Here is a 115,798-nt window from a genome sequence, read left to right as displayed (position 1 = left end):
CTCCGTTCCATAGCTTAGCACGTGTCAAGAGACACATGACAATATGGATAGACTACCGTGAGAAAGCTTGAGTTTCGATGCGTTTCAACATTGGTTTACGTTCTAGATATCTTTTAAAATAAAACATTTAGTTTTTAAAAAATTTTGAAAATATCTGGAGCGGTAAGAAATTAATTATGTAAAAATAATTAATCATTTGTTCAAATTTTAAATAATTTAGGAGGCTAAATAACAATTTAACCTAGACCCGATTTAAATTAATTAAACATAATCAATTTAAAGATTATTTATTTGAAAATCAGAGTCACCAAAAGATTTTATAAAAATCAATAAAATGATACGTGTACAAACATATTTATACTAGAGTTTTTGGAAAAAAAAAGGTGGTTCGTTGTCTATTTACGCTCGAAAAAGGGCTTTCGCGCTATATCCTTCGCGCCCGCCTAAGGACGGTTTACAAAATTTTTCTAAAATAAACAAAGTCTGGCTTTCATAAATCTAATTATAACATCTTTTATCTTTAATTAGTAGTCTAAGGGTCCTAAGTAATTATAGACTTTAAATAATTGTACAAAATTATTTAAAGAAGTGGTGTGTACCTGTTGCGTCAATGTTTAGATTTAACAAAACCTTGAAATATCAGAGGATAATGTCAGAATTTAAAAATAAATTCCAAACGGGTCCTTATCCAAAACATTAGTTTAGGAAATATCTCGAAAATAAAAATACCATTTTTTGACCTTTCAAGATTATTTGAAAATGAGTTCGGGTTTCAAAATTACATAAAATAACTTTAAATTTTGAAAAGGGGAACCAAACAGGCCTTAGGACCAGAATCCTATGGTTTTGGTTTGGTTTGGTTTGGTCGATCTAGTCTCGGTCAAGACTGGTGTGGTTTGGACCATGGCTTGGTCGTATAGGTCAAGGGATTAGAGTGCTCGGTCTTGGGCTTAGGAGGCTCGAACCCAAACTCGGGTGGCTCGGTCGAAGACCGGGGAGGCTCGGTCTTGGGTCAAGTCTATCAGTCTATGTGCTCAGTCCTAGGGTTAGGTGGCTATCGGTTCTAGGTCTAAGGTTAGGGTCAAGTTTACCAGTCCTAGGTCAAGTGAGGGTTCGGTCTTAGGGTTAAAAACATCAGTCCTAGGCTAAGTGGAGGGCTTGGTCATAGGGTTAGAAAATTCGGTCCTAGGCTAAGTGAAGACTCGATCCTAGGGTTAGAAAGCTTGGTCCTTGTCCTCGGTCATAGTTGAAGAACATCGGTCCTACTCCATGGTCTTAGCTAAAGAACACTGATCATACTCCACGGTCTTAATTGAAGAACACCGCTCCTGCTCCACGGTCCTAGTTGAAGAACATCGATCCTGCTCTATGGTCCTGGCTGAAGACCACCGGTCCTACTCCACGATCCTGTCAGAATGTCATCAGTCATGTTCCACGGTCCTAGTAGAACATCGTCGGTCCTGCCAGAATGTCACCGATCCTACTCCACGGTCCTGCCAGAATGTCACCGATCCTACTCCACGGTCCTAGTAGAAAATCGTCGATCCTACTCCACGGTCCTAGCAGAATGTCACCGGTCCTGACCTACGGTTCTGGGTTTGTTTTGTCGGTCCTAGGCTAAAACTTTAAGACTGAGTGTTCTTATTTTGGTCCGAAATTTTAGAAGCTTATAACTTTTGATTGGGATCATGAAATCACGTTCTTTAAGTTACATTAAGTTCATATGATCATGAAGAATAAAAGACCTAATATAAATCACGATTTTGAAACCCTTACAAGGATCAATTTTAAAACACCATTTATATGTCAAATTTTGGGATCTTTTAAATTAGGTCACTTCAATGCTTAATTTTTGTTCCATTAGCTTTGAAATGATGAATATAGTTGATCTAAACCAAAACAAGAGCATCATAACATTATTAGAACAATTTTTAAAGATTGGATCAAAATCCAAAAATTTTCAAAAACTCAATTTGATCAAACATGATCAAAGTGATGAAACAGTTGCTTGGAATTCATCCTAACATGTTAACAAGCATGTATAACAACTAATTGGATCAACAAATTTGGATTAAAAGCAAGAACACGGAATTTCAAAATCTAATTTTCAAGCTTTATTTTTAAAATTTTAGTTTGATCAAAAAATTATTACAGTTTGTTAGATAAATTCAGACCGGTTCAAATAAACCTAACTTAAACAAACTTCCCATGCAGGAACAAGGAACCGGACCGGATGAACAAGAAAACCAACTAAAGAAACCGAACCGGTCAAGCTACCAAACCGATCAAGAATATTCGGAACGTGACCGCACAAAGGAAGGATCGGCCAAAGCTCAAAACCGGAACCATCAAACAGCCGATCATCCACAAGACAAGAATAACCGGAAGAAGTCCGGTTACTTCACTACCAAAAGACATTCGGCCAAGTCAAGAGGCCGACCAGTACAAGAAGACATTTCGGGTATCTATTGAGAATGATACCAAAGGAACAGACTGAACACTCCCATATTCATGCAAGTCTGAGGAAAGACTGTAGGCTGCAGAAAACAGTACTACCGGATCCTTCTACTTCGGAATAAGCCAGAAAGGAAATCTTCAAAGTACAGACAAATGTCCAAACAGACAGTGCCTACATTAAGTAAAAGACAAACCCAGCAGGTCTGTCTTACAAACCGGAAGAACAGACCGGCAGGTCTGAGACGACCGCAAGTCTGAACCTCTGAGACACTGAATCACTGCACCGCTGACCAGCCAATCAGATTCAAGGCAGTGAAATATGACCGTTGGCATATTTCACCTATAAAAGGAGGCAGTTGCAGAAGAGTAAATGCGGGACATTAAGCGACATCAAGCTAGACACGTGAAGCGTTGAGAGCATTTACTACAAGTGATAAACTGTGTTATTCTAAGAAAGCCTAAGTGCTAAATTCTAAGTGTGTGTTACAATTTCGGTGTGAATTGTAAGAGTATTATCGAGCAGGAAATAAGTCTCGATCGGATTGTACTTGTATTCCTTAGTGAATATCCTTCTCGCGGCTTCGAGAGGAAGGGGTGACGTAGGAGTTTTATCTCCGAACATCCATAAAATCTGTCTTGTTATTTACTTTCTGCCGGCTTCATCATCTAACCGACTAACTTAACTACACCACTCCAAACCGACTTTATACTAACCATACCGAACTTTCAGATTACCGAAACCGACTCACCATTCTTCAAATCTCCATCATCCGAAACCGATTTCGCCTATCATACAAGTGTGCCGCTTCAACCTGAAAGCAAACCTCTTCCGCGCTTGAACCTAGTTCAAGGGTTTGTGACAGGTTGTGTAGTATTGAAACCCCGGTGTTAATCTCTAATCGGATTAACCACCACCCTACGAGTGAGAACCGCTAACTGGTCCAACCCCCGGTCCACCAGCGGCGACCTAGATCCTAACAATTGGTATCAGAGCAGTTAGTTTCAATACTCAAGCAAACATGTATCAGGATAGGCCTCCAATGCTAGAAGGTGATGACTTTGCCAACTGGAAGGCACGCATGCACCTGCACCTAGTCACTTTGGATGATGAAATGGAATCCATTCTAACCGAAGGACCGATATTCATTGATAAAGATAGAAAAGAATGGACGGCTGATGATAGGAGAAGGAACAATCTGGACAACCATGCAAGAAACCGGATCTCCAACAGCGTAGACAGAAACACATACTGCAAGATCAGAGATTGCAAAACTGCGAAGGAGACATGGAACACGGTCATCCAGATCTTTGAAGGAAATGAAAGAACAAGGGAGAACAAAATAATGATGGCCACACAGAAGTTCGAAAGCATCAAAATGAAACCAGGAGAAACTATGAAGGAATACAGCGACCGGTTCACTGGTGTGTTAGATGAACTAGCAACTCTGGGCAAAAAGTATGAGAGCAAAGAGGTAGTTATGAAGGCTTTGAGATCTCTTCCAAGTGCCTGGGATATAAAAACAATGGTAATGAGGGAATCAAAGAGCCTACGTAAGATGAAACTATACGACGTATTCGAAGATCTAAAGGCATACGAATTCGAGATGAGATCTAGGACCGAAGAGGAAGTCTCGGCCTCAACATCAACCAGAGCACTAATCACATCTATAGAACCGGCTGTACCTGCACCTACCCCTGCACCGATACCGGCCCCTGCACCTGTACCTATCAGAACAGCCGAACAGTTTACTGAGGACGCCATGGCCATGCTCGCACAGAAGTTTGGGAGGTTCATGAAAAGGAGCCAACCGACAAACAACTACTACGGTGATAAATCCAATGTAAGATGCTATAACTGTAACTGTTTGGGACACTTTAAGTGGGAGTGCAGGAAACCAAGAAGGGACACCCAGAAACCGGAATATCAAAATGACCGAAACAATTACCAACAAGCCGGTGAAGGAAGTGAGGTACCGAAAACACTGATAGCCGACGATGGAGGAAGTCTATGGGCTCGCAGTGACAGTGACGATGAACTCACGTGCCTCATGGCAAATGAGGAACAGGTATTTGACTCTCCCTGTGAGGAATTTACTAAAGATGAGTTATACAATGCATTAAATGACATGGTAGAAGAATATAAGAACCTATTGACCATGTTACCTAAACACCTCAACATCAAGCCCGATCCCATAGTACCTATTCCAATAGAACCAGAGGTACCCATCATAACCGAACCGGAGGTCATTCAATCTAATGATATCCGTACTATAGAAACTGAGTTAGAACCTAAGACTGAACAACCTAGTGAACCGACTAGAGAACTAACTGAGGAAGAGAATGCCCGATTTCAATATACGATGGCCGCCTATAAGAGATCTAGCGATATAGTAAAGGATATGAATAAACACTATAGGCATCCTCGTTGTAAGCGTGGTCTTGGATACACAGGGAATAGCTCTAAAGACCGAAAACCCACAGAGAAAGCAAGGCCTACAAAAGGAAACCTCCCCTTTATAAAATTTCTTAAGAGCACCTGTACAGCTGAAGAAGAGGAAACCGCATATTATAGGGAAAAGAAGCTAAAATACGATTACGTTGGCCCAACCGATTCATGGCTTGACCTTGAGAAAAGAAAAGCCGAAATTCTCAAATACAAGAAAGACTTTCCTGAACCACATAGGTCAAACTATAGATCACCGAACCAAAGACCACCACCATTTAGGACATTTGAAGGAAAGCCGAAATACACCAGACCAAGTGTAAAAAGGACAGTCAAAACCCTAGCAAAGAAGACCGTCCGGTTTATTAAAGTTTGGGTACCTAAGGGACTAATCGCATGTGGACCCAAGTAAATGTGGGTACCAAACAGTTGTGAATATGTACATTTTGCAGGATCCAAAGAAACGGCTAGGAAACTCCGAATGGTTCTTGGACAGCGGTTGCTCTAGGCACATGACCGGAAATAGCAATTTGCTAATCGACATCAGATCAGTAACCGGTGCTCTAATTACCTTCGGTGACAACTCAAAAGGTAAAACTGTGGGCAAGGGTAAGATTGTCCATGGTAATCTAACTATTGATAATGTACTCTTAGTTGAAAACCTACGCTTTAATCTACTTAGTATTAGTCAGATGTGTGATGCCGGATACACGGTAGAATTCCTTAAACATGCATGCTTAGTTAAGGACTCTCAAGGCATCGTACTACTAACCGGAAATAGGATAGGCAACATCTATAAGGTAGACTGGAAAACAAGAATAGAATATCCTATATGTATGATAGCTAAGACTGATCAAACTTGGCTATGGCACAAGAGACTAAACCATCTAAACATGAAAACTTTAAACTACATTCGCGGTAAAAAGCTAGTTGAAGGTATTCCTGATATAGTATTTAACCAGGATAAGGTCTGTTCAGCATGCCAGATGGGTAAACAAACTAGGTCATCTTTTAAGAGTAATGGAAACATTCAATCTAGCCGATGCCTAGATCTTCTTCACATGGATTTATTTGGACCGATTCAGGTCATTAGCCTAGGAGGTATGCTTTACACCATGGTAGTTATTGATGATTATTCTAGATATACATGGGTGATATTCCTACCATCTAAACGTGAAACTGTATCAAACCTGATCACACTTCTTAAGCGGTTGCAAAATGAAAAATCAACTCGCATCAACAGCATTCGAAGTGATCGAGGTACCGAATTTACTAATGGTACATTAACTGCATATCTTGATGAATCCGGCATTAGACACGAGTTGTCTAGTGCTAGGACTCCTCAACAAAATGGCCTGGCCGAGAGAAGAAACCGGACTCTCAAGGAAGCCGCACGGTCCATGATAGCCGACTCCGGCATTGCTCAGAAATTTTGGGCTGAAGCTATCAACACTGCATGCCATACACAAAACCGGTCTTTAATAAACAGATTTCACAACAAAACACCGTATGAGGTTTATTTTAACAGAGTTCCCAAACTCAAGTATCTCAGGATTTTCGGTTGCAAATGTTACATTCTTATAAATGGTAAAACCCAACTCACCGCTTTTGATGCAAAGACCGATACCGGCATTATGCTAGGATACTCGTCAGTAAGTAAAGCATATAGAGTATATAATAATAGAACTGCAACCATGGAGGAAACAATTCACGTTGTTTTCGATGAATCGGTTGAAAGCAATACTGCTTCATGCTTTGATCTACACAACAGACTGGAAAATAACGATATTCATTCTGATAGTGAAGATGAGACTCCGGTCTTCAGGAGGTTTGTCCATGACCAAATGGGTATCCTTGATACCCAACCGGATCAAGCTGTTCCACAACAGGAAGCTGACACTTCGGTCCAATCCGAGGCAGTCGGTCGGTCTGACAATCTCGGTCAACCTACCGACATGTCTAGCCTTGGTCAAGTTACCGGTAACTTAGTAGACATCCCTGAACTGAATCTCAGAAGAAACAGTAAACATCCTCCTGAGCAAATTATAGGTGACCCTTCAGAACCTGTTCGAACTAGGAGTCAACTTCTGGAAGGATATTTTAACTCAGCTTTCATATCCCAGATTGAACCGAAAAGAATAGATGAAGCATTGTCAGATCCGGATTGGATCTTGGGAATGCAAGAAGAACTAAACCAGTTCGAGAGTAGTAAAGTCTGGTACTTAGTTCCCAGACCGAAAGATCAATCGGTCATAGGAACAAGATGGGTATTCAGAAACAAACTCAATGAGGACGGTTTGGTCACGAGGAACAAAGCCAGATTAGTGGCTCAAGGTTACAAACAGGAAGAGGGCATTGACTTTGAAGAGTCATTTGCTCCTATAGCCAGGATTGAAGCTATTAGGATTTTTCTTGCTTTTTCTGCTTTCAAAAACTTCAAAGTCTTTCAAATGGATGTTAAAAGTGCATTTCTGAACGGTGATCTACGTGAAGAAGTGTACGTTGAACAGCCACCCGGTTTCAAAAATGCTGCATTTCCAAACCATGTATACCGGCTGAACAAAGCTTTATACGGTCTAAAGCAAGCACCCAGAGCCTGGTATGATACGCTAACCGCATTTCTATTAGAACATGATTTCACCATCGGTTCAGTGGATAAGACATTGTTTAAGTTTGAAAAGAAGGAACATATCCTACTTGTTCAAATTTATGTAGATGATATTATTTTCGGTTCCACCGATCCAAAGCTTTGTGACAAGTTCTCAAAAATGATGACTGACAAATTTGAAATGAGTATGATGGGAGAATTAAGTTTCTTCCTAGGTCTTCAGGTTAAACAACTCAAGGAAGGAACATTCATCAGTCAACCTAAATATACCAAGGAGCTGTTAAAGAAATTTGGTATGGACACATGCTCCTCGGCGGCAACTCCAATGAGTTCATCCATTAAACTGAACAGAGATGATGAAGGCCAATCGGTAGACCAGATTGCATACCGGGGCATGATCGGTTCCTTATTGTATCTGACAGCAAGTAGACCGGACATCCTGTTTGCAGTTGGTGTGTGTGGAAGATTTCAAGCAAATCCAAAGCAATCCCATTACACAGCCGCAAAGAGGATACTAAAGTATCTAAAAGGCACTCCTGATGTCGGTCTGTGGTACCCAAAAGACTCATCCTTTAATCTAACAAGCTACTCAGACGCAGATTATGCAGGATGCAAGATCGACAGGAAAAGCACCAGTGGAACATGTCAGTTCCTAGGTGACCGACTGGTGTCATGGCATAGCAAGAAACAGACATCGGTGGCTACATCAACTGCGGAGGCTGAATACTTGGCGGCCGGAAGTTGCTGTTCTCAACTCCTCTGGATCCAACAGCAGCTGAAGGACTTCGGTATCATAGCCGAAGAGTCCCCGATCTTCTGTGACAACACAAGTGCCATTGCGATTACCTACAACCCGGTTCTCCACTCCAGAACCAAGCACATCGACATAAGGCATCATTTCATCCGAGAGCATGTCACGCTGAAGCATATCCGGCTGGAATACGTACCGACCGATCAACAAGTAGCCGATATCTTCACGAAGCCGCTGCAGGAAGCTAAGTTTTCTCAATTCAGGCTTACTCTCGGCTTAACCGACATTAGCCAAATCCTTCCAAAGGATGCTTAAAGGGAAACCGGTTCAAGCAGACAAACCGGTAACTCTTCCTAAGCTGTTGAACTTTGAATCTTCGGGGTGTTTGTGGAAGAACCGCCCAGTCTATCAGATAGAGTAAACCGACCGGCTACTTGGTGCATGCACCAAATAACCGCATCGGGATGAACAACTGATACCTGACCGGTTCGGAAGCAGGTTACCCTAGATTATTTGAACTTCAAACAAAAGAGGAATAGTTATCAGAGGTTAAATATATCTGCTCTGCATCATTACCCTTTCAAAGTAACATGGTCGCGCCTAAAAAGACGTGAAGATCTTTTGATATCTTTCACGGTTCAGGCCTATGACCGACACCTAGACTGCAAACTTGCCTATTTTATGCAAAATCTCTTATCCTGCAGTTAATACATGTCATCCCATTCAATGCCTGGACAATAGGTTAGCCCCTAAACTAGTATTTAAGTGAAGCAAACGCTCACCTCAACACTCACAAGTCACAAGAACATTCTCTCACTAAGGCAACCTAACCATGTCTCAATTCCCAAACATCCTCCAAGTCGATTTTGAATCCTGTTCTGGTACCGAACACTATGAGGTGTATCGGATGATCAAGAAACTGGAAGATACTGGCCTACAGTATTTTCTGGATGACAAGCAAACTATCTACCCTGAATCCGTCTTGGAATTTTACTATAATGCCAGGGTATTCCGGGGCACACCCCACTTTGATACCCACATCCAATCAAAGGTTGGGGGTATAATCTTCGACTTCACCGAGCAGGACTTTGCTCGGTGCTTCGGTCTGCCTAAGCAAGGGATCACAGACCTCAACCCTCCGGCCGACATTAAGGCTGAGGTCTCCCTCTCCTTTGCCCGGTCGGATGAGCCTGTTGATGATCATGGATCTAAGTCTCTCTTGAGGGCTGAGTATCAGCTCCTCAACGACGTAATAGGAAGGGGCATCTTTAGAAGAGATGTCACCAACACCTATTGCACGGCGAATTTCAACATGATGGCGGCCATCATCACCAGCACGCCGGTCAATTGGTCCCGGGTGCTATTCGACACCCTAATCTGGATGGTTAACATCCGGTCGGTCGGTCTTATTCCCCAAATAAGCACCCTTATGGTGGAACTTGGTGTTCCAACCTGTCCTGGCGAGGGCTTGAACCAGGCCCAGGTGTTAACCAGAGAGACGACCGATTCTTTCTATAATCGGTTTGAAAGAGAATGGAGGAGGAGAAACTTCAACCCCCCTCGTGATGATTAACTCCCGCGCTCGCTAAGTCACTCCTTCTTGCATCCGGTCGTTTTGCAGCATGTACCGGATGAAGACTTAACCAACTCAAATTTGATCATATCGGCTTCATCCATGTCTACTTCAGTTTTATTTATGTTTTTCTTGACTTCATCGTTTCCATATGTCATTTTCGGCATTGTCTCTACCATTTTCGGTTTCTATCTAATCAATATCGGTTATGTGTTAAATGCATTTAATGAGATAATCCCAATTAATGAAATAACTCCCAACCACCCGCACATTTAATTTCCAACTAATCTGGTCACTTCCCAACTAACACTTACCTCGAGCCTTGCAATCTGCTGCTTCCCCATGCATCTTGAAAAGGGAAAGATTCTTTTCCTTAATAAAACAAAACTGACCATCAATGCTCAGATTTTTCCCTCCAAAACCGATCCTATATAAGGAGCCATCCTCTTCTCATTTTATCACATCCGAAAGTACAAAATCACTCGTATTCTTCTTGAATCTCTCTCTCAATACCATAATCATGCCGAGCCGAACTTTGGGAAACTTTCTAAGCGTCGATTTCAACTCATGTATGGCAGAATGGGACGGTGACCAGCCAAAGAAAAACATGTTTGAATGCCTTATTGATACCGGACTTCAAACCTTCCTCGAAGAATCCGGTCCTGTACTGATTGAGGATGTCAAGGCATTCTTCAGAAGTGCCTGCATCAGGGGCGACTACATTGTCTCTACGGTAAGGGACCACACCTTCTGGCTTGATGAAGCCGAATTTGCCATCCTTCTCAATCTGCCCAAAGAAGGGTTCTCTGATTTCCCGACTATGGAGGGACTTGATGCGTTCTACTATGGATTACTCTGCTCTGCAATCCTTGATCCGGTGGAAACCTATGGGTTAAAAACCCGCCTCTGTCGTAGTGCTCAGCTCCTTCTTGAGATTGTCACTCGGTCCATTCTGTGTCAATCCCCAAATCAGCGGTATTCAAAGAACACCTACAACATCATGACCCACATCTTCCACAAAACGACCATCAATTGGTCAGCGGTCCTCTTTCAAAACTTGAAGAACATGGTGCTGACCAAGAAAGGTCTCGGTTATGCACCTCACATCAGCAAGTTGATTCTCAAGTACCGGCCAGAGTTTGGACCAGGTACACCGGCTTCCCCCTCAAACATTCTTGATGCAAATGCGGTGGAAGAGAAGTTTTCCAGAATGGTGCTTACTTTTTAAGAGCCTATCTTTCGTATCATCCTATCGGTTTTCACTATGTACTGTCTCTTGAATAAAATATCGTTTTAGTTTCAATGACCGTTTCTCTTTATTCTTTGCGCATTTATCTAAGTAACCGAAAATAACCTCGTTCTTATCCGGTTTCATAAAATCTGATTAAAACTGTTAATCAAAATGTCTGATTAGACTTAGAAACCGATCATTCATTCGGTCTCAAAGAAAAGAATGCGTCATCCATGACATAGGCTAAGGGTTTTGGAGGGAAATCTCCCGCTCAAAGTTGCCGCCCACCTTTTCACACTTAACCGCCCATAGCTTAGCGTCTTTTCATTTTGGAGGGAAAACTCCCGCCCATTAATGATGGGACGGTTGGGCTTCCAAACCGTGCCTATAAAAGGGGCCTTTGGTCATTTTCTTTCATTCTCACGCGAATTCACTTTCTCTCTCTAAGCTTCCTAAATTCTCTGAAGCCGTTTTCTCTCATTCTCAAACTCTTCAACATGGGTCGTGATTCGGCGTTGTTCAAACTCTACTCTCAAGTGGATTTCGAGGAGATCCGGCAGAATGGGACGACCGAGGCAAAGGAAGTTATTGACCGGCTGATTAAAACCGGTCTGGGATATTTCCTAGGTGGTCCTCACGTAATTTATAAAGATGCGATCGAAGAGTTCTTCAACACCGCAATCATCTCCTACGACAGGATCATTGCGACGGTTTGCGGTTCCCAAATCGAGATCACCGAAGCATTGGTGGCCGAGAGCTTGCATCTCCCAACTACCGGCCAGGATGCAACGGCAGAAATAGACGATGATACCTTTGAGACGGCTTGCCACTTCTTATCGGCAACCAATGAGCCGATCACTACATCCGAAAGTAAACAAATGCTGAGACCAGAATATATCCCGGCGTGTGACGTTTTCGCCAGGGCGATACTGGCAAGGGGAGGAAACTTCAGCAACCTCACCAAAGACAAAATCAAGATGATAATCGGTCTGTTGGAAGGAAAAGAGGTCAACTGGGCAAGATCAGTGTTCGGCAACCTCATGGACATGGTGAGACCGGATTCAACCCGGTCGTGGGGATATGCCGTGCCCCTTGGTAAGATCTTCCTCCACTTGAATCTTAACGTCGGTCCCGGTGTTGAGTTAGTAAAACGTTGCCTCATTAGATCGAGTCAATTCCTTCCAAGAACGCAGCCGGCCTCCAGTTCCACAGGTGGCCGAAAGAAGAAAGCCGCAAAGAAAGATGCCCCGGCAAAAGCAAAGACCGGAGGAAAGAGGAAAGAAAAGATAACTTTCGTAGACCCACCACACAAACAGAAGATGAGGAGTGGGCCCCTGAGGAAACCGACACGGAGAGGACCGAAGATAGAACGGTCAATGACGACGATCATTCGGCTCGGAGTCCGAACGATGCCGAACAAAGCGCTAATCCTGAGACCACCGAGGGTGAAGACGGGGTTGATAAAGAAGCCAATGATGAAGGCTACAACAAGGAAGAGGCCGACGAGGCCGAGGCCGAAAGATTAGCCCAGAAAATCTTTCAAGGCATTAACAAGCGAGATGAGGACGTTCTAAACCTATATTTGGAGTGGCATGAGTACCGGTTCAATACAAAATATAAAGAAATCCTACCGAGCTTCTCACAAAAAGATTGCCTCAACAGATTGGAGGAAGTAGAGGACCTGATGTTGCGCCTCACAAAGTCCAACACAATTCAGGAGGTACAATGCCGAACCTGTCTCCTGATACCGGGAAGCCAACTTCGGAAACTAAGAAAGCGCATCCGGAAAATTAAGGAGGAGTATAACGAAGGGGGATCGGTGGACACCGTAGCACCGCGGGTGTTATCGAAGCTTGCAAAGGGCAAACTGGAAATACGTCAAGAAATAGAGCGGCTGGAAGCAATATGCAATCAAAAACAAGTTCCGGTATATACCGCTCCGGTAATCGAAGAATTTCCAGTTGACTGTCCAACACCGATATTGGAGGAAGTTGAGCAACCGATATTGGAAGATGAGATACCGATCTTGGAAAATGCGGTAACAATCTTGGAGGATGCGGCAACATTAGAACTTCCAAATGAGAATGCTGCACTGATAGATTCCAGTGAGAGAGCCGATCCAGATCCCACCGAGCAACCACCTCCACCACCACCGGAAGTCACCGCTTCAGTCCCTTCTAAAGAATGGATTGATGACCGACTTCAGAAGTTTGAAGCATCAGTTTCGGAGCGGATTGAGGACCGACTTCAGAAGCTTGACGCATCCATATCGGAACGAATTGAAGACCGCGTACAAGAACACGACGTGTCCAAGATTCAACCGTTCAAGGATAGATGCGACAACATATTTGATTCGGCCCTAAAGTTCACCGACGTGACAAAGCAGCTTCTGGATCAACATCAAGCACGTCTAGCAGAACTCAGCACCGGACTGTGGGAAGAGGCCGGTGAGCGCGAAAAATGGGCTCAGCGAACCGCAACACTGGAAGGTATGACCTCGGACTTAAAGAAGGATTTCGAACGGGTCGACACGACAATCGACCGGGTCTCAGTACTCGAAAAGTCGAACGAGAGTCTCGTGGCCGAAGTAAAGGCACTTACCGAACAGATGGCCGAAATTCTAAAAGCTAAGGAGAATACGGACGCCGCGGCTATAGAGGCTGATGCTCAAGTTGCTAAAAGGGTTCAGGATGCGCTGGACGCCGAAGCTAGCAAAGATAAAGAGGCGCCGCGATCGTCTCAACTGACCGAAGCAGAATTGGAAGCTGAAAGAATAAGAAGAGCCGAGGCCTTATACCCAGGGTATGCCGAGAAAGTGGCAAGTCAAGCTGCGGAGGATGCCGCACGATTGGAAGGCAAAAACAGAAGCTGGCCGAATTCGCAACGGAAAACGAGAAGAGGAAGAAAGTGGCCGCCTCCGTTTCCGCACCGAAGAAGAGACAGAGGCCGGCTCCTAAGAAAGTTCAGATTGCCGAGATGTTCAATGAAATCTCTGAACCGATCACTGCGGGTACTTCGCAGCAAGCCGACCTAGTCGAGGACGAAGTCGAAGAACAGCTGCGGTCCCGGTCTAAAAGACAACGATCCTCCCAACAGACCAGGCAACCGCAACTGAAGAAAAAGAAGAGTGCCTATGAATTCACAGACTCTGAATAGGGACTATCCTTCCTTTTCTTATTTGCCTTAGTATTTATGCTTTGTCTTTTCCGGTTATCTATAAATATATATAAAGCTGTTTTTGAACCCGGCCTTATTTTGCATTCTTACTTAGTTTTGATAATTTTAAGTAAAATAATCAAAAAGGGAGAAATTGTTAGATAAAAGATAAAGACTCTTCCAAAACTTCTCTCTCAAAATTTTTCGAAAAATTCTCTAAGTCTTTTTCAAAAACCGGCCAAACAAAACAACCGGCCTACGGTTGCAAACTTACTTGATTTTGATAATTTTAAATAAAATAATCAAAAAGGGAGAAATTGTTAGATAAATTCAGACCGGTTCAAATAAACATAACTTAAACAAACTTCCCATGCAGGAACAAGGAACCGGACCGGATGAACAAGAAAACCAACTAAAGAAACCGAACCGGTCAAGCTACCAAACCGATCAAGAATATTCGGAACGTGACCGCACAAAGGAAGGATCGGCCAAAGCTCAAAACCGGAACTATCAAACAGCCGATCATCCACAAGACAAGAATAACCGGAAGAAGTCCGGTTACTTCACTACCAAAAGACATTCGGCCAAGTCAAGCGGCCGACCAGTACAAGAAGACATTTCGGGTATCTATTGAGAATGATACCAAAGGAACAGACTGAACACTCCCATATTCATGCAAGTCTGAGGAAAGACTGTAGGCTGCAGAAAACAGTACTACCGGATCCTTCTACTTCGGAATAAGCCAGAAAGGAAATCTTCAAAGTACAGACAAATGTCCAAACAGACAGTGCCTACATTAAGTAAAAGACAAACCCAGCAGGTCTGTCTTACAAACCGGAAGAACAGACCGGCAGGTCTGAGACGACCGCAGGTCTGAACCTCTGAGACACTGAATCACTGCACCGCTGACCAACCAATCAGATTCAAGGCAGTGAAATATGACCGTTGGCATATTTCACCTATAAAAGGAGGCAGTTGCAGAAGAGTAAATGCGGGACATTAAGCGACATCAAGCTAGACACGTGAAGCGTTGAGAGCATTTACTACAAGTGATAAAACTGTGTTATTCTAAGAAAGCCTAAGTGCTAAATTCTAAGTGTGTGTTACAATTTCGGTGTGAATTGTAAGAGTATTATCGAGCAGGAAATAAGTCTCGATCGGATTGTACTTGTATTCCTTAGTGAATATCCTTCTCGCGGCTTCGAGAGGAAGGGGTGACGTAGGAGTTTTATCTCCGAACATCCATAAAATCTGTCTTGTTATTTACTTTCTGCCGGCTTCATCATCTAACCGACTAACTTAACTACACCACTCCAAACCGACTTTATACTAACCATACCGAACTTTCAGATTACCGAAACCGACTCACCATTCTTCAAATCTCCATAATCCGAAACCGATTTCGCCTATCATACAAGTGTGCCGCTTCAACCTGAAAGCAAACCTCTTCCGCGCTTGAACCTAGTTCAAGGGTTTGTGACAGGTTGTGTAGTATTGAAACCCGGGTGTTAATCTCTAATCGGATTAACCACCACCCTACGAGTGAGAACCGCTAACCGGTCCAACCCCCGGTCCACCAGCGGCGACCTAGATCCTAACACAGTTGCTTAGAAATCATTCAAACATGTTAACAAACATGTATAGCAACTATCTGAATAAAAAAAATTAGATTTAAACCAAGAACACAAAGATTTTAAAAAATCAGTTTTCAAGCTTTGATTTTTAATTCAGGTTCATACATGATATATATAATGATTCTTAACAAATTAATCACACAATCAAATATAAGAACACATCAAACTGATCAAACAAGAAAATTTGAAAAAAAAAATCAAAAATTGCAATCACAAATTGTGATATGAACGATATGGATGCATACCAACAGTAAAAGAATATTCATAGGGTGTATTAATAGATATTCAAGAGCATGTATTGAAGCTTGGATCGTCGTAACAGGTTTTGACAAAAATCAGTTCGTCGGAATCTTCAAAGCTTGGATTTAGGGGATGAAATCCAGTGATTGATGGGTTATTGTTTGATGATTTGGTCTATAGACCATGGGGGAGTATTTATAGGGCATATAGGTCGGTTGAGGAGAGTTAATTTGAGACAATTTTACCCTCCAGAGAACTTATCCCTAATCTTATCTCTGACAGCTAGCAGCCTTATTTAGGGTAGGATAAGTATTCTACATAGAGGGTTAGGCGCTGATGAGAAAAGCACGTGGCCGAAAAAATCAAGGGATTTGATCGCCTGTGGAGGAAGTTAGAGCTTCTAGAATATCGGATGTCGACGATGTCGCGATTCTGCCGAGCGTAGCGTTCCAACGAAGAAGACGGCTGAAACGACGTCATTTCGACTAATGGCGTCCTGCGTTCCGTTGGCGGTCATCGACTTGACTAAAGGGGTTAGTTAGTCCCGTTAGTTGATCCAATCGGGCGCGTGCGTGGCTTTGCTACATTCGACTGTGTGGGAGTGTCTGGACTGTCGGATGAGATATGGACGCTCATCTGATGGTCCAGATGCTGCAAAAATTAAAAATAATTTCAGCTACATAGGATTATCAGATTTTATTTTTATTTAAAAGGTTATTAAAAATGAGTTTTTAATCTCTTTTAAATTCATTTCTTCACCAAAAGTTTTACAACAAATATTTCTGGAATCATAAGAACAATTATGATCATATTTTATATTTTAGATATTTTTGAGAATTTTGAGAATTTTGGAGTATTTTAAATAATTGCTTTAAGTTATAAATTAAACATAATTCATGATAAAATCACAATTAAATATTTTTAACCTCTTCTTTGATATAATTTGGGTAAAATATATACAATATTTTATCCTTAAAATAGTTTTGGAATTTTGAATAATTTTCTTAATTAAGATTTAATTATTCCAATAATTAACTCTTAATTATGTTTTAATTTTTTCTTTAAATTATTTTAAATATAAAAATATAAAATATTATTTTAATATTATTAAAAATAATAATATTATTTAAAAATAGAGTAAGTCAAATTTTTATGTTTATAATTTCATAGTTTAGTAATAAAAATTGATATACTGATTTATTTTTGTTAGGGACACATTTGTTATTTTTATATATTATATATATTTTAAATTCTGATTTAATTAATATTTTATTTTTTAAAATTAATAATTATTTTAGAAATAAACTTACATCATTTATTAGAATTTTATTTTAAGTCATCAATTAAATTGTAAATTTAATTGTATTATATATATATATATATATATATATATATATATATATATATATTAACGAGATAATGAATATGACAATTATGCATATTTAATTATGTTTTAAATATATCTCTAAATATGAATTTATTTAAAATGAATTTTTATATATTTATGCTTCTTTAAAATTGTTTATTGTTGTATATTTTTGTTCAAAATAGTTAAGGTCTTTCAATTAATAAAAATAAAAATTTATCTCTAAATATGAACAATTCTTATTATAGGATGAAAATTTGATCATCTGGATAATTAATTTAAATATGGATAGCCTAAGTGTTTATCAAATTTAAATAATAAATTAATTTTTTTAAAATCAAATTATATTTATTATTACTCTCAATTAATTTCATTAAAGGGGATAACCACATTTTTTATATAAATCTGACTTTGAAAAAAAAAATGTTCATAAGGGAGTTAAGCACATATTCCATAAACACATTTAATCTTTTAAAACAGACACAAAATTTGATGTCTGACGGGCTCAAATTCAGAATCTCTCAAGGAGGCTGGAAATATCTACCTCTTATTGCTAGGGATGGCAATGGGGCGGTTCGGGGCGGAGAATGCATTTACCGTCCCCGCACCGTTTTAATTTCGGGGAATTTTTTAATACCATCCCCGCCCCGTTCGGTTTTTTTCGGTTTCGGGAAATCCCGCGGGGCACCGTTAATAATTATTTTTATTTAAAATAAAATAAAAATTATACAATAAAATTATATAAACAAGTTTTTTAATATAATATATATTATAATATATTAAAATTTATATTATTATAAAGAAATAACATTACTACTCCTATAAAATATAGTGAATAAATAAATATATTGATAATTTAATATATTTAATTATGTTTATGGTGTTCGGGGTAGATTCGGGGTGAAATCGGGGCGGGTCGGGACGGGGGACACAAATACCATCCCCGCCCCATTCCCATTCGGTTTCGGGGAAAAACCATCCCAAACGGGGCAATTCGGTTCGGTTTTCGCGGGGCGGTTTCAAATTGCCATCCCTACTTATTGCCGTTAGGCTAGTAAATGAAATCCTATAAATCTGACTTATTCAAGCATATTACGAATTTTATATTACAATATCATATTTTATATTTCGTATTTTCTATCATAATATTTATATTTTAATTATATAACTATCAGACATATTTTCTCTTTCAATATTAATATTCTTTATTTTTCATAAATAATTTTTAGGGCACAATACAAACGCACAATACATGTTTTTATTATTCATTTTCTTCATTCACAAAAAAAAATGAAGAAAACAAATACTACGTAACAACCTCGTAGTCTTTTTAGCCTACAACATCGTTGTTTGAAAATGAATAAATGCGTCGTCGTTAAGAATATATAGTTGAAGAAGTTATCTTAAGATGAATGTGAAAATTTTGTCCACAACAAAACATGTAAAAGTAAAAAATAGATATACAAGTGAAATTCTTGTACATATTTTTAACACAAATGGATTGTTTTATAATATTTTAAATGGTTTTAAATATTTATGATATAAATTCAAAAAAATAAATATGTATACAAAAATATATGTTTAAAGAGCACTATCAAATAAAAATAAATATATAAGGAACAATTTAAACAATATAATGTATTAAGGAAATATTTCAAAATTTATTTAAATATATAAATTGTATTATACATATTATCCCTATATTAATTTTTCAATAATTAAATTGATCAATAATGCTGGTTCCGCTTATATTTTGAAGTCCGATTAATCATAACGAATTAAACATATAATCCGCAACACACTTAATCAATTAACTAGGCGATCATAATTTACCGTATTATGAGCTTGAACTCAAGACCTGCGGATAGAGATATCCACATCTTTTTAGCTTTTGTCGCCAAGTTAGAAGAGAGATAACACAAATCTTATAACTCACCAAATGAACTGACGTTTAATTACCACCAAGAAGATTTAGAAAATCAACACCAATAAATAAAATGATTTTTTCAAGAAAAATTAGGGACAAGCAAACTGTAAATCCAAATGTTTTATCTGATCCATATTAAATGCAAATAATATTAATCCAATCCGTAATCAAATCTGTAATATTGATTAATAAGAATTGAATTTGGATTGAATTAAGTATGATTTAGATAATCCAATTTCACATTTTTTTATTTAATTGTTTAATAGATTTATTAATTAATTTATTAATTTACTTTTATTAATTTTTTTAAATTCTTACAAAACAATTATAATTAATGTTTTTAATAATATATTATAATATTTTATCTATTCAACAGTGTTTGAAGAAAATAAAAAAATATAAAATTAATTATTTTAGCAAAAAAAATATTACCTTATGAAAATAAAATAAAAAATAATAATATATTACGGTGAAATAAGTAAAATTAAGAAAAATATATTTTATTTAAATATTTGGACAATTCAATTCAATTTAGTCCAAATTTAATTTAATCCGAATTCAATCTAATTCAAAATAATAAATTCGAATTAATATATCTAACACTCAAAACAATGAATATAATGAATTCAAATTAATATTTCAGATTAATCTATCTAACACTCGAAATAATTAATATAATAATTAATATAATGAATTCGAACTAATATTTCAGATTAATTTGTGTAACACTCTCTTAGAAAAAACTCACCAAAACAAATGACTTAAAAGTCCTATGTGACGACCAAACCGACAAGTGAGATTTAATAATTTACTAGATAAAAATAAACAGCTATTTTTAAAAACAAACAAACTACCTGATACATGATACGTGTATAAAAACTACACACCTATTTTTTTTTTTAAATTGTTTTAAGTTGAATAAAAGAAAGTTGAAAATTAGCTGCATTACATACATGATACGTGGATACCTGATTTTGTGCCAGCTCATAATCAGCACATGGTATAATTATTATTATTTTTTTAAATGAAGGATTAAATTTTGACTAATAAAATAATCATCTTCCTCAACTTCTCATCCTTCATTCTATGGTGTTTAGCAGCAGCAAGAATCTACTATTGGCTTAAGAACTTCAATATCTGGAGCAAGAAATTTGGAGAAGACAGATATGCTTGAGCAATATACACTCGTCTTTCAGACTCTTACCATTATATTTCTCATTTTTGCCTTTTCAACATTCGCCACTGAAGTATTGGATCGTACTTACGATATCTCTCTAATGATGAATCGGAGGAACTTTCCGGATGATTTCGTCTTCGGATTTACATCTTCCGCTGGTCAGGTTGTTATATATATATCTTCTTAAGCAACTGAGCTCGATTTCTTCTTAGTGTCTTCTGTATTGTCAGCATTTCGATTAACTTCATCGTTTTGGTTTGTCGTTAATTGATTCCAATGTTTAGTACGAAGGAGCTGCGTTTGAAGACGGTAGAGGTCCAAGTATTTGGGATAAATTTGCACATGAATATCCAGGTCTTTCTATTCTCTACTCTTTGCGGTTTAGCTGAACTGTGCATTAGTAGATTAGCTTGTATATTCAGTGAGGTTTGTGCTTCCAATTTGGAAAATCATTAGAGATATGGATCTGTGTTTGGCAATGTGATGTTTGACAAGAAACTGCCTATTCAAGTTAGATCGTACTAACGAAGTCAAAATTCTAATGGATTTAGACCTATTTTTACAATATAAGTTCTATGTAATGATCAGATTAAAAGGAACATTATTTAGCAACTCCAGTAAATGGATGTACTTCACATTTCATAAGATAATAATGTTGTATCTGCTTTTGACTTGATGAAGCAATAACAAGAAGTGTATGCTATAGTGTTTTACATGTTATGATTTTAATGACAGACAAGATAGCTGATGGAAGTAATGGAGATGTTGCAATTGATTTTTACCATCGTTACAAAGTAAGTTGTCCATGTCTTTAGCTTTGATTAGTTTATCGCCTTTTGACTTACAATCTTGAGTCAAATTACTTTAAATATGAGATCTTCTTATGGTATACTATTAAATTCTTTGTTCTTTTTAAGGATATTAATGCATCATACTGTTTAAAAGATTTGTGTGGTTGAATAAAGCGACCTCCTATTACGCTATTAAAGTCTTAATAGACTTGCATGTCCCGCACATTGATTCTTATCCGTCTAACATGTAAGTTCCTTAAATGAATTCCCTCAGTTATGTTTAGTATCAAAATTTTTAAAACAGTCAATCCATTGGTCTTGAGAATTTGATGCTTTCAATTCCTTCTTTTAGTATTGTTAACATGTATGTTGACACTGCATTTAAAGTACGACGATAGTGTCACAATGGGGTTACTGAATTTATTGTATCGTAGAAAAGATTGGAAACATTGTAAAAAAGTCCTACCTATAGAAAGTTAGTTAAGTCAATTTATACTAAAAAAAAGTAACGGATCATCATCAATCCATAACACCTTGGTTGGCTCTATTTAGGATAGAAGGCTACTCCTAAACTAAAATCACCCCAAAACTTACTTCCTTGAAGATTTATATGATGCTTCTTCTGTCATAGGGTTCTATGTTTCTGCTTCTCTTAATTGGTGTTGGGTGATCATCTCTCCACCAAGTTGAATTATTGTAATTAGCAAGGGGTATTAGGTTATATGACCTCATACTTTAATATTCCTATTACGGTAATTTATCTTTTATTCAATAACCCAGTTAGTTATCCAGTCACCAGTTATTCTAGCTGTAGTAATGGTGGAATTTAGGCCATTGTGTTTTAATTAGCTTGCTTCTCAACCTTGACAGAGGCTCTCCTAGCTTTTCAGTGGGGAACCTTCTGGATCTCTTGGATTAGATAAGGAAACAATGAGTTTGATCCTCTTGCTTTTCCTGTATTTTGTTGTGCTTTCTTTATCTTTTCAATTTTGTTTGTCTTTTAGCCTATACTGTTCGTTTTCGTTGCTTCCTGAACGCCGCATTTATAAAATGACCATTTTGGTTAAAAAATTAGTGAAAAGGTAATAGGGTATATTACCTCCTATTTTGAATATTAGGGTGTCTGTCTCTTATTCAATAATCAACTTCCAGTCCCTTTTTTCAAGAAGGCATATACCGAATAAGCAGATAAAGGAGAGTTGCATTCATAGCATACATGCATTTGCATTATGTGATTATATGACATAACGGGGAGTACCCTGCCCCAAACTTGACAGTTATTATACATGATAAGATTGATAACTTCAGTGATATATGCTAACTGCTAAAGTCACATTACTAATTGATATTTCAGACTGATGTGGGAATCTTGAAAGATATTGGGCTTGATGCTTTCAGATTTTCAATCTCGTGGTCCAGGATATTGCCTTGTAAGATTCGTTACTCTTCTAAATATTATTTTAAGTTTTCTTATTCCTTAGATTTATTGTATCATGACATTGATATTGAGCCTATTTATATCATGGTTTTTTTATCATGATCATGATTCAGAAAAAAATATATGTTATGTTTTTAAAAATCACAATCATGTTAAAAAAATATTGATCATAATCTAGAAAATATTATGGATCGTGATTTGTATACCAAATAAAAAAAACTACACTATAATCTGGACCATGATCCAAAAATCAATATTTACAAAAACAAAAACAATTTCAATTTCGTGATTTTCCAATGGAATTGTGATTGTGACAAAATAGCAGTTTCTAAATAGGTTCCACGATTGAATGTGTTTTCCACTTTTGAAAATAGGTCCTCTTATGTAATATCATTTGGAGTCCCTCCAAATGCTTGACCAACTTACCATTCATAACTTTCTTATGCACATCATAGATAGTCAACCCCTTTGCATCAATGAGTTTTGAATAGAGTGTTGTGAAATAGACCACAGATGGAAAACAAAGAGCACAGTACTAATGAACCTCCTTTATAGGATTTGTAGGAATCATGAGTAGTCAAAATGAAAAGCAATTAGCTGAATTTTCATCCTTAATGTTTTGAGATTTAAATTTTTTTAATCAGCTATTCCGGCAGAGAAAGAATGGATGTCTGCAGTTTTTATAACCTTTTCCCTTTTAGTACTAATCTACTATTTGTTTTTATGTGAAATGGAATTATAGATGGGAAAATAAGTGGTGGTGTAAACGATCAAGGCATCAAGTTTTATAACAACCTCATTGACGAGCTCCTGGCGGCAGGTCATGATTTTCCTGAATTCATTTTTTGTTTCCATTTGTTATAATCCGTATCATCTTAATCCTGGTTCATAGTTTTATGTATATCTTTTAGATGCCTTTATCATTTCTATTAGTTTGTTGTGTCTTTTATCCGTCCTCTGTTTTGTTCGTATGCATTGATTGGTTTTGAGCTGAAATTTTATGTTTGATATAGGTATAAGGCCCTTTGTGACTTTGGATCATTGGGATATTCCCCAAGCTTTGGAAGATGAGTATCACAGTTTGTTGAGTGATCAATTTGTGTAAGTAAACTAAACTTTTCCCACAAAATGAAACATAAAAAATAGTTTTTTCAAATGATGTTATTTGAATTTAAACTAATTTTAAATTTGTTGTCTATCAATATATCTATTAATATGATGAGTATTTTCTTTGTCTTCTATTGTAGGGCTGATTTTGTAGACTATTCAAATATTTGCTTCAAAGAATTTGGGGATAGGGTAAAGCATTGGATAACATTAAATGAGCCAGCAACTTTTAGCAGCGGTGGTTATGCAGATGGGTCATTAGCACCTGGTCGTTGTTCTTCCTGGCTAAACTGCAGTGAGGGGAATTCGGCTACAGAGCCTTATTTAGTAACACACCACCATCTTCTTGCTCATGCAGCAGTAGTAAAATTGTATAGAGACAAATACCAGGTTTAACTTTCTATACCCATTTTTTATGACTTTTTTTTTGTCTTCTCTAGTTAAAGCTCAATAATTTCCAATTGAGAAAATGATCTTTTAAAACAATTTTGATATATGCATGTAATGCTTTTGTAGCCGGGAAGGGCTTTCATCAACCAATGTTTTACTGGAACCAAAATACCTAATTATTTGTCGAAGACAAAAAAGATAGCACGGCAAAAAGTAAAATTGTAAATCAATTGCAGGGGAATCAAAAAGGGGAAATAGGAATCACACTTGGTTGTCACTGGATGGAGCCTCTTACAGATAAACAAGAAGATATTGAAGCTGCACAAAGAGGTGTGGACTTTGCACTTGGATGGTGAGTTTACTCGTCTAGAAATTTATCTTCAGACTTGTAGAATTATAATTACTTTTTGACAAAAAAAATATACTAAAAGGTGTTTTAGGATGCATTACCAAACAAATCTTAATAATAGAAATTTGTTAATCACAATCTCATTGGAAAATCGCCAAAATAAAAATTAAAAGTGATACATACTATTTTCTAGATCATTGTAATTTTTGACAAAATATAATAAATGTAGAGTTTTCTCGGATCATAATCCAGATTTAGAAAGAAAGTGCATATCAAAAGGCTATTGTTCATACCATGTATGGAGTAATATGAAAACAATAACTGTACAATTTCTTGAACTCTTGTTTTTTTTTTTTTTTTTCTGTTTTAATTTATTTAAATTTTGTTGCTTCTTTTTGGTGTCCTTTGCATAATGATTAGGTTTATGGATCCACTAGTTTATGGTCACTATCCTCAAACAATGCGTGACCTTGTTGGCGATAGGCTTCCCAAATTCTCATCACAAGAATCTGAAATGTTGAAAGGATCCTTTGATTTCATTGGAATAAACTATTACACATCTAACTATGCGACTGTTGGACCTAAATCCGATCCTGATAGGTTGAGTTATCTCACAGATTCACAAATCACCATAACATGTGAGTTCATTTTTTTCCTCTTTTGGGTTCATTTTCTAATTACATGGTAATTGCTTTCTCTTCACTGATTTTGTGATTAAACATCTAGATGAACGCGACGGAATACCCATTGGCCCTGCGGTAAGTTGCAAACTTCTGATTACATTCATTCTTGTCTTTTGAAAGAAATAAAACACCAATATGATGAGGCTCTAACTTAGAAAGGTATTTAGGTACATTTAAAAAAAGTTACCCCTACAATTAATAAAATGTTTATAAAAATATGTCCGCCGTCTGTGGGAATCGAACCCACGACCACATGGTTAAAAGCCATGCGCTCTACCAGCTGAGCTAAGACGGCTAGTTATTTTATATTTCTTGAAGCATAAATTTGTAAGCATTACCAAATTCGATTTTCATTACAAACAAGGTTTCAAAAATTAACTCCAAGCAAGTCCCAAGTAATACCTTAGATTGCATTAGTGCATGAGATGTTTTTGTACTTTCTTTTATTATATGACATTATTTGGTTATTTTTCTTAGAGAAATTGCTTAAATGTTGAAACAAGCTTGTTTTCTCTTGATCAAAATGATAAATAAATTATATACAGGCAGCATCATCTTGGCTTCGAATCTATCCAAAAGGTCTTTGGGAACTTCTTCTCTATGTAAAGAACAAATATGGTGATCCAACCATATACATAACTGAAAACGGTAAAAAGGATAAAAAAATACGCTATTATCTTATCTTCTGATTAAAAATAATTTACACTTTCATTAACAGGAATGGATCAAGTAAACAATGCAACAATACCGCTTGAAGAAGCCCTTGACGATGATATGAGGATCGATTTCTATTATAGCCATCTTTTGTATCTTCAAAAGGCCATTGCGTAAGTGGTTCATTACATGGATATTAACTAATTATGTTTTAACAAATTTTATTAACTTTAATTTTTGTTTTGGTCTTTTCTTAGGGATGGTGTAAAGGTGAAGGGATTCTTTGGATGGACGTTTATGGATTGTTACGAATGGAGTGGAGGTTATACAGTTCGATTTGGCATTAATTTTGTGGACTACAATGATAATTTAAAAAGGTATCCGAAGATGTCTGCTCTTTGGTTTAAGAAATTTCTCGAGTGATGGTGGTATTCGATGTATTTATACTTATTTTTTCGAATAATGGGGATGTCATAAAGATAAATCTAAACAACAAAATGTGAAGAACAAGCAACCCTCTGTTTTTGTTAGAATAATTTTATTTTAATAAGATGGTGATTGTAACATATAAATAATTTCAATGCTTGTATTGTAACATTTTATATATAGAGTTAATAATAGTAAAAGTTTGAGCAATTTTATTTAAGTTTAAAGGTCTTTTCTGTAGAAAAATTAAAAGCTCTATTATTTCTTATTTTCTTTGATTTTTTGAAGTATACTTTATTACAATTATTATATGACCTTTTTTTTAAGGAAAATAATATTCTTGAAAAAATTATTATCTGTTTATAAAAATTAAGTTGAATTTAAAACTCTTTAAAAAAATTTTAAATATCTAAAATTAAAAAAAATATATTATGAATTTAAAAAACACTTAAAGTATGTTTGGATGGATGAAATTAGATTTGGAATTGATATTAAAATTTTAATTCTAATTTTTATGAGAATTGAGATTAAATTACAATGTTTGGAAAAATATTGAATTGTTCCATCTCAAATTTTTATTGATTTGACATAACCAATTATAGGATAACTTAAGTGTTAAAAGATTTTTTAAGTTTCGAATTTTATTAAAAAAAATGTCGGTTTAACGTGTTAACTTTATAGATTTAAAAAACAAAATATTAGTTCAACATTTTAACTTTTTAAATTAAAATATATTTATATATTAGTTCAAAATGTTAACTTATGAAAAAAAAAATTATGAAGGTTTCATAACGAGCACGTTGGTCATTGGTTGAATATTTTAATATCCTAAATTCAAAAAAAAAAATTATCGAAAACTTTAATCGTGTTTTAAATGATAAAATAATAAGTTATTTTGTTTGAAAAAACATAAAATAAAATTTAAAATTACAATTTCGACACAAAAAGAATGGAATTGAGAACTATAAAATTACACTATATTGAATTTCAATAAAATTCTAATTCCGATTCCAAATCTTAATATTAAATGGTCTACCAAACATAAGAATTTGAATTAGACCCTCTAATTCCAATTCCAATACCACAGGCTTACCAAACACACAAGACATGTAGATTTCTTCTTAATAAGAATTAAGTCAACACCGTTTATTTTTGTTAGTTACTATAAATCAATTCATAGATTTTATTTAAAGTTGTGTCATACATTTTTCTCTTATCTAAAGTAATGTTATACGTGTTTTACATTATTACAGACTTCTTATCCATCACCACGACCTATTTTACCACTACTTCGACAAATCAACCACCAATCACACAATTCACATCTCATATCGTGACCTCACACATTTTCACACACCTATTATCTCCCGTCAAATCAACCACCATTCTCAATCGACCTCTCAGATCATGACCTCACATTTTTCACATGCCTCTTATCACACTCGACAAACCAACCATCAATTTTAGTCGACCTCTAGTATCGCGAGCTCACACATTTTCACATTTTTGTCAATCAAAATTTCATTCATATTATTTTTAACCACTAATATCTCCTTTATTATCGGTCTCTTATCCCCACAAATCTCACATCTCATCTCATGATTTTATCCTTACCGCAACCTCTTTTACCACCAATTGACCTCTTATCTTTTGACTCACACTTTTTCATATCTCTCTTTATCCACTCGGAAAATCACTCATAAATCTCAATCAAACATTAATCTCGTGACCTTACACACTTTTACAATTCGATTAATCAACATCTCATTCTTATATTTTAACCACTAATATCTCATTTATTACCATCCTCTTTTATATTAGCGCAACCTCTTTTTTTACCCCCACTTTGGTAAACCAACCATCAAATCTCAATTGATATCTCATCTCGTGACCTCACACACTTTCACACACCTTTTATCCCCGTCAAACCAACACCAATCCCTCAATCCACCTCTCATATTATGACTCACACTTTTTTATATGTCTCTTTGTCCTCTCGACAAATACTTTACCAATCACAATCGACTTCTAATCTCGTGACCTCACACACTTTTACATTTCGGTCAATCAACATCTCATTCATATATTTTTAACCACTAATATCTATTTGTTACCAACCTTTTAAATTATTTCCCACTTTCGGCAAACCAACCACTAAATCTTAATCGATATCTCATCTCATGATTACACACACTTTCACACATCTCTTATCTATCGTCAAACCAAACATCAATCTCTTCAATCGACCTCTCATCTTGTGACTCACAATTTTTCATATGTCTCTTTATCCCCTTGGCAAAAACCACTCACCAATCTAATTTCGACCTCTAATCTCGTGACCACATACACATTTATACTCCGATCAATCAACATCTCATTTATATATTTTTAACCGTCGATATCTCATTTTATTATAGGCTTCTTATCCCGACAAATCAACCACAAATCTCTACCTCGCATCTCATTATATTTACTCTTATCACGACTTCTTTTACCTCCACTTCAACAAATCAACAATCAATCCCCCAATCGATCACTTCGGTCAATCAACATGTCATTCATATATTTTAACCACTAATATATCTAATTTGTTAAAAAGACCTCTTATATTTACCCTCACTTCGGCAAACCCATCACCAAATCTCAATTGACATTTTATCTGCGTGAAATAATTGATGTAATTTAAAAATATTTTATTTATTTACCAAATTTAATTTTATCATTTTAAATATTTTAAATTAATAATTTTTTATTAAATATATATTTTAACTATTTATTTATTATATTAAAAAATATTATTTTTTTATAAATATTTATATATATATATATATATATATATATATATATATATATAAATTGTAAACAATATTTTTATATATTTTAAGAATATATATTTTACGTATTTATATTTTACAATTTTAAAACAATATATTTTTCATTGAAAATAAATATTTTTAATTAAATTATATAATATATTGCTTTTTTTAATTTTTTTAAAAATAAAATTATATTAAATTCTAAATATTATTATTATTATTTTTAAATAAATATAAATATTTTAATAAATTAAATCATTGATTAACTTAAATATATTTTTTGTTTTATTAAATATTATTTGGTATTAATTAAAATTTGAAATTAAGATTTTAAAAAAATAACATTAATATATTAAGATTAATTTTATTTTAATAATTATTTAATAAAAAACTAATAAAATTTATTATTAATATAAATTGATTTTAATAATATACGTTTAAAATATCATTACAAAAAACTGGTTAACAAAAGTTTTTTAAATTTTTTTTATATTTAAAAAAAAATCTTATTATCTTTATTTTTTTTGTTTTTATTATATTTTGATTTTAATTAATTTAAAATAATAAATTATAATTTAATACGGTTTATAATAAATAAATTATCATATAACAATTTAATATATATAATTATATATTTGATATATATTAATAAAAACAATTCTAGTAAAATTTTAATATATTAATATTATTATATTAACTTCTTATTTTTCTATTTTTAATAAATATATCTCATAATTTTGTATGTTTTTTTATTAATAATGATAAATATTAAATAAAATTTCTTTAACTTTTAAATATTTTATTTATACCAATTTTAATTTAATTTTAAATATTTTCAATTAATAATAATTTACTAAATATAAATATTTTTTTAGAGTTTTATATAATATATTAAAAAAATTAAAATTATTTATAAAGAATACATATTATTACACAATATTTTTATATGGTTTTATAACATATATTTTATTTTTTTTAACAAATATATTTCTTTAATATTTGAAAATAAATGTTTTTTATAAATTATATAAAAAATTAATTTTTTTTAAACAAATTTTAATTATATAATTCTAATTTACTAAATTTTAAATATTTTAATTATTATTTTAAAATAAATATATTATTTTAATAAAAATAAAATTGTATTTATTAGCTTAAGTAAAATTACTTAATCAAAGGTAAAAATCCGAAGGATGGGACTTTCACATTATATATATATTAATAAAAATATTTATAAATTTTGTAATTTATAAATACTAATATAATAATCTTATTTATTTATAATAAATGTATTGAAAATTTTTTAATTTTATTTTTGTAATGATGATAAATATTAATTCAAATTTATTTATGTAATTTGAAAATATTTTATTCATTTACTCATTTTAATTTTGTTATTTTAAATGTTTTTAATTAATAATTATTTAAATAAATATAATTATTTTAATAATTTTTTATTATGTTATAAAATCTAATTACTCATTTATAAAATTAAAATAATTATTTTAATTTATTTTTAAATAAATAAAATTAAAATAATTAAACTAGATTAAGTTAAAGGAATACAAGTAGCTGTAAATTTTCATTTGTACATTAACATTTATTATATATAGTTTTATATAAAATAATATTTTTATATATTTTCAGAATATATATCTTATTTATTTATATTTTAAAATATTAAAACAATATAAATTTTCAAAAAATTAATATTTTTTATTAAATTATATAATATATTATTTTCTTAATTGTTTTTATATTCTAAATGTTATTATATTATTATTATTTTTAAATAAATACAAATATTTTAATAATGTAAATATATTTTTTATTAACTTAATTATATTCTCATGTTTTATTAAATATTATGTGTTGGTAATTAAAATTTTAAATTAAGATTTTAAAAAATTTATATTAATATATTAATATTAATAAATTAAAATTTTATTATAATTATTTTTACTGATATATATATATATATATAAGAGATATATTTTTAATTTTTAATTAAAACATATATAATATATGAAATTTATAAATTCATTATATAATATATGAAGTTTTAAAATTAATTAAGTTTAATCAAACTTTTAACATATATATCATTTTTTATTATTAATTTTTTTTAGATAAATTATTTTTTAAATTATATATTAAAACTTTATTGTCTTTATATTTTATAGATATTGACCAAAAATAAATATAATGTTTTTATTAAATATTTTAATAGATTTAAATATATATATAAAGTATTATAATAATATAATTAAGTTTAAATAATAGTTTTAGTTTAACTTAGCAATACTATTAAAAAAATGGATAATTATGAGTATAATTTGTTTATTTATTTATAATTAAGTAAATGATAATCTATATTTTTTTTATAAGAAATGATTATTTTTTAATAAACGTGACAAAAAGTGCAGTTAGATTCTACAGTTTACAATACATTTCAAATAAAATTTGTTAGTAGTGATGGTCTTTTTTTATTTAATTGTTTTTGCCGCACAAAATATTTGTTTTAATTTTTATATATATTTATATTGTTTAAAAATTTTAATTGAGTTAGTTTTAAATTATGTTTTTAATTTTAATTTCATAAAATAACCACTTTAAGAATATTTTGTAAAATAAATATTGGTTTGAAATTTAAAATAATAAAAAATAAGCGTCTACAATAATCATGTTTAAAATAAATATTTCATTTAAATATATCAATATTAAAATATCTAAATTAAATATACTAGTTCTAATGAGTTTGTGATATACTAAGAATTCTAAACAAACTTCTTTGGCTAAAAAAATATTATTTGTGTTTTTTCTCAAGCAATTCTATATGTTCAGATCTCTTACAATTACAATTATATGTAGAACACATCATTGTAAAATAACTTTTCTTTGATAAGAAAACTTGTTCCATTTTGTAAAAATAGTAGGTATTATAAGTTTTATATTATAGACAAAGTTGTAAAAATATTCCGTCATTTAATTTTATGTATAAAATGGATATAAATATTGAGCAAACTTAATAATATGTTAAGTTCAAAAGTATTGTTTAAGAGGGAGAGTGATAGAAGAGTATTTGAGAGTACGGATGATAATGGGGCGGGGAATGCATTTATTATTTTCGCATCGTTTTTGTTTCGGAGATTTTTTTAATATCATCCCCGTCTCGTTCGATTTTATTCGATTTCGGGAATTCCACGCGGGGCACGTTAATAAAATATTTTTAAAAAAATAATAAAATTATATAAACGAATTTTTTAATGTAATATATATTGAAATATATTGAAAGTTTATATTTTTATAAAGAAATAAACTTAAAACTCTTATAAAATATATTGAAAATAAATATATTGGTAATTTAATATATTTATAGTGTTCGGGGCAGAAACGGGGTGAGATTGAGGCGGGGGACACAAATACCATCCTCGCCCTATTCCCGTCCAATTTCGAAGAAAAACCATCTCAAACGGGATAATTCGGTTCGATTTTTACTGGGCGGTTTCAAATTGCCATCCCTATTTAAGAGAAATGTTAATAATCCTACATGTTAAGAAGAATAAAAAGATAGGACAAATAAATGAATAGTTTGTAAGTTCTTGATCACCTTTTTTGTAATGATTAATATGGATGTTCTTAATTTTAGTAGGATATGAGAATGTGAGAATAATATAGATTTATCATAAACATTTGAGCAATATTAAGGTTTAAAAAGTTGCAATATTAGTCAAGAAGAGTTGTTAGATTGCTCCAATTTTGGTTTTAATGAGATGAATGACTAGCATTCAACAAAATTATTTATTAAAATGATAAAGTATTTTTTATATAAAGTATTTGTATATTCTTTTAAAATTAAAATCACTTCGCCTTAAAAAAGAAATATTCCTAATTTTAGGAGAATCCTTTTAATGTGGAAAACCATTTATCATTTAATGAAAGTCACTTCGAATATGGCTCCCTTACTTGCAAAAACTCATATATACTACAATACAAATCTTATGCATTTGTAGATGGAGCTTCAATTGCAGCTAGGTCTAGAGGGAAATTATGAGCATTACGTTCATGCATAACTTCCATACCAAGGTTAGCACGGTTAATGATATCAGCCCAAATATTAATTACACGTCCTTGACTATCAACTACAATTATCATATATAACTTAATTTTGCAAGGTGCGGTCATCTTTTAGATGTTTCCTAAAATATGAGTTGATATTCTAAACCAAACTTAATTGACGTGATTCTACATAATCCTTTAGAATAAATTGACTTATATATATTCAAAGTAAACACAAAAATTAAATAGTGCATTTTGTTAGAATATTTATTTTTTCTTATTTTTTTTGGATTTTTTCTATGATAAAAAAAAAACAACTTAATTGTTTGAGTAAGAGGAGTCAATCTCTTCCAAATATGTAATTTTGGAGGTAGAAGTCTAAACTCAAATTTCATAGTTATGGGTGATCCAATCACACTTGATTAAAGAGTTGTACTTGTTTTCTTATGTTGCAAAATTGAAACATACATATAGCATTTATTTATTTATTTTTAATTGTTTCAAGTTTATGGGCGGGTCAACCCACGATCCGACCCAAGTATTCATTTACTCTCACATATTGTAAACACAAAAAATCTACACACCAATTTATAAAATTAAAATAATTATTTTGATTTTATTTATTAAAAAATAAATCAAAATAATTAATCCCATTGTCAAAACCCGATTAAACTAATTAATTAGATTAATTATTGTGATAATTAAAGCATAATTAATTAAGAAAAATGGTCAAAATAAAAAAATAAAATTATTTGGGGGTAAATGTTGTACTCATTTACCTTAAAATAATTTTAGAAAAAATCAAGGAATTAAAATAAATAATTTAGGGTGAAATGAGGTACTCATTTCATCCTCCAAAATTATTTATTTGATCCTAAAAATATAAAAAATAAAATAAAAAATGGGTAAAATATTTGTCATATTTATTTTAATATTTTGTATATTTAAAAAGATCAAAATTAAAGCCAAAAGGGTGAATGAAAAATCAAATTCAAACAATCCCTTAATGTTTTAAATAAAAAATAAAATTCATAATCGGGTATAGCCGAAATCCTATGAGATGGCTACAACTGAAACTGCGTCCGTTGGATGAGCATCGGATCTCCATCCAACGCTTTAGGCGCGCCCGCGTAGCCCGCTGCAACAAAGGGAACCACACCCGATTAACTAATTTGACATTAACATCGTCCATCAAAATGCAACGGCGCTGGAAGGAACACCCAAACGTGCATGAAATGACATTGTTTCATGCGCCACCATCTTCTTCATCACGATCGCTGGAGGAATAAGGATGAGGTTCTGTCTTTGATTTCTCAAAGATGAAATACAACATACAGTCAACCATTTTGGCTGATTTAAAGGCTGAAATGATCACCCTAGCACTGTGATCATTTCTCCTACATCAATAGGGATGATCCATCCGTATTTCGCGAAGTTGGCTCAAGAACAGCCAAAACACCACTAATGACTTTTGGTTGATTGCAGTCCACTTGAAGCCTCACCGACTCAGGGATGCTATAAATACATCCCCTAAGTCATTCCGAAGGCAAGAGATAACATCTCAAGTCCTGAATCAAAAGTTTTCGAAAATCCGTCATTGAAGCTAAAAACTTCTAATTTTTTGAAAATTTTATATAATGCTCTAAAGCTTGGATCTAAGCTTCCCTAAGGATCAAAGAGTGTTCTCCAATCCTTGGTAAGGTTCCAACCATCCTCTAATTCATATTTACAGTTTGAATTTGAAATTTTTATATTTCAAATTGTATAAGCTTGTATGCTTGTTGTTTATGATGTTTTATGGTTGAAAATCGATCCTAAGATTAGTTATGAACTTTCTGGATATGTTAGAAACAATCAATCGACTTAAAACAGAAAAACCCAAATTTTAATTTTAAAAAAACGTATTTGTTGTTCTTGGACTAATTCTCTTGAATCGCAACCTAAAAAGCTTCATAATATTATTGTAATAATGTTGAGCAATTGTTTGGATCATGTTTGATCCATCCCGATCATGTTTGATCAAAATCAAAATTTTCGAAATAATTGAAATTTTTGAGTTCTTGATTTGGTCAAAACAAATCGCAAGTGTTCTTTTTTTGGTACCAATCAAGTATATGAGATATAAGAAAGTTATTGAATGTCTCATTTCTCCTCAAAACAACTTTAAAATCAAAAATTAAATTTTTGAGCACAAACTATTTTGAACGATTTGATCATTATCCAAGTTGATTGATGCCTTGAGATGATAATCAGTATGTTCCTGAGAGCTTTTTGAAGCTACCCAAGCCCTTTGATCAAAGAATCCAAGCTAAAAACAAAAATTAAAAAAAATGCACTTTGGTGTTCTTGAGGACCGAAAGATCCGACCTAGGACCGAGAGGTCCGACCGACAATCATCGATCCGGACCAAGACTTAGGACCGAGAAATTCAAACCTAAGACTAAGAATTTTAACATGACATAGAGGTCTGGTCGATGTTCTTGAGCTATGAACGAGAAATTCAAACAAAGGACCAATAATTTCAATAGGACCGAGAGGTCCAACCTATGACCTAGAGTTCCAATCAAGGACTGAGAATTTTAGGACCTAGGACCGAGATGTTTAAACTTATGACCGAAAATTCTTAAGCCCGGGACCGAGGGACTTAGCCCAGAGCTAACCTAGGACCGATGAGTTTGTACACCCAGACCGACCCATTTACTCTTACATATATATTCAAATTAATCATAACTCTCGACTCGACAAACTAAACAAATGTAAGTTATTGTTTGCCATGACCAATCTCTTTTCATAAATGATATTGATTTGTTTAGCTTGTTTATTTTAATAGAAAATAAAATTGTATTTTATAAATTGTTTATACAATCTAAATTCTTTATTATTATCTAGGAAAAAAGCTCACTTAGACTTAGACGTGTGTACTTGTACAACTAACTCATTTAGACGTATGTACTAACAAAAGATCATTTAAACATACTTACTATCAAAAATAGGCTCATTTAGCCTCTTTTAGTAACCATAGTTTCTTATTAGTACATACGTCTAAGTGAGATAGTGTACAAGTACATACGTCTAAGTGAGCTTTTTTTTTTATTATTTATTTTAATTTTGTAAATATTATTATTATTTTCTAATAATTTATATATATATATATATATATATATATATATTTGATAAGATTCCATGCAATTTGATATAAATAATAGTCGTTTAAGTATAACGACAAAAACAATAGAAAACACTAGTATTTACTTAATCACCAAACACACCCAAAACACAACGAGATTAATCATTTGATCGGAACAATGAAACATAGATAAAATATGATTATCAACGAACAAAACAAAACATAAACTCTAACATTAACGAGTTCGAAAGTCTTAAGAAGATCAAATTCACCAACCGCTTCCACCGGTTTTCCAGAAGAGATCTCCATAATCGTCATATAATAGTATCGTGGAGTAAACGCATTGGTCGACCCCGATCACTAAACGTCATACGGTTCCTTTCGAGTCAAATAGTTCACAAGAAAATAACTGGGATATTGTGAAAATAACTGGGATAGGGATTCATTGACTCAATCTAATTGAGTTCACAATCCAAACATTCCAACCATCGATGAATAAGGCATAACAATAACTCCTTTATATATAACTATCTATTACCTAAATGAAAAATAACTCTTATAAGAACAGTTTCATTTATTTTATTTTGTTTAATAGAAAATGATATTTTTTTTAACTTAATATTACTTCACTCTTTTTTATATTTTAATTTGAACTTTTTAGTGTGATTAATTTGAAATATTTGGTCTGTTTTTGTCAATTATTTATTGGTTAATTTTTTATTTTAACAATAGTTGAATTTTCACAATGTAAAAACATACCATTTTGATTTTGATTTGCAAGTCTAGGCATACTTAACTTTTGATACATTTGAAATAAAAACATGTAAAATTAACTTAAATTTATTTGAAATGTTGATTTTCAAAAAAGAGAATGAGGTAGTAATTGACTGAGCAGTTTGAACGTTGAATGGTAGGAATTAGGATAGTACGTAGTAGATGGCCCCTTTCTCTCTCTCTCCTTTTGTGAAGATGATTGTTGAAAATCATCAAATGCTTTATGAAACAGGATCACAGATCTGAAACCACACAAAATGGACGCAGAAGATCAACCTATAACCGTCGATAATGATGATGTTCACGTCACTCCGCCTAAGGAAATCAACGGCCTAATCTCAGAAACGGTCAAGGAAGAGGAGGATCTAGAGATTGTCATCGAAGAAGTAGTGGTGGAAGAAATCAAATCCTTACTCGAATCGACCGATACAGTAATCGATGAGCCTGACGAGTATGTTTCAGAGGTGAACAATGAAGAACAGAGTTTAGATGTAGCTCTAGTACCTCTACCAGATCGCGATTACTCGGCGGTTACTTCTTCGGAAGTTGAACCAGAGGCGATACTGCCGCCGCTAGCGAAGGAGGAGGAGGAAGAAGAAGAAATTGAGGTGTTATCAGTTAAAGAAGAATTGGTAGAAGTAGAAGAGAAATCAACTGAAGCTGAATTGCCGATTTCGTCGGACCGCGACGTCGTCGGTGATTGTGAATACGAGAATATCGTTGAATCTGTTGAATATTCCGGCGGGACTGAGAACGCCGGCGAAGATCATCAGGTATTTCTTCATATCGTAGCTAATGAAACAGTGTTTTCTCAGCGTTGAGCGATTGCGAACGGTGGAAGACACGTCAAATTACAAAATTAATGCCCAAGGCAAATTACTATTAAATTTACTCAATTTTTTTGTCTCAAATTATTTGACCAAATATAAACAGTCCCATTTTAATCTTATTTATTTTAATAGAAAACATCTTTTTAGGAAAAGCTTATAGATTCATATTATATTTTTATAATATCGTTATAAAATAAAGTAAAATCATGATTAGTATCGCGTCGAAAAAAAAATGTGTTATGAGGTGAACTCATTTTGTGCAGCTGAGTGAAGTTGTAACGAGTAACCAAATTGTGCACCATAGTTCGTGGAAGGATTGTTGCGGTTTGTTTGATGTTCTAAGACGACGTTCCAATCAATAATTTGCATGTAAGATATTTCAATTCTTTTCTTTTTAGTATTAAAGATAGTTATAATGGTGTGGGATAAAAACGATATATAAAGTGTTGAATTTCAAAAAAATAATGTATAAAATTACTCAAAACTTTATAAAATTGGTATAAATATCTCCCATACTTGATAGTTTTCTTCCATTATTTTATATTATTTTGAAGAAAAAGTAAAATAAAAATAAATGAATTTCAAATTGTCACCTAAACCATATTTGTTGTTGTTGTTGTAATTTTGTATAGCTATTTATTTGATTTTGAAAATGTGGGGACAGGTATTACATGCAGTAGCAGATTGATGGAGTTGGTTTGTTGTCTTTAAAGCATGATAATAAATAATATGGTGGTTGAAGAATGGTGGTTCATTTTCAATTATTAAAAAAAAGGTGTCATTTAAAAATGACAAAGCAAATTGTGTGATTGTGTTGTGTTGCTATTGGTCACTCACTCAAATATCAAGCTCCAAACTTTAGTGTTATTTGATTGTGCAGATTGATATTTAACTTTGTATCTGTTTTTATTTTATTGTTAATTGTTATATTTAACTTTTGTAATATGACATTGATTACATGCTTTTTGAACAAGTTGAGTGTGTCATTTTATATGTTATCTAATATCTACTATCTATTTTTTTAGTATTGAATTTGAAGCAACTATCATAAATTCATAATTTGAGAGTTTTCTAATACTTAATCTAGACAACTTTCAAGAATTTAGATTGTCACAAAAACACAAATTTAAGAATGAGTATATTATGGGTTTACCATCTCAATTCAAACTCCAATTAAACTAGTTAAGATATTTTTAGGTGAGTTTGTTTGGAGTTGAGTAATTATTCAAATAATTTTTTTAAATTTTCAAATAATGTAGAATGTATATTTAAGTTTTCTTTTCATTTTTTCATTTTTTTGTTGTTGTGGTCAAGATAAATATTTTTAAGTAAAATTATTTTGATTCATTTTATACTTTTAACTTATTTTAAATTATTTTATAATTTATAAAATAATATTAATCACATTACATTAAAATAAACATTAGTTAAATTATAATAAATTTTTTAAAAACTTAAAAATAATATAATTTTATTTATACTAATATGATTATAATTAAAACATATAAATATAATATTTTTAGACTTTTATATTTACAACTTATTGATTTATTTCAATATTTTATTTATAATTTATTTTTTATATAATAAAACGTGCTAGTTTAATTAAAAATATATTAAACGAGTCAAACTACGTTAAAGAGTTAAAAAAAAAAAATTATGTTAAAGAGTTAAAAAAAAAACGTACTAAATAATTCAAAACACATTAAACAGGTTAACTTCTTAACTTCTGTTTAATTAAATATTAAATGTTAAATGTGTAAAAGAAAAATAGTCAAATATGTGTTAATCAAATCAAACATAGGTTAAGCAAGTTAAAATTATGTTAGTGGAGTCATACAGATAAAAAATCTATTTAAATGGATAAATTGTTATTAAAACTATGAAAATAAAATGAGTTGAATAAATTCAATTCTGATTGAATGAACATATAAGAGCAAATGAAAAAAAAAATTGATGGCATAGAAGGCATTACACTTTTGAACTTGAGAAGTAACTTGAATCATTTCATACTAACAAACAAAGAATATTTTTTTTGAGAGGACTTTATAGACTGACTTTTCTCACATTCTTTACCTACTAGTCAGTCTGTCCACTTAAAAATGAAAAAATGAAAATGAATGTGTTGAGAATAAATTTAATTTATTCACAAAAATCAAAATTTAATTATAAGATGAATTTGATGAGAAATGCACTTTTCAAAACATAACATTTTTCCAATTAATTAGGTATAAGAGATAAGCAAACAAAAAGAAATTGAAATGACAATGCATGACAATTTTAGTAAAGAAAAATCTCTTTTCAAATCGAGAGTAAAAAAAATCAGACCTAAATATGTCACTATCATCAACAAGATTACAAATAGTAGTTCACTCTAGTTATAACCAAACTAGAGTCACTAATCAATTGCATCAAGATCACACAATAATTTTGACAAATAACAACAAAGAACAGAAAGAGTAAGATCAACCAACCTTATTAACTTTATAATTTGGGTTTCTATTAGACTGACTTAAAAGCCCTAGAAAATATATCTCCACCGTTCAGAATATAACCCCATAAATAACTAACAAGCTGTCAACGTTTGAAGTTGATCAAACGGTGCAAACTCCAGCAAACGAAAATCTTCTTTCGCAGCTACCTCAAAACTTTGAATCTATTTTTTCTCTAATATCTCTCTTGTTGTTCTCAAAACTCAGTTAACCTATATGAAAAACAATGTCACTTCACATTATATACCGCGAGCTTAAATAAAGCCCACACCAAGTTGGGTCTCTCTAACTAAGAGAACAAAACCCAACATACTCCCCCGACCAATTAGTTAGAGGTTAATGTCAACCCGGCAACCGAGCAACAAAACTCAAACTTGTTTCGTGACAATACATTTGTCATCATATCTGATCCATTATCATTTGTATGAATCTTTTCGAGTTTAACATCTTCTCATCCAAAGCATCATGAGTCTAGTGATAGCGAACTTCAATGTGTTTCGACTTTGAATGAAATGAAAAATTCTTGGCAAAATGAATTACACTTTGATTATCACAAAATAAGACGTACCTTTCTTGTTTCAACTCAAGTTTCATTGTGAATTTTTTCAACCACAATAACTCTTTTGTTGCCTCAACTGCAACTATAAGCTCGACTTCGGTAGTAGAAAGAGCAACACACTTTTGGAATTTAGATTGTCAAGACACAGCTTTCCCGACAAAAGTCACCATATATCCTGAAGTAGATTTTCAATTATCCAAGTTTTCGGTCATATCCGAATCAGTATATTCAATTAACATAGGCTTATCACATCCCAAAGTTAGTTGAAGATTCATCATTCCCAAGAGATATCTCATAATCAACTTCATGGTTTCTCGGTGATTTCTTCTCAGATTTGATAAATATCTACTCACCAAACCAACAACGTGCGCTATATCAGGTCTAATACAAATCATAGCGTACATAAGACTACCAACTGCTGAAGAATATGAAATTTTCTTCATAAAAAACTTCTTATAATCAGTAGAAGGACAACCAGTATGACTAAGTTTAAAATGAGAAGCTGAATAAATGAATACAATATGTTGTCCTTATCATTTTAAGGATGTAAGATATATATACAAGATTATCATATTAAGATCCACTAATTTAGGGATCTCAATATATTAAATTGATTATATTTATTATATTGAGATCCACAGATTTATGAATTTCCAATATATTAAATTGATTACATTTATTACACCCCGCAATCGAAGCAAGCAGGTGGGCGATGTATGCTAAGATTGGATCAAAATCCTTCAAATAGAATTCTCGAAAGTCCCTTTGTGAATATATCCGCAAGTTGAAAACGAGATGGGACATGAAGAACTTGAACCTGATTGCGAGAGACCTTCTCACGAACAAAGTGGATGTCAATCTCAATGTGCTTGGTCCGTTGGTGCTGAACGAGATTACTAAAGAGGTAGATTGTACTAATATTGTCACAGTAAATGAGAGTAGCGGTGAGAACCAGACATTGAAGTTCTAGGAATAAATTCCATAGCCAACAAGTTTTTGAAACCACATTCACAACCACCCGGTACTCAGCATCGGCACTAGAACGAGACAAAGTGGTTTGGCGCTTAGCCGATTAAGAGATTAGATTATCTCCTAAGAAGACACATTAGCCAGATGTCGAACGACGTATATCCGGGGCACCCACCCTAGTCAGCATCAGTGTAAGTCAAAAGGGATGTAATAGAGGATGAAGACAAATGAATGCCAAAATCAAGAGTTCCTTGAATATACTTAATAATTCTCTTTAGAGACTCCATGTGTACCTCCTGGGGATCATGCATTAATAGACAAACTTGTTGCACCACATATGTGATATCAGGAGGAGAAAATGTCAAATATTGTAGAGAACCAGCTAGGCTGCGATACAAAGAAGAATTTGACACATGAGAAGAGATTGAAACTCCAAGTTTCGGTGTGGTATCAACCAGCGTAGTTGACGGCTTACAAGATGAAATATCTGCACGGCTTACTAATTAAATAATAATCACTTTAGCTTTGTCCATATTGAAGCGTCGAGCTTCAAAATTCCTCTTTCTTGTTCTTCTTTGGCTTAAAACATGTTTCTATGTGACTACAACTTGCTCAGTAGTAAAGAGGTGTATATTTATCAAAAAAAAAATTTGATTTCTATCACAAAACTAAAGTTTTTTTTTGTAAAATAAATTACTAATAGCTGTGTTACATAACCGAAAATCCCGTTCTCAATTTTATTTACGAGTAAGGATTATTATTATATTCTATCCCGGCGTTTTCGATCTAAATTGTCTCTTTTAGGACATTTTTTTTTCCAATTTGACATGTAGTTGATTATAATGAAGTGAAAATAATATTTGTGTCTTTTATCTAGATTATACTCCTGATTACTAATAGAAAAAAATTAAATATATAATTACCAATATATATCATATCTTTTATATAATTTTATCATAGCTATTTTTTTTATAAAAAATATAGTATAAACGATGTTACTAATTATTAGACATCAAAACGGTTGAATTAAAAAAAATTATAATAAATTTAAAAAGAAAAAAAAGTTGGGTAATTGATCTCTATTTATTAGGAAATTTGAGCAGATGACCCTACTGATAGGGGAAATTTGATTAAATAACCTCAAAGATGAGGTTATTTAATCTGGTGGTGATTTACTAATTAAATTGCGTTCGTGGTATTTTTATTTTTTTTTGACAAAATTACCCTTGTAGCGAAACGCTAAGGGACTTAGCGTTTCGCTAAGTGAATTAGGTTTAGTATAAATACTCTAATTTTTTCATTTTTTTCATTTTCTTTCTCTCTCTTCTCTTGTTCTCTCTTTCACGGCGGCGGCGACGGAGGCAGAGGCGGCGGGGCGGCGGTCTAACCTAAATCGATTTGCACGATCTTCATTTCTTTCAAACCCTAAATCTAAATCGATTTACACTATCTTCATTTCTTTCAAACCCTAACCCTAAACCTATTTTGCATGCAGGTCAGGTGAAGGATGATTCTAAGGTGTCGATTCTAAGGATGTTTCCATGATATTCTCAAACCCTTCTGTTCTTATTTGGTTTATATTGTTTCATATTTATTATTTGGTTCGTTCATATCATATTGATCATATTTCTGGTTCATATTTCTGTTTCAGGGAAGTTTCGCTAAGTGCTTAGCGTTTCGCTAAGTGCTTAGCGTTTCGTCAAGAAAGTAGAGAGGCTAAAAAGTACTTTCTATGAATCTGAAACTCTATGACAGTGAAAGTAATCGCCATTAGAGAAGTGAATCAATCCAATTTACTCCCCCTGGATTCATGTTCTTTTGAATCATGTATCTTTAATCCTGTAACTGGAACGAATTCTTCATTTGTCAAAAATGACGACTAAAAAATTCTTCCGAACTGTAAAGAATCTCTTTCCCACAAACCTTACTTACAACCCAGAAGAGATTGCGAATCTCATCTCCAAGATCCTTGTAAATTCCATTCCTTCAACACCTCTCCAGATTAGACAATCTCTTGTTTCAAGTCTCAATCCCCAAGTAACCCACCTTGTTCTTTCAAACCCTAATGTCCCAATTCGTTTATCTTCAAAGCAAACCGTCTCTAATTGTGCAAAGGTGTTGATATGAGTTTGGTGAGTTATACTGCGATGATTTCGGGTTTGTCGAAGGTGGGAAGATCGGATGAGGCATTTGAATTGTTTGATGAGATGAAAGAAGCTGGTTTTGTTCTTGATGATACTGTGTATTCTTCATTTGTGGGAAGTCCTCATGGGGTGATTAGATTTTTATTTGAATGGTTGAATATTCATGCTAATGATGTTGTTCATTATTAGTTTGTTAGTTGAATAGAATAGAGAGGTTCTTCTTATTTGTGTTGTTTAATCTTTCAACTATTGTAGAGAACCAAATTTTAAACTTTCAATCAATTTTTATAACAAAATATTGGTAACACATCTTATGAATTATGATGAATGGACCTTGGTTGGGTAAGAATACAAACCGATCCGAGCTATCTAACTATCCAATCTGAATTGAACTTTTGATCATTTGGTTCAAGTCCGTGATGGCTTGGATTCGATTCCATATTTAAGACATTCATGATGGAGTATAATCGAAATCTGAAAAAATCACACCTTTTTTGAATAGTTTTTATAAGAACATTACTTCAAATATGGGGTTCACTTACATAAATTTGATTCTTGAAATGCCTCTTTAGATCTTGTTTTTATCTTAACAGTATAAAGAAGTAGAACTTCACTTCTATCAATTATTAAAAGAGCTCTACATAAATGAAATTGTACCAAGAACAAATAGTCTTATCAAACATATTATTCTTTTTTACCACATGAACTAAAAAATTACAATTATAACTGTGAACTACATATTATATGTTTTCATATATACAAAATCTATTACCAATTAAAAAACAAACTTTTGAAGAGATTACTATATTTTTTCCAGTAATTGAAATGAGAATAAGTAAAAAATAGCCTCTCCAATTAGTCTAAAATCCTTTCCTATATGACTAAGTTAGCATAGGCATCAGTTCCTTGGCTGCTCCCATTTTGCTTTAGCTTCTTGAAAGGATTAATATTTTACTGGAAGGCGGATCGTTCTAGAGTGCTGGAAAATTGTCTTCCTAATGGATTGCCTTATCCACCAGTATGCATAAGTAGCAAACCTGCAACCAGCTTGAGGCTTGAATTTCTCAACACTTTTCAGAAGACCCATGCTCCCTTCCTGCAACAAAAGACTCAGTTTAAATTAACAAGATAATAGTTTTCAAATAGACTAAATAATTTATTCAAGTTTTGCTTGTACCTGTAACAAATCATTAAGTTTGAGACCATGATTCTGATACTGTTTAGCGATGTGAACCACCATCCGTACGAAACGCTAAGCACTTAGCGAAACGCTAAGCACTTAGAGAAACGCTAAACACTTAGCGAAACTTCCCTGAAACAGAAATATGAACCAAAAATATGAACCAATATGATATGAACGAACCAAATAATAAATATGAAACAATATAAACCAAATAAGAACAGAAGGGTTTGAGAATATCATGGAAACAACCTTAGAATCGACACCTTAGAATCATCCTTCACCTGACCTACATGCAAAAAATAGGTTTAGGGTTAGTGTTTGAAAGAAATAAAGATAGTGTTAATCGATTTAGGTTTAAGGTTTGAAAGAAATGAAGATCGTGCAAATCGATTTAGGTTAGACCGCCGCCCCGCCGCCTCTGCCTCCGTCGCCGCCGCCGTGAAAGAGAGAACAAGAGAAGAGAGAGAAAGAAAATGAAAAAAATGAAAAAATTAGAGTATTTATACTAAACCTAATTCACTTAGCGAAACGCTAAGTCCCTTAGCGTTTCGCTACAAGGGTAATTTCGTCAAAAAAAAATAAAAATACCACGAACGCAATTTAATTAGTAAATCACCACCAGATCAAATAACCTCATCTTTAAGGTTATTTAATCAAATTTCCCATTGATAGGGTGAATTACCATTTGTATGGATGGATAATTTAAATATCGCTGGTGACACTCTTTTTTTTAATGATAATTGTACCCTTGCGTAACGCAACTCCAGTTGCGTGACGCAACCGGATTTTTTTATTTTTTTTCAATTTTTTTTTCGTCTCGCGGTTGCGTGACGCGATTGCGTGACGCAACTGGGGTTGCGTGACGCGATTGCGTAACGCAACAGAGGTTGCATGACGCAACTGGGGCATCTTCGTCCAAAAAATTTCATAATTAAATTTTTTGAAAAATAAAAAAATAAAAAATTGCGTCACGCAACCTGAGGATGCCTGATGCAATAGGGACATTTTCATCAGAAAAAAAAAATTATGAGTCCGCATTTAGGCTTTTAGGGTCATCCCCTCAAATTTCCCCTATTTATTTGAAAAAAAAAACAAAATTATTGTTCCAATTGGCATTGAAGAAGTGTGAACAGTGAAGTTTCAAGGGATAAACATGGCCGTCGTCGGTTTGCTTTGTCTTGTCTTGGAGTGATGAATGGTGATTGTCACTCAAAAATTTAAACTATATATATATATAGAATTGATCGTTTTCAATACATTTTCTCGTCTCTTTCTATCAAATCGTCTTTCAATTGCTATCTTTCTCGTTTTAGCTAAGTGGTGGTGGTGGTGGTGGATGACGACTACAAGAATTCAGCTTTATCACACTTACACGGAACCCCTCTCTCTACTACTTATCTACACTCTCAACCTTCCACGAAGATCCCATTCATTTACACCTTCTCCTTCCTCCAACACTCTCCCTCCCTACCCTTTATAGAGACGATAACGTTTTGCTGCTATCGGAATTCCACTCTTCTTTTACTAGGTCAGTTCACTCCTTTGCTTTTGCTTTTGATTTTGATTTTGTGCAAACCCCCTCTGTCTGTCTAGGGTTATAATATGCTGGTTTATCAACTACTGAAGAATTGGGTTCAATTTTATTATTTCATTTACTTACTATGATCATATTTCATGGACAATCTGCTTTGCTTCAGAAGAATAAATTTTGTGATTAACTTGGGTTTGACAGTGGCCACTAACAATTGCTTCCTTCAAATGCTTTCAGGACTCGTCTCCCACTCTCAAGGCTTTGTCTCCTCTTGTAAGACTTCATCTCTTGCTCTAATTCTTTGTCTCAAACTACTTTTTGATGGAATTTTGAAACCCTGGATTTGAAACATGTTAAGGATCCTCTCATATTCCGGCAATGTCTTGTATGTGCATTTCTGATGTAGGATCATATAAGGTTTCATTTATGGACAGTTCTAGAGAAGTGGTAAGTGGTTGGGAGATCTTACAAAGTAGAGATGTCCATCGCACACCAAGGAACACAAGCTTGTTTTCTAGCTCATTACCTGTTCAGGGTTAGAAATGTGCACCTTTACCTGTTTCGAAGTAATTATGTAACGTTGTCATTTGGTTAGTGAATAATATAATCTTTATCTTTTGGATATCATGCAGTTAAATATGCATGGTCAGAGTATAGTGGACAATCTGTTGATGATGGCTTGCCAACCTATGGAAAACTGCATCCAGAATATAATGAGTCACTTGAAGAAATTGAAATGAGTGATGTTGGAGGTTTGCTTCCTGATGATGAACACGAGCTTTTAGCTGGTGTGGAAGATGATTTTGATCTAGCATGGTTGCCTAGGCAGTTGGAGGATTTAGAAGATGATCTGTTTTCTAGTGGTGGGGGAATTGAGATGGATCGTGAACCACAAGAAAGCCTAAGCACTGCTATCTCAAAATTAAACTTTTCGGACAGTTTATCTACACATTCAATATGTCATTATGGTGTTTCAAATAATGTGTCGGTAGCAGCTGCTGGTGAACATCCATACGGGGAGCATCCTTCTAGAACACTATTTGTTAGAAATATCAATAGCAATGTTGAGGACAGTGAATTGCGATCTCTATTTGAGGTTTGTGCTCTTGACTTTCAACTTTTCTATTTCTCATTGCATTAGACACATGCTATAAAGCATTACTATTTTGTTGTTCATCTTTGTCATTTTCTTCCAAGTGTTATCTTACATTCTTTTTTTTATCTACTTTTGTTGGGGCAAATGTTCAAAGTGTTCGCCCGATTCCCATTTTAGCTATTAAATACCGTGGTTTGCGGGGCTATGCAAGTGGTAGTGTGTCATGAACACAGAACACTCCAAAAGAAAATGTCTAATTTCTTGTTACATAGCAATAGTTAGGGTGATGAACTCCTCAGTGATTGTATCCCCTCAAAATAAAATAAAATAAAATAAAATAAAATAAAACATACCCAAGCTAACAATTTAGAAATTAGCATTCATTATCCTATATGGTGCATCCTATTAGATTCCAAATTCTCTTGGACCCATAGAAAGTGGTGGAAATTAGAGACACAATGGTTTCCCATGGGTAAGGCAATTTGAGAAATGAGCATAACACTTTTTTGGCTTGACCATTAGAGTAAATATGGGTTTATCAATTGAGATGTGGCATTGTGAGGTTCATAACAACTGACACAATGAAGATGGTGAGGATTAAAGAGATTTGACAACACAAATGGGAGATCATAAGAAAGCCATGGCATATGCTGTTTATGAAATTTGGCTGAAACAAACAGTATAATCTTTAGAAGGGTTGGAAGGACAAATAAGGTGATTAATTCATAAATTAATTTTGTTTTCAACCTGAAAATTCATAATTGGGTGAAATTCCATTAACATTTTGTTTTTCTATGTAGATCTTGTTTTATTAAATATTTGCATTATACTCTCAAACTCCTTTTTCGCCTTCAGCTTATTCATATGATCCCTTAATTAGTTGCTTTGATATACCCATGTATTGAAAATGAGGTTCACTTTTTTTTGTAGCAATATGGAGATATTCGGAGTTTGTATACTGCTTGCAAACACAGGGGCTTTGTGATGATATCTTACTATGACATCCGTCATGCTCGAAATGCAATGTGTGCTTTGCAAAGTAAGTCCTTGAGACGAAGAAAATTGGATATTCATTTTTCAATTCCAAAGGTAAATATATGCTATGTTACCTTTCTTCCATTGATATTGAGCTGAAATTGGAGTACATTGTGATTTGTGATGCTGTTGAACATGATTTTAAATGTTTAAATTACTATGTTCTTAAATATCAGGATAACCCATCAGAAAATGAAGTCAACCAAGGAACTCTGGTTGTGTTCAATTTGGATGTATCTGTATCAAATGACGACCTTTATCGCATATTTTGCGCATTTGGCATGGTCAAAGAGGTACTTTTTTGTTCTTTTTACTCAAACTGATGCCAGAAAAAACATACATATCTCATGCAAATTTTTGATAAGTTGGTTAGACATTCTTAGTTGACATATTGGCCCAAGGAATATATATCATACATCTTACCTCAAGTGGTAAGAGTCTTGAACTAAGAGGTTAAAGTCTCAAGTTCGATTTTCACTCAAAGTACCTTAATAAAGTGAGATGTTGCTCTAGCCTCCTCTACGAAAAAAACCCTTGTCTAAAAAAATATATACATAATACACATATATTAAGTTACCACTATAAGAATCCAACTAAAATGTGTATTTGTTACACATTACTTTGCATTCCCATCCTCTTTAGATGGTGTGCTCCTTTATTTGACATGTAAATATGTTAATTACAAATTTACAATGTGAGAACTGCTTGATAAAATATTTTATGAAAGTAAACTTCAGTAACTTTTTTACTATCTAAATTGTTACCTTATGTTTCCATTCCAGATCAGGGAAACACCACATAAGAGGCATCATAGATTCATTGAGTTCTATGACGTAAGAGATGCCGAGGCAGCCCTCAAAGGTTTGAATAAGACTGAAATAGCTGGGAAGCGCATAAAGCTTGAACCAAGTCGACCTGGTGGGGCCCGTCGGAGGTATGTAATGGTGTTACTATATCATTCTTATCAGCACTTTAACCATTTATTTTGTAATTTCAACTACTACTGGTAGTTAGGATACATGACCTTATGCTGGTAGGTTTTATGCTGCCTGGTTTAGCATGGAACCTGTCATGCACATCACAATCTTCTAATTGCTTCCCTACTTTTTCCGTCTCATATCCTCCATTTTTTATCTTTCATTTCTTTGGTGGTTAGAAATAGTACCATGTACAGCATGTACTCTTAGATTCAGGATCCAAAATGTCTTTTAGGTCTAGGTTAAAGATTGGTCTGGTTCTCATCTTTTATATGGTACATGAAGGGGCATGCTCAAAACATCTACCTCAATCAAATTGACCTAAGTTCTAAATTTCAAAATTTTGGAATATGCACTTTTATATTTTACACATATAACTTCTTCAATTGAGTAATACATGAACTAATTTTAATTATATATATGGAATCTCAGCTTCATGCATAAAACAAGTCAGGATCTGGAGCATGATGATGCTTTTCCTTTCCGTCATATTGTAGGCACACCAGGAGCAATATCACCTTCAGGTAATTATGTTCAAGTGATTTACCTTCACATTGAAATGTACCTTGTATGAAAAGTCTATATGTGCTTGTTTGGTGTCTTTGTTTTCAAAATTGTAGAAAAAATCCCATTTGATGAAAAAGTTGATTATTTGGGTTAAATGCCTAAAATATCCTTTGTATTTAATATTTCAAAATGTTATACAAAAATAATATTTTAGTGTTTAGTATTGTACTTGATGATTTGATTGATGATGAGATAAGGCATTATTGTCTACAAATGTGGGCATTGCCTTTTTTATGAAATCTAAAATACAGAATAGCCGTGGCAGGTAATTGGCCATATTATTGCAGTTCTGTTGATTATTGTCCTTCAGAAAGCCATTATCTTGGTTCAGGATCTCTCAGCCCGGGATTGGCTTCCATTATACCATCTTGTATTTCAGACCCAATGAAGATTTCTCCAATGGTTAAGGATCATAGGGACTTATTACATGTGAATAATTCTAGATTACCGGGAATGGGATATCAGCTTTCTTACTCATTTCCTGACCAGAAATTAGGGTTCAGTCCTGGACAAGCATCCTCATTTGGTGAATCAAATTATTTTTCATCTAGCTTTGAAAGACTATCAAGTACTTCTTCTGGATCAATATCGTTAACAGACCATTTATCTACATCAATCGGAGAGGGTCAAAATTTTCTGTATTCAGATCAGTATAAACCAAACATTGGTTCAAATCACCTTCATCATGTTGGATCCGCTCCATCTGGTGTTGTTAGCGAAAGGCAGATTGGTTACGAGATGAAGCAGTTCCAGATTGATTTGGATAAGATCAGAAGTTGTGAAGATACTAGAACAACTTTGATGATTAAAAATATTCCAAATAAGTATGTCCAATTAGTAAACTTTCATTTGCATTTTCAAAATTATCAAATTTGATTTGTCTTGGTTCTTAAATCAGGTACACTTCAAATATGTTGATTGCCGCCATTGACGAAAATTTCAAGGGAAGTTATGATTTCTTTTACTTGCCAATTGATTTAAAGGTACATTTTGCTCTCAAGTTATGAACATTTTATCCAATGATTCACCATCTGAATTGGAAGCAATGAACTTTCCTTTTGTTGCAGAATAAATGCAATATGGGTTATGCATTCATCAATATGATCTCCCTGTCACATGTTATTTTCTTTTATGAGGTACGGACAAGTCATTCTTTCATTCATATGGTTTCAAGACTTGGGCGGTGTTTAATTAAGTGCTTATTTGAATTAATTTCATTTGATAACTGTTCTTTCAATTCACAAGTTTTTAGATTCAGATCAAATTAAACTAAAAAGTCAACCTAAAACATAAAACTTAATTTGGTAAACTAAGAGCGTACAAAAGACAACTTTAACCCCTAAAAATGAATCAATTACTACATTGTATCGGTAAAGTAGTTTTTAAGTAACCCACGAGGTAGCGCAAGTGGAAAGATTCTTGTTTAAGAGATCAAAAGGTCTTAGGTTCGATTCCCACTAAGAATGTCCTGATTTAAGTGCGTAAAATTCGAACATTTTCATTTGGTTTATTCAACGTTTATTTTTCTTAGATAACATTCAACACTTAAAATTTTAGTTTTATCAAACGCTCGGAATGTTTCAGTTTTCAAATCCAAAATCTTGTATTGAAATGGGGCAGTTCTAGGATGGAACCTTTAGCATAGTTTCTTGTGCCATGTTTTCTCCTATCATATGCATCTAAACATTATTGGTAAAACTTTCTTAACCAACCAGGCCTTCAATGGGAAGAACTGGGAAAATTTTAATAGTGAAAAGATTGCTTCAATAGCATATGCAAGGATTCAGGGAAAGGCAGAACTTATTTCCTACTTCCAGAATTCCATCCCAGTTTACGAAGATGGACATTGCCGATCAATTTTCTTCCAACCTGAGGAGGATCAAGAAACTAATGAGGTAACAAAGAGTTCGCGTCTCTACAACTTTTTGATGGCATGTTGCAGTAAATCTCGTTACTCATCGCGAGAAAGAATTATTACACCAAAAAAAACCCATTTAAATTTTCATGGTAAAACTAACTTAAAATATTTCTCATTAACTAATGAAACTATGTAAGATAGAATAATGTTGTGCCATTGGATGATAGAAATTTGATGAGCTTGCAAACATTTTTTTTTTTGAAAATTTTAATGCCTATAGTAATGATCCCTAATTTCGTCGTAATCACAATTCCAATGGAAAATCTCCAAAGATGATCATTTGTACAAGCTTTTTCTATTTACGGATCATGATTCAGATTATAATGTGATTTTTTGCTTCGTTTATAAAAACTATTTGTTTAGATCATATTGCAGATTATAGTTTAATTTTTTCCAGATTATGATAACAAATATGCTCTGTAATTTCATTTTGAGTTTCATGTTCAATTGTTATTGGATAAAACAGGTACAATTGCTCAACAGCAACAACAATCTCAGCCACGATTACATTCATCATAAAATCCCCCCGATGAATAGTTTCAATGCGAAGAAGAATGACAAGATAAATCGAATGCCAGTATTATTTTAAGGTGTATAAAGATTTAAATCAAGCATGCTGCCTGTTATATGATGTTCATAAATAAATTGTTTGTACAAATAGTTGATGTCTGTTTATAAATTTCGATCAGACAAGCTTTAAGGAGACCAATATTCTCCTGTTTGTCTATCTCTGTATATATTGTGTATAATTTTTTCTTTTGGATATTTGTGGTTAATTGTAAATATAATAAATTCTCTATGGGCCTAGAATCAATGAAATATATTAGATTCTGCTTTTATTATTGTTGATGATTTTGATTCTTTTTCTTAGGTGTGTTTGTCTGGAAAGACTTGTAACTGATTGTGGTTTGCTAATAATAAGTGCAATTTATAGAATAAAAAAAGAGGTTACAAACATGAACAAGAACAAAAGGATGATAATTGATAACAAACATCCAAGAAACAAACAAAAGACAATCTCACATGCAAGACAATACACAACAACAAAGTTAAATAAAGTATATAAAAAGACAAGAAAAAAACATTAATGTTATGTTGGGAACTTATGATAATGCTGCTGTATATAGCTTTATTTTATATGTTTATTTGTCAGCTTTTTCATTTTATACTTGCAATCTTCACAACAAATATATGAATTAATGAAAATGGTTAAAAAGGAAAAAAAATGATTCCTATATTTGGAGTTTGGAAGTCTCAAAGGTTGAAATGGAAAGAAACTATTGTGTAGATTATTTTAATGAAACTATTTAAGTTGTTTTTTAATTTATTATTTTATAAATTATAATTTATTTTAAAAATAAATTCTATACAAATTATAATTTAAAATTAATTAATATATATTTATTATTGAATATTATAATATATCTAATATTTCCAAAATAACTATACAAATTATAAAATATAAATATATAATTAAATTATTACTCGTTTACCCATTAAACCCATAGAAAAATAGTTCAACAGAAAATTAAATCGTTTAACCGATAAAAAAACGGTTAATTCAAACTGTTATAACCAATTAATCAATAAACTGGTAAAATAAAATCGGTAAGTTGTTGGTTCAGTTTAGTTATCGATTTATTGGGACAAGTTTATATAAGGTATGAATTAACTTTATGTATGGTCCAAAAATAATAATTTATTATTTATAAAAATATATATACTAATATTTTTAATATAATATTTTTTTGTTAGTGGTTTAATGATTTTTAAAATAAATTACATATATTTTGTTCAATTAACTCAAAATAAGTATTATTTAAAATAAATAAAAAATTACACTAAAGCATCCTAACTTTTTAAAAATATTTTTTATTAAATTAAGTTGAAGTCCACCATTCATCAAATTTCTGACTCCCTTCTTGAAACAAGACCGATTTGATAATTAATCTATAAGTAAGTTTAAGAAATTACAGACTATAAGTTGGATTCTCATTAAAGAAACATACTAAATTAATTTTGAAAAATATTAGTTTGTGAAGTTAACATCATATAATTTGTTTTTTAGCCTTAAATAAATAAGGGATGAAATGAGGCAAAATGGTAATAGTCTAATAAGGAAAAAAAGTGGTCATATCATGTGGTGAATATATATTAAGGAATTAATTGAAAGATTTCAGAGTTGATGGGGTTTATTTAAAATTAATAATACTTTGAAGAGCTGATTTTCAAAAGTTTACTCTTTTAGTATCTTTCAAGAGACGCTTTCATTTGCAACTTGCACTTTGTCAATGACATAATGATTGCTTATTAAAATAATCTATTAAAAATAAAATGCCAGCAAGGAAGAAACTAACACTATTAAAAAATAATATTAAAAAACCTGATCATATTATATTAGTTTTTTTATCCACAAACTTAAAGAATAGAAGTTGATGACAATGCTGATTTTTATATTATTTTATACAAAATATTTTTAAACTATAACTTTTCACAAATTTAATCAATAATTCTGTTTACAAATTATGCACCCAATTGAAGTTAGTTTCAAATTATAATAAGTTTTTGATCTGAATTGGATCGGTAATTGACCGGAGATACGGCAGAGATGGTATTTATGTTTGTTCGATCTCCAATTATAATATCCCGAATATTAATAAACACAATGAAATATATAATATTACCAACATATTTTTTTTTTTTTTCATATTTTAAAAGAATTTTAAATTTATTTTTTATAATAATATAAATTTTTAATATATTAATATAATTTTATCAAATAAATTTCATATATTTCCAACGTGGAATCTGACCGGATGATAAATATTTTTTTTTCGAGAATCTGAATTTAAACCAAACAAATGTCATTAAATATATTAATATATATATATAATTTCAACCAATAAAATATATATTTTTTTAATATTTTCGATCAAATTCAATGCAATATACGGGAGAAGAAATAGACTCAAATCCTCAGTTTCCTTCTACTGAGAAAAGAAAAACTCTGAAATACACGTGTTAGCATAAATATGAATATAAAATATAGAAGAATAAAATATCCAAACCTTTATAATATTACGAAATTGCCATGCAAGTGGTGGTTGGCCGGCGGCGGACAACTCCGGCGTCGATCAACTTCATTGAGATGGTAACGTTCCACAGAGATTACGAGCTGGAAGTCCCAGAGCAATATCCACCGTCCGATCACTCCATCCATCTCTCATCCCTTGATTCAGCCGCTGGATGAACCCCTTCCTCTGTCTCTCGCCTTCCTCCAAAAACCTCGCCACCTGCCTGGGAGGAGGAATATCCTCGTCCATCATCCAGCAATCTCCTCCTCCGCCGCCGATCAAATCCGGCGAATTCGCTAGTAATTCAACTATGCCGTCGACTACATGCTTAGGGCCGTTATCGTAAATCCATACGCGCGCCATGGCTCTCTGCAGTATCCTAATCAATTCACTCATGTGATCTGATCGATCCATGATTACGAAGCTGATCTGGATAAGAAATTGGCGGTTATTACTTCCGGGGGAGGACGAAACTTCCGTAATTTCTGTTAAGTTTTGAAGGACTAGGCGAACGGTTACGCGGCTGACTTGTTTCTTCTTGTGAAGAGTGAGATCGGAGTAGAGAAGGTGTTGGATGTAATCACTTGCCTGGATCGCTAACCGTGAAGCCTTATCATTGGATAGATAGAAGAGATTGAAGCGGCGACCGGCGGGAGTGTTTTTGGCGGCATTTTCTATTACGATGTCTATGCCTTTTGATGCTTCGTGATTTGCCCAAAAAGAGAGAATGGCGACGAAGAAGACAGATGTTAACCGTAGAATTATGGCGGAGTTTGATAGGTCTGGTTCAAGAGCGGCGGTATTTGGCTTTTTTGGAATGATCAGAGGTTGAAGAAACTCTGCTTGCTCTGCCATGCGATTGGATGAACGAACGAACGAACGCCGATCGCTTCCAATTGGTTCCTTCAAAGCCACATGATTTCATGTGGAATTGTGGACCACCAGGGTTCGCTGTCTTTTTCTCATTATTGCAGGATGGTTTTATATCAAGATTTCGTACATTTCTCATTTTACAAACACGCTTTTATCAATTAGAAATTTGAAAAAAAAATTATATATTTTCAAAGCTATTTTTATTGTTGTGGCTAATACATTATTATTATTATTATTTTATATTGAAAAGGGTAAAACTTATAAAACAAAAAAGGACAAAAATTACTCAATAGGCTTATAAAAGAGAGACCACAAATAAGAGTTTCTCATACCTATACACATATCCATGCAATATAATAATAATAATAATAATAATAATAATAATAATAATAATAATAATAATAAATTGTCAAAGAGAACCTACATACAAACAATATTAAAAAACTCCCACCCTGCTGAAATGTACATGTGAAAATGATTTTTTTGAAACTTTTTAGATCCAACAAACAAATTAAGAAAGAAAGATAACATGTAATAATTTTTTTTCTTTCAAAACTGTTTAAATAGGTAACAGCATCTAAGAAGAGAAAAGTTACCTATTATGAGAGTTACTACATTCGACGACTCGGGCAAGCATTGGCAAAGTGGGAAGGGTCACCGCAAACAAAGCATCTTCTATCAGTTATCGGCTCGCCTGTTGCCAACACAAATGTGGCTGCTGCCTCATTTCCATGCTCTCCGTCGTTTCTGTTCCTTCCCCTCCCCCTTCCACGGCCAGTACCACTACCACCACCCCTACCCCTCCGGCTACTGCTATTACTATTACTGTTACTATTATTATTATTATTATTATTATTATTATTTCTCGAACTTGTATTCCCAACAGAAGTCCTTGCTCCAGTACTATTGTTTAGGCTATCCTCCCACCTGCATTTTTTATTTAGAGAAAGTTCTTCAACAATGAACTTAAATTCAAAATAATTGCTGTAAAACTTCATGAACAAAAGTATTCAAATGGAAAATAATATAAAGCCCAAGAGTTTCAATCAAATCCTTAATATTTTGAATGTTTCTTATATGGATAGTATGATAGAACCCCTCACATAGCCCACTCAAAGTATTTGCCAATTTTAAAATGCTCTTTTTAAAAAAAAAAACAATTAAGTTCTTAAAGTATGAAACTATTTTGATATGAACCATTTTAACATTTGTTTCGTTCAAACTAGAGGACAAAGGAGATTGTTTAGGGATGGATTGTAGCAATTTTTTTTAACTAAATCAAAGACAATAAGGGCAAACGAAGTCTACTTACACGAAGAAGTTGCATCCTTGCGATTGACAAGAATAGAACTTTCTTCCTCTGTTATTTGCAGTGTTTGCTGTCCGCAATGTGCATGGTGTTGCACATGTCTCACAAGGAATAGAAATTTCTCCTGCCCCATAAGTTCAGTTATAACGTTGGCTAGAAATTCACTTTTCAGGATTTAATCCATAACAAGTTACAAGCAAAAAGCTCATTAAATTTACTATACTGAAATTAGGAGATTGGAAACCATTCAAAATATTATATACCAGTCTGTTGGTTCGTTCCTTGGGAGTGTGCGCCTCTTCGTGTAGAAGAAGCCTGATAAGGGCAAGAACTTGAAGAATGCCCAGATTGACTGCAGTTCTCACATAGAAACCTTGAATTATTTTGTTGGTTTGTGCTAGATGTGGTTCCTCTTCCCCTACCTGGTTGTTATTGGAAAGACACACAAATTCTCAAGAGGATAGAATAATCCTATGATTGCATGGAACATAAAAAAATTATCAGTTTGAAAGACATGTGACATGTTGCAGATCCTTTTAGGTAGCTTGGGAGATTTTCAATCTGTTAGGGGCATTTTTTATTATCATCGTTCATCAATAAAATTGCTCTAATGGTCTCAAAATAGACAACATATCATGTTCCTCTGCATTTACATTCACAATGTCTGGCTGAGAGCCTGAGATATGTAGCTGTCTCTTGCCAATGCATTTAAGGGAGACGATAATTTTTTTATGTATTGTTTAGTGTTTTGTTTCAAGTTGTGTTCAAGCTTTTGTTTGAATTGTTGTTGAATTTTTCTTTAGTTTTTGTTATGTTGGAGGCAAAACATGTTTTGCTCTGAATTTCAAGTTCAAGTTGTAAGCTCCTTTTCCAGATTATTAATAAAATGGTTTGCAGTTTCCCAAAAACAAAATTACCAGATGAATTTGATTGATTTCGGGAATTAGTTCCACAAATTTCTGTTAACTGCTTTAGAATCTCATCACATCCTCCAATACAACCTGACAAAATAAAGAAATATAAATGAAACAGATACACAGATTAAACTTTTAGGTGTTGATTAGGTAAAAATCTCATTAAAATGATAAAACCTTATGTATTGGACTAGGCCAGACCTAACTCAAATTGCCAAATACACTGGCACGTTTAAGGTATCAAAGAAGTTGATGCAAAAGAAGAAAATTAGTCCTCGTGTGTATGGTGAACATACCTAGATGGTTAATATCGTAGTTTGGTGGTATCTCTAATTGTTTGAATTTAAACTGAACCTTGAAAACAGGACCTGCATCAGAAAAATCAGCTTATAAGTGGATAATGAGCATGAAAAGAAAATTAATATCTATTGGTACATAAAACTGTTATATATAATATATGACATCAGATTATAACTAAGTTATTGTCTAAAAAGTAATTAAAATAGAGATTATATATATATATTATTTTGAAGTCAATGTAAACTTTTTCTATTCAAAAGGTCAACTTTTCATTAATGATAATAACAAAAATGAAAGTTAAGAGCGTTCAACATTACAAGTGCAACACAAAAAAATAAATTAAAAACAGTGCTAGATCCCAATAAGTTCAAAATAGTCTCATCCTGTGCAAACGCCTCTTTTCTTGAGGAAGCCAATGTAAGTTGTATTGAATAAAGAAACTAAATTGTTCACAAAGTTTATGTAATTAATTTTTTGTAAAAGGTCAACTTTTATATTAAAAAAGAACACAAAAGGCGATCAGAGATTACATAAGGGAAAGAGGGGGGAGAAATAAGGAAAAACAACTAAAGAGTTCGATGCCAATAAGACAGTTTATATCATTATTGGTTTGCTAGATTGTTGAAAGAAAGAAAGAGCATAGCATATCTTCGAGCTACTCGGAAAAATGCAGTGAGTGGGTTGTATCGCTGTTTTATAGTTGGGTTTGGGAGTGAAAAAACCATCAAAGAATTTAAAATATTGAATTAGAGAAATAATTAAGCTAATACTAGATTAATTGACATTTCTAAGTGACCTGGGGTGCAGTTGCTGCAAACATTTGTGGTAATTGTTGCTTCAGCAATGGATCCAGGAAGCCACACAACATTTCTGCACTGTGAGAAGATAAAACAGGAATCTGACTGAGCCAGGAAACATAAAATGATAAATGGGGTTTAAATAAATATTTTATACAAGAATCTTTATTTGTATAAATATTTTATACAATAATCTCCCCATGAGAAATCAACAAACTGTAAAACTATCAATGGTATGTATCATTTAGACTAAAGGCCTTTGGAAAAACATATTATTTATGCTTTTGTATCCAGATCCAAATGAGAAACAATCAATAAAATTTTGAATCTCTGACTAATTTTTGTATCCATGTGTTTTTAAATGGGGCTACAAGAGTCATATCCTAACAATAATACTAATAGTAATATTTATTACAAACACTTCCCCAAATTAGAGTATATAATATATCATGTTAAACTCTTTAAGTAAAACTGAATATAAGGGTGTTTGGTCATCTGATTTATCATAGAATGACAAGACCTGATATCATGTGTGGAATTGGAATGGTTAATGGTTTACTCGAATTTGCTTAGTTAAGAACATTACACCTAGTTTTTGTAATTGAGACGGTGTATTTGAGAAAATACTCAATGCTACATTATTTCACAAAGAACACGTAGTTATGCACTGCGAAAATCAGCTACAGTGAACGTTGTTCACATTCATGTTTCTCCTGAATATGCATGTGATTATAGATGCTCTAGAGTAGAATACTGTAGAAAATGTCAACCTAGCCTTTGATTATATTTATAATTGATTGCATTCCTAATATAGATTATAATTTATTGTAATTAGCATATATGCAATTAGTATGAGATATTCTATTCCTAATTTAAGGGAAGAATATGTGTGCATATATCATACAAATTCAACATATATATATATAACAGTTTCCTGAATTTTGTTCAACATGTCAAAACAGTGTTCTTGCTTAGCAGGGTCACATGATCTTCTTTCATTAGAATAAACTAGGTGGGAGATTTAAGGGAATATGATTTATCCTAATTCAGGAAAATCAACTCTAATATTTGTATACATAGGTGCAACCTTATGACTTATGAGACTAATATATCAAAAGTCTCTCACTTCAATTGTAAATCCAACAGTATCAAAAGTAGCACCTACTTGTGGATAACTTTGGCAGCCAACCATGAAATTTCCATCCTGCACACAACCAAATAATGACACTTAGAGCGAAAGGAAACAAACATATGTAAGAACCCAAAAAAATTAAGCAATAAAACAAATTATGAATGGAATGGAGATGCTATGATGCAAAAGAAAAAAAAAAGTTAATTGAAACCCTATTTTTTCTGCAATGGAAGGACGCAGATAAATCGACGTAAGGAACTCGAGTAAGGGAACTTTGACAGCATTTGTTTGTCAAAATAGAACAAAAATGAATGTGCAGTATCTTGTTTAGAATTTGCAATGTTAGTGCAAAAGAGCATAGACAAATTTCTAGTTAGCGCCACAGCTTTAGATAATGGTATAGGCTAACTAGTAAAATATGCACTTAAAACATAATAACATATTTATGACTGTAGACCTTTTTCTGTTGAAAAAAATCTGAATGGGGACTTCTCAAACTGCATGTTATACTAACTGGTTATTTTGTCATAAATTACATGAAGGACCATCTAGGGATTGCTTAAGAAATTAACCATAGATATCAAAGTTTTAAAATCAGATCAAGGCTAAGAAATGGAAGAAGTAAATTGGAATCCCATGTACTACAGTCATCTCTATCAGACAACATCATCGATCTAAACAAGTTGGATCATGGGATAAGAAATGATGGACTATTTCATAAAGCTAAAATGTCCTTATTACCATTCTTTGCTTAAGCATCATATCCGAACCATGACAAACAGAACAGCGGCACACTACACCTCCAGAATTTTGATCAACTCCATTGGGTCTGTTAGACCTACAAAATGGAAAATAGTATCGTTTGTGATACACTTCTTTCTGAATGAAAAACAATAAATATGAATAAACCTGTCAAAGAAAACTCCCATGGCTTCAAAAAGTTTTTCTTTTTTTGACCTTGCCTGCAATTCCATAAAAAACAAAGGTACCTTTAGCTATTTTTTTTTTGGGGGGGGAAAGGTACCTTTAGCTATTATTATATCAAGGAAGTACAATAAAATCTAGCTATACTCTATACAACTGAGATTAAATCATGAAATATTATTGGCATTCAAATATTTTTATTGAAGTTGGATTCACATTTTTATCGTCATATCTCTGTGCCTAAAAGTGAGATTTTCTATTATTATTTTAATCATCTATTATCAATAGAATGGTCTTTCATTTTCTCTAACAATAACTACGCACAAGCATATTTAGGAACTGATGAATATGAAGGCAATATAGACTGTGTATTTAGAACCCCCAAGACTCTGTTTTGGGAAGGTACAATTGTACCATGCTAAATAAATAAATTGCCAAGAAACAGCTTTTTTTTTTTATGAAAGTAGAAAGCTACCATGACCCTCCACTTCAACTTAAGGCGTTCTAAGTGGGAGCTAAGCAACACTTAAAATAAGCAAAGATGCAATGCAAAAAAGAAATTGCATGCAAAAGAATACACTGCCATTCAAAAGAGAAAACCTTCAAAAAGGCTATTCTGGAAAATGCCCTGTAGCCCTTTCTAGGCTCTCTGAAGCACAAAAAGGTCTAGCCTAATACCTAACTAAAGGAAAGTTATGATCCAGGTCTTATAATTGGAATAGAACTTTTAATGGCAGACAGCTGGAATAATGAAAAATGACTAACCATTCACATGAAATTAGTAGTGCATATCCATCATGAATTGTACATATATGAATCATGAAAAACTTACGTCTAGAAAACAATCTTTCATCTGTTGCAATACATTTGTCAAGACCTCCTCTTTTCTCTTAGTCCCTAAGCTCACTGCTTTCATATCACTCTCCATCATGGCACGGAGATAAGGTTTCCAGAGTTCATAACTGAAAGGCAGACATCTTACAGCAATGAAACAAAAGAAACTGTTTGTAGACATTGTTTGATACTAATAATTGTAGTACTGAATAACTATCAAAGAAAGTAGCCAAGAATACAGCCTTGCACTGGTGCTGAATTTAAGATAAGTGGTTAGATATCACAATCTTGCAAAAGAAGAACCCATGAAACATTCTCTATATATTTCATCTACAACATATCATGTTAAAAATAGACTATTTATTATCAAAGCATTGCAATATATTAAACATTTATGACATCAAGTCAGCCATCAAGAATGTTTGTTTTGTAAGCAGGTCATACAGTGTAGTGACTCTAGCCGCTCTATGTATAGAAACTGAAGTAAACCACTTACCCCATCTCGTCATATCCCATAACCAATGCTTCCCCCTGAAAATTAAATTACAACAGTAATCAACTGATGAAAATATCACTTGCGTTTATCTTAATTATAATGAATTGTTCATATGGTATTTATCATTACATGCATTTACAAATATAACAAAACTCATTGACACTGTTAACATCATGCCTTGGTTAGTGTATGAGTGTTTGAAGAATGAGAAAAGTAGCAGAGCTCTTTAGACGTCAATCCAAAGTGATTTCTAGATAAGACAACAGAAATACCAAATCAGATCATAATTTTTTGACTAAGTAGTACAGTGTGTCTAATATTATAATTATTTTCAGTTATATTATGTACAGACCTGCATGGACTATGCATGAGTCTTGCTATAACATAAAGGAGGTTCGTTGAACTATAGACAGTGAACAGTACAAGTGTTTATTTTATGTGTGGTTATTGTTTTCCAAGGTCCCCATGGTGTTGAACCTTGTGCACCCAGCAAACCATTAAACATGCCAACTTCCCACACTAGACAGCCAAAGCAGAAGAAGAAAACACTAGTACAGCACCTCTCAGAACGAGTTACTCTGCTTTATAATGAATTATATGTTTGTCCTTGACCTAACTAGGATGCAAATAAATTTATCTGAGCTCTGAAGTCAAGCATGAAAACTATGCATATCCATAATCAGCATTTCACCTTAACAAAAGCAACAGAACATTTCTTTTAGCACCGGTCACACTTTTCATTACTAGCTATACTCATTTTACCTAATCTTCCATTGAATTGTGTTTTTAGAATAATCAAATAAATTTAAATGAAAACACGGACCTCCCATGGATTTGAATAATCATAATGAAAACAATGTCATGTTTCCTATAATGTTAGTCCAACAATAGTGAAGCTGTGAACTTACAAGATTGGTTGGCGAGAAACGCATATTTGAATCTTTTACAGCATAAGACCGATCAAGCAATTTTTTGATATGGTCATGCATTGTGGCATCTGTGCCAATGCCAGCCTAAAAGATAAGAAGAACCCAGTAAGACAACCAATATTCATTCATCTTAATCCCTTATTATATCCAGGTCTCACCGTTAGGATTTGAAGCTATGAAGATCATCAATTAATTCAGTAATATACAATAAAAATTTGAGGTAATTAACAAGCAAAACACCATTTCATTTAGAAAATTATATATCAGGTAGTTCAACCTTGTCCATAAGATTTAGTAGGTCCTCTTCACTTAAAAGTAGTGGTGGCCTAGTCACTCCCGAATCCAATGTTAATGTTGTTGGGACAAACTGCAAAAATAAATAATAACAGAATCTAAAGGCTTGTATGACAAAAGAAATATCAATCATCAGAATACGCACGAAATTGAATAAAGAGGCAAGCGGGTACTAATAATTATTTAGGAGCACGAAAATTTAATGGTTTCATCCTTCCAAAAAAGATTCAGGGAGTAATTTTAGTTTTAATACTTCAACTACTTAATAAACCTTTTGATAAGAGTTATATTATTAATCTTTGAATCCTAATCCTATACCTCATTGAATAAAATTCATGGGAGACCTTGCTTGAATCTCAAACCAATGTTTATAAACATCCAATTGACTTGGTGTTACACTAACGTCAGTCTTCAATTGGCTCTCAAACAACAGCAAAATGTGTTGAGAGCTGACAAACAGCCATTACAATAAACAGGATGTTACATAATACATCAACCTTTTTGATAACTAACAAAGCAATCAAATGTAATATCAGAAAAACAAAACATAATCTAAATTCAGATATATAAGCTAGCATAAAGAGAGAGAGAGAGAGAGAGAGAAAGTAAGACCATAACAAAGTGGAGAAATCCAAGTGCAGCTCTTATAATATCAAAATGTACCTTCTACAAGCCATTGTTGCACTTGCTGAAATGTTATATTTACAGAATTACCGGTAGACTGACTCTCTATGTAATGTTTTAGTTATATTCCGATACTTATTTGAGTAAATCAGGATCTTCAGATACAAAGCTGCCAGAATCAAAATTTCTCATGCTTCTAACCAAAAACTCAGTGACAGCCATTACTTGTACTTCACCCAAATATAGGAGGATAAAGAAAGTGCACCAAACAAAATTAAAAGGATGGATAAGAAGCAGCAACCTGTTGTCCAGGAGTATAAACTGGGACAAGTGAACCTCCCCAAGAATCAAACCTGTATACCTCCAGGTAATTTTTCTGAAGAAGTAAGAAACAGATAAGTCAAATAACAGTAGAAGTAATGCTATGATAATCAATAAACATGTTATCACTATTCTCAAGTTTTTGACTTGTGACTATGACGCAGATCTGATTGTGTTCAAAAACCATGAAGATTTTGTGAAGAAAAAAAATCAACAATTAATAAGTCATCCATTCCCACCCAAGAAATGCCATTCCCAAAACATTTAAATGTATTTTCTTGAAGTGCAAGTCATCCACGCATCCTGCTGAACGCTAATGGCAATCAACAAACAGCACTCTTCACTAGAAGTTGTCAAACCCTCTATCTTCATTGTCCACATATAAATTAAAGTAACAACCAAGAAATTTCATAGACAGAGGGTGAAGGGTTGAGATATAGATGATAAAGAAGAATGCTTCAAGCTTACAATGTGATCAGTGTATAACAATAACTTATAAGAATCACATGTAACTAGAAACTATAGTCTTTTAATTGTAAAAAGCAATATGACAAAAAAGAACATGTGCATGAAGTGAAAATGCCTAGGCAGAATGTATAACAATTTATGGCAAACAAAGGAAGATACAAAAAAAAATCAAAACTTTGAAGGGATATACCAAAATGCTTGAGGGTAAAAGAAACATAAAAGCAAAGGTTCAGATGGTGAGGTGAAATGAAAACATTTCCAGCCATAAATTCAGCACCAGAGAACATATGCATCCTTGTGGTCTCAGATTTGTGCATGATATGCATGACTAATAACCATCTCCAGTTATTGACATATTAAATTGTTTAGAAACTATATGATGAAGACCACACCCTCAATGGGAAATGCGATTTCAAGAACTCTCTTGAATTTAATATTCAAAGCTAACCTTCAGTGCCAGTATTATTTACATCTCAGGCACAAAATACATCTTACAATCTTGTTTTACAGGTTCAATTCAACTGATAGTAACATACATGTAGACCCTTTATCAACTAGGAAAAACTTGGTACAGAACCCTTTGTGGGATGTATAACATGGTGAGATAACTCACCTCAAGTACCACTCTTCCAGATGCATAAAACAATTCACCCACAATGTCGATTTCAACTTTAGTTTCAGCTCCTACTGCTGGTTGAGAAACACATGCCAAAAAATGTCTAACCACCAGCTCATACACTCTCTGTTGAACATTAAATAGATGAAGTAGTAGAAAGATATTCCTGAGCCAGATCTCAAGCAAATTTGATCAACTAAGTACATAAATGGATTTAACTATAGTACAAGAAGAGTTGGACTTACTTGGTGGTCCTGACTCCATCCAGACTCTCCAGAAGAAAATTTGGTTGGGTGAATAGGAGGATGGGCTTTATCATCATGGCCACCACTAACAGGATTCCTCCAAAGTCCTCCCTCAGGATCCAATAACCGCTGGGCATATGAACCCCATACTGGATGCCCTTGCTGTTCTTGCACAATTGCCTGAGAAAACTCCATTATTAAATGTCCTCAAGGCATGGAAACATTGTATACAACAAGTCCAGCATGTAGTAAACCAAAGAATTTTATCCTTGTAGTTTTTTCATATACTTTGGGGATAATGAACTATTACAAGGAGAATGCAATTTATAGGGAAAACTAGAAGAAAACCAGTTAAATGGAAGTAAAACTTCATATATAAGCATAAATAAGCCTTTTGGGTTGGGAAAACAAACAACCCAGCCCATTTAAGGAAAATGCTCTTGAAAATGATAAAAGTGTGTTTGGAATGGGACTAGGTTGATATTTTCACACACTCAAATTAGGTGGAAAATTTCAGCCTAAATAAGGAAGCCCCGAAGATCTTGATTCAAAGAAAAAGTGGCTTTGAAAGACAAACGTAGAACAGTGGGTCGATGTCAAACTTTGGAGACAAACATCGAATAGTGGAAAAATAATACATTTACATGGAACTAGAATAAATTCATTAAATCTCTGAACATACAATGAAAATGCTTGATGTAAACCATCTAAAGAAAATAAGTTAGAACAGTTCTCAATAAAAAAAAAAAGGAGTTTTACTCGCAAGTCAGTTCTAGGTGAAAAGCCATCAGTCTCTGTACGAGGATAACTTAGAAAGCCAGAGTGGTATAGTTCATCTGCTACCTGTCAAAGAAGGAAATAGCATAGAGATCTTAAGCTCAGTTGATAAAATGGCATAATGCAACAAGAGAAATAGTCACTTTCTTTGAGCTGCAAAAAAAGTATTGTGGAAATGATCATCTAAATTGAGAATAATTTAGAAGAAAATAATTAAACTATTGAATAAAGGACAAAATGCTCCTCAACTTTGGCTAAAGGTTCAAATAAGCTCTTAAGCTTTGAAATATACAAATAACTACAAACTTGATAATAAATAAGCAAAGAAGAATTATGGAAATGAGGGGATTAGAGAAACATAACTCAAAATGCATAAATTCAATTGTAGCATAGGTTCCCTATTTGTAATAGAGTAACTCTACTACTTAAACTGAAATATTAATAAACTAAACTAAAATGTAAGAGACTGCACATAGGCCCACTGGAGCACAATGCTCTTACCGAAGCCCACCGCTGTTCATTTCATTTGACGCTTGGGTTCGCCTCCCATCAGCCTCATAACAATATTTGTACCACTTTTACAAAAATTCCCTAATATTTGTATATTTTCAAAGTTGTGGAGGGGAGGGGTCATCTACACATTTAACCAATGTTCAGTGGCTTCTTGTCCTTTTTCCTTAAGCTAGTTATGAATTGGCTGCAATAAGCTCCCAAACAATAATACGAGAAAAGCACATTTCTTCATGTATTAACAATAGTCAAAGGATCTTACTGTCGTATTAACAAGAGATGTCTAAACCTGTATGACACCCTTATTAATGTGGATATAATGTTGGTACATGCCTAGTATCTATCCATATTGCAAGACAAGAGATGTCTAAACCTGTATGACACCCTTATTAATGTGGATATAATGTTGGTACATGCCTAGTATCTATCCATATTGCAAGACTTAAGATATTAACACGCTGTTAAACTAGTTATTGTTTTCAATTACTACAAATGCATAATAAGAAGTTCTAGGATATGTTTGACATCAATTATATAAGAAAACTGCAATATCAGAGGATTCTAAAGCAACTGTGGCAAAGGACTTACTTTATCATGCATCAGTTATCTATAGAAAATGTAGTCTTCATGTTTCTATGTTCATAAAAAATAAAAGAAAAACAGAGATTGAAATCAGCACCAATAATTAAAATTAACAGTTTCCAAGTATTGATGAATAACTAAAGATCTCTAAGCAAAAAAAACTAAAGATCCTCCAACTTAACATGAATGAACCAGCATTTAATTGGTAGTCATTAAGGTCAATGAAGAATCAGCAATCAGAACAAGAGCAGGAAGTCCCTTCTACTTACTTCCATAGTTCGTGCAGAACTCATTCGGAAGTACCGAGCTGCACGCTTCTCAAGCTCAATAGTACTTAAAGGATGCGGAGGATACTTCATTTTCCTGGACTCTGTGACTTCTGTGACCTAAACATTATAGAACATCCATCAAGTAAATAGAGTTTTAAGTAAGAGCACATCATCATAAAATGGCTCCACCCATTCATCATTTACCTAATATTAGTTAGAAACAAGATTTGAACACATTTATAGTAGCAGCCTAAAGACTAACCATCTCGTCAAAGGTACAATAATATCTTGGTTATTTATAAAGATCCAAAATCATTTTATACAATGCAAAGCAGTTCCTACTAGTAACTCACCTTGTCATAAAGTCCAAGCAATCAAAATAGCATGCATAGATTAAAAATCTAAGTTTAACAAATATTTGTTAATTTACAAATGCACTTTGTTCGTAACAAATTTTGTTAGTGCTAGTGTTATTTTCAAGGTTTGGACTTTACCCGTGTTGTACCTATATATCGGTTTAATTAGTTTAATGAAATAATCACACTTTACCTCAAATTAGCATGGTTTCCCCTATGTCCATCAAATGCCTCATTGACCTTTTTTTTGTTGGACACTCTAGAAGTCTAGAACTTGTTATAATAATATATAAAGAAAATATTACACATCTTTTGATGATACATTTTTTAAGTCAAACCCCTTATTTTTCTGTTTCTTTTATTTCCTTATATTGGTCCCTTGACCCACTTTTATCTGTACGGAAACTCATCAATTATCCAGGCCAATACAATACACTTCTCTGTATACACAGACAGTTCCACCAATCTTGATGAGTCTCCTACAGTTTCCCGGTTTCTCCTTTTCCTCCAACTTTGCAAGTGTATGGTTGTGGACACAAAGCCTATACTAGAACATTAGATATTATGGAATCCTTGAATTATGAGATTGGATTAATACGACATAATTAGATACAATTGGAGACAAATATATGATTGGATTTAGTCAAAATACAATTACCTTGCGGTATGCTATGAACAGATTAGTAAGTTTTCTGTTATTTAAGTAACTATTCTTAATACTAGTCCAGAACACAGGCTATGCATATGACACTCATTCTCTTTATATAATAAAATAAATAATTTGAAAATATTTGATGATATCATATAAATTATTTGGTATTAGTGTAAAGATCTTTTATGCATATATTACTAAAATAAATATTATTGTAAATTATTGCTACAATGTACCAACTACATTTAAAAACTAAAGATAATATTTTATAATAGGTCTATTTCTTTATCAAAATTAGTACCAGTGTAACATTGAATCAAGCAATCATTTCCAAATAATCAAGCTAATTAAAAAACATTCTTAAGCTTTCACGATATAATATAAGCTTATTCAGACAGGGTTCTACCCTTCAACATGTAAGGGTATTGCATGTAGTCTACTTATCTAATTTAATTAATTAAAATAATAGTATCCTAATATAATACTACAGCACTAATGTGTTATTGTTGAGGTATGAGCTTTGGACCTTTGGTACATACTGTACTCTATATGTATGGGTTTAATTAGTTTAAGGAAAAACATACTATACCAAAAATTAGCATAGTTCAATCCTCATAAGTCACTAGTTATTCATTCCACACATTACCATGCCAGCATTCTATACTGGACTCCTGCTAGTTTGTAACATGATAATCATATAAAATCCATCTATATTGCAAGAGATGAAAAGATAAACACCTCCTAAAGTGGTCCTAAATCATGTTAAGTTACTCAACAAAAAGCTTGGTTTATAATCATCATGCTAATGGAAATACAACCTAGAGATGATAATTCAATCTGATATACTCAAGCAGAAATGATGGTGGGGCAGATCATACCATGTCACTCTTAAATTACTTCCAATTCTACCAGGAAAAATAAGTGTAACTTTTTATTAGAATAAGAATACTTTTAATGACAGCAATGGAACTTACAGTTGCTGTCGGTTCTTGAACGCACATTTCATAAATAATTAAAGCACAAGTGTAATCAAACAGATGCCCACGCCTGCAAAGCAATAATCAATGAGTATGAATCACCAACGACCAGGTTCACAACTGATGAAGAAATAGTTATAATTCAGCTCGAGTTTTACATCCAATTGAAGGTGGCAGATCCTTCAGCCGACTTGTGAGTGCAATTGATTGACCAGAATTCTTCAGGTTCATGACCTTGCATCTCCCAATACCTTTCCACAACAAAACCTAGGGTGGGAAACTGGAATAGACAAAAAAAAAAATAACCATCACTATCAAAACTAAAACCACAGGTAAAAACTAATCTTTCAGCTGACATGGAACTTAACCTGGCAAGGACCATAACTTATGACAACATTCCTGTCATCATTAAATTCAAGATGAAATGCATCTCTCAATAGCATTGTCTGAAACCTTGTGAAAGAAGCGCCAATTCGAAGATCAATTTCCTGTAAAACAGATCACAGGAAAAATTAGCATCTTATCATTTTTGTAACATAGATTCTAATACACACTTGTCTAACGTCGACTGCATCAGAAAATAGTTGATTAGGCCGAACAAGTTGCTGCATTGATTCATAAATCTCCCTAGACATTACAAAAATATGCTATTAGAACATGAACACGATTAGTATTAACTAACAAAATAGTAAAAAAAATAGATAATATATTTGAACCTGTCAATTAAAGCAGAGAATCGAGCCCTCCATATATTAAGATGGCGATTTGCTGCAACGCAGACTTCCACTACTTCGAATGCAATGTTCTCCCCTTCTCTATCACAATCCAACCACAGAACAAGCCATTGGCATTTCCTAGCCTCTTCCTCCAATGTCTTCTTTATATCCAATTTATCCTATAGAATCCATTTAATGAGTAATTAACTAACTTCATAATAGTAATCCATTGAATAAAAAGTATTGATACATAATAGAAAACATAACTTCTATATATAACTGATGAAGAAGATGATTATAAAGATAATAAGAAAACCTCGGGGACATATTTGCTAACGGGAGCTTGGTAGAGGTCGAGTGGATCACAAGAGTACCATTTGCGATATCGGTCGTCAAATTTTAACTCCATGAGGTGTCCAATGACGGAGGTGAAGAGCATATGACATTGTTGGCCGTTGATTACGTAGCTGAACTCGAATATCTTGTTATATCTCGACCTTCCTTCCCTAGTCCTCAATCCACCGTGATTCTTTGACAATATACCTGCTACTGACTTGGCTACTGAAGGCTTTTCCGCCACGTTTAGAACCCTAATCGGATTCCCACGGGACATTTCCCGTTTGAAGACGACGATTTGCAGATCGTTTTAGTGAGAGTGAAAATGAAAATGTGTTTGCGAGCAAAGCCCCTTTCTTTCCTCTTGTTTCCTTTCCCGCGCGTTTCAGCGAAATTATACACAAATGAAAGAAACTCATTTTTGCCACTGAACTTGTGAACAAATTTTATTTCTCTACTGGTTTATTATTCATCAATTTATCCTACAAACTTATAAAAATATTCAAATTCTCTTTTCATTAAAAATATATATATATAATTATGAAATACTCTTATTTTACTCGTAGGGATGACAATGGGATGCATTGGAGCAACTTTACCATCCTCGTTCCATCCTATTTAAATGATTTTCATTTTTGTTTGTTCTGTTTCGGGAAATCTCTACGAGTAAGGTGCGGGTAAGGATGGTAATTTGAAATCGTCCCGCAAAAATCGAACCGAATTATCCTATTTTGGACGGTTTTCCCCCGAAACCAAACAGGAATAGGGCGGGAATGATATTTGTGTCCCCGTCCCGCCCCGATTTCACCCCAATTATGTCCCGAATATTATAAACATGATTAAATATATTAAATCAACAATATAGGTATTTATTTACTATATTTTATAAGAGTTTTTTTATAATAATGTAAAATTTTAATATATTACAATATATATTATATTAAAAAAATCGTTTATATAATTTTATTGTATTTTTTAAAATATTTTATTAACGGTGCCCCGCGGGGATTCCTCGAAACCGAACAAAACCGAACGGGATGGGGATAGTATTAAAAAAATCTCCAAAATAAAAACGGGGCCGGGATGATAAATACATTCCCCGCCCTGAACCACCTCATTGTCATCCCTATCTACGGGACACTATTATATCATATTATTTAAAAAAAATATAAAAAAAAAGTTTTTCAGACTATTATTTAAATTGATATTTTAATATTATATATATTATAATATATTAAAATTTTATATTATTATAAAAACTAAATTTATATTTTTTATAAAATATGAAAAATAAATAAACATATTGATAATGTTATATATTTAATTAGGTTTATTAGTGTTCGGGACAGAACCGGATAAAATCGAAGCGGTACTTTTTATAATTGTCATTTTAATTACACTCCAAAGTCATTATCCTCCACTCTCATTCAAAACGTTTTCGGTAAAAATCGAACATGTGATATTTTAATCTCTTAAATCAACTATTTTCACCAGCCCGTTAAGTTTTTGTATCTTCTTATTAGCTTCCTCCAATGCGGGATTCAAAAGTCGAGAAAACTAGAAGAATATCTCCAACAAAATATCTAATAACATATTTTTTCAAATTCAATTCCAACTTCATTCATTTCCAAACAAAGTATATTTTTTGGTTTTAGGAATTTGTTTCACCACAATTAATATAACTTTAGTCATAAAGATGAGTGAAAATATATTCAAACATGTAAGATTGATTATTTGAATTTAATTTAAATGAGTTTAAAAAGTTGATTAATAAAAGTGAGAAAGTGTCTTGCTAATGGCCAAAAAGGATTCAAATTATATCCCTTTAGTATCAAATTCAAATAACCATAATCTTACATTAAACAAAGATTCTCTTTTCAACTTTATTTTTTTTTTTACTTTAAAGGGTCCCCATTCTTTTCCTTTTTAATATATATTGTTAAAATTATAGTCTATAATATAGAGCATCACTTTAGCCATATGATATATTGTAACAAATTAGGTAAAATTGAATTGCAATGACCCTTTGGAATGATATAAAGGTTATTTTATTTTATTTAAAATAAAAGCAATCTCAATGAAATATAGTTCCATGATAATGCATTTTGTGACAATTGAACACTCATTTTAACTTCTATAAACAAAACAATTAAGTCAACATTTAAATTGTTATTAGTATGTTAATTTATGACTTGTAGGGCGTAAAAACTCATGTTTCACACGCGCAAAGATAGTTCTCGTGAACTCCTAATTGATCTTCCATATCTCAACAAAAATTAGTGATATTGAAGCACATAATGGAAGCTATAGAAAAATTGTTGCTATAAGAAATATAAAGGAATATGAGAGAAATAAATTAAAATTATACATTGTAGGTGTAGCCAATGAACTTGTTGGAGTAATTGGTCCAGCTCCAAAGACAGTTGAACCAATTGAATTTGTTGTATTCAAGATGGAAGAGCTTGTGCTGAAATTTGGAATTTGATCATATTAATATTATTATTAACATATCTACTAAAATAAATAAACAAACAATGCTTATCCAAAATTATTGATATGATTGAGACAAGTCACTTTAATGGATTAAATAAAAGTATTTCAAACTCATACTAACCATCCTAAAAAAGTCATCTCATATCATGATTACAATTTGAAAATCATAAACATAAAACAATTAAATATACTCATACAAAGACTAATATGGACCAACTTACTTTATTTTATAAAATAAAGTACATACTAAAATAATTTTACATGAGTATACATTAAAATTATAGAAAATATAATTATATGTTAATGTATTTATATTTATATTTATATTTAATGAAAGCCAGCAAGTGGGAAGAACAAGTAGGGGTTGATTGATATTTGGAACAACTTTATAAATAGTTTAGAAATTGGATTTAACCATAAATAATGAAATGAAAAAGAATTACCTTGTGGTTGGAAATTGGCAGTTCACATAACCTGCAAATTATAAGAAATCCAAATAAATCATTAAACTATTTATTTATTAAATTATTAACTAAAATAAAAATAAAAAGTTGATAGTTTGACTCAAATAGTGAAATAAATCACATCTAACTTTTCAAATTTAAACTTCCTAGGACATTGTTTGATGTTTTGAGTTTAATTCTTACTATTATCATATATATTATTTATAATATTAAATAATTAAATTTTTTGAATCATTTTATCAAAATAACCCACTTGTACATTAAATATTTTCTTTTATTTTCAAATTAATAGGATAAAAAAATTAAGAAATAATATAGTAAGGTTCCAACCTTAAAATATATATATATATATATATATATATATATATTAATAATAGTTGTTAAGGTTAGAAATTGACACCTAAAATAATTTATTTATTTATTTTTTATAATAAAAATGTGATATTATCTCTAATTTTTTTAATTTATTTCATTATTTACTTCTCTAATTATAAAAAATTACCAAATTCAAGTTAATTTACTCGTTAAAGACAAAAATTCATGTTAATCCATTCGGTTTATTCATATAATTTTATTAAGCTCATCATGTATTTTTTTTTTAATTCAACCCAACACTAATTTTTGAATTTAACTATATTATATTTTTTATTATTTAATTAATCAACTAAAAACTTGAAGTGAATTTTTTTTATACAAAATTAAATTTATTATTAATTTTGATAATTTAATTAAATAAAAAGGGAAAAGGGTTATTATCTGTTTGGTGGGTAGTATGAGAAAAAGGTGGGAGATAGAACAACATACTTGGATCAGTGCTAGTAATGATGGCAGTTCCACCAAAATTACAGCTAGTGGGAATTGGGTTCTTCTGATAATAGCTATTGAATGCATATGAAGCATGATCCCTCATCGTATTCGGTCTATAACACTCGCCGGCCGGTTGAATCGCCGAGCAATCTGCTCCATGGCCACAAGCATAATCCAAAGCTAGTTGTATAGCTGCTTGTGATGCCGATTGGACCGCTACGCACCAGCTCGCGCCGCCTGTAGCTTCCGGAGTATAGCTAGTGGTGGTGGTGGGGGATGGAATCACAAAAGGGTTGCCGCCGCCGGAAACAGGGGAATCCGGATCGGAAACTGTTGGGTTGATAACGGTGGGTGTCGCCGGAGTAGTTGGAACAGTTGGAATTGGAGTTGTTATATCTGCTATGATGATGCTGGTGGAGATTAATAACATGGAGAAATAATTAAGAAGAATCCATTGATTCATTCTTCTCATGGATCTCATCTTCTTTTGCTTTTTTCTCTATGGATCTTTCTTTCTTTCTTTGATTCTTGTTTCTTATGATAATGGTGTTTTCGGGCTTTTGGAAACTTAGAAAGACAAACTTGTTTCATATTGGGTTATTTATATCCTATATAAGTGTTGATTTAGTTAGATTTTGTGACTTTTTGTTCTATTAATAATAACTTTTAATGGGTTGTTTCAAGTATTATAACATTAGATTGGGAAAAACAAGTTAAATCAAACTAGCGCAAAGATTGAAAGTAGAAGAGTGGGAGTGGGGTCAATGGAGTGATGATGATAGTAATAATGGGAGTTGATTTTTTCTCCTCCTAAGGAATGAATAGTCTTTCTCACTTTTTTTACTCATTATCATAAATTTGGACTTTTTTATTACTCTCCCCAAAATCACATAATATAATTTTTGTATCTACTTGATTTTAATATATCATTATAATAAAGAAAAAAAAGGGCATGATTAGTGAAACATCCTATAGAAAAGTCAGGGGTTAGTTTGTTTTCAAACAAATATTTATTTTGGGGAAAAAAAATTAAAAAAGAACTAGCATAGCACAAAAATGTGACCACAAACACATAACCAGTTAACAAAATGCAGAATTTGTCGTCTGACAGGCTCGAACCCAGAATCTCTTAAGGAGACTGGGGATATCCACCTTTTATTGTCGTTAGATGTTTGTTAGAAAGTTGCATCTACTTTTCCCTTAATTTTTTTTATTCGATCATTTGCTTATAGAGACACATACAATTATGGTGTTTGAGATATTTTTGTGCAAAAATAAGATTTTAGTCGGTTGATAGTGAAAAAAAAAATAGATGATCAACGATAAATTTGAACCCTTATTAGAATGGTTTGGAAAGACATAGCAAGACTAATGCAAGTCATTAGTTGAAATAAAAGAGGATAATTATGTGTGTGAGTTGGTTTGACAAAATAGAACACCATGAAAAATGTTTTTTTTTAAATGTGTTCTTACAGTTTAATTAAAATTGAAGATATGTTACGCACAAGATGTGTCGTATATCATTTGTGTGGAAATGCATAAGAGAAGCATGCACACATTCTACTACTTTATCCATTTATCATACCAATCAATTTAAAATATGTTGTGCAATACTATAACCGTAGAATGGTTAACCTATCAAGATAATATAGTGATAAGAGTCGGCTTAAGAGACCAAAATGTCACGGGTTCGATTCCATTTAAAAGCGCTTTGAATTGAAGCGGGAACCGTGATTGTGGGGTGTCATGTTATTTCTTCTTATTTAAAAAATAATTATAGAATAGCCATGCGGTTGACAAGACAAATATTAGTTGTAAGTTATTTGGGTAAACTTTTGATATAGTGGTTGGAATTCAAATCTCACATATACTCTAATAATAATAATAAGTAAAAGAAAATGCTCCTAATTTGAAAACATGTTAGATTTTAAGGGATGAAATGATAATTATTGAGTTGTGGCCAATGACAAATGACAAGTATTTGGACATTTGTAGATTGACCATAAAATATTTATCTTTCCAGCAATGCATGCCAAAAGAACACCAAAAAGACAATTCACCAAACATCTATAAATCCAAACTTATTGTGTTATCTTTAAAAGTTTTCAATAATTCAATTGGCTAGATTATATTGTTCCATAGAGACTCTTTTTTTTTTTCAATGAAAGTTAGTTGAACTGCATTGTTATCACTAATTATAGAGATAATAATATTCATGTCCCATAAATTCTACAAGGCTATATTGAGTAATGTTGATTCTCATATATAATACACTTTGATTCTCATATACAATTCACTTAAAATGTTTTTTTATGTTTGTTCTCTTAGTCAGAATTTTTGTTACTTAAATTATATTAAATTTGTGGCTGAATTATGAAATTGAACCTTTACAATCAAGATTTCAAACCTCTTTTTTTAAACCTCAAAATTTAAAGCTCCTTATAATTAAATTATATAAACCAATGTTATGTCTTAACAGTTTCAAACGCGATTAACTTATTGTTTGCATTTATAAATAAAATAAATAATGTCATTAATTTAACTACAGAATTTTAGCAAATCGAAAGTTTTAACCATCTCATTTTTGTATAACTTTAACCCTAAAAAGTCTCAAATTATAATGTTTGAAAGAAAAGATATAAAATCTCAGTTGCCCCAAATAAGGAGTCTCAATATTTGACGATTCGACTTTAAATTTGTTGGTAAATGTAATTTAAAATAAGTAAAGGTAGATTTATCTAATAATTAGATTATTAGTTGAGTTAGAGTGTATCCCACATATCGCCGAACTAGGAGCTAAAAAGCAATAATAAATAATTATAGCCTAATTAAGTACTAAATGTTTCAACAGACTTGTATAACTTTTTAATTCATATATTCAAAAGAAGATTCATGAGACCAGGATTGATTATATATGTTTTTTAATGTTAAATCTATATTACCAGTATGACTTCTCATAAATAATAAATCATTTATTTATATGCACACAAGACTATATAATGAATAAATATTTAATGAAAAAATAGTGAGTAATATCTCAATCAGATATAATGAATAAATATATTTTTTTCAAAAATAAGTACTTTTATTTAGTGAAAAAATAGTAATTAATATCTCTATCAGAACAACTTTGAACCTAATCTAACGAGAAAAATAGACGTTGCTTGAATATAAATAAAAAAAAAATACATTTGAAAAAAATCGATCCCAGGGCAAAATATACATGAATTATTTTAAAATACTAAATTTTAAAAGATTTATACTAATCTAGTTCACCAAATTGATAATAATTGATGCAATTTTGAATCGTCGTGCTCACCATTTGATGAATAATAATACAAAAATGTTTAACTTAAATTGTAGACAAATATAATTGGTGTTTCAACAAATTTTTATGTGTATGCTCTCTACTTCTCTCCTATACTTTTATTATTAAATTATTAAATTATTAAATTTCAATACTTTATATTTTTATTTGACATTGGTTAGGTTGAACTGGAGCCTAGTTGAATGGCAGGATCATTTGAAACCCATATATTTTCTCCAACCATATATTCGCTTAGTTTAGAAACAAAAAAATTAATCCAAAAATGTATTTCAATGAGATTATATTTTGATGATTAAACTCAATAGCAAAGTTGTTCTTTCTTTTGTTTATTCTTATAGTTCATTTGAAGGTGGATTTTTTTTTATAAAATTTTACTCAATAACAAGAGTCGATATCTAAGAGATCAAATCACATATTTCATTCTAATTTAAAACGTCTTAAATTAAAATGAAATTCATAAATAACAAGAGGACAAATTTCGGATGTTAGGAAGATTGGTGGAACTAAGAAGGTAAGAATAATACTTTAAATTTGGAACTATTTTTGTAAAAGTTTTACTCAATGACAAGTGTCGGTGTCTAAGAGACCAAATACCACATATTCGATTCTAATTTAAAACGTCTTCAATTAAAATGAAATACATAAATGACGAGAGGACAAATTTCCAAACTCTTTGAATGTTAGGAAGATTGGTGAAGCAAAAAGGCAGAAATAATACTTTAAATTTGTAACTTTTTTTGTTTTGAATGGTATTAAACATCACTATTCATATCATCCACAATTATTAGGTCGGGAAGTCCATCGTTTCTTTTTTAAAGACCACCGGTATAAGTTCATTAGGGTCTTTTTTTTTTTTCACACTCTTTTTTAACATTTATTTCAGTGCATGGTTATTCTTTCAAGCTGAGGTGATGTGACCTTTTAGAAACTTGATCTATCACTAATTAGATTAAATCTAGATATTTAAATAAAATACATATATGAATATAACACAAACAAACATCAATAGAGAAACTTATTTATATCCAAATGACCCATCTTCTATAAATTAAGATTAAAAAAACAAATCCCAATTTTCAGAAGTAGTAATATTATAACTACACTTCTTTTATGTTTCAAACCAACATTACCTAGATATATAATATAACTAAAGAAACACTAACAATAGGGCCAAATCTTACATAAAATTCCAAATAAGCTAGTTCACGATAGAGAAATCGTTTCAACATATAGTAAATATATAGATAACGAAAATCACATGCAACCGGAAGGGCGCTGGACTCCATATGCACCACCATGAACGTTTTTGCATTGAGCAACAGCCGGGCCTCCTCTTCCATGATAAGCCAAATTGATGTTCTCGAGCTTCACATTCTTGCAAGGCACCAAACCGCTACACTTTAAGATAACCGCCTCCTTCGTGTTCGACATTCCCCATATGTTGGAGAATTTCACATTGCTTATTTGGACGGACGACTTAGCCTATACACATGCATATGTTGATTGACCACACCACATGGTTATAATATTGTCATTTTGAAAAATTATGTTATTTGTAAATAAAAAAAAACAAAAAAAAACTCACCGAAATATCACAACGAGCAAAGGGGCAATATTGTTGATCAATGAAGATAGGGTTGCTAACATTCTTCATCAAAATGTTTTGGTAGGTCAAGTCTGACGCATGACTTGCGAGAGACGGTGCCCACGTCTTGATCCTCAATCCGTTTTGTGTGCCGGTAAGAGTGCAATTCCTAACTCGAACATTCTTCACAAACTCATCTTCTTTATACCTACCCAAGCTTCCGATGCTTATACCATGGCCGGGCCCACAACTGACGCCTGAGATGTCGAGTCCATCAGTACCAGAGAGGACGGCGATGCAATCGTCTCCGGTTCCAATTTCGGAATTGCGGATGGCGATATTTGTGGAACCGGCAACATGGATACCATCTGTGTTAGGACTATGCTCTGGCGCTGTAATTTTGACATGACTTACATTTACATAATTGCTAGCAAAAATGCTCAAATGAACATTTTTGCTGTCGATGTAGTGTATGTGGTGTATTCTCGAGTAGTTCACAAAATCCAACCTCATGGTCTGAAACAAATTATACACACAAAAAAATTTATAAGTAAACATAAACTTATTTTTTGTATTCCACCTAAGAATATCATAAGTTGGTTAAGAACCTACTCAATTTGGATATGTTTATAATAATAGACAAGTTGGTGACATAAATTTTATTTAAGAAAGTAATTTAATGTGTCTGAAAATATAGAGGGTCACTTTGATAAAAGGATAAAAGAATTAGTGTTTATTTATTTTCTTAATTACATGGAAATGAATTTTAAAAAGTTATGTTAACATATCTTATACCATATTTTGTCACAAAACACAATAACATCAATTATAACCAAAATCCCAAACTAAGGCGAGATTTATTTCTAAAGATATCTCAAATAACAATAAAATCGTTAAATGTTTAGACCAAAAATACTATAAATATGAAAAATTACGCAAATCATAGTTAGAAAAAAATCACCACTAATTACTAAATAAAAAAGTGTTATATTTATTAATTAAAATATATATATATATATATATATATAATAATAATAATAATAAACTTAACAAACCCATAAAAACAATTTAATAAATATATCTATTTAAAGTTAACAAAATATCATCCTTTAGTCAAAGAATAATAATATCTTCTTAGTAATTAGACTAGTAACCGTGAATTCAACTTTCCTTAATTACTATGTGATTAAATGCTTTAACTTTTATTAAACCAAAGACTAAAAAAAGTCTAAAACCACTTTAGTCAATAGTTTTATTAATTATACCCTTGATTTTATACAAAATAAAAGATAATTTTTTTTAATTTTTTTTAACCCATTTAAACTTAATGCGTTTGTAGTGAAAATACTTAGCGAAAATACAATACAAACTTACAGTTGGAAGAGTCTTGCATTGAGAGTTTCTTGAACAATCATTATAAGACCAAGCAGAAGGACCTTCAGCATTCAAAGAACCTCCACCCTTGATTACCAGACCGTTAAGATATCTAAAACTAATCCAATGGTCGGAAAAGAATAGATTAGGATCCGTTGGAGCTCTAAGAACACCCTTAACAATCACCACCATTAGATTATTACAAGGACCTCTAAAGACCACCGAGTTTAACCTATAAGTACCATGGGGAATCAAAACCCTACTAACTCCTTTCCATTCACAAGCTTCTTCCCAAGCCTTCATAAAAGCCTTCAAAATAACCAAAACCCATCAATACCCATAAAATAAAAATCCAAAATTTAAATAAAAAAAAATTAAAAAAATTACTTGAGAAATGTCTGAAACGCCGTTGGCGACGGCGCCGTACTTGACCACGTTGAAAGTTTTCGGCTTTACGGCGGCGGAGACGGACACGGCGGCGGTGGAAATCAATAGTAATAATATTGAGAAGAAGAAAGGCCGACGGTTAATAATATTACAGCTCATATCTTCTTTGAATTTAGAGAAATGGGTTTTCTTCTCCGGCGAACTTATTTGAAAAAAGCTTGGATCTTGATCTTTTTATGGGTATTGAAAATAGTGGTAAATCGACTTTTTTTTTATTACATAACAAACAATGAAGAACTCAAGAGGCTTTGACTGTTGATATGTACTGACCAATATTTATTTATGAAATAAAGGTAAATTTATAGAGATTTGGTAAATTTTTAATTAATTAAGCGATTCAGTTTCCTTTATTTCTTCTTTAGGATATCATTTGTAAAAGACCCTTTACTTTATACAATTGTTTCATTAACCACTTTCATTTCTCAAAAATATACAATTTGTTTGATTGTTTGTTTGTTATTTTGAGGATGTTGAATTGGTTATTAATAATAGTATATGTTATGTTACATCTTTTAATCTTGTAAGCTAAGATTATTAAATCATAAGTTGTGAAAATAGTTTAAAACTTTAACTACAATAAAAAAAAAATATATATATATATATATATATATATATATATATATATATATATATATATATATATATATATATATATATATATATATATATATTAACCGCACAATTACTATAAAACTTAACTCAAAATGGATCTTAGTTATTAGTTAATTTTAATTTTAAAACTCATAAGTTTTATTGTTTTCTTATTGAGTTTTTACTTTAATGTTATGATTTGTATCAAATTATTTTTATTTAAATAGTTTACTATAGTTAACACAATATTTTTGTTCAAATAAGAATACTTTCATAATTTTAATCTAAATAATCTTAGTTTGTTTTGTTAATATGAATACATAAATATATAAAAAAAATTAAAATTATTACAAATATTTATGATGAATAAATATATTGATAACATTATAATGATACGAATATTTTAGTGTCGTGTATACAAACGACAAATAATATGACTATTCAATTATGATTCAATTCAGATGGATTGATTATAGGAACATGTTATATCGTTATATTTATTTATTTCTTTATTCACCTCTTAATTTGTTAAGTTTCTAAAGAAGTTTTAGTTATTAATTGTGTAGAAAGAATATTATTTAAAACAATAATGATATTTGAACAAATTTAAAGTTATTTCAAACATTATAAATGTTTAAATACTAAATTACATATTGATGTAGAATCTAGGGGCTTTTATTTTATTTTATTTACTTTTTTACTTTTAACTATAATATAATTTATTTTTGTGGGAAAATAGATTCAAGTCTATCAAAAAAGAAAAAAAATAATCTACTCCTTTTAGTAAGATTGTCAAGATCAACCAAATAAGCCTGTTTGGTATATAAATTAAATGATGTTATTAAAAATATTTTAGAAACAAATTAAATGTTACACATGTTTTGTTTATTTTACCTATAAGGTTACATATATATACTGATTTGTTTCTAGATTTGTTCATGAATATCTCTATTTTTTTGGGAAAAAAATTTATATTACATATTAGATATTTTTTCTTTATAAAATAATCCCAAAAAGAAATCCTCGAATTTATTGCTCAAGATATTGATGATAGCACTTAATAATATTATATTGATAAGGATATTAAATTTCAGTCAAACTTAATAAAGTTAATATCTCTTTGATTTCTGCAAATATTAATTAATAATCTCACAAATGAGATAATATTTGTGGGGTAATTAAAAAATAATCGGATTATTTTGTAAATAATTTGATTTGATGAGAAAATAGTTAAATAATTAAAATATTATTAAGTAGTCATTTGAAGAAAAAAAAGTTATCTTAATTGATTATTTGTTTGTGGAAATGGATATTTTGTTACAATTATTATTACAATCATATATTTTTGAAATTAAAAAAGAAAAAAGAAAATTTTATTTTATTTGAATTTGAATGAAAAAAAAACGTGATTTGATAAAAAAAATAGTGAAAAGATGATGAAAATATAATTAAGTAGTTAATATTTTATTTGTTTTTAAAAATTATAAAAGTAAAAAAGAAAAATAACTTTATTTGAATTTGGTAAGAAGATGTGATGAAATTAGATATAACTTTTTTTTAAGTGAAAAGTTAATAAAAAGAAACTTTTTTTTATCAAATTTTAGTTAATGCTAAAAATGTATATTTTACGCAATTATTTTTATTTAATTTTGATAAAGATAAAGATAAAAAATACTATGCTAAAAAAGTAAGTTTATTTTTATTTTATTTTTTATTAAATATTGATTTTCTTCAAACATATTTTAAATAATTTTTTATTGTAAGTTTTTGATTATTTTTTTTTTTAATTTATAAATAATCTTTACACATTATATAGAAGTTTGTTTTCTTTTATTTATCTTTTAATGTAGAGATAATTATTTATTTTATTTCATAAATTCTAAGTATTTCAAAAGACAAGACTATACGAAATAACAATAATAAATAATTTTAGTGATTTAAAATTATCATATTGCAAGTTGATAAAGCTTCAAAATTCATGAGCTTGTTTCCTTTAAATATATTTACAAAAATATGGTTATATTAAAATATCCAAATATTTATAATATTTTATATTTTAAAATATTATAAAAATATGGGTTCAATCTACATTAAAAATGGTGTAATGTGTAAGATGAGTGATAAAATATTTATTGATTATTCTAACTTACTCAATAAAAAATTATAAATTATAAAAATAAAATACATATAATTGTTAGTAAATTTATATATATATATATATATATATATATATATATATATATATATATATATATATATATATATATATATATATATATATATATATAATTAAAAAATTAACATGCACTTCATCCCATTCAACTCAATGTATTCTTATTTGATAAAAAAATTAACATAATAATCTAAAGTTCAAACAATATTTAAGCAATGATTTTTATAACAGAATTTTGTAAAGTGATTTACTAAATTCACTTCATAACATATTACAAAAATATGTTGACTTTTAAACAACCATTCCTATCATATTTTTAAACCAAAATAAAAATTGCAAATATGTTTATATAAAGATTAATAATGGGTCAAAATTGTGCCAATCTTTTAAAACATATTCTTACCATCACATTTACGAAATTGTAATTCCAAGCAAATTTATCACAAAATTTAAAAACATGAATTGTTCAAATTCTATAACATATTTTTGTCAAATCTTCCTTGATTTGCTAAATTGTCACAAGTGTTTATAATAAAATTTGAACTATCTTACAATTATTATATAAAAAAAAATCAAAAGTTAATGGGTCCTATATTCCGATTTAAATATAATTATTGTGTAAAAAAAAATATTAAGTATTATAAAACATATGATTTTTTATCACAAAATAATATAACCTACTAATGATATAATCAGGGCCTCCTTGGCAGGGACGGACCCAGAATTTCGAACTGGGGTGGACTTGAAAAAAATTTAGGATAGACTTAAAATAATAACGAGAAAATTTTGAAAAAAACAAGTATATAAAAGTAAAGTTTTATAATTTTTTTAATAATTAGATAAAAAACAATGAATTATATTAAATTTTAAAAAAAATTTAAGGGTAATGTCATATTTTTACCGTAATTTTTTTTTTTCGGGGTGGGCTTCAGCCTACCTAAGCCCCTACATAGATTCGTCCCTGCTCCTTGGGATAATCCAACCGAGGTAAGTCCAACAAGAACCAATTCCTAAACTAACCTGGTTTAACGTTTAACATCCTAAACTAACCTACTTTACTATTCAAACTCGGTTTTCATATTTTAATTTAATTAATTATTTTATTTTTATTATGGTTAAACTTATTTTTATTATATTTAAACTTATTATTAAATATAAATATTTAAATTAATTTTATTTTTTGTTAAAATATTTAAATTTAACTTTTTAATAAATAAGATTATTTATATTTTGATGTATATATTTACATTATTATTTATATTTTGAATTATTATTTTTATAATTTTTATAATTTTAATATATAAATTTACATTTCAATTATTATTTATTATATTATAATAAATATTTACTCTACAATCCTCATAAATAATTGATAAATACTAATATATTTTAATCATAACCATAACCATATATAATAATTTATAAAATTACTTATCATCATTCTTCTCTAAATTATTGAAAATTTTACTAAAAAATATTTGACTACGTTTCGTATAACCTTTTTGGCCACACCTTCCATAAATTATAATCTTTTGTGAGTTATCCATCTTAATTTGAATACACTGACTTTGACTTCGTTAGTTTTTCTCTTTCTCAAAATTTTACTTGAAATGAAATTATTATATTTTTCTCAATTGAGAACGTCCAATATTGATTTTCTTGAGCATATCTGAAATCGTTAACACTATATTTTATGTTAGGTTTGTTCGTTGATAAATATTTTTGATTTATGTTTTTATTATTGTTTCTCAAATGCTTAATCTCGTTATTTTCCAATTTATTTGGTGACACATTGAACGATCGTGTTTATTTATAATGTTTTTGTCATTATATTTAAACCATTATCGTTTATATAATATTTTTTTAAATAAAAATAAAAAGTTATATAAAATAATAATTAAAAGTAAATATATATTAAAATATAAATAATTAAATTTATAAAAATATTTATATTAAAATATAAATAATCAAATTTATAAAAATAATAATTTAAATATTTTTATAAAAATAATAATTTATATATATATATATATATAATAAGTTTAAATTTAAATAAATTAAAAAAAAACTGAATTTGAATAGTAAAGTAAGTTAGTTTGGAAATGAATGAACAAAGTATGTTAGTTTGGGAAGTTGAACGTGAAACAAAGTTAGTTTGTGAATTGGTTCATCCAATAAAGGCAGTCTATTTAATAAAAAATATAAGATATTTAGATAAATTTATGAGTTTTTATATAATGAAATGTTATAGTACAGCGGTTCAAGATACAAACTTAATTTTTTTTATTTAGGTATGAATTCAAAACTAATCAAAAAAAAATCTACCAGGACTAGGACAACCCAAAACTCGCGATCGACTCTAACTATAATATTGTGTTATTTGTATACTTACAAATGTCAATGGGTGGATCAGGGCGTGACGATAATTTAACTTTATCATTATTGTTTTATTCAAGTTTGAATCGATTAGGAAATTTTAAAATAAATATATCGAGTTCGGATAATCTCACAAAACAATTATAAACAAAAAAATAATACTTTTATTAATAAAAAATCTCTTTTAACTAAACTATTTTCTAATATAAAAAGTTTAATAATTTTTTTTAATGACATTATAATTTTATTATTTTGAAAGTGGAGAATGCAAAACATATCTTCAACTCTTATCTATGTCAACTAATCATCCAACCAAACATATAAAAACTTAGTACCATTAAAAAAGAATGTATATTTTCATTAAAAAATAATGTATATTTTTGGAAAAATAATTTAGTACCATTTCATTAAAACAAACTTAAAAGTGGGAGAATAGTTCGAAGTTAAGATCAAACTTAAACCAACTCTAGCGACAAAGAAACAAATAATAAATCGGAATTACAAAACAAAGAAAATTACAACTAACAAAAACTGTCTAAAACGTTTTGAATCTGATTTTGCTAATGACTATTTCATAAGAGATATTCCATTTTTGGCTTAAGCTCCAGTTTTCTTCATTCTTCCAAATTCCTCTCCAAGTATGAATTAGTACATTGTCGTCTGCAACTACATTTTCTTAGGCTTTCTCCACTGATCTGCGCATTGTAATATAAATTCTTGCATTTATCTTCTTTCATACATTGTAGATCATTGCTCCATAGAAGTATTTCAATAAATTTGCGTAGAAGTTGTCTATCTTCCCTTTCATTATTATCATTTCTTTAATTTCATTCCATGTTCCTAGGAAGTTAGAGATGTTCATATTCCTTGTAAAATTAGACCAAAGTATAGATACGAATGAGCATTCCTCAAATAAATAATTTATGTTTTCCTCGTTCCTTTCACAGCCTAGACAATTAACATAAGGTATATTCATGTATTTCTAAATTTTATCCCTCGTTGTTAGTCTCTTCCTGTAAATCAACCAAAGGATTAATTGGTGTCAATGGATTATCTTTATAGACCAGACCACTTTATTCCAATCGACCACAAGTTCATTTGTTCTAATGCTTTCCCATGCCAAACCATCAACAAACTTTTCATTTCTTTCGATTTCCCTAAATATATTGTCACTTCTTTCATTGAACTGTAAATTACTAATCAAATTTAGAATTCTGTCTCCTTCTAAATTCGCCTCAAAATTGATTCACATTTTATTTTATAAGCTTCTCTAACTAAGAATCTTAGACAGCTCATTCTGATTCTGCATCCTTGAAATTCATCTTTGAGTATTATGGGATTACTTTCTAGCTAAGGATCATGCTAGAATAGTAATCCCCTTTCATTTCGTATGTTGCACTGTATCATTTTGTAAGCATCCTTTCTTCATCTTATGATTTTTTTTAGTGACTATGTCATTTGGTCTTTGATTGTACATGATGTTCAGATGTTTGATCCTCCTTTTCATAAATCTCGTATATTACATGTTACAGATAATAGTAATTTCTAAGAGACATAATATCACGAGTTTGATTTACACTTATAACGTCTTAAAATTGAAATGAATGATCAAATGCGACGAACTATAACGTTTTATATTGAATTATGAATTACATAATTATTGAGTCATGCTAACCTCTTACGTAAAATATAATAAAAAACAAAACAAAAAATGTTATATTTTAAGTCCTTTTTATAATTATTACTAATTAATTGAAATAATTTTTACCCTTAATTTTTTATTTTAATTTTATAATGTCATTTCAATTTCAAGATAACCAAATAATATATATTTGAAATGCCTATAAGTTTGAGTTTGATTGAGAAATTTATAAATAATTTATGGATGCATTTATGTTATATTTAGTATGAAAGTGTAACTGAAAATTAAATTTTAATTTATAAATTTTATTTTTAATTTATTAGTTTAATTGATATGTATATTAATCTTATATTTAAAAAATATATTTATATTTAATTAATTTAAATGATAGAATTTTATTATAATTTAATAATATAATAAAAACATTTTATATTTTTAAGATAATCTTACATTATATTTTAGACTTATAATACTAATTAGTAATAGTCTACAAATCACAATATTAATATTACTATTACTAATGTGTTCAGTTTCTCTATGTTAGTCGTAGATACACAATTTTGAAAAAAAAAATATTTAATTCTTAATAAATTAAATAATAAATTTTAAATTGAGTATATTAATTGTTTTGAAACTAAAAAAAAGTTAATCCAGTTAAAATTAAGGTAATAAAACGATCAAATTATAAATTAAATAACATTATAATATTTAAATTATAATTAAAACAATATTCTTATATTAAGTAATAAATTTACTTTCATAATTAAAATATGATAAATTATAATAATTTTTAAATGAAATAAATGATAAATTTAATACTCTTGTTGAAGGAATTTGTCAAATTTAGAACAATAGCAAAGAAGTAAAAATAGAACGTGGAGATTTGGTGAACTCTCTCATAATCTATCTATCTATATATATATATATAATGATGCTTAATTTTTAAAGTGTTCGGATTGCCGGGTCGAGAGTTGTGGTTAATTTGGATATATACGTGAGAGTAATTGGATACTTGGTTCGGATTGTGGGTTGATCCACCCATAAACTTAAAACGGTTAAAAATAAAATTAAAATATTATTTGTATGTTTCGAATTTGCAACCTAACAAAAGAAGTACAGCCCTTTAACCAACTAGGCTAACAACACTTTATATTTAAGATTTAACACCAAATTTGATGAACGCAAGACATTTTAACAATAAAAGTTCAAATTTTTAATTAACTATTATATATATATAATGATGCTTAATTTTTAAAGTGTTCGGATTGCCGGGTCGAGAGCTATGGTTAATTTGGATATATACGTGAGAGTAAATGGATACTTGGTTCGGATTGTGGGTTGACCCGTCCATAAATTTAAAACGGTTAAAATTAAAATTAAAATGCTATTTATATATTTCAAACTTGCAACCTAACAAAACAAGTACAACCCTTTAACCAACTAGGCTAACAACACTTTATATTTAAGATTCAACACAAAATTTGATGAACGCGAGACATTTTAACAATAAAAGTTCACATTTTTAACTAACTAATCTATAAATATATATATATATATATAATGATGCTTAATTTTTAAAGTGTCCGAATTGCCGGGTCGAGAGTTGTGGTTAATTTGAATATATATGTGAGAGTAAATGGATACTTGGATCGGATTGTGGGTTGACCCGCCCATAAACTTAAAACGGTTAAAAATAAAATTAAAATGTTATTTGTATGTTTCGAACTTGCAACATAACAAAACAGTACAACCATTTAACCAACTAGGCTAACAACACTTTATATTTAAGATTCAACACCAAATTTGATGAACGCGAGACATTTCAACAATAAAAGTTCAAACTTTTAACTAACTAATATATATATATATATATATATATATATATATATATATATATATATGGATCGAGAGCTGTGGTTAATTTGGATATATATGTGAGAGTAAATGGATATTTGGGTCGGATTGTAGGTAGACCCGCCCATAAACTTAAAATGGTTAAAAATAAAATTAAAAATGTTATTTTTATGTTTCAAACTTACAACATAACAAAATAAGTACAACCCTTTAACTAACTAGGCTAACAAAACTTTATATTTAAGATTCAACGCCAAATTTGATGAACGCGAGATATTTTAACAATAAAAGTTCAAATTTTTAACTAACTAATATATATATATATAAATTATAATGATGCATAATTTTTAAAGTGTCCGGATTGACAGGTCAAAAGTTGTGGTTAATTTGGATATATATATATAAGAGTAAATAAATATTTAGGTCGGATTGTGGGTTGACCCGCCCATCAACTTAAAACGGATAAAAATAAATTAAAAATATTATTTGTATATTTCGAACTTGTAACATAACAAAACAAGTACAATCTTTAACCAAGTGTGATTGAGATGTGGTTGGTCGAGGGATAATAGACCGATATCATTTGAATGTGGTTAAACAAATATGAATCAAATATTTGATTGACCAAAGTGTGAGGTCATGATGTTAATTATTAAAAAATATGAATCAAATATTTGATTGACAAAGTGAAAGTTTAAAGTCACGAGATGAGAGATTCATTCGGAAAAAACATGTGATGAAACATTTGAAAAAATAAGTTGTTTACCGAAATGAATAAAATGTGAAATGAGAACGTTCTATTTTTTATTTTAATATATTATTCGTGATTTATTAAGAATTTTAAACATTCAATACATATTATTATAATTTTTAATTTTTTTTTCTTATCTGTTTGCATCACACCGAAATTTTCCTAGTTTGAATAAAGAACACGGTTTGAGAGAGAGAAGAGAATCACGAAATAGAGAAAAAAAATTATATTAAAATATATTTATATATATTTAAATAGAATGATAATAAATTTAATGGTGGTGTTAGTATGAAATATTAAATATAACAAATATTACAACAATAGTTCTATAAGACCATCTCCAACCCTCACCCCCATTTTCATCTCCAAAATGCAAAATGCAGTAAACGTCACATCAAACAGTAATTCATCTCCAACCCAAAAACCCATTTCCAAACTCAAAAGAATATTCTCAACACCAACTTTTTAACTTTACTAATATTATCTATATATTTATCAACTTTATAAATTTAACCCTAATCTTTTCTCATTTGTTTATGAATTTTTTTTATAAATTAATAATTCATACACATAAAAATAATTTAATAATATTTTAAACAAACAAAAATTATAAAATAAAAATTATATTAAATTAAATATTATATATTTTTTGAAAATTGTTAATTTTTTATCAATATTATTTATAATTATAAATTTATAATATAAATAAATAAAATTATTAAATACTTAAATAAATTATAAATAAATACAAAAAGATTATAAATATATATAATTAAATAAATGTTTAATATAAAAGAAAACTTAAAGAAAATTTTAATTAAAATAAAAAAATACAAGGACCTTTTCACATATTTTGGATAATTGCAGGCATGAACAGTCTTCCGTCATATATGGCGTCTTCTTCCTCTAGATATACCGGAACTTCATTTTGGCGGAGGATTTGGAGGCCGATTGGAGGAGAATGGGCTACTGCAAACCCAGTTTGCAGTAGGGTTGAAGATGCCCTAAATGACAACAAATTAGGAGAGTTTTAAATTTGACAAATTTCTTCGACAAGAGTACTAAATTTATCATTTATCTCATTTTTAAATAGATAAAAATAATAAAACATTTAAACTAAACTCAAAATCAAACAGACGTAAAACTAATAAAAAAAAGTTGAGAGTGATGAGTTGGAACTAGTCACTCAACTAGTAGATACAAGTAGATATGATATACCTTAATTTTTTATTACCGAAATTTCGGTATAAATAAATATATACATTTACTTTACCTTGATTCAGTATATCTTAATTTCGGTATGATATCAGTATTATTAGTGATGAGAAAATTTATCGATATTATAAGTATATCAAAATTATTGTACCACAATATATTAAAAATATCGATTTTTAAGATATACCGAATAAAATATAATGTATGATATCGATACCAAAATTATTTGTACGATAAAAGTATGAGATTTTCAATTTTGGTATATCGAGATGAACCGAAATAAAAAATAATATTTATAAATTAATATATATATATATAATACTTATAAGAAAATTAAAAACAAAAATTAATATTAATTATAGAAATATAATTTTTAAAAATCAAATTAAAATATAATTATACTATAATATTATTCAATATATAACGTCTATATATAAGATCAAAAAATATCCAACAAAACTTTACAATCACATGGAGTGGTGGAAATAAAGTAAAACTAGGTACTCAATTATTTCAATTATTGTCAATAATAATTTTATAATTTCATCATCAATGTTGGCTAATAGTTGATATTTTTAGGAGTAATTTGAGTTATAAAATAGTGGAATATTTGTCTACGGCTAAAAAAGAATAATTTAACTTATGAAAAGATCATAATAATGATAAACTTGATAATGAATAAATTGAAAAAATTGATAGTTTTTTTTATTAATTAAGTCTTCTATTCTAAGTTGTATTGTCAATTTATATAAAAAATTATAAATACAAATACGATTAAAGACCGTTTTGAATCTCTCTTTCGTCTCCACTTTAGTCTAACTTAAAACTATACTTATGTTTATTTTTGTTAACTCTATTTTTTGTAACAAAATTTAATTTTTAACATTTACTAGTTTTTTAAAATATTGAATTTGAAAAATAATATTTGAATTTATGATAAATATCTTTAATTTTAATTTTGTGTAACTATGTTAAATTGATTAATATATATAATGTCAATACGTACCGAAATTAAGGTATACCGATATCAATTTAAGATTAATGTATGATATTTTTTTTATCGAAATTTTCGATAAGATATAAAATATGGTTAAAAATTAAGATATACCGTAGCGACCCATTCCTAAATTATACATTTGATACATAAAAAAACATATTAAATGAATTTTTTTTTTAATATGGTTGCTATATAAATAAACATTATGAAAAACTAAAAATTAAATATATTTATTCTAAAATATATATTTTTTAATTTAACATTCTTATAAATTAACAAATATTATTTTATTTTGGAATAAAGGAGAACTAGCATGACACCTCACAACCATCACAACCATGGCTCCCACTTAAACTCAAAACGCTTTAAAATAAAATCAAACTCGTGACTTTTTGGTCTTTTTAGCCAACTCTTACTACTGGACTATTTTAATTATAAACTAATAAATATTAAAAATTAATTTTTTTTATAAAAATTAAAGTTAACAAGAATAAATATAAGTATAATCTTCTAACTAAAATGAAAGCAATAAAGTGAGATTATTTTCAATCACATTTGCATAAATAATTTTTTATAAATTGATAATAAAATTTAAGTTTAATAATAATAATAATACTTTCAAGTCCTGTTTTGTATTTAAAATTAATTTAAGAATATAATAAACTTTATTATGTGTAATTTGAGAAGAAAAAAAATATTATATTAAAATAAAATTAATTTTTAATCTCGTAAAATAAAATATTTAGTAATTACATATATTAAATGATATCACAGTATAATTATATTTTAATTTAATTTTTAATTATATATTTTATTTAAATTAATATTAAATTTATTTATTTCCTTATAAATATATATTATATATTTTTTAATTTAAAAATATTATTTTAATATATCTCAAAATTGAAAATATTATAACTTTACCATAACAATTATTTCCACACTCCACCTTACATTTTTTTTAATATATAAAAAAAATTGATATTTTCTATTTATAGATAATATTTCCAGCCTTAATCACAACCTACCCAATCAAAATCGTTTCCAAAAGATGCGTGTTAATAATAATAGTTAGATGGTGAAGTGTTATATATTTAATTATTTATAAGGTTGTTTATTTTTGAAGTTTATATTAATTAAATATTAAATTTTAATGTGATAAAATGCATTAATATATATATATATATATATATATTTGAAATAAAATATTCAAACTAAAAAAGATAGAAAAGGTGAAACCCTAACGGGCCTTGGTTGAAGCTCGGACGGCTGTTCATCAAGTAACGATTCATTCAATCAGACCGCACTCTTCCATTCATAGACGCTGGGAAGTCCGGCCTCCTCGATCGCAGCCTTCACTTCACCGGAATCTCTACTGCTGTTATCGGCTATCAGCGGAGCCCTAACTCAGCAAACCGCTTCTTCCAAGCTCCGGCAATACTGGTCATCCTCTCTCCTTGACCTATTATTATTGTGAGTTACTATTATTCATAGATTGCTGCTTCAGAGAAGCTTATTAGTGCACTATCATCTAATCGTTGATTCGTTTAGCAGCGATGCATATCATATTTGATTTCTAGTAATTGTTAATTAAAGTGATGTAAACAATAGTGATATTAATTACTGATAGGGAAGACCCAACCTTAGCCTTATGAACTACCATTAACCCAATGTGGTTCCCCATTGAACCCTTTGGTTCTTTTGTCAACGTACTTACATAATTTTTTGGATTCACATTAAATTTTGCCTTTTTTTTGTTTGTATCCTTTAAATTATGTTCTTGAATTCTTGCGAGTTTAATAGCTTGATCTATAGTAGTGAGATGTAACAAATTAATCAATCGTTCAAATTTCAACCTTCATTCCTCCCAAGAAACTGCTGGGACGTCATATATCTTGCTGAATGAGCTCTCAATTCCATCCATTTCAGAATGTAGTCTTTTAATTCATCTTCTTGACTAATTCGATTAAATTCCATGACCCCGTCTCGATGTCCTTTTTCTTGAAACGTTGTCAAGATTGTTACAAAGAATTCTGTCCATGATATTATCCATCTTCCAACCGAGTAATTTGTGAACCAAACATGCTGAATAACCCACCTTGTCATCATCTTCCCCATGATGATTATCAAAGAATCTTGTAACCTTGGTTATCCAATTCCGTGGATGAGCAAATTCTATCTTGGGCTGCTTTGCTATAGACCCACCTTGTGCCCCGAGAAAGTTTCTTGTATGGGTGGTGTCGGCAAAATTTCAGAATAGTTAGGTCTCGTCCACTTGAAATATGGTTTCTTGAATTTCTTTGCACTCCTTCACCTGATATATGAGTTCTTGAACCTTCATTGTCATTTAAATAAGAAAATTCATCCCACCTTTGCTTCAACAAGAGTTCTATTGTTTTGTTCAGATTCACCATGTTCTTGGAGATTTCGCTAAGATACGACACAATTGCTCATTTTCAATTGTTTTGAATCTTTGAAAAAATCTCATAAACATCTTTCTTCAAATCTTGGTGATCGTTGAATTTTATCCGTACTCTCATCTGAACTCATCGATCTTGTAGTTGTCATTACGAAAGAAGTTGCTCTGATACCAACTGTTGTGACCCTTATAATTAGACAGAAAAAAATTCTAAAAAATAGAGCCAAAAGTGATTTAAAAGAAACTAGAAAGTATTTTATTACATATATCATCATACCCACTAGTTTAAGGATATATTTATCATAATAAAACACAGCTATATAAATTAAGGTCAACAAGCTGGTGACTGGGCTTTGACTCCCAAAACCCTAATCCTTTCTATTTCCTTATTTCTTTTTCTTCTTCCTCTTCCTCTTTTTATTTACCAGAGAGTGGGCATCCATCTCTCTTCTTTTCTCTACTGACGGCTAATTCTTGCTTCCAACAACCGAGACAGACCTTTTCCATAACATCATACCGCCTTTCAATACTTCCACACCAGTCGGACGTTCTCTTGCCTTCGGTTTCCCACTGTTGAAGACAAAGTTTGTGTAGAACAGAAACCAAAAACCTCGGGTAAATTCCATTTCTAGATGAAGAACCTGTGTACTGTTGATTTGATCATGTTATACCAACTGTTTTCCTGCTTGGGTATGAACCTAGATGGGCAATTTTACATGAGAAATAGAGAAAATTTGTATAAAAGCTGATAGATAGAATGGGGGAGAATAGGTATAGAAGAAACAGAGTAGGAAGAGAAGAACAATTAACAATAATACTGCTAATATTGAATATTTTAATCAGCAGATTACCCTGTTTTTATTAAATTGTTTGTTTTGCAGCAAAAAAAGTAAGTAGTGATTGAATTGTAATCCAATCATCATTGTTCAAGAGATGTCGTCACTAAGGAATGCTATTCATAGACGGGAACACAAGGAGCGATCTCAACCGTAAGAACTCTTTCTTGAAAACCTGTTTTATATTCATTATGTTTCTGTTCTTTAATTTATTTTTTTCTGTTGTTATCAGATCATCAAGAAAGAAATTTGGACTTCTCGAGAAGCATAAGGACTATGTAGTTCGTGCAAAGGCATTTCACAAGAAAGAAGATGCTCTGCAGGTAATCATTTAACAGTTTTCTTGTCGACTTATTAATGCTTTCGAGTCTCACTGCGTGTAATCTTGTAATTTTTTTATTCAGAAACTCAGAGAAAAGGCTGCGTCTAGAAATCCAGATGAATTCTACTTCAAGATGGTCAATACAAAAACTGTTAATGGAAGTCATAGAAAAGAGTAAGTTTGTAGGTTTAGTTATTTATTTTTTTACATTTATCTAATCAGTGTTTTACAGGAGTGAGGCGAATAAATATACTCAAGATCAACTGATGTTGATGAAGACCCAAGATTTAGGTTATATTATGCAGAAACTTCAAAGCGAGAAAAAGGTTTCTACGATCGAACTATGAATATACTTTTCTGTTCTTTTTTTACATTGATCTTATAAATGCAAGTTAATATATTGCAGAAAGTTGAGAAGCTCACAGCAGTCTTGCAATCCATTGACAATGATCATTCGGGCAAACATGTCTACTATGCTGAAGACAGGTCTGTTTTATTTTATTTGAATTGTGTTCATCATTCAACCTGTTATCGCTAATGTTCAATTTTGTTTATTCTTAAAGTTACTAGATTGTTGATTTTTTAGCTTTAATAATACTCATTTGAATATTGTATCCAGATGAGAAACCATCTCACTAATTTCATCAATTATCATGTATTTGATATCAGGGATGAGGCCAAAGAAATGCAATCGCAAACATCAGAAAGTCGAAAAGTGCCTGGTTTGGACAAATTGCCTAATCACATTAAAAAGTAAAGAAATTCTGCATACTTTTATTATATATTTTGCCGATTTATTTATTTATTTATTTATTAAATTTTCTGGTTGCTTACATAAAAATGCAGAAGAACAGCTGGGTCATACAAACAACTTGAAAAACATAAAAGCTTGGTGACTCAATTGGAGACTGTATATACTGAGATGTCCATGAAGCAAGAACTACAGGTATTTTTGCTATTTATTTTTCCAGTCTTTATTAGAGTTATCTCGCGTTATATTTACTGTTTTCATTGTGCAGAAAAAGGGGCGTAAACGAAAGTTACGAGAAGATGAGATTGTATGTCCTACTGAAAAACCAGTTTACAAGTGGCGTGCAGAACGCAAGCGATGAAATTTCATATTTCATGGATGTGTTGTCTTCTCGATATTACTAACAGTAAAAATATTTTGTCAACTTTGTTTGTATTTTTGTACGTTTAGCCCAAAACAAAGGAAGTCTTATTTTTCGCACATTTGATTATCGGGATTATTGCTCTGCTTGTTTGTGTTATGACAAGTGAATTTTTCTTGCTTTTTATTTTCTTCTTGTAACCATGATTTGGTTTAGGATTTTTGGTTAAATTTAAATTTGGTCATATTAAGTTGGTACAATTTTACATTCATATTTTATATTCCAGATGTATATAAACAGGGTCTGTATTTTACAATTTTATAAATTAATTTTAATATAATTAAATAAACAAATCATATAAAAAAATTCTAACATAATAACAATTAAAATTTTGAAAACCAAAGTGGTATATTATAACTAATAATAATTTGAAATAAAATCTTATAATAAATAAATTTTGGTCAACATATTTTTTTATATTATGTATATATTAATAAATTAATATAAAAATAATCAAGATTATACGAGAAAATAGAAAAAAAAAACGGTGAAACCCTAACGGTCTAAGACACTTAATTGAAGCTAGACCGGCTGTTGAACGGTTCAATCGGACCGCACTCTTCCATTCATAGATAGACGCGTCAATGTTTAGCCATATCTCTTGATCGTAGTCAATATCGCTCGGAAATCCGGCCTCTCCGATCGCATCCGTCACTTCACCGGAATATCTTCTAACCGGCGACTACTGTTTCCGGCTATCGGCGGAGCCTTAACAGAGCAAATCGCTTCTTCCGGCAATACTGGTTATCCTCTTTTCGATACTAATTTGCTTATACATGTGATTTCTGCTTCAAAGAAGCTTATTAATGCGATATCTAATTGTTGATTCGTTAAGCGATGCATATTATTTTTGAAATTGTTAATTGAAGTGATGAAAACAAACAATGGAGATAGTAGTTACTGATAGGGAAGACTGTATGTATGAAAGTAAGATGAAGAAATAATTGATATCTTTTGTAGTGAAATAGGAACAATCTGATCTGACATAGTTGACAAACTAAGAACAGTCTAAAATGATTGGATTAATAGTTTATTTTTGCTGCTACAATTCAGAGGAGGAAGAAGAAGATGGGATTGGTAAGGAAAGCTGGAGACTGGGCTTTCAAAGCCTTCACAGCTAGTCTTGGTGTGACGACTATTTACCTAGTTGGTTCTTTCTCCTTCAATGTCTATCGTGGACTTGCTTGGCACAACGCTGAATCGGTAAATATACTTCAATTGTTTTCTAGGGTTTTGACATTCACTACTTGCAACTTATGTATTCTATTTGAATGAGCTTTTGCATATGTGAATAGATGTGAATAAGTATAGTCTTTAGAGTTTCTTTTGAGAGAGTTGGTGATTTCTCATTAGAATCGTTTGACACCCCATTATCCAATCAAACATATATGAACTATGAACAATTCATTGATGATTTCTCAGCCAAATCTAGGTACAAAAATGTGTGTTTAACGTTACATATGTTGGTGTTTAGGGTTTGTTTATTCATGATGTTAGAACCTTTGTACACACACAATGAGACACGATGATGGACATTTATTGTTAATTCTATTATGCAGAAACTGAACAAAGAAAGGGAGAATGAAGAAAGCTCTCCTTCCTCTTGAGGAGGTTAGGTGATGATTTTGGTGTTTGGACTATTATGGTGTCGGTTTGGTTAGTGTAATTTTTCTTTTTGTAATGGAACAAGAGATGACAATTATAAAAATCCTGATTGAGTTGAGTTGGATCATATTCATATCCAGTTAGGTCATTTGAAATGAATAACATGATGATGATTAAGTTATATTTAGGACATTTTCTAATGAATACATGTCTTGTTATAACTTTGATTCATTTTTTTCTCAGTTCTGGTATTTGCAGGCTTCTACTTGGGCTAATTTAAACTAGTACAAAATTAGCACTATTTTAAATCTCTTCATCTTCTGTATAATATATTTATAAATTGGGCGCGGGCATAGTTTTTATCTAGTCTCTAGGCTTACCGGTCTTTTGAGGTTCTTGTACATGATGCGATAGATGAATTTTTTGTGGTCATGAGTTTAATAGTATCGGTGTTGAGTGATCATAAATATTGGTGATCTCTTAATTGATATTTGAGTTATTTTTGATTAATTTATGACAAATCATATCATAACTTTTATGGAACTCAAAAATCTAGTTGGAATATCTATTTTGATTTTAATAAGAAACCTTTAATTGTGTAGTCATGCATATATATATGTGTTTATATTTTTAATTTGCTAGAAAGTATATAAGTTTGAGTGAACTGCTGCATTTATAAAATGAAGATGTGATTGTAGTTTAGAAATAAATACTTTTTTGTTTGTATTAAAGATAGAGTGACAAATTGAATTTTAAGATGGGTTATAACTTATAAGCTCAATTTTAATTGAAATGATTAAACAAATATGTATAGGCCAATTCAAAGCTGTCTTCTATACTTTATTATTTAAATTAAAGTATAACACGCTTGTGTAACTGAAGTGAATGAGCTAGAAAAAGGTGTCCATAGAGTGTTACGATTTTTCAATTTAAACCAATCAAATTTATTTATTTGTAAACAAAATTCTTTACATATAATTAACTCAAATTTCAACCCACATTAACTATTGTCAATTTATCTTTTAGTTCTTGTAATTTTTTTAAACAACTCTATCAAATTTATATTAGTTGGAATTCAAACACTAATCTTCCACATATATAGATTAGGGTTTTAAATTCACACTTGAAATTCAAATATATATATAATTCTTTTAAATTCGCACAACATATATTATAAATATTCTCCATTTCAAATATTTATAAATTTTTCAAACATGGGTCTCTATTGGGAATTATACTAGTGACATTCGGTTAAAATTTAAACATTACGTTGGTTAAAATGTCGTTCTATTTCAAAACTTGTATGTCATTTTTTTTTATCTTGGGACAACCTATCGTATTTATTTAAACTCCCATAAAAATATAAATATTTAAATCGCTACATAAGATCATGTTAGTCAATCTGAAAAAAAATTCGAATAAAAAAAATTAATAATAATAATAACAATAAGATTCAATTCAGCCGTGACCTTATTAATATATATTTCTAGACTCTTGTAATCTTAAATCATTTTAAATTTAATGAAAAAAAATAAAAAAAAGGTTAAAATTTGAAAAACAATGTAGCTAGCCAAATTTGAAATTAACCAATTCAGATGATACATATTGAAATGTTCTGCATCTTAACCAACATAATTGATTTTAGTTAGGCATGGCAGTCGTGCCCCCGACGGTTCGGATACCCGAAGGAACCGATCGGTTTGGGTATTTATTTTGATTTTCTGTTCGGGTCTATTTCGGGTTGGAAACGTTTGGTTGCGGGTACCGATAGAAGCACCAAGACCCGATAATCAAAAGAACTGTTTCGGTTCTTACTTCTTATTGTTGTTGGGTTTTTGTTTTCCTTGGTTAATGAGGAAAAGCCCAACAAATAGGTCCATTTGAGCCCCACTTGATTCACTTATTTGGGAGTAATATAAAAGGGGAGAAATCTTCTTTTGCAAGAAATAAGAGCAAAAGAAAGAGAGAGAAAATCAAGAAAGAAAAGAGGGGAAAAAACTTCAATTTCAGCAGCCTTAGTATTTTGATGATTGCCGGAGTTTGCACCGTTGAATCGTTCTAATTTTTGGACAGCAGCTTCACAACTTCTGGGCCAACATTCTGAACGGTGGAGATCGGATTCTGAGGTCTGGAGGTCGGGGTTTCGTTGCCGGAACAGTAGCAATTGTTTTTGGTGATATTCTTCTTTTCTTGTTCTTTGATTGTTTATATATCTTTGATGTGCATGTTTCCAAGGATATTGTGAATCTGTATGCCTCTAGTATTGTCTAGAGAAATTTTTTTTGTATTGTTCTTTTGCTGGTGATAGTGGATTTTAAGCGGCACTAGTTGTCCCGTGGTTTTACCCATTGAGGAGTTTTCCATGCTAAAATTATGTGTTGTTTGTGTGTGTGCTTGTTTGGTGTGTTACTCATTGTTTTATGGGCTGTGTTGATTACATTTGTGCATACTTATTTGTTATCTTCCTCACAGGTTTAAACAGTTTGGGAAAGTGTTGCCAAACGAAGGATAAATTCCGCATTTGTTGTTTACCGTTGTGGTGCATTTCCATCAATTGTATCTTTTCGGTTACTTTCGGTTTTTCCAGCTTAAAGAAAACAGAGACTGCCATTGTTGGAAAAAAAAGAAGAGTTCTCGTAAGCAAGAGAAAACTGACCAAATGCTCTATATTCATTCATTTCAAGATACGGTTGGTTTGATTTAATTAGATTTACATTTGTTTTATTCAAAAGTTTAAAATTTTATATTTAAATGAAATCATGTAATTTTGTATTTTTTTTCAATACTTTTATAATTCAAAATTTAATTTTGTTAGTAATATTTTTTTATTATCTTTTAAAAATAATATAATTTTAATATTATAGATATAATTCTTCCTATTTAAATACTTTATGACAATAACTTAAACTTTTTTAATAATATCAAATATTATAATAATTATCTTTTATTTACTAAAAATAATTATTTATTAAAGAGTCAAAAATAATATTTAATAAGTGAATTTCTAAACTTTATAAATCAAATGGTCTAATTTATAAAATATATTTTTTTAAACAAATGAATTTTTATAAATATTCGGTTCTAAGGCCAAAAATTTGCCCTGATATAATTTTTTATATAGAGTTAAACTCAAAAAAATATATGAGTAAAAATAAAATATTCTCTAATTTATACTTTTTTACATTACAATAAAATAAAAAATCAATTTATTGATTTTTTTTTACTGATAAACAAAAATAGATATTAAATTATGAATGGGATAAAAAAATTATAAGATTAAAACAAAATCGAGACTTATTTTTTAAAACGGTCCGAGTCGGGTACCCGTCGAGTACCCATCGGGTCAGAACCAGCCAGATTCGGGTTAATGTGGTCCTTTTTTCGGGGCAGAATTGGATCCGGTTCGGGTTCCCTTCAAACCTGACCTTTTGCCATGCCTAATTGATTTCATGGATCATCAATACCTATTTACACTCAACTTTCCTTTAAGTATACTGTTTTTTTAAGTAATTTGAATTTAATACAATTTGTGTGTGTGTGTAACTAGTAGTCTAGTTCAATCATATCTTAAAATAAAAATGGAATATTAGTTATGAATTAGTTCAATAATTATGGACTAAAGGCTTCAATTAATAAGCTAAGCTCTTCATTTCAATAAAAAGAAGAAGCAAAAGCTCTTACAAGATTCCTAATAAGCTATAATTTATGTTTATGACCCTTCTTATGATAATAAATAATTAGTATTTTTATTCCATACTAGTAAATTTGAAATAAATATGATATTTCTCCAAGTAATTGATTATTGTGACTGTTTTCCTTTAACCAACCTTTGTCTGTTCATTTAACAACTATAACTATATTAATGATAATAATAATAATACCTCATTTAAGTGGGGGTAATGAATATGGATTGTCTCGAATAGGAAGAAGAACATGAAAAGAAGAAATTGTGAAGAAGGAAGAAGAAATGAAGGAAGAAATGATGATGAAAAGAAGAAATGGTGAAGAAGGAAGAAGAAGAAATGAAAGAAGAAATGGTGAAGAATGAAGAAGAAGAAATGAACGGAAGAAATAAGAAAAAGAGATGAAGAGTCACATAGGATTGATGCAATAGAAATTAGGGTTTGATTTAGGATAATAGAATATAAAATATAGATTTTGGGCTTTCTATATGAGTTTTAAAAAGAGATAAAAAAAAATATTGTTTTAATTTTAAGTTTTAATATTAAATAAATAAATAAAATATTATATATTATAAGGCTCGAAAAAGGTCGACAAACCATCGAACAAGCATTATATGAGCTCGAGTTCGACTCGAATATTAAACGAGCCGACTCGAACTCGATTAAAGTCAAACTCAAGTCGAGCTTTGACCGAACGGCTCGCGAGCAGCTCACGAGTGGCTTGACTCATTTGCAGCCCTAGTCTCGAGTTAGAGTTAACCTCCTCCAGGGAATAAACCCAAAGAAACCAAAATAATAATAATAATAATAATAATAATAATAATAATAATAATAATAATGTGGAGAAATCAAACAAAGTTGGATTCTTCATTTCCTTTCCTTTTGAAATCAAACAATAAATACTTAGATTGTAGCCAAAATCAAATAAAATTGGCTTCCATCCATGTCTACATTTCATGATATCAGACATGGAAATAACAATTGCTCAACCTTTTTTTTTTTTTTTTATCAAAAATATATATATATATATAAAAACACTAGGAATTATAATAATAATACATACATACATTACATACCAGAATTGAAGAAATTCTGTTGAATAGCTGTTGCTGGCTTCTATATCCAATGGAGCAGTTTCCTCCTTCAAGTTCAGTGGTAGTAATAATAAGAAAGCTTCTTTTTTATGTACTTTCATAAACTCATCTTTCCATTCCAAGTACCCCAGCCATAATGGATCATAATCTGATCAAACACAATCATCAATCATTAACTTCTAAATTTACCCCCCCCCCCCCCCCCCACCACCACAAATTTATTACCATCTTCACATACCTCTTGTCGCATGAATCTTTCATTTTAATTGGTTGACGCGTCTCGAGATAACATGGGAGGAGGAGTATTCACTAGCACCAAATGCAGCTAGAGGATTCACAATAAAACCACCGCCACCATCGCAGCCTTGTGGGGTTTCTGCATTATTGCCTCTCGAAGATTTTTGTTGACTGATAGCAGAAGAAGCAAGAAACCTTGAAATTGAATGCTGATGCTGCTGATGCTGCTGCTGCTGCTGATGATGGGTTTCTGTTCTTCTCCATAACTTTGAGCTTAAAAATGCTGTACCAGGTAGTAGGTTACAGAACATACTGCTGTTTTTTTTAGCTTCAATCTTAGACATCCTCCCAGTTGATGTTGCCAAGTCAAATGATATCTCATCCAATGACAGTTCTAGTCCATGAACCCTATTCTCAAGTGATCTCATTCCATTTTCAGAGCTTCCAATGAACCTCTATTTTTCAGAACAACAACAACAACAGAAAATAGTTGTCAATTACTTGAAGAAACCCTAAACTACATGTTCAATACGGGTTGTTGATTACCTGGAGCAGATCCAATAAGTTGGATTGTTGACTTTCAATCTGAACAAGTTGTTGACGTATCTGAGTTAGATCCTCTTGTTCTTTCTTGCTCCGGCAAATATCTTGTGTATTAGGTTTTATAATTGATTCGTTTGTTTCCTTATTATTGAATAGGGCTCGCCTCACTTCTGGCTTACCGATTTCATCTCTACCAATTGGATGGTCCTCATAACTTGCAACAATGGAGGAAGAGAGTGCAGCATGAGGAGGAGCAGCAACAGTACTTTCAGATTTCCAATCATTCACCCGCTTGTGTTCAAGCTTTCTGAATATTGCTTGACCTGCCTTTTTATCGTTGGAATCTAGTGGACTTCTTTTTCTAGCAGTCGTGACTATTGAGGCATCAGATTCAGGTTGCTTGTTTTGAGGAACGCTACTTCTCCTCCCTAATTGAGCAGCTCCTACTGAAGTTCTGGCATTTTCTGTTTGTTGAGATCACAATGAAAAAGATCAAAATCAAGTACAAATACAAATACATTCAGAGAAAGAGAATGATCATGAAGCTATACCCTTAGATGAAGATAAGGGATCAGCAGGAGGGGATGATTCTTCATCTCCTGTATTATCGGGGATCTCCTTCCAAACTTCCACCAACTGGTTCATCGTCTCCCTCACGCTCTTCACCTACACATAACACAATTGTGATATACAGATTTTAATACAGGATCACACCATGGAATGAAATCATCAAACACAAGTTCAGAGATGAGATGTAAGAACTGGAAATGGAATTGGTTCAGTTCAGACCTTGTCGTATCTTCTAGTCTCGAATTTTTTTAGTGCTGGATTTTTGAATTCAGCCAATATTTCATTCTGTCCTACAGCCAGCTGCACAAGTGCCTCGGCCGCGCTCTTCCTTGCAGCCCAATCCTCACTGCTAATGAAATCAACCAAGCAAGGGACTAGATTCTTCAAAGTTTGCTGGCTGGAAGCCGCACCAGTTCCAATGACGCTACCTACTAGTGCCAATAATGCCGGCTTTGCCTTAAAGCTCTCGCACTTGAGAAGCTTCTCGAGTCTCGGAAGAAACTTTTTCAAGTAGATAGGTTCCGGATCTGGCGACGCTTCAATTGCCGCCGTAAGACACATAGCGGCACTGATCTGAGAATTCTGATCTTGTTCTGTAACGAGAGCGTCGATCAGAGGCTTAATGATTGAGCTAAACGGAGGTTTAACAATGTGAGACGAGATAGAAGAAATTGCGGCGACACAGGCGGATCGAACGGAGGAATCAGAGTCACGTAGACGGCGAACGACGGCGGAGAGAAGCTTGGAGAGGTAAGGAGCGAGAGCGTCTCCGTGAGCCTCGGATAGAAGAGAAATGAGACGGACGCATTGCTTGCGAACGGGAGATTTGTCGGCAGCGTCGGTGGATGAGATTGAGGAGAGGAACGGCGGAATGGCGTCGTGAGATAGAGTTCGAGCGATGGATTCGAGTTCCACTGCAGCGGCTGAATGAGTATCGCGATCGGCTAGCTTTCCGAGACAAGTTAAGACTCGATGCTTGATTTCTCGATTCAACGTAACTGCCGTCTGATGTTGTTGTTGCTGCTGCTGTTGCTTTAATGGCGCCATTATATTCACGACTGGTAGTGTAGAGTTGCAGCACGGCGGTCCTGCGGAAGTGTTATTGATCTCCGGCGAAGATATGAAAGTCCGGCAGCATCGCCGGAGAAGATGAAAGGGATAAAGAGGAGTCGGTGACGGTTGTCAGCTTTCTTCGTGAATTAGCTTTAACTTTGCCTGACTGACGCCTTAAGTCGTTTTTTCTTCCCTCCTTTTATAAAGAAAAGGGAGGGAGAAGACGGAGAGATTCACGGAGTTTATGCGCCAATCAAGGCCTTGTTTGTTTAGAGAATCATCTTTATCATATTACATTAAATCTTAAAACATTTCTAAAGCACTCACAAACAATTTTTTTTAGAATAAATTGTCAAAATTGAGACTAAGATTTGAAATACTTCTTTTAAAACTCACAATTTAATTTAAGAGTTATCCGAGTTAAAATTATATTTTAATAATTTTAAACGTTATTAACTTATTATCTACGTGACATTTATATATAAATATATAAATAAAAAATTTATATCATTTAACTATAAGTGAATAAAAAATTTAATTATCTAATTTTAGAATTGATAGTTAAACTCTTCTTTATTTATTTGTTTAAATTTAATAGTTAAATTAATATATTAATATTTTATTTATTTATAATAATAAATTAAAGAAGGTTTGAAACCACAACTCTAATTTTATATAACTTTAACATTAAAAAAACCTTACATAGTTAGATTTAAAATAATATTTTTGAAATCACAAATTACTGTAAATAATGATCTGACAATTTAAAAAATTAACACCAAACTATATATTAATTTAAAATAAAAAAATTCTAAACAAAAGTCCATAATATTTATTAAAAAAATACTCAATTATCAAAGTTTAAATAGTATTAAACTAAAATATATTTAATTATATTCGGTGAAATAGTGAAATGATCATCTAAAAATTGTTAAGCTCCATGTGAAGGTACCAAACATTTTAGGTTATGCTTGGAAGTATAATTTTAATTATAATTTTAATTCCTATTTTATTATAATTGTAAATTGAATTATTATCTTCATTTATTAAATATGTTTTAAATTTAAATTAGATCCATAACTATGAAATTAAATCTTAAAAAATGAATAATTTTGATTATTGATATTATACTTTTATTTCAATTTTTTTTATATATTCTAATTAGATTTAAAATTGTACATCTAATTTTAAATCCATCATAACCAAACCAAACCAAACATAGCCTAAATTAAATTCCAAAATAACATAATAAGGACAAATACCATGTGATCCCAACTCACGTTCCTTCATTTGTTTGATACGTTTTTTCTAGACAAAACTATGATATATATATTAATATATAAACTAAATAGTAACAATAGAAATACAATATTGTCACAATAATTATTTGGATAAGTTATCTTATTTTAGAAATAAAAAAAAAGTAACATCTATTTTCTTTAATAAAAAATATTATTAAAATATTTAATATATATAATTAAGGTGTATTTTAAAATATTTTAAATAATGACATTTACTTAATTTTAAAAAGTTTTAAATAAAAGTTAAATTCGTGACATTTAATTTAATAAGAAACGCTCTTAAAATTTGAACTAACTTAGTGTTTTTTTATTTTTGTTTAAATTTAACTCCAAAATTGATTATTTTCAAATAAAATTTTAGAAAAGGTGGTTGAACTACTTATCCATTTTAATCAAAACTCATTTTAGTATTAAATACAATAAAGTTGATAGAAACACATCACACAAAATAGAAATTGAAGAAATAATTATGAAGCTTAATAATTGCAAACAAGAAGTTTCATAAGTTGCAAAATATTTTAGCCAAATCTTATATTCTAAAATGTTAAGTATGTGCAATTCAGGTTCGGGTAGGCTCAAGCTTTTACGATAGAAAAATTATTTAACATCTAATTTCTTAATTTTTTGTTTAAATTTAATTGACTATTTATTTTTCTAATTCTAAAAAAAAATCATAATCACATTATTCATAATTTTTTCTTTATTTTATTCAAACCCACTCTAAAATTATTATAAGCCTACTTTAATTTTTTTTAATAGCCACACAACTATAATTCCAATGTCCATATCTAATTACAATATATCTAGTTTATTGTCAAACTTATATTATAATAAGGGATTATTTCGATCCTACTAATATAGGTACTACCAGTGTCGGCCTCGAAAATTGGGCAGTTCTATCCCATATAAAAAAATATGAAAAAAAATTTGATGCCTTAATTTTAGTTAAAATAAATTGTTAAAACATAATTTTGTTTAGATTTGAATCCATAACTAAATAAAATTTATTTTTTTTCATCTTGAATCACTAGGCTACACATTATTATGTCAAAAAAACTAATAAATTGAAGTAAAAATTTTATTATTTTTATTAAATGAGCTACCGTGGGGAGTGTACTGCCTAGCCCGTAGGTTAGTCGGGCTTACCTTAGGGCCAGCCCTTAGTACTATGTATATTTCACTCACTAAGTGACATTTATACACAAAAGTGAACCATCATCCTTCTCATGATTTTTTTTTATACAAGGTAACGTTGACTTAGTAGATAAATGTAATATTAGTAGGATTGAAAATCCCTAATGTGTTTCAGTTAATGAATTCTTTACATTAATTTGGTAAGTTATATCCTATCCCTTCTCACAAGAGAAACAATTTAAAAGTTATTTGATATTTGAAAACAAAATGATTAAATCTTTAAATGACTAAATTGTAGTTATATTTGTTTAGTTTTTAGATAAACAAATGTAATATTATAAAATAAATTAAAACTAATATTGATTATAACCTAAAATCATCCATTGATTAGATTCCAAGCATAGTTACTAATATATATAGGTGACAACAAACAACAACTTAAGTATATTAAATTATTTGCTTTAAAGAAGTTAAATTTATTTGAAAAAAAGAAAAGAAAGTGTTGTATTTCTCCTTTTGTTTCCCTCCTAACCTTTCAAAACTAAATATAGGTGGTAAAAAATGGCATGGGGTCCATGTCCAAAAGTTATGTTTATATATCTTGACCATCACTTCATTTTCTCTTTAATTTTGTTCAAATTTCCACTTTTACTATTTACAATAAAAAAGAAGAAGAAGTTTAGGTCTTATTTGATATGGGGTTATTTCATATCTGAAGAACTAATTTATTATATTTAAATAACTTTATTTGGTATAAAAATGAGTTATTTGAACAAAAATAATCAAACTGTCTTTATTATTTAATATCTTAAAATGTTATAAAAAATAAAATAAATATAATTTAATATTTAAATTGATTACTTGAATGTTAGGATGAAAATTTATTAAAATTATTAAAAATAATTTTAAATAACTCACCTTATCAAATAAGATTAAGGCTAAAAAAAAGTATTTATAAAATTTGTTATTGTTACTCCACTTTAAAATACCTTAAATTGAAGTGAAATTGAAGTGAAAGGATCATAGAACATGTTATTTTTTAATTAAAGAAAAAGTATTGATCAAACTAAAATTTGATTTCAAATTTGCTACTTGCATTAGACAAAAAGAACTAAATTTGAAATTATAATTTTGTAAAATTACTCATAATTATAAATATTCTTTCTAACTAGATGTGCCCTTACAAACTTTTTGAATTTACAAATTTATATCACAATTAGACTAGCACAACAATTTACTGTCTTATTCCTTATAGTGAACCATTTGTAATGAGTTTAGTTATCATTTTTATTAAATTGAACTTCATTATTCATAATCAGCAGCTTAGATCTATTTAGGAATTAGTTTTCAATTTCAATTCAATCTAAACAAATTAATTATAAGTAGATTTGATTTTGGGAACACAAATTAATATTGTTTAGAAAATGTAGACATTTCTCAATATCTTGTACATGTATTTCTTAAATTTGAAATCAAACATTCATACAAAAAAGAGTTATAACTTATTGATCAACTCTCTTTTTTGTGTGTTAATATTGCATAATATAACTATACCTTGTTTATTTATCTAATATTAATTTGTAATGATTTTCTTTTTGTGAAATGAATTTTTATAGAGTTGTTTGTTTTTATTATCATATATTTAGGTTCACCTAATATGATTACTTATATAAATGACTAATTGAGTAGCTCAACAAAATAGAAATCTAACTACAATAGAAAATGTAGTTTGGTTTTGCAAACAAGTTCTAATAAACCCGAAAATTTTAATTTCCATTTTTTTTACAAATTGATAACACTGTTATTTATGTTATTAGGGTAAAACAATTCACATACCAATATAAAAAAGTTACTAACTAATATCATAGGAATATTATAGACGAAAATAAATTCTCAGACTATTAATACTTATTTTTTCCACTAATTGTAAGTCAAAGTAATTGGGAAATTATAAAACTATTATGAAAAGTTAGTTGAGTATAGAGGATTTGGTCTCAACATCCCCAACTACTCATTTGTAATGCCAAATTTTCTAAAAATTATATCAAATTAATTAGTTAATTTAGATTTTTATTATGTATTTTTTTAATTTGAAGAAAGCAACACAAACCCATATTCATTACTCTTTTTCAATTTAAGACATTTTTAATACAAAATTAAATATGATACTTATGATTTTATAGCGCAATTAAATAGAGTAAGTTGGTTTATGTCATGACCCAAGGGAAATGATTGTTACTCTATCACATCATTAGGGTTGGGGCAGGACAAAATTTAAGGTTCCACAATAGGGGATTAAAAAACATATATTGTTTTTCCGATTTTTTAAGAATTAAATCATGTTTAGTTTGAGTGTCGGTGAATTGAATTTATATAATTTGTTTAACTTATGTAAAATCATTTTTCGTGAACCACATATGTAAGGTCTAATTATTCATTCAAATTAATTGCGAAAATCATCATCTAACAACTATATGAAAGATATCAAACACATATATAAATTCTTTGTCGGTGTATTATAGATCACTAAATTTATGAAAATGATTTTCTATTAGAATAAAAACAAATATATAAATTCTTTAATTTAGGAGTAATTACATATTCAAATAGTTTTAGAAGTTTTTTCTGATAAAAATTAAATTTTACAGAAATAAAGTTATTAAAAATCTTCTAATAATACAAATAAAGTTTATACATTTTAAGAGTAATATTATTATTAAACTTTTGATTAATTGATAATTTTTATTAATAACTCCGTTATAACATACCTAAAAAATCGTCGTTAAATAGAAACTTCAACTTACAATGTATAAAAATGGAAAAATAAGTTGGCCCAATCACATCAATCTTCATTAGATTTTGAAAAAAAATTCTTCATTAGGTTAACTGTAATTTTTTTGTGTATAGTGAACTAAATAAGAATATTGCACTTAAGCTCAAGCAATCTTGGATGCATTATATCCTCTTTTTTAGACAATCATTCTCTATATGTTACAAATGCTAGGGGTATGTATATCACTCTTAACTTATAGTTAATGCTATTCGTATTTGGTCGATATCGTACTAGAATTGGAACATTAATATATAATTCTATATCGTCAATAAAACTTTTACCGCAAATATTAAATAGACAACCAACTCAGATTTCTTCCAAATGAGGAGAGCTCAACTTTGTAGATTGTCCCCCAACAATCCTAACCTCATGATAAATTTTTATAACTACAATTAGGTTACTAAGTTTTATATATACTAGTCATAATGAAAGTACAATTAAAAGGAAATATAATAGACTATGAGGATAGTGATAACTTCTTTTAAAAAAATTATTAAAAAATATGATGATATTTATTGGGAAAGCTAAGAGGGATGGAACCACATTAAAAACCCACCCGACCCATTGGTCCACATCTATGTACCCTTCAAGTTCTAGAGAATAGAGATATGGACATATCTAGCTAGGATATTTTTATTTGATCTAGACTATATATAAACTTTTGAAATGCCAATTAAAAATGTCATTTTTTTGAGTAGTTTTAGAAAAGAGGTCACAAATTAACATATGGAAAAGAAATATCAAATGGATTTGTGATGAGAAAAATACAAGAAATGATAGCCATGAAACATAACTATTCAAAGAATCCAAGCCAAATAATCATACACCACATGTGGTCATTGTCTTAGTGTCGGTTGACTGAGAACCCAAAAATCAAATAAATGAAGATGGACCCATTTTGGATTAACAAAATCACATGGGAAAAGGAAGGGACCATGGATCGATCATTGCTCAATATTTGATATTTTCTTCTATTTATAATATTAATTATACTTATTATTTCCATCTTCTTTACTAAGTTAATGTATAGTGTTAATTAGATCAAACTTTGGTTTTAAGGTTTCACCTCAAAATGTATAAAGTAGAGTTTAAGTCGACTATGACATATCGTGTTAACTTCATTTCACTCCGTAAATACGACATTAGTTAATTATGAATATATAGTTTATGTTAATCATGTACACTGATTAAAATTAACATATAAATAAAGGCAAAAAGATTAAGCATGTGACATGCTAAAGAATATTATTCCATTAGTTCCAAAAGTAATATAGGTTATGATGACAACTTTGGAATCTTGACTATTAAAATGAAACATAATGAATTATAGATTTAATTATAAAATCATTAATTTTAAACTCTTTACTTTGTCTTGAATCACATCAATTAAAATCAAATGCCTAGAGCTAACATGCAAGTGATCATTGAAAGAGTATACAAATTTAATATTAATAGTCAAGAAGGTCGAGATTTATTTATACATTAAATCTAAGTCTCCAAAAGCAACTCCCCAATATAATAATTAAACAGATGTAACAATAGAAAAAATGACGGAGTCATATATTAGAGTTTGGATAAACTTGAATTTAATGTAACGATGAACTTGAGCTTAAATGTAAAAATAAAATAAAATTCATAACATGCCTCTTGAGAGAATTAAACCCAAGACACTATATATATAGTTTATTTTAAAATCATTAGACGACTAAGATTATTTGTTTTTAAAAGATTGACAAATATATTAAAATTTAGTAAATAAAAAAAATGGATTGAATTTAAGTATAGTATAACCCTTATATAAATCTATAACATGGAATGATATAATAAGATGTTAATTATATATATAGTTTCATATAAAAAATATTTCTTTCTTTTGTGAATTTTAATTTTGATAAGAATCACATATAAGAATTAATTGAATATATGCAGACCAAAAATCGAAAATTTATTTAGAATTTCTCATTTGGATTGAGAATTAACAAGATATATATATACAAAATCATATATATGAAATTCAAATAATTTTCAAATGAAGCAAATGTATTTAAATGCATGTATGTGATGGAATTGGGAAATGAATCCAATACATCTTCATCGCCGGCCGGCTGCATGTGCGGTTCTTGTATGGATATGGGATGAATAAATTAATAATAATAATAATAATAATAATGATGATTATGATGATGCATGTGTGTTGAGCTCCGACATGTAACATGAGGAGGGAACAATAATCTTCTCTTTTTTTGGGGTGTTCTTGAATTTTAGTTCATTCTTTCTTTTATAATTATCTTGACAAAAAATTAAAAGGGATATTGTAATATATTTATTTATAATTATATGTTCCAGCTGCAATGAAATGAAGACATTCTTTGGCTCTTTCTTGTCTAATAGTAGATGATCAGAAATATATATATGACATGACCCAGATTGGATTAGTCACATATACATTATGTATCTTCTTGCTTGCTTGAATTATTTATAAATGTTATATTGATAATTATTATTTTGTTTAATTTTAAATTGTTGTTTTTAAGTGAGATGTAACTAAGGAAGATGTTAAAAGGATTGGTTGATTGAATTATAGGAGTCTTTCATGTGGTTGTTTTCATTTTATAATTGATGAATGGATCGAGGGTCGAATGTCATTTTACCCGTTTTTTGTTTTGTTTTGTTGTTATATTTTATAATTGCTTAGCATATTAATTAATATAAAATTTTGAAGCGTTATACCTTTTTTTTTTAACATTAAACTTTTTTTATTTCGTTAATATTATTTGAGTTTGTATGATGTTTTATTTTAAATATTTGCTTTATTTTTACTTTCATTAGATCATATGATAAAATATTTCTCTTTTTTTAAAACTATCATTTAATTTGATGTATTTTGTTTTTATACAGAATTAATGATGGACAACAGGAAAGAACTCCCGCAACTAGATATGAGATCAATCCGACAGACTCATGGGACTTCTTAGTCACCCGTGACCTTGGCTTTTTAGAGAATCTGGTCTAAGGTTAAAATCTAGAAGGAATATTTTCCAGACACGCTAGTTCGAGTCCAATGGACTCTCTTCCACTTTTAAATTGTGGGATTAT

At 30.9% G+C, this 115,798-nt stretch overlaps 9 protein-coding genes and 1 non-coding gene across 13 annotated transcripts; 4 read left to right on the top strand and 6 right to left on the bottom strand.

Annotated features, from left to right (window-relative positions):
* The first annotated feature begins 20,442 nt into the window (after nucleotides 1-20,442).
* On the top strand, nucleotides 20,443-26,611 carry LOC124930892 (beta-glucosidase 13-like). The gene is made up of 13 exons (XM_047471262.1): nucleotides 20,443-20,726; nucleotides 20,848-20,917; nucleotides 21,299-21,357; nucleotides 22,709-22,784; nucleotides 23,535-23,612; nucleotides 23,806-23,893; nucleotides 24,040-24,289; nucleotides 24,526-24,641; nucleotides 25,059-25,276; nucleotides 25,365-25,396; nucleotides 25,867-25,969; nucleotides 26,040-26,148; nucleotides 26,233-26,611. The coding sequence occupies exons 1-13, from the start codon at nucleotides 20,553-20,555 to the stop codon at nucleotides 26,396-26,398; spliced, it is 1,539 nt and encodes a 512-aa protein (XP_047327218.1). The 5' UTR covers nucleotides 20,443-20,552; the 3' UTR covers nucleotides 26,399-26,611.
* On the bottom strand, nucleotides 25,544-25,616 carry TRNAK-UUU. Its single transcript has one exon. It is a non-coding gene; the product is annotated as a tRNA-Lys (tRNA).
* A 10,684-nt stretch (nucleotides 26,612-37,295) lies between the features above and the next one.
* Nucleotides 37,296-39,005, top strand: LOC124932385. Its single transcript, XM_047473002.1, has 3 exons — nucleotides 37,296-37,950; nucleotides 38,271-38,376; nucleotides 38,672-39,005. Exons 1-2 carry the CDS (start codon nucleotides 37,435-37,437, stop codon nucleotides 38,367-38,369), a joined length of 615 nt encoding a protein of 204 aa, XP_047328958.1. The 5' UTR covers nucleotides 37,296-37,434; the 3' UTR covers nucleotides 38,370-38,376; nucleotides 38,672-39,005.
* A 7,483-nt stretch (nucleotides 39,006-46,488) lies between these two features.
* Nucleotides 46,489-53,309, top strand: LOC124931353 (protein MEI2-like 5). Of its 3 annotated transcripts, XM_047471800.1 has the most exons (14): nucleotides 46,489-46,552; nucleotides 46,668-46,882; nucleotides 47,123-47,158; nucleotides 47,292-47,420; nucleotides 47,518-47,981; nucleotides 48,912-49,070; nucleotides 49,193-49,309; nucleotides 49,799-49,950; nucleotides 50,426-50,517; nucleotides 50,817-51,384; nucleotides 51,459-51,543; nucleotides 51,628-51,696; nucleotides 52,276-52,455; nucleotides 52,945-53,309. In XM_047471800.1, the coding sequence occupies exons 4-14, from the start codon at nucleotides 47,312-47,314 to the stop codon at nucleotides 53,065-53,067; spliced, it is 2,118 nt and encodes a 705-aa protein (XP_047327756.1). In that variant the 5' UTR covers nucleotides 46,489-46,552; nucleotides 46,668-46,882; nucleotides 47,123-47,158; nucleotides 47,292-47,311; the 3' UTR covers nucleotides 53,068-53,309. The 3 variants fall into 3 exon arrangements, with proteins under 3 accessions (XP_047327756.1, XP_047327757.1, XP_047327755.1); XM_047471801.1 differs by lacking the exon at nucleotides 46,489-46,552 and having other exon boundaries at nucleotides 46,636-46,882; nucleotides 50,826-51,384; XM_047471799.1 differs by lacking the exon at nucleotides 46,489-46,552 and having other exon boundaries at nucleotides 46,636-46,882.
* A 2,067-nt stretch (nucleotides 53,310-55,376) lies between these two features.
* LOC124931850 lies at nucleotides 55,377-56,494 on the bottom strand. The gene has a single exon (XM_047472423.1). The coding sequence runs from the start codon at nucleotides 56,405-56,407 to the stop codon at nucleotides 55,619-55,621; it is 789 nt and encodes a 262-aa protein (XP_047328379.1). The 5' UTR covers nucleotides 56,408-56,494; the 3' UTR covers nucleotides 55,377-55,618.
* A 376-nt stretch (nucleotides 56,495-56,870) lies between these two features.
* Nucleotides 56,871-72,178, bottom strand: LOC124931375 (DNA topoisomerase 3-alpha). The gene is made up of 24 exons (XM_047471824.1): nucleotides 71,784-72,178; nucleotides 71,468-71,646; nucleotides 71,306-71,378; nucleotides 71,120-71,239; nucleotides 70,910-71,031; nucleotides 70,749-70,821; nucleotides 68,767-68,883; nucleotides 67,388-67,471; nucleotides 66,629-66,808; nucleotides 66,381-66,509; nucleotides 65,280-65,354; nucleotides 64,338-64,427; nucleotides 64,040-64,144; nucleotides 63,132-63,166; nucleotides 62,634-62,763; nucleotides 61,787-61,839; nucleotides 61,619-61,715; nucleotides 60,911-60,949; nucleotides 59,745-59,823; nucleotides 58,945-59,016; nucleotides 58,652-58,735; nucleotides 57,998-58,156; nucleotides 57,738-57,858; nucleotides 56,871-57,352 (listed from the first exon to the last, which is right to left on the bottom strand). The coding sequence occupies exons 1-24, from the start codon at nucleotides 72,078-72,080 to the stop codon at nucleotides 57,037-57,039; spliced, it is 2,829 nt and encodes a 942-aa protein (XP_047327780.1). The 5' UTR covers nucleotides 72,081-72,178; the 3' UTR covers nucleotides 56,871-57,036.
* Nucleotides 72,179-74,043: 1,865 nt separating this feature from the next.
* Nucleotides 74,044-76,156, bottom strand: LOC124932130 (major pollen allergen Ole e 10-like). Its single transcript, XM_047472736.1, has 3 exons — nucleotides 75,565-76,156; nucleotides 74,740-74,770; nucleotides 74,044-74,270 (listed from the first exon to the last, which is right to left on the bottom strand). Exons 1-3 carry the CDS (start codon nucleotides 76,046-76,048, stop codon nucleotides 74,108-74,110), a joined length of 678 nt encoding a protein of 225 aa, XP_047328692.1. The 5' UTR covers nucleotides 76,049-76,156; the 3' UTR covers nucleotides 74,044-74,107.
* Nucleotides 76,157-80,149: 3,993 nt separating this feature from the next.
* LOC124929964 (exopolygalacturonase-like) lies at nucleotides 80,150-82,400 on the bottom strand. The gene is made up of 4 exons (XM_047470340.1): nucleotides 82,242-82,400; nucleotides 81,855-82,163; nucleotides 80,481-80,996; nucleotides 80,150-80,377 (listed from the first exon to the last, which is right to left on the bottom strand). Exons 1-4 carry the CDS (start codon nucleotides 82,398-82,400, stop codon nucleotides 80,150-80,152), a joined length of 1,212 nt encoding a protein of 403 aa, XP_047326296.1.
* Nucleotides 82,401-95,133: 12,733 nt separating this feature from the next.
* Nucleotides 95,134-98,775, top strand: LOC124931023 (probable U3 small nucleolar RNA-associated protein 11). 2 transcript variants are annotated; one of them, XM_047471408.1, is made up of 9 exons: nucleotides 95,134-95,343; nucleotides 97,201-97,308; nucleotides 97,388-97,478; nucleotides 97,560-97,651; nucleotides 97,710-97,803; nucleotides 97,884-97,963; nucleotides 98,147-98,230; nucleotides 98,324-98,423; nucleotides 98,497-98,775. In XM_047471408.1, exons 2-9 carry the CDS (start codon nucleotides 97,253-97,255, stop codon nucleotides 98,587-98,589), a joined length of 690 nt encoding a protein of 229 aa, XP_047327364.1. In that variant the 5' UTR covers nucleotides 95,134-95,343; nucleotides 97,201-97,252; the 3' UTR covers nucleotides 98,590-98,775. The 2 variants fall into 2 exon arrangements, with proteins under 2 accessions (XP_047327364.1, XP_047327365.1); XM_047471409.1 differs by having other exon boundaries at nucleotides 95,134-95,373.
* A 6,006-nt stretch (nucleotides 98,776-104,781) lies between these two features.
* Nucleotides 104,782-107,615, bottom strand: LOC124931052 (TORTIFOLIA1-like protein 4). Its single transcript, XM_047471440.1, has 5 exons — nucleotides 106,601-107,615; nucleotides 106,363-106,477; nucleotides 105,815-106,275; nucleotides 105,270-105,723; nucleotides 104,782-105,179 (listed from the first exon to the last, which is right to left on the bottom strand). The coding sequence occupies exons 1-4, from the start codon at nucleotides 107,426-107,428 to the stop codon at nucleotides 105,289-105,291; spliced, it is 1,839 nt and encodes a 612-aa protein (XP_047327396.1). The 5' UTR covers nucleotides 107,429-107,615; the 3' UTR covers nucleotides 104,782-105,179; nucleotides 105,270-105,288.
* Between the last annotated feature and the right edge of the window lie 8,183 nt (nucleotides 107,616-115,798).

Source organism: Impatiens glandulifera, chromosome 3, assembly GCF_907164915.1.
Source record: "Impatiens glandulifera chromosome 3, dImpGla2.1, whole genome shotgun sequence".
Classification (NCBI taxonomy): Eukaryota; Viridiplantae; Streptophyta; class Magnoliopsida; order Ericales; family Balsaminaceae; genus Impatiens; species Impatiens glandulifera.
Note: the sequence above shows the minus strand (reverse complement) of the source record. Positions and strands in the feature narration are given on the sequence as shown.

Excerpts from the sequence above, each read along its gene's own strand:
- LOC124931023 (XM_047471408.1), top strand. The coding sequence starts at position 97,253 with ATGTCGTCACTAAGGAATGCTATTCATAGACGGGAACACAAGGAGCGA. Across the intron at positions 97,804-97,883 it reads AACTTCAAAGCGAGAAAAAG|AAAGTTGAGAAGCTCACAGC; the intron begins GTTTCTACGATC and ends AATATATTGCAG. Across the intron at positions 98,231-98,323 it reads TTGCCTAATCACATTAAAAA|AAGAACAGCTGGGTCATACA; the intron begins GTAAAGAAATTC and ends ATAAAAATGCAG.
- LOC124932385 (XM_047473002.1), top strand. The coding sequence starts at position 37,435 with ATGGACGCAGAAGATCAACCTATAACCGTCGATAATGATGATGTTCAC. Across the intron at positions 37,951-38,270 it reads ACGCCGGCGAAGATCATCAG|CTGAGTGAAGTTGTAACGAG; the intron begins GTATTTCTTCAT and ends CATTTTGTGCAG.
- LOC124929964 (XM_047470340.1), bottom strand. The coding sequence starts at position 82,400 with ATGAGCTGTAATATTATTAACCGTCGGCCTTTCTTCTTCTCAATATTA. Across the intron at positions 82,164-82,241 it reads GCGTTTCAGACATTTCTCAA|GCTTTTATGAAGGCTTGGGA; the intron begins GTAATTTTTTTA and ends GTTATTTTGAAG. Across the intron at positions 80,997-81,854 it reads AATGCAAGACTCTTCCAACT|ACCATGAGGTTGGATTTTGT; the intron begins GTAAGTTTGTAT and ends AATTTGTTTCAG.
- LOC124931375 (XM_047471824.1), bottom strand. The coding sequence starts at position 72,080 with ATGTCCCGTGGGAATCCGATTAGGGTTCTAAACGTGGCGGAAAAGCCT. Across the intron at positions 61,840-62,633 it reads TGAAAGATTGTTTTCTAGAC|GCAAGGTCAAAAAAAGAAAA; the intron begins GTAAGTTTTTCA and ends ATGGAATTGCAG. Across the intron at positions 57,353-57,737 it reads CAAGGATGCAACTTCTTCGT|GTGGGAGGATAGCCTAAACA; the intron begins GTAAGTAGACTT and ends TAAAAAATGCAG.
- LOC124931353 (XM_047471800.1), top strand. The coding sequence starts at position 47,312 with ATGGACAGTTCTAGAGAAGTGGTAAGTGGTTGGGAGATCTTACAAAGT. Across the intron at positions 47,982-48,911 it reads AATTGCGATCTCTATTTGAG|CAATATGGAGATATTCGGAG; the intron begins GTTTGTGCTCTT and ends TTTTTTTTGTAG. Across the intron at positions 49,951-50,425 it reads CCTGGTGGGGCCCGTCGGAG|CTTCATGCATAAAACAAGTC; the intron begins GTATGTAATGGT and ends ATGGAATCTCAG.
- LOC124932130 (XM_047472736.1), bottom strand. The coding sequence starts at position 76,048 with ATGAGATCCATGAGAAGAATGAATCAATGGATTCTTCTTAATTATTTC. Across the intron at positions 74,771-75,564 it reads CATTACTAGCACTGATCCAA|GTTATGTGAACTGCCAATTT; the intron begins GTATGTTGTTCT and ends TATAATTTGCAG. Across the intron at positions 74,271-74,739 it reads TGCCAATTTCCAACCACAAG|CACAAGCTCTTCCATCTTGA; the intron begins GTAATTCTTTTT and ends TCCAAATTTCAG.
- LOC124930892 (XM_047471262.1), top strand. The coding sequence starts at position 20,553 with ATGCTTGAGCAATATACACTCGTCTTTCAGACTCTTACCATTATATTT. Across the intron at positions 20,727-20,847 it reads TTACATCTTCCGCTGGTCAG|TACGAAGGAGCTGCGTTTGA; the intron begins GTTGTTATATAT and ends TCCAATGTTTAG. Across the intron at positions 25,397-25,866 it reads GAATACCCATTGGCCCTGCG|GCAGCATCATCTTGGCTTCG; the intron begins GTAAGTTGCAAA and ends AATTATATACAG.
- LOC124931850 (XM_047472423.1), bottom strand. The coding sequence starts at position 56,407 with ATGGCAGAGCAAGCAGAGTTTCTTCAACCTCTGATCATTCCAAAAAAG.
- LOC124931052 (XM_047471440.1), bottom strand. The coding sequence starts at position 107,428 with ATGGCGCCATTAAAGCAACAGCAGCAGCAACAACAACATCAGACGGCA. Across the intron at positions 106,478-106,600 it reads AGACTAGAAGATACGACAAG|GTGAAGAGCGTGAGGGAGAC; the intron begins GTCTGAACTGAA and ends TGTTATGTGTAG. Across the intron at positions 106,276-106,362 it reads TCCCTTATCTTCATCTAAGG|AAAATGCCAGAACTTCAGTA; the intron begins GTATAGCTTCAT and ends CTCAACAAACAG.